At 41.9% G+C, this 111,733-nt stretch overlaps 13 protein-coding genes and 1 pseudogene across 23 annotated transcripts; 7 read left to right on the top strand and 7 right to left on the bottom strand.

The window, feature by feature from the left end:
- Positions 1-17,048: 17,048 nt before the first annotated feature.
- TRIM38 (tripartite motif containing 38) lies at positions 17,049-31,026 on the top strand. Of its 2 annotated transcripts, XM_065884932.1 has the most exons (8): positions 17,049-17,116; positions 17,286-17,321; positions 18,737-19,280; positions 21,815-21,910; positions 23,724-23,954; positions 24,965-24,987; positions 25,083-25,195; positions 30,322-31,026. In XM_065884932.1, the coding sequence occupies exons 3-8, from the start codon at positions 18,882-18,884 to the stop codon at positions 30,843-30,845; spliced, it is 1,386 nt and encodes a 461-aa protein (XP_065741004.1). In that variant the 5' UTR covers positions 17,049-17,116; positions 17,286-17,321; positions 18,737-18,881; the 3' UTR covers positions 30,846-31,026. The 2 variants fall into 2 exon arrangements, with proteins under 2 accessions (XP_065741004.1, XP_065741003.1); XM_065884931.1 differs by lacking the exon at positions 17,286-17,321 and having other exon boundaries at positions 17,054-17,160; positions 18,735-19,280.
- A 12,617-nt stretch (positions 31,027-43,643) lies between these two features.
- On the bottom strand, positions 43,644-44,300 carry H1-1 (H1.1 linker histone, cluster member). The gene has a single exon (XM_065885336.1). The coding sequence runs from the start codon at positions 44,298-44,300 to the stop codon at positions 43,644-43,646; it is 657 nt and encodes a 218-aa protein (XP_065741408.1).
- Positions 44,301-46,905: 2,605 nt separating this feature from the next.
- On the top strand, positions 46,906-47,316 carry H3C1 (H3 clustered histone 1). The gene has a single exon (XM_065885759.1). The coding sequence runs from the start codon at positions 46,906-46,908 to the stop codon at positions 47,314-47,316; it is 411 nt and encodes a 136-aa protein (XP_065741831.1).
- A 721-nt stretch (positions 47,317-48,037) lies between these two features.
- H4C1 (H4 clustered histone 1) lies at positions 48,038-48,421 on the top strand. The gene has a single exon (XM_065886233.1). It carries the CDS (start codon positions 48,078-48,080, stop codon positions 48,387-48,389), a length of 312 nt encoding a protein of 103 aa, XP_065742305.1. The 5' UTR covers positions 48,038-48,077; the 3' UTR covers positions 48,390-48,421.
- A 3,841-nt stretch (positions 48,422-52,262) lies between these two features.
- H4C2 (H4 clustered histone 2) lies at positions 52,263-52,579 on the bottom strand. The gene has a single exon (XM_065885500.1). It carries the CDS (start codon positions 52,575-52,577, stop codon positions 52,266-52,268), a length of 312 nt encoding a protein of 103 aa, XP_065741572.1. The 5' UTR covers positions 52,578-52,579; the 3' UTR covers positions 52,263-52,265.
- Positions 52,580-56,997: 4,418 nt separating this feature from the next.
- On the bottom strand, positions 56,998-57,408 carry H3C2 (H3 clustered histone 2). The gene has a single exon (XM_065885279.1). The coding sequence runs from the start codon at positions 57,406-57,408 to the stop codon at positions 56,998-57,000; it is 411 nt and encodes a 136-aa protein (XP_065741351.1).
- A 1,160-nt stretch (positions 57,409-58,568) lies between these two features.
- On the bottom strand, positions 58,569-58,994 carry H2AC4 (H2A clustered histone 4). The gene has a single exon (XM_065884786.1). The coding sequence runs from the start codon at positions 58,992-58,994 to the stop codon at positions 58,602-58,604; it is 393 nt and encodes a 130-aa protein (XP_065740858.1). The 3' UTR covers positions 58,569-58,601.
- Positions 58,995-63,546: 4,552 nt separating this feature from the next.
- On the bottom strand, positions 63,547-63,927 carry LOC136128851 (histone H2B type 1-B-like). The gene has a single exon (XM_065884818.1). It carries the CDS (start codon positions 63,925-63,927, stop codon positions 63,547-63,549), a length of 381 nt encoding a protein of 126 aa, XP_065740890.1.
- Positions 63,928-64,255: 328 nt separating this feature from the next.
- LOC136129684 (histone H2A type 1-D-like) lies at positions 64,256-64,651 on the top strand (annotated as a pseudogene).
- Positions 64,652-65,603: 952 nt separating this feature from the next.
- On the top strand, positions 65,604-66,071 carry H3C3 (H3 clustered histone 3). The gene has a single exon (XM_065885200.1). The coding sequence runs from the start codon at positions 65,620-65,622 to the stop codon at positions 66,028-66,030; it is 411 nt and encodes a 136-aa protein (XP_065741272.1). The 5' UTR covers positions 65,604-65,619; the 3' UTR covers positions 66,031-66,071.
- Positions 66,072-70,761: 4,690 nt separating this feature from the next.
- H1-2 (H1.2 linker histone, cluster member) lies at positions 70,762-71,490 on the bottom strand. The gene has a single exon (XM_065885233.1). The coding sequence runs from the start codon at positions 71,446-71,448 to the stop codon at positions 70,807-70,809; it is 642 nt and encodes a 213-aa protein (XP_065741305.1). The 5' UTR covers positions 71,449-71,490; the 3' UTR covers positions 70,762-70,806.
- A 10,215-nt stretch (positions 71,491-81,705) lies between these two features.
- On the top strand, positions 81,706-89,260 carry HFE (homeostatic iron regulator). Of its 10 annotated transcripts, none has more exons than XM_065886444.1 (6): positions 81,706-81,897; positions 85,321-85,584; positions 85,769-86,068; positions 86,909-87,184; positions 87,317-87,430; positions 88,394-89,260. In XM_065886444.1, the coding sequence occupies exons 1-6, from the start codon at positions 81,822-81,824 to the stop codon at positions 88,432-88,434; spliced, it is 1,071 nt and encodes a 356-aa protein (XP_065742516.1). In that variant the 5' UTR covers positions 81,706-81,821; the 3' UTR covers positions 88,435-89,260. The 10 variants fall into 10 exon arrangements, with proteins under 10 accessions (XP_065742516.1, XP_065742519.1, XP_065742518.1 ...); XM_065886447.1 differs by having other exon boundaries at positions 81,822-81,897; positions 85,390-85,584; positions 85,793-86,068; positions 88,394-88,434; XM_065886446.1 differs by having other exon boundaries at positions 81,822-81,897; positions 85,793-86,068; positions 86,951-87,184; positions 88,394-88,434.
- Positions 89,261-96,196: 6,936 nt separating this feature from the next.
- Positions 96,197-96,508, top strand: LOC136129342 (histone H4). Its single transcript, XM_065885566.1, has one exon. The coding sequence runs from the start codon at positions 96,197-96,199 to the stop codon at positions 96,506-96,508; it is 312 nt and encodes a 103-aa protein (XP_065741638.1).
- A 2,007-nt stretch (positions 96,509-98,515) lies between these two features.
- Positions 98,516-99,151, bottom strand: H1-6 (H1.6 linker histone, cluster member). Its single transcript, XM_065885997.1, has one exon. It carries the CDS (start codon positions 99,149-99,151, stop codon positions 98,516-98,518), a length of 636 nt encoding a protein of 211 aa, XP_065742069.1.
- Positions 99,152-111,733: the final 12,582 nt, after the last annotated feature.

Genomic DNA, 111,733 nt, shown 5'->3' with positions numbered 1-111,733 from the left:
GAGAAGTAGCATGGAGAGCTGAAACAACAGTGTCTTCCTTCCTGTAATTGAAAATTCTGGTTGTGACTTATTATAAAGTCATTCTGTACTTGGTCAGCCAATAAAAATAGTTAAAAAGAGGGCAAATGAGAACTTCTTTTGCCTGGTTTGCCCCAATGAAGGTGTGACATTTTCTAATTTGTGCAAAGGTACAGCATGACCTGGCAGCAGCCTTGGCAGAAAAAGTAGCTGAGACTGGATCCCCAAGATAGGACTAAATATAATAAGGAAAGAGTGATCAACAGTGTCCAATGCCAAAAGGTTCAAACTGTATTTTTCAAGCTACATATTTTGTTTAAATAGTGTAATCCTATAGTTGGATTTTGCAAGCTCCCTGAAGGAATTGTGTATTTTGAGAACTTCTATATCCATAGCTCTTGGCACAGTATTTGGACTATAGAATATATTCAATAAACATTAGTTCATTGAATGGATGAATTCTTGAGTCACGCTTGCCATTAAAAATCAAGATTTCTGTAGCTGGTCCAAACCCCTTAGGCCCCATCATGATTTTCACATAACAAAGTGTCAAATCAACTCAGTGAGCTCCACACTTAATAAGTATCTATAACTTATTTACAAATATCAAGAGTAATGTAACAGAAAAGATCAGAATCTTAAAAAGTTAAGTCTCTTTGGCCTGGCATTAGCAGCTGTTTCTAATCAGAGCAGTTCAATCCCACACTCTTTTCTGAGAATTTATTATATTCCAGACAGGATGCTAGCTTCTGAGAATATCAATTTGTTTAAGACCTGACCCATGACTCCACAGAGTTCAGAGTCCACTGAGCGAGACTATACACAAAGACAGACAACTAGGATGAAAAGTAATAAAAACTAACAGTATAAGCGTGCACAAAGCACTAGGAGAGAACAAATAAGGACCCCTGTCAACACAGGCGTGTCAGAGGAAGGCCTTCTGGAGAAGGCAGTCTGGTCAGTCTTCATGGGTGCCGTGAAAGAGCCAGTAATATAGGGAAAGGACTTTCCAGAAAGAACAAGGCCATAGAGGCAGGTGTGGGGAATTAGAATTGTTCAACATCCCTGGGGATTAAAGTACAAAGGCATGAAGGAAATTTGGTCAACTGACAGGAAACATGACAAACATTAAAAAAAAAATCAGTTGCTTTTCTCAGTAGTAGAAATAACTAGCCAAGAATGGAAATTGAAAGAAGCTTTTAATGTTCTCTAGTAACAAAAACTCTAAACTTTTTAGGAATTATTTGAACAAGAAAAGTATGACTCAAAGGAAGAAAACAATAAAATTGCATTAAAAGACATAAAACAAGATCTGGCTAAATGGAACTATATACTATATGATTGGGTGGGAGAACTTAATATCATAAAAATATTGATCTTTTCTGAATTAATAGACAGATTCAGTAAAAAGCCAACTAGAAGAAGAAAAGATGGAAGGACACACTGGAAATACCCTAAATGTTCATCAATGGGACTAACAGAATACATTGTGATACAGCCTTATCACAGAAAATTAAGCAACAGTTTAATAGAATGAGTTGCATCTATACCATTTGGCTTGGATGCTTTTGTACAATGTCATGTAATTTTTTTTTTTGCGGTACGCAGGCCTCTCACTGTTGTGGCCCCTCCCGTTGTGGAGCACAGGCTCCGGATGCGCAGGCTCAGCGCCCATGGCTCACGGGCCCAGCCGCTCCGCAGCATGTGGGATCTTCCCAGACTGGGGCACGAACCCGTGTCCCCTGCATCGGCAGGCGGACTCTCAACCACTGTGCCACCAGGGAAGCCCAATATCATGTAGTTTAAATGAGTAAAGCAGATGCAGAGTACATTGAAAGAGATCCATTTTTTTCTAAATTTTTAATTTATTTATCCAATTTCAAATTTATTTACCCAAGAAAAGCCTCTATGAGTATTTTTGTATGAGATTCTATGAGCCAGACGTGGCTGTTAACTTTGGTTATCTGATTTGGGTAACTAGTGAGATGCTAAAAGAAACCTATAAAACTAAACAAAAAGGTGACTACAAAAAAGCAACAGTTATAGCCTATGCATGTAGAATTGTGTGTGTGTGTGTAGGTTTACATATGCACACATTTGTCTATGTGTGTATGTACATGTACATACATATACGTATGTATGGGTTTCTTTGTTTTTCTGTTCTGCGTTCTGAACAAATCTCTCAAAATTTTCTTCCACTGCCCTAAAATAGCACTTCTTAAATTTAATGTGCATATGAATTACACAGGGAACTTATTAAAGTGTTAAATATATGGGTCTGGGTGGGCCTGAGGTTTAGCATTTGTATCAAGCTTCCAGATGGTGCAAGTTCCCATGCTGCTGGCCCATTGTTACTTTGTGTAGAAAGAAATGGTCTTATACTCTCTTCCATTGTATTTAGTCTATAATTCATTCCAGGAATAATATTTAGTCAAAAATTTATTTAGCAATAGAGGTCCTTCTTTCAATGCCCATATGTTTCCTAGGATTTCTAAATTGTAAAAATAGTCAACTTTTCTTGTTTAATTTCTACTTATTTCAGTTTCGTAATTTCCTGGTGATTTTAACTACAAGTTAATCCTTCATTTATTTCCTTGAGCAGTCTAAACATAGTTACCTTTGTCTGACTAAAATTATTTTCTTTTAAAGTAAATTCATGTTCTGTTTGTTGAGTTTGACTGCTGCCTTTTAGGTCTATATTCATAAATTTTGAAATTTTGGGGTACAGACCAAATTAGTCTTTACTTATCTCTCTTTCTCGGTCTCTCTCTTCTCTCCCCTCACCGTCTCTCTCAGTGCTTACCTTACACCGTCTAGAATTCTTTGTGCCACCTTCATCTGCATTTTAAGGTTCATGTTCCAGACCATTCCAGGGCTTACCCTAGCATTCCAGGTCTCCTGCCCTGTGATAATATTCTGGTCATCCCAAATCTGGTCTCTGATCCTGTGGGCAGCTTGATTGAGGTCCCAGTTGCCAGCCTTAGTCTGTTTTTGCCCCGCTGCCTCCTCAGGACTCTATCTTGCTAAGGCCCATAGCCCTGGAGGTCATCAGTCACAGAATGATCTGCCGCCTCTTTCATCATGTGTTAGATTCTAAGATGACCTCAGTCACCCCTGTCTCCTCCATGTTCATGCCTGTGTTCATGCCTTTGAGTGTGGGTGTGACCTGTGATTTGCTTCCAACCAACAGAATATAACAAAGGTGAAGGAATGTCATTTCCATTATTATATTATATATTATTATATTATATATTATTATATTATATTATATATTATTATATTATATTATATATTATTATATTATATTATATATTATTATATTATATTATATATTATTATATTATATTATATATTATTATATTATATTATATTATCCTCCATCTTGCTAACAGGTTTGCTCTCTTATGCTTTCGTTGGCTTGGAGGAAACAAGTAGTTGTATTAGGGAACACCCACCCAGGCAGAATCTAGGAGCCTGTAGGAGCTGAGGCAGCCTCCACCAAGAAATTTAAACCTTCAGTTCTGTAGCTGCAAGGAACTGGATTTTGCCAACAACTCGAGGGAGCTTGGAAGTGGATATTTCCCCCATCATGCCTCTGATGAGACTTCAGGCTCTTCCAACACCTGGATTGCAGCCAGGTGAGACCCTGAAGCAGAGAACCCAGCTAAGCCATGTCTGAACTGACCTACAGACACTGGGTAAAAATAAATACACAGTTTTTCAAGCCACTAAGTTTCTAGTAATTCATTTTGCAGCAATAGATAACTAATACCCATGAGCAGTAGAGTCTATCAGCACTAGATGTCAAACAGTGAGCCTGTCTCTGGTCCCATGTCCTTACAGAGACCACTCTTTATCTCTATCCTCTTAATTCTGAGAGGTCAAATTCCCAGACACTACTACCAGCTCTCAGTCCTGGGGTTCGGTAGGCCTGTGGCTTCAGCCCTGTGCAAAGATTTCTCCTTACTTTCTAGCTTACAGAGATGTTTATACTGTTTCTAAGTTTTGTTATTTCCCTCCTCTATTTATATTTTACCTATTAAATAGATAAAATATAATGAAATGAAATAAAGGAGAGTGAATTTTATATTCATCTTAACCATCTTTACTCCAGTAAAGATATTTTTAAAAAGACACTTAAAAACTAAAAAAAAAAAACAAAAAGAAAACATATATTTTTACACACTGGTCTGATTATTTTCTTCAGATAATGTCTTGGAAGTAAAATAAGTGGCTCAGTTGTAAAACTTACTACCAGACTGCCTTCCAGGGTGGTCATTACTTCACATTTACAACAGGCAATTCCCCAACAAGGCCTATGTCCTTGTACTTTATGCAATCCTAGTCTCCAGTTCTTCTGCTTTTATTTCTCTAATTTATGCAACACCCCAAGTCCTCAATAACCCTGCATTGATGCTGTTGGGAGTACCAACTCTATCTCCTCCAGAACAGAGGCAGAAGTTCCTCTTAGAAAAATGTCAATCCGTCATAACCTCAAGTCTCCCCAATGTCATTTTCCACCTAATTTCTTTGTATGACTTGGGTCTCAGGATAGGCAGTTACCCCTGAAGTTTGATACCTGGATTTGTCTGGATTCTTAACCGAAATTTTAGACCATATCCAACGAAACACACTGCCTCTCAAGCCTTCAGCCGAGCTTATAGTTTTAACTATATAATTACCACCTGAGCATCTTCCAATGCAAAAGCTGCGAAACACCTCGGTCTCCAAAATTCACTCAACTTGCTGCATTGTACCAAATGTTAGTCTGAATGAGATAGAAAATATTTTTTAGGATTTAAAGGCCCAAGATCTTCCAACAATCAACTTACCACTTCCCAAGTTTCAAGGGGGAGATTGGCAGTGGAGACATTCCAGGGTCAGTGGCTCTAATCTAGGAGGGAGCTTCAGAATCACCTGGGGAATTTTAGGAAAACACAGGTGCCGGGCTTCTCAGGAGTGACGCTTAAGCATGTGGATGGCAGCAAAACTTCCCCTTTAAAAAAAAAGTTGCTGCATCTCTAGACAAATGAAGACTGCTTTCTAAATTTTTATTATAAAGCTTGGCCTTAACCTAGTGGTTCTCAACCTTGGATAAACATTCAAACTGCCTGGGGAGCTTTACAGAGCGCTAGTGCCTCAGCCAAACCCCAGAGATCCTGTTGTAATTATTCTCAAGTGTGTCCTGGGTGATGAGAATTTGAAAAGCTCCTCAGGTGATTCTAATGTTCAGCCAGGCTGAACATTATTGAAATTTCTAAAACCCTTCACGTGGAGATTTTATTCTGGACAGCTGAGCTAGACCGTGGACCAGTCACCAGAAATAAAAAAGAGGTCACAGACTCATTTCCCAAAGAAAGCCGTTGCCCTCTTCTAGATGTATAAAGAAGCCCCGGACACACTGTATCTAAAGCAGACCCAGGACAGATACTCCAGAAAATGCTGGATGAAGCAATAGGAGTCTTGGCTTTAGACTGTACCCTTTCCCACTCTAATACTAATTCCCAGTGAAGTGTTACCAAACTGACCACTGTGTCAATTGGCAAAGCAGGAGTGTGTGTGGGTGTGCATGCATGACTTTCTACCCCAAACATACATACAAAAATATGATTCAACTTTCAGCATAGATCAAATTTTGTGTTCTAGTATTGTTTTATTTCAAATTATATCTTGGAGAGAATGCATGATTTTGAACTGGATAAATGCTCCCCACTGCTGAACCCCAAGTGCCTGACCCTGGGTTGACCCAGATCTCTCTCTCTGAAGGCTGAATGGAGCCATCATAACTCTAATGGGCAAAAGGCTGGTCTGGGAGTTCTCTCAGCTGCAGAAAGAGAAAAAGAACAAAACAAGCAAGCAAGCAAGCAAACAAGCCTCCACAACACAAAACCGTGGAGGGGAGAGAGAGGAAGACGGGACTAAAGAGTGATAGTGTGATTTGATATTCAGAGAGGGGTGTGTGTGTGTGTGTGTGTGTGTGTGTGTGTGTGTGTGTGTGTGTTTGAGAGAGAAACAGAGAGAAACAGAGATATAGAGACAGACATAGACAGAGACAAAGAGAGAGATAGAGCCACAGCCCCAATAGGGAGGAACAAAACGGCTTATCTCTTTCCTAGGATTCCTCCATCTTGCAGCCTAAAGACACAGGGCCCCTACTTGGTCTGCACTCTTAGTGATATGGGTCAAGGGTCAGTGCGACTTGTGGTTTTTAAAAACTTTTTATTTTGAAATAATTTCAGACTTACAGAAAAGTTACAAGAAGAATACAAAGAACTCTCACATATAACCTTTACCTAGATTCACCTATTGTTAATATTACTCTTCTCTCCACCTATCCATCTATTTATAGATCTGTATCTCTCTCTATACATATAATTGCTGAAGCATCTGAGAATAAGTTGTAGGTCTCATCCTCTTTTAGCTTTAATACTTTATCCCTAAATTTGAACTTTGCCAGCTGTCCCAATGTGTCTCATAACGTTTCCCTCCCTCAATTCAGGATCACACATTGCATTTAGTTATCATGTTTCTTTAGTCTCTTTTAATCTGGAAAAGTTCCTCAGCTTCTTTATCTTTCATGACAATGACTTTTTAAAGATTATAGGTGAGGTGTTTTATAGATTGATATTTTAAACTTCCCAGCAATGTGCCCTTGAACACCAAAGATGTATTGGCAACAGAGTTCGAAACAAGTGTAAGGTACATAGGAACCACAGAAAAGGGTCTGATCCAAGGGCTGAAAGCCTTATCATCCCGCTACTGCTTTATCAGGTATAGATCTAGGGACCTGGCAGCACCTTCACTGTCCTGAAGGGTGTTAGAATGTAGAGGAGTCTTCCTAGAGGTGGGAGACTTATGAGAGGGGAGGCTGAGATTGAGTTTGGCTGTGGCTAAGTGTCAGGGAAGGGTTTTTGTTCATCTCTGGATGGAATCGGGTTCTGTCTGCAGGTAAGGGGTCCTTGAGATCTAGACTTAGGCTGTCTGGGCCCCTTTGAAGGGAGGGGATTAGGTGAGAAAGAGGAAGGGCCTAGCTTGGAATGAGCAAACAAACAGGTTCATTCTCCACTTTACCCCAGCACTCTGGACCAACGGTGGTTATGAATTTCCCCAGCCACGTAATCACTCCATAAAGAAAATGTGCATGGGAAAGGGGAGGAAGGAGATGTGAGCTCTGCTGGATGCCTGACTATTTCATTCCCAGATTTATTTGTTTTTGTTTTTTGTTATTTTTGGCTGCGCTGGGTCTTAGTTGCGGCATGTGGGATCTGTCGTTGCAGTGTGCAGGCTTCTCTCTGGTTGTGGCGTGCGGGTTTTTCTCTAGTTGTGGCGCGTGGGCTCTGTAGTTTGCAGCACACAGGCTCTCTCACTGAGGCACCTGCGGGCTCAGTAGTTGTGGCATGCAGGCTTAGTGGCCCCACGGCATGTGGGATCTTAGTTCCCCGAACAGGGATCGAACCCGCGTCCCCCCTGCATTGGAAGGCGGATTATTTACCACTGGACCACCAGGGAAGTCCCCCCAGATTTATTTGAAATCAATCTACCTCATGTAGTCCAGGCTCTCAGTCCTGAACTTCCAAATAATATGGAGTATTTTTAATGACCCTTGACATTTTTACAAGAGTCTTTCTGTAATTCCTAGACTCCCTTCTTCTCCTGGTGAACTTTTACTTCGTCTTCAGAACATAGCTCAGAGGTTATCACCTCTGCAGAAGTATCCAAGTTCTGCCAAGAGTTAACTTGCTTCTTTGTTTTTCTTCCTCAGCCTCAACACTTTTTCTTACCTTGTATAACATTTAGAATATAATTAATTTTTAAAAGATATTTTAACTTTCTGGAAACTTTTAAAGGAAATACATTTTTTTTTAGTTCATATATCCATAGGGTCCAGCCTAGTGTCTGGCATAAAAAAGCTGTTCAATAAATACTCATTGTGTGAATAAATGAATACATTTTAAAATGACTGGATTTAATTGCCATTGTTAGTATGAATCACTTAAAATCATTCCTAAGAGCCAGATTAAATTTGCATTTCTTCAATATTGGTCAAAGAAGTAGTTATGCTCTCATAAAGGCAAAACCATAGGCACATAAGCCACCAAAAATGCAAGAGTGCCATCTATTGGTAAACATATAAACGGATAAGGCACTAAGGAGCCAGGTAAAATATGTTTACTTTCAATAATGTGTCCCTTATGTAGCTTGTATAAAATGTGAAAGAAAGATGGAAGCAAAATTGACTGATGTTATAGGGTATTTTCCTGGAAAATATTTTATACTAGTAATTTATGCAAAATATAATGATATTTTTAAATGAAAAAGAAATCAGTAAAACAAGAAACATTATACAAAATGATAAATTATTGAAAGTTTTTTCCACTTCTGTCCTTCCCCCCTAGATTAGGAATAAAAGTAGGATGCCAATTATTTCAATTTATGTTCAGTGTTGTATGGGATATACTAGCCAGTGTAGTATGGGAAGAAAAATAAAGGTTAATGTTAAATGTCTAAATACTTCAATCAAAAGACAAAGTTATTAGAATGGATTTTTAAAATGTAAGAACTGAACATATGTTAGCTAGAACAAAAACACCTGAAATATAAAAACACAGATAAGTTTAAAATAAATGTATAGAAAAACATGTTCTATGCAAACAGTAAGCATAAAAAGATTGGATTATCTATATTAAAAACAGATAAAGTAGAGTTGAAGACAGAGAACATTTTCAGAGATAGAGAGTGACATTTTATATTGGTAAAAGGGTCAGTTCACCAGGAAAGCATAATCATAAACGTGTATGAACTTAATGACAAAGTTCCAAAATACTTGAAGTAAAAATGGAAAGAATTAAAGGGAAAAATAAGCAATTCTACAATCCCAGTTGGAGATTTTAATACCTTTCATACGGTAATGATTGAATAACTAGATAAAATATATGAAAAGTCATAGAAGATCTGAAAAACCCTATCCATCACCTTGAATGAATTGATATTTATAGGATATTACACTGAATATTTGCATCCACATTCTTTTCAAGTACACATGGTTACATTCCTAATGATAGACCATATTCTGGGCCACTATACAAGTCAATAAATTTAGAGGGATTTAAATCCTATAGAGTATGTTATCTGACCTCAGGAGGGATAAGTTAGAAATCAATAAAAAATAAGATATCTAGGGGAAAACCCCCAATATTTGGAAATTAAACATACTTCTAAATAATCTACCACTTTAAAAATCATAAGAAAAATTATAAAGTATTTTGAACTACAGAATAATGAAAAGTAAGGCATATAAAACTTTGTGAGAGGCAACTAAAATAGTGCCGAGAGGAAAGTTTATAGTTTAAACTGTTTACATTAGAAAACAAAGATAACCAAAAATCAAAGCTTAGATCCTGTGAAGGTGGTGTATCTAAGAGAAGACACACACCTCCATCACCACCTATAAAACTGAGATTCCAAGGGGTGATAAAGGTGAATTAGAAGTAAACAGATCTCACTTCCTGGAAACTGCAAGAATTCTGGGAACGCCGGTGCTGAGTAGAGCAGGGAACAAAGAAAAAGAGAGAGAGAGAGAGACACTCTGGTAAGTTGTAACCACAAGCCAATTTTTATACATGTTTGGGGTAAAATTTCACATCACTTGGGTTATCAAAAAACCAACAACAAAAGCAAAAAACCCTCAAGCCCTGAAGTGAGTTTACTTCTTGACTGGTAGTATGCTAGCTGCCAGGCAAAAGCAAACACAAATCACCTCTGGAGGAAAGCACTTTCATCCCAGTCCTCAAAACCACGAATAATTTTACCAGAACAATGAAGAAAATAATAGTAAAACAACCAAGCACACAGAATGGACTGGAGGGCGAGAAGCAAGAATAGATGAATGGATACTAGTTAGGAAGTTTCAATAAACCTGTGAAAAGTGACGGGGGATGATTTGTGTATTCCTGTTTAAAGTGAGTTTCTTGTAGACAACATATAGAGGGGGCTTGATCTGTGTGTGTGTGTGTGTGTGTGTGTGTGTGTGTGTGTGTGTATTCAATCTGACAACCTCTGCCTTTGAATTGGAGTATTTAGATCATTTACGTTAAATGTGATTATTGAGAGCTTCACTGGTGGCGCAGTGGTTGAGAATCCACCTGCCAATGCAGGGGACACGGGTTCTAAGCCCTGGTCCGGAAAGATCCCACATGCCGCGGGGCAACTAAGCCCGTGCGCCACAACTACTGATCCTGAGCTCTAGAGCCCGCAAGCTACAACTACTGAGGCTGCGTGCCACAACTACTGAAGCCCGCACCCCTAGAGCCCGTGCTCCACAAGAGAAGCCACCGCAATGAGAAGCCCGCACGCAGCAACAAAGACCCAATGCAGCCAAAAATAAATAAGTTTATTAAAAAAATATGATTATGGATATGTGTAGATTTAAGTCTGTCACCTTATTATTACTTTTCCATTTGTTCCATCTATTCTTTCTTCCCTTTTCCCTCATTATTCTCTTCTATTGAACAACATGAATATTTTTTGATTCTATTTTATTTCTTTTTGTGGCTTATCAGCCATAATTCTTTGTTTTATAATTTCAGTGGTTACTTTAGACTTTATAGTGTACACCATTAATTTATCACAGTCCATTTTCAGGTGATATACCACTTATATAGAATAAGAACCTTAAAATTGTTATTCCATTTCTCTTTCTTTTGTGCTGGTGTTACCTTGCATTTTACTTTTATATCTTATAAATCCCACATTACATTGTTACTATTTTTGCTAAAACTGTCAACCACTTTTTACAGAGATTTAAATAACATTAAACATTTTTTATCTATTTTCCCGTGAAGTCACAATTGCTGGTGCTTTTTATTCTTTTGTGCAGATTGGTATTCCAATTTGGTATCGTCTGTCTAAAGAACTTCCTTTAATATTTCTCATAGTTCTAATCTGCTGATTAGGTGTTTATTGCTTTTGGTCAGATAAAGAAAAAATATTTTACAGTATTTCAGCTAAGGGCTGAGTCAATTTTAAAAAACAAGATTATCCACTAACAAAATACTTAATTGTATAGGCGATTTAAAAAAATAAAACAGAAAACTTACATCTATGGTGTAATGAACATCATTCAATTCCTACATGTGACTAGACGAATTCCTTTATCTTTCATGTATCTGAAATAGCCCTTATTTCACCTTCATTTTTGAAAAATATTTTTGCTAGGTAAAATATTCTAGGCCTTTCATTACTTTACAGATTTTACTCCACTGTATTCTTGCTTGCATTGTTTCCAATGAGAAATCTGTGATCTATGTTTGTTCCTCTATACATAATATGACTTTTGTTCTTAGCTACTTTTAAGAATCTTCTCTTTATCATTGATTTTGAGGAATTTAGTTATGTTATGTATTGGTTTAGTTTTGTTCCTGTTTCTCATGCTTATGGTTCATTGAGATTCATGGATTAGTAGGTTTATAGTTTTCACCAAATTTCAAAAAAATTCAGCCATTATTTTTTCATATATTCTTTTTTTATCCCTTCTTCCAATTTTTTCTCTCCTTTAGGGACAGCAAGTACATATATATTTGAGACTTAAAGCTTTTCCACAGCTCATTGGTGCCATAGTCACTTTTTATTTTTATTCTCTTTTCTCTCTGCATTTCATTTTATATAGTTTCTATTGCTATGCCTTCTAGTTTACTAATTGTTTCTTTTACAAAGTCTAATCTGTCGTTAATCCTATCCAGAGTACTTTTTATCTCATATGCCATAGTTTCCAGCTCTAGAAGTTTAATTTGTGTCTTTTAAAAATCTTTCAGGTCTCTATTTAACTTTTTGAACATATGGAATGCAGTTATAAAAACATTCGAAATGTCTTTATCTGCTAATCCCAACACCTGTGTTAGTTCTGGGTGACTTTTGATTGATTGATTCCTCTCTTATCCTAGGATATATTTTCCTTCTTGTTTGCATATTTGTTTTTTTCCAATATTAAATTTTTATCAAGATATATTTCATATACCATAAAACACACCTTTTTAAAGTGTACAATTCAGTGGTTATAGTGTATTCACAAAGTTGTACAATCATTATCACTATCTAAATTCCAGAACATTTCAAGATCTTCAACAAGAAGCCCTATATCCTTAAGTAGCAATTCCCCATTACCTCCTCTCAGCCCCTGGCAACTACTAACCTACCTTCTGTCTCTATGAGTTTGCCTATCTTAGACATGTAATATAAAAAGAATCATACAATATGTGTTATTTTTGTGTCTGGCTTCTTTCATTTAGTATGTTTTCAAGGTCCATCAGTGTTGGAACATGTATCAGTACGTCATTCTTTTTTATGGCTTAATAATATTCCACTGTATGGATTTAACACATTGTATGTGTCCATTGATCAGTAGATGGACATTTGGGTTGTTTCCACTTTGGGGGTACTGTGAATAATGCTACTATAAACAATCATGTACAAGTTTCTACATGAGTATGTTTTCAATTCTCTTAGGTATTTACATAGAAGTAGAATTGCTGGATCACATGGTAACTCTATGTTTAACTTTTTAGAGAACTACCAAACTGTTTTCCAAAAACGTTGCACCATTTTACATCCCCACAAGCAATGTATGGGGTTCCAATTTCTCCACTTGTTATTGTCTGGGTTTTTTAAATTATTATTATAGCTATCCTAGAGGATGTGAAGTGGTATCTCGTGGTTTTGTTTTACATTTACATAATGACTAATGTTGTTGAATATCTTTTCAGGTGCTTATTGGGTACTTGTATGTCTTCTCTGGAATAATGTATACTTAGATCCTTTGCCCATTTTTAAGTTGGGTTATTTATCTTTTTGTTATTGGGTTGTAGGAACTTTTTATATACAAGTTACCATTCTAGATACAAGTCCCTTGTCAGATATATAATTCACAAAAATTTTCTCCCATTCTGTGGGCTGTCATCTCATTTTCTTAATGGAGTCCTATGAAGCTCAAAAGTCTTTAATTTTGATGCTCTCCAACTCACCTAGTTTTTTCTTTTATTGCTTGTGTTTTTCGTGTCATCCAAAAAACCATTGCTAAGCTAAGATTACAAAGATTTGCCCCAAAGTTTTCTTCTTAGGGTTGTATGGAGTTTTAGTGCTTACATTTGGATCTTTGTTTCATTTTGAGTTAATTTTTGTATATGGTGTGAGGTAGGGCTCCAAATTCATTCTTTTGCATATGCATTATCCAGTTGTCCCACTATTGTTTGGTAATAAGATTATTCTTTGTACATTGAACTGTTTTGGCACTCTTGTTAAAATTAATTGACCATAAATGTATGGGTTTATTTCTAGACTCTTTACTAAATTTTATTGCCCTATAGGTTTATCCTTATGACAGTAACACATAGCCTTGATTATTGTAGTGTTATAGTAAATTTTGAAATTGCAAACTGCGAGTCCTGCAACTCTGATCTTTTTAAAGATTGTTTTTGCTATTGTGGACCTCTTGTATTTCCAGATGAATTTTAGGATAAGCTTGCCAATGTCTAAAAGAAACGCCAGCTGGAATTTTGATAGGCACGCACTGAGTCTGTAGAACAACTTGGGAAGTACTGCTAATTAAAAATATGAAGCCTTTTAATCCATGAACATGCAATGTCTATTTATTTAGGTCAATTTAATTTCTTTCGATGATGTTTTACAAATTTCAGTGTACAATTTTGTTTTGCTTCTGTTCATTTTATTCCTAAGTATTTTGTTACTTTTGATGCTATTATAAATGATTATTTCCTTAATTTTATTTTCAGATTGTTCATTGCTAGTATATAGACATACAATGAAATTTTATATATTGATCTTGTATCCTGCAACCTTGCTGAACTCATTTATTAGATCTATATTTTTTGTATACGGATTCCTTAAGATTTTCTGTATACAAAATTATGTTATTGGCAGATAGAGTATTTGTCTTCTTCCTTTTAAATCTGGATGCCTTTTATTTCCTTGAATATTCAGTACAATGTTGAATAGAAATGGTGAGAGTACACATCCTTTTCTTGTTAGGTGTGCTATTACCAGCTCTTCCTAGGTCCAGCCAAGGAAAATGCTGTCTTTAAGTCCCAGCTCACCTCAGAGCAGGCTGCAGTGAAACAGTCATCCATATCATGAGAGATATAGGTACAAACTATTTGCAAAGGATGCTAAGACTTCTTTGGAGAAGTCTTTGTCATGCTCATCATTCTGAATAGCTCAGATAAGTCTTCTCTCAGGCTATTTTTTTAAAACCTATAATCCTGTGTCCTCTCTTTTTACCTCTGGGTGTTGCTTCCTCTCTCCCCTTTGCTCATCTGAAAAATTTGTCCTCAAGATCACTTTTGCAGTGTGCTCTTATCAAACCTCTGCTAAGCTCTCTTTCTCAGAAGCCTAGGTCTTCTCTTTCATTTTCATTTTCTTCCAGTTCACATCATTAATATATCCTACAGGAGAGAGAAACAGCTCTCTAGAAAACCAGTAGCCATCATGGATTCTGGTATTTTCTGGCACTATTCGCCATGTTAACTTGCCTACCACCTCCAACATGTACATACACACACTCTGCTCACACTCCACAGACATACCCCAGCGCACATATCACACAAACACGAACCATGTACCACAGTCCACACCTAGCACACACCACCACACACCCCACAACATACACTATACACACACGTACCAGACACCGTATCACACAAATCACACACATGCAAGCATGCATCACAGACTACATATAGCACAAACCATCACACATCTCACCCACGCCACACTACATACATTACACGCATGTGTGCACACCTCCTATGATGTATGTTTAGCACAGCATAGAAAGTTACTCTCTTGTTTAACACATACCACTATGCCTGGAACCACTCTAGACACTGAGATTCATCAATTAAAAACACAGACGAAACTCCCTACCGCTGTGGAATTTGCATTCTCATGCAGGAGGCAGACAATAGGCAACATAAATAAAATAAATAAAATAAATAAAATATTCAGTAATAAGTGCCATGGGAACAAAAGAGCACTGTTAGAGGGCTTGGGAGTGGGGGGAGGGGTGCAACTGTAAACTGGGTGGTCAGAGTAAGCCTGGCTGAGAAGAGACACCTGAAGGAGTTGAGGGAAGGCACCCTAGGGATATCTAAGGGATGACTGTTCCCCACAGAAGGAGCAGCCAGAGTCCAGGCCTTTTTAAGGAGACTCCAGTGACCCACTCGCCATTCTGGGTCTTCAGCTTCCTACAGCCCAGACTCACAGGGTCAAGCCCAGCCTCACTTACTGGAGGGGATGCATCCCCCATGGGGCAGCTCCGATTGCTCTCTCCCTAGGCTCACCTTTGGAGAACAAATCTCTGAAGCCTCATCTGCATCCCTCTCCCCTTTAAGACCTGCAGCTCTCTGTGTGAACCAGTCCCTCCTTCATGGAACAGGAAACAGGTGCAAGATGGGGCAGCTGTCACAAGACACTCCCCATCATGAGGTTGATGCTTTTGTCTTGCTTGTGTTGCCTGTAGTGGCAGTCTGTTTTCTTTTGGGCATTCACTAGCTTCCTTTTCCTGATCCTTTGACAGGACAAATTTGGGGTGAGCTGTGCCTACGTCCAGAGTCACAGCCACAACAATGAAAGTCGTGGGAATCTGTAAGGAGTCATCATTGGATCAGGGATACAGGGGCTCGTTCTTTCTCTTCTGTCTGTGTGCTGGTTGCCTCAGGAGTAGATCTGTCCTGTACTGTGTGCAGGGCCTGCTACTACAGGACGGGCCTGCTGCTACAGGACATGCCTGAGCACGATGATTCAGTCACCTGGTGGCAAAATGGCAGAAGGCTCTGTGGGCACCCAGGAGGATGCGGTGCTGAAGAGAGACTCCTGTTTGGGTGGGAAGAGAAGAACCTGTTTCACAATTTTGCCTCCAGACTGAGCTGCTGGACCAGCAGGACTGTGGCTGCACCCAACTCCCCCCAGCCCCCATCTGTGGGTCCGTTGCCCTGAGCACAGGCTTCCGTGAGCTTTCAAGGTCAGCAGCTGACCTGCCAGGCCAGGGGCCCAGAGTTTACCCCAGGCAGCTCTCAGAAGCCAAATTTAACTTCCCCTGCCTGTGTCCTCAGCCTTCCTTACTGGCTCCTTTGGGCCACTGCATATATTTATTTCCTAAGCAAACACTTATTGTGCACTTATCATAAATACATCTTACACCTAAGGCTATAAATGTGGCAGGGTCTTATGTATTTATTTATTTTTTGCCCATTAAATAATAACTCTAAATTGGGTAGGGACAGTATTTTTTTTTTTTTTTTTTTTTGGGGGGGACAGTATTTTTGCTCTTACTTTGAACTGGAGAGGCTGGAGCTGAGGCACCAAGTACTCAATCCCAGACCCCACAGTCTTTCCTGCACATTGCAGGCGATGGCCCCCAGCTGAGGCCACTCACTGCTGGGCCATTAGTGGCTCCCGTTTGCTGTCCTTGGTGCCTGACTCTGACTATTGATAAGTATTTGAATCTTGCGGAGGGATACCGAGGAGGAAAATGAGACACAGTATCAGGACAGAAAGGAATGGGAGAACGGCTTGAGCAAATTCTCTGATACCAATGAGCCCTATTATTGTACCGCCCCTTTTTTCACCACACCCTTCAGAGCAGTTCTAAAACAATCGGCGACTAAAAATAGTAAAACATAACATCAGCCAGAAAGGCTTATAAATCCCAAGGGGGTTGGTGGCAAAAGTAGAAAGATCTCACGTCAGAGTCTGTGAACTCTGCAGACTTCCTGCTTTTAGATCCTCTGTGCTGGGGTCACAAAAGAGTTTACTGAATTATTAAGTTGTCCCTTCGTTTTATTGCTGTAAAAGAAAAATATTTTTCCTACTGTCTCCCCTCCCTTTCAGGACAAGCTGAGTGCAAAAGACACCGGCAATTTCACGAGCTTCCTCCCCGGATCTACAGGGCGCCACCTCCCACCGCAGTTTCACTTCTGAGTTTAGTCCAGTCTGAGTTAACTTCCTCACCCAGATCTCAGGAACCGGCAGCTGCGGAGGGAGCTAGCAGTGCATATGTGCCTGCTGCATGGTGAAGGGAGTGGGAAGGGTCCGGGCCCAGGTTTTTTCGGTGGAGGGAAAAGAGACGTGTGTGTGGGGGGGGTGGTGGGCGGCACGGGGAAGGGAGTTTGTTTCCTGATAACAGCTGCTGGAACTCTGAAAATGGTCAGGACTGTGCTTCATAGCTCTCACACCCTGTCTGCTTTCTCTTTCGCCAGACTCCATGTCAGATCTCCGAAGATCCAGGATGTGAGGTGAGTGAAGGCCCAGGACAAGAACCCTGGGGCCTCAGAGGAGGGGACGTCCTTCTCCCCGGGAGCAAAGCACCCCAGGCAGAGCGGAGCCTAGTGTATCTCTTGGGGGAGATAACCTGCCAAAGAATAGAAGTCTCCGGAAGAAATTCTCTACGGATCCAAGAGAGTGGTCCTGGTTATTAGAGGGACATAGCCTATCCAGTAACTTTAGTTGAATCCCTGCTTTTAATTCTGCCACTGTCAGTTCAAAGGAAAAGCCACTCTCTTCCTCCGTCCTCTGCTGCCCTCCCTGACAAAATCCCAGGAATGGGGAAGCAGGGAACAGGGCTAGGTTTACGAAGCAGCCGGAGCAGTGGGTGAAGGGACCGAGTCCTTTGTTCCTAGTCACCCCTCCTTTGTCTATTAGTTGTCAGGTCCTCGCTGGTGGACACTAGGTGTCCAGCACCCAGGATCCTACAGAGGCCCCACCTTCCCCATCTGCTTCCCACCTCCCCATATCCTGGGTTCTGCCAACCCCCTGTGTTCCAGTCACCCTGAACTTCTCCTGAGAGACAAGTCCTGGCCTGAAAAGATAGTCACTTCCCTAGCTCTCCAGGAGCTCTGCACCCCAGGACCAACCCCTTCTCTTCCCAGCTGTCTTTCCAATTCTCTTTTCCTCAGGTCAGGGAGGGCAAAAAGAACTTGTTGGTTTTTCTGGTTGTCTTTTTTACTTTCATTATCATCCTGGTTGGGTCTCCACTGGGGACTTTATTAACCTGCTGTCTTTTGTTCTTTGTGGGGTGGGAGTGAGGGTTTAATTAGAGTCAAATGTAAGGAATTCCTGGCGGTCCAGTGGTTAGGACTCCTCGCTTTCACTGCCGAGGGCTCGGGTTCAATCCCTGGTCGGGGAACTAAGATCCCACTAGCTGAGAGGCGCGGCCAAAACAAACAAACAAACAACAACAAAAAATTAGAATCAAATGTGATTGTCTCAGTGAAATCCTTCATAGACCACCCAGTTACCTGGGTTACCTGGATGTAAGTGTTACTACCAGTTACAAAGAAATAACTCTGGTACTAATTATTCTTAATATTCATTAGAGCAGGAAAGAGTTTGACAATCCCTCACTGAGTTCTCTCTCTTGCTGCAACTTTGGCGAAGAAGTCTGCCTCATTTCTCTATCTCTCTCAGTGCTTGGCCCAAGAAAACTTTTCACAATAATGGAATGTTCTCTATCTGGGCTTTCATGTAGCCACCAATCACCTGCGCCTATTAAGCACTGAAATGTGGCTAGTGGGTGTGAGAAACAGACTTTTAAATTCTATTTAATTGTTATTAATTCAAAGTGGCCACATGTAATAGTCACTACCATATTCCACAGCACAGCTACATTTGATGCGTCTTCTAAATTCCAATCTATTTCTTCTCTTTAGAGAGAAGACCACGTGACCTGTGGAGGCCAGTGGCAGCCAGTGCATCGGAAAGAGGCTCAGACAAGGTGAAGTTCCATCACTGTGGGAAAGTTCTGGCTGCTTCATCTCTGCCTCTAGATCCAATATTAGAGATTTTCAGGAAAAGCCATGGCCTCAACCCCAATCACCAAGAAGATGAGGGAGGAAGCCACCTGTTCCATCTGTCTGCAACTGATAACTGAGCCAGTGAGCATCAGCTGTGGACACAGCTACTGCCACTTGTGCATAGTGAGCTTCTGTGAGATGCAACCATGGCTGGAGATGTTCTCCTGTCCCCAGTGTCGGATGCCATTTATAATGGCAAGCCTCCGACCCAACAAGCAGCTGGGAAACCTCATTGAAGCCGTCAAGGAGATGGACCAGGAAATGTCATGTGAGGAACATGGAGAGAAGCTCCATCTGTTCTGTGAAGACGAGGGCCAGCTCATCTGCTGGCGCTGTGATCGAGGATTGCAGCACAAAGGGCACACCACAGCTCTGGTGGAAGATGCTTGCCAAGGTTACAAGGTGAGTGGTGGGCCAGAGGACCTTGGCGAGTACCTGGCCTCATGTTGCCCCCCAAGACCTGAAATTATTTAGCCTGAAACCCAAGATTAGGATCCTGAAATATAACTTTCATCATGTCATTCTTCTGAAAAGTAGTTTATGATGGGTCCTCACTGAATCAAGGCCTGATGGTCACTCTTCTCCCTATCCACTCTTGATGAACTCCTCCCTGCTCTAGAATGCCATGTGCTCCAGTGCACACCTGCATGTTTTATTGCCTCACACCGTCTGTGTGATTTGAGAAAGCACAATGTGCAAGTCCATGGGATAGAGTCTGAAAACACAGGGGACGAAGACACACCCCCTTTTAGGTATCCTCCAGTCTAGTAGGGCAGACAAACCAGCAAAAAGGCTGCCTGAAGTCCCCTGATTTGGATGGTGGAGAGGAGCACCAAGGGGTGTGGAGTGGTAACTGAGGAATCTTCCCAAAAGTGACTCTTGAAGAACACATAAAAAGTAACCAGATATAGAAGTATGGAGAAGAGAGAGGGCATTCCAGACCGAGGGGCCCACTTGTGCAAAGGCACAGCTATGAGAGCGTACCTGACTCGCTGTGACCAGGCCAGAGTGTGTGTGCAGGGAAGGCAGGTGATGTCATAGGAAAGGAAGTCAGGGCCCAGAACTTGGTATCCGCTCGGAGTCTAAGCCCTAGCCCAGAGTAGTCCTGGCCACGGGGGGATTTTCATTTGCACAGTGAAGGATCAGGTTGACATTGAAAAGAACATTCTGGTACTGATACAATGAAAGGAATACCAAAGAGTAAAATTTAGATTATTCCTATAAGAAGGGGGAAAGGGAGCAATTCCAAGCAAGATTCAGGAAGGGGAATGAGTGGAAGGGTTTGGAAGTGATTGGTCATGGAGTATGAAATGGAGGGAGAGGTTTTGGGCAACTCCTGTTTATCGCTTAAGAGCATATTAAGGAAGGCTGACCTTTGCTATTGTGGAACGAAGGAGGGGGCGTGGTCCTGCTGCCTTATTCCTTCTCTGCCCTGGCTAGATTTGAGAAAATTGTCGTCCCCAGTGTGAGCTCCTTGTTCCCTCCCCTATGACGTGGAGGTGGTCTTCTATTAAGGTTCTGGGTCCTTCATCAGGACACGTCAATACTGACCACCACTCGGCACATGGCAGCTCTTCCTTAAACTCCATGGAGCAGCTAATTACTGTAATGGGGATATTCCCATTGGAATTAGTGTCCCACCAAGTAGTAAAAGGAGCAGCACGGGGTGATGGTTCTAAGCCTTGAGAGTCAGACTGCTTAGTTTGAAACCTTAGTTCTGCTACTTATTAGATGGGTGACTTTGAGCAAAGTTATGTAATGTCTTCATGCCTTGGTTTCCCCAACTATCAGTGGGGATGATAGTAGTTCCCTTCCTCTCCAACATACATGCTCAGGAGGTTGTTATAAGCTTTAGGGACATTAATACATGTAAACCTTAGAATAGCACTTGGCACATAGTGAGGGCAATGCAGTCTTTTGCTAACAAGTTCTATAGAGCCCTTTCTTGAGAGCGGGTGAGAACTGAGTATACCTATTGGCTTTAGGACAAGAGCCGATTCTTTTTCTTTTTAAATCAAGATAAAAGTTCTTTTTTTTCTAATTAATTAATTAATTAGGCTGCGTCGGGTCTTGGTTTCAGCATGCAGGCTCTACAGTGCACAGGCTTAGTTACTTAGTTGCCCCGCGGCATGTGGGGTCTTAGTTCCCCCACCAGGAATCAAACCTGCGTCCCCTGCGTTACAAGGCAGATTCTTAACCTCTGGACCACCAGGGAAGTCCCAGAGCCAATTCTTTTAGTGTTGACCGCAAGTAGCAATTTGGTTTAGCTTAAACTTGCTTTCCATGAAAATGTGAGAAACTATTTTGAAAAATAACCTGAAAGCTTCATATGGATACTAACTCATTTTTAAAGGGCTTCATGATACCATTCTTCAAAAGGTCTCCGAGCTCCCCTCCTCCATTAACTGTTTCTGACAACTTCAGCTGGCATCTTGGTCTGTCTTTCCTTCCTGACTCACCATAATACATACAAAGTTCCATGTGTGCCAAACACTCTGGTATTGGTTCTGGTTGGGTCAGCACATTACTTCATAAAATCTTTTTAGGTGATTTTTATCTTGTTTTATGTGCAGAATTTCCCTGGCAAGACTGCTGGTGGTGGATATAGCTCAGGCTCAGGGTCAGCTGGGATCACAGCCCAACCACCCACCAGTTACAGCACCTTGAGCAAGTTATTTATCCCCTTTCTAAGCTTCAGTTTCTGCGGCGCAGAAATGATGTTAAAAATCCTACTAACTGCTCAGTGTTGCCAAGGGAATCAAATATGTTACTGCCTATACAGCCTTCAGCATGCTTCCTGGTAAAGTGTAAGGACTCAATACATATTCAATAGTCAGGCTATTCTAATTAAGTCTTGGAGGGCTGGGATGCTCCTTAGGTGCCCAATGAAGAATTGTTGAATTGAAAAGACTTTATTCACCCAATTTTTCTTTCAGGAAAAGCTCCAGGAAGCTGTGACAAAATTGAGGCAACTGGAAGAGGAATGTATGAACCTGAAGGTGTTCACGGCAAAGCAAATAACCGAATGGAATGTAAGAGTTTGGGTTTATTGATCTCAAGCTAGTTTCCATCCTAGCGCTTAGGTACAGGGGATGATTGAGCAAAGCATAGTGATGGCTTATTCTCACTAAACCAGACCAAACAGATAAAACCCAAAGAAGAAAGCACATTTGTTTTTATGTCCCTCATTGTCTAATATCTATGAGAATTTATCTCCAACCCCTTCAACCTTTCAGTAGTAACCGGCTAGGATTCCGAAACCTCAGTTAGGAGAAGCAGAACAGGTGTGCCCATTTACCTAGAGCCATTCTTGACTGGGTTTCAGTTCTTAATATCTCAAAGTACCTTCTGGATTTGAAGGCCTTATTAACCTTATTGCTTTGGCACATGTACCACAGTGCAGGGTATGGCTTTCAGCCTTACAGGTTCAGAAACCACCCTTTGTGAGCACTAAGAAAACAGAATCACTCCAGGTTGAGGTTCGTATTACTCAAGCTCATTAGACTGAAGAAGGAAATCTATCTGGTTTATAAGGAGGACCAGAGTGCTCCTAGAACCTACACACTTGGCACTGTAGCCTCTAGGGTCTGAAAGACTGTTTCCATGGCTGACCAGCCTCCCCGTGGTCAGAGATGCATTCCTTTATGGAAATATTTATGTAATTAATCGGCTTACAGTCAAATCCCACAGGCCAGTGAGCCATTTTGCCTCTTTCAGAGTTTCTTCCAACCTTCCAACCTCTGCCTAATCCTTTGTGTACAGTTGTTAAACTTGAACTCTCAGAGGACGCTCTTGCTTCCCTCATTTCTGGGATCTTGGGCAATGGGGAGGATCTTGGACAATGGGGAGGATCTTGGGCAATGGGGAGGATCTTGATTATAGCTAATACATATGGAAACCCTGTCAATGACACTCTACCACAACATTACAGTCATCAAAACACTAAGTAAATTGAAAAAGCACTCATGGAAACTGCAATTCTTATCTCCCCAAACGAAAGCTGAGTCCGACAAGGTGTACCATTTGGTTTCTTATACGTAAGGATGAGTAGGTGGACCCGAGTTGGTGGATGACTATTTCGTAGTTAACTATGACAAATGCCTGATACCCAGACCTCCCGCTGCTGAGAATCATGGACTCTCCTAATAGCCTGGTTGTCTTAAAGTCCAGTCTTGGTGATGTTCATTACAAGCTTTTGCTTCAAGAAATTCCCTCAGACTCAGAGCTACTTTCTTATATCCTGAATAAAAACTCATTTTTATCTTTGTAACGGATAAAGTTTTTAACCTTGGCCCTAGTCCCATGATTAAATTATCTAGCACTCCTGCACCTTGGCTGAAGAAGGATGTTAATAAGGTGATAACCTCTCCCACATCTGAGTACCTGCCTTTCAGGCATGACTCTGCAGCGGGCAATTTGGGACGTTCTTCCAGCTCGAATGATTCATGGGAAAATAATGTTATGGTAGCTGAGCAAACTTTCTTTTGTGTATGTATGTGTTAAAATATGCATAATGAAATTTACTGTTTAACTATTTTTATGTGCACAGTTCCATTCCTTCTTCCTCGTAACTCCTGGTAACCATTATTCTACTTTCTGTCTCTATGAATTTGACTATTCTAGGTACCTCATATAAGTGGAATCATAAAATATTTGTTCTTTTTTTTTTCCTGGCCTATTTTACTTAGCATAATGTCTTCAAGATTCATCCATGTCTTAGCATGTATCAGAACTTCATTCATTTTTAAGGCTGAATAGTATTCCGCTATATCTATACACTGCATTTTGTTTATCAGTTCATCCAACAGTGGACATTTGGTTGGTTTCCACCTTTCTTGGCTCTAGGAGAAGATAGAAGTTCAGAAACAAAAAATCCAGTCTGACTTTAAGAATCTCCAGAGCTTCCTTCATGAGGAAGAGAAGTCTTACCTATGGAAACTGGAGAAAGAAAAAGAGCAGACTCTGAGGAGACTGAGGGACAATGAGGCCAATCTTGAACAGAAGAGCCATGAACTCGAGAGCTACATCCTGCAACTAGAGCATAAATGTCAGGGCTCAGCCCAAAATCTGCTGCAGGTGAGGCCATGCACTTGGAGAAGGGAAGGAAGGTATCTGTTCCTGAGCTTTTAGGAGGAGAATGGTGAGGAAGCACGGGAAGCTGGGCGAGCCCTGCCTGTTTCACTCAAAAATGGTACATTAGTGTAGGGAATTTAAAGTAACGTTTCTTTTGGATACACAGCAACATTTGCAAGGTGGCCTTCACTAGTCTATAGAGCGGCTTTAGGTGAATCAGAAAATATATAGGTATGGTGGGTTCCTTGGCCAAATGGAACCATGGGATAACTTTTGCTACCATTCGCCTCTGTCCCATGTTCACAAAACTCTGACTGTCAAACTGTCTCCTGAAATACTCCTCCAGATGACTGGTGGGTGACAAAGTGGGGCAGCCAAAAGAAGGTTATGAGTGATAACCTGCTCCCTGATTTCCTTGTAGAGCCCTCCAGAGCTCTTTCGGGGCCTTCTTTCAGCTGCATAATGGATCCAGCCCATTAAGACAAACTGCGACTGGAGCTCTTTTTTCTATTCCCCACTAAAAGAACTGGAGGTCACACTGTAGCCTGAGAATGTAGCATGACTGTCCCACCACCATGTGATACCTGCTGCTACCATCTTAATGGCCCATCTCAGGGGCTATGCATGGATTCACCACTACGGACCTTTGCAATGAATGGCCTCTACTGTGGGCTCACTCTGAAGGAAATTAGGTCACTGAAAGCAAGTCTTTCCAGAGGGAGCATGGGCAAAGCTCTTGGCCCTCTATCCTAAGCAGCCCGCAGGTAGATGTGATTGCAGACACCGCAGCTCTCCACAGAGCACAGCAAGGAAGATAACACACAAACATTCTGATATGCTGAATATCCCAGGGGGCCGGGATGGAAATCATTCTATCTGGGTATCCATCAATATCTAAGGCCAGGGTTACTCTCTTTACTTCTTTGTAAGGAGTGTTTATAGAGAACAGCCCCACATGCCAAGTCCCATGAAATGCTGATGTTCCCACACTTACATTTTGTCTTTCTCCATAGGATGTGAAAGATACTTTGAGCAGGTGAGTCCTGGACAAATGCAGGAGGGAAGGGATGTGGGTATATAGAGCTGAATGGAATTTACCACTGAAGAAGTCTTGGTCTCTGCTTATTCTAGGAGTTGGGCTGTGAAGCTAGAACAACCAGAGGCCCCCTCTTTGGACCTTCACACTGTGTGCAATGTTTCTGAGCTTTACTTTGATGTGAAGAAAGTGTTAAGGAGCTATCAAGGTAGGTGAAGAAACCCTAAATACTACGGACAGAGGGACCTTAAGTGGTAACCAAGTTCACCACCTATCCCTGGGCAGGCTCACAGCCAGAGGGGTCATTCAGATATTTTCAGTTGAGCTGTCACCCTCTCCCTTGTTAGTTTGCTCCAGTGCTTAGACAGGGACATGGCATGCTGGTTACCTGTGCAGACCCTTCAAATTCCTGCTCTCTCACTTATCAGCTCTGTCATTCCAGGCAAATAACCTCCTCAGTTTCCCCATCTGAAACATGAAAATATTAACAACTCTCACTTCACTGGGTTGTCGGTAAAATTAAATATGTCAACATGTGTAAAGTGCTTAGAAGTGTCTGGGACATAGTCTTTATTGTTAATATTTTGGTCAATTCTCAGAGCAATGCAAGAAAGGGAGGTGAGTATTATGACGGTGGTCCAAATGTTTCAGGGCCTCGGCCCAGATAACACAGATGGTAAATGTTAGAACCACGACAGAAACCAAGTTTTACCAATTCCAAAGCCTGAGCTTCCTGCTTCTTAGATTCTCTTCGTCAGTGCTTGCTATATTTCCACCATCCCTTATCCACAACTACAAGATTCCAAAAGTTCTGATAACTGACAATTTTTTCATAACTTGTTTGGCTGCAAAATTGGACCTAACCTAAAGTGATTTGGTGGCTGTATTAATTACCTATTGCTGCAGACAAACTTAGTGGTTTAAAGCAATACACATATATTATCTCACAGGTTTTGTGAGATAAAGCTGGGCACAGCTTAGTCGGGTCCTTTGCTTAGGGTCTTACAAAGCTGCAATTAAGGTGTTAGCCTGGCTGTGTTCTTACCTGGAAGCTAGACTGGGGGAGAATCCTCTCCCAAGCTCACTCAGGTTGTTGGCAGAATTTATTTCTTTATGGTTATGGGACTTAGGGCCCTGGCTTCTTGCGGGCTGTTGGCCAGAGGCTGCCCTCAGCTTCTAGAAGCGAGCCATCAGCTGCTTGCACATGGGCCTCCCAACATGGCCAATTATTTCTTCAGAGTAAGCTCAGGAGAGAGTCCCTAGAGCAAGTCTGCCAGAAAGATGGAGACTTATAAAATGAAATACAGTCACAGGAGTCACATCCCATCATTTTTGCCATATTCTATTGGTCAGAAGCAATTCACAGGTCCTGCCCACACTCAAAGGGAAGGAACTGCATAAGGGTATGAACACCAAGAGGCAGGATCACGGAAGGCTACCCTTGTGTCTGAGTGACACGGTGGCCGAACCTGAACTGCACTGATATGAGATTATTTAAAGTCTTTATTTATCCCGCTTAGTTTGCATTTATGTTTTACTGCAGAAATATTGATGCATTGGATTACAAGACAATGCCTTAGACCCTCCCAGGGGTGGGCACATAATTTAGAGTGTCTGTATTGTTTGCCTTTATAACATCAAAAATATTCTGAGGGCTTCCCTGGTGGCACAGTGGTTGAGAGCCCGCCTGCCAATGCAGGGGACACGGGTTCGTGCCCCAGTCCGGGAAGATCCCACATGCCACAGAGCGGCTGGGCCCGTGAGCCATGGGCACTGAGCCTGCGCGTCCGGAGCCTGTGCTCCGCAACGGGAGAGGCCACAACAGTGAGAGGCCCGCATACCGCAAAAAAAAAAAAAACAAAAAATCTGAATTTCAAAACTCATTTGGCCCCAGGGGTTTCAGATAAGGATTATGAACCTGTATTCAGTTTCCCCTCAAGTTAACAAGAACAAACAACAATAATAACTACCAAAAAATAGCAACTCTGTATTTGATCCTGTACAGATGCAAGGAAGGACTTTATATAAATTATGTCCAGATTTAATTGAGTTGATTTTTCTACTCTTATCTTTCACAGAAGGCATTACAACATGGTTCAAGTCTATCTGTTTCTAAAATGAGCTCATCTTTTAACTAGATAATTCTTCTTTTTGAAACCCTCATTATTAAAACTTTTCTTATTAAAAAAGTCATATAAATAAATTGTAATCACTCAAACAGTATAGAGAGATACGAAAAAAAAGTTCAAGGTTTCTCTTACCCTTCTGCAGGTAACAAGACCTAGGTCTTTCTCTGTGTTTTTACAAACATTTAATACATAGATCGTCTCTTCCTATTCACCCATTGCTTTTTAAAGCTGTCTTATATTCCATAGTACATCATAACTATACGTAACCATATTCCTACTGATGGAGCTTCAGGCTGCTTTCAGCACTTGGGTATTATAACATTTGCAGCAATAACTTTCTAGTCCATGCAGCCTTATATCCTGGTGCTTTCATTCCTGTAGGGTGTATACCTAAAGCTGGGATTGTTGTTAATCTTAACACATGTTACCAGATTACTTGTTCCAATGTAGCAACATGCACTCTCTCACCAGCACCAATAAAAACGATTCACACATACTGAACACTCTTTCTGTGACAGATGAGAAGAGCTTCACGTGTGTTATCTTGTTTTACACCGCAAGCCTCTCTATAGGTAGCATTTTTTCCTTTATAGATAAGGAAACCAAAACACAGAGAGGTTACGTGACTGTTGTAAATTCCCACAACCAGCAGGTGGTAACTCAGGTAGTATCTCTCTAGAACTCACTCTCTTAATCACTCTGCAATGTGGCAAAAAATGAAAGTGATGTATTTTTTTAATTCATTGTCTTGTGGAGTGGACGCTGAAGGTATGTGTAGTTGGTTTTTGTTTGTTTGTTGCTATTCCACACGATACTACTGTGAACTTTCTTGTCCATGCTTTCTTGTGTCCTGTGAATGGTTTCCTCTGGGGATATACCTTGAATTAAAAATGCTGCTGTGTCGGGATGCACATCTAATTTTACTAGATACTACAGATCTTGAAATTGTATCACTTTATACCCTACCAGCAACATAAGAGATCCCACTGTTTCACATCTCCCTCACTCTCTGCTTATAATTTTTGGCCATCTGATGGATTTGAAATGGTACCTAATTGTGGACTTAATTTGAGTTTCTCCAATGTCACTAGTGACGTTGAGCTTCTTTTAGTAAGTCCATTAGCCCTTCAGGCTTCTTCTGTGTTTTAAGAGTTTTTCTTTTGGGTTCTTTTCCTTATTGATTTATGGGAGCTTATTATAGCCAATATCTTCTGTTATGCGTATGGCATTTTACATTTTCATCCTATCTTTTGATGTATAGAGATTCAAACTTAGAGTAGACACATTTGTCTTCAAGGTCTATGCCTTTTGTTTCCAAAGAGCTCAGGCATCAACCATCTTTCTAGTGGTATTACCAACCTGTAAACATTTTAATTTCTCAGCTTGGTTTTCCTGGATCATTCAGGGAAGACTAATGAAGCCCGAAACTTTTGTGAGTCAGGCTCATGATAAGGACTGACTGAAGAGAGTTTAATAAAGGGATTATTTACAAAGAGGAGGATTTGGGTGATCATCAAGGAACAGTGAAGCAAACTAGGGCTAGGAATAGGTAGGGAGTCATTACCTCCCCAAGGCTTCGGTAGCAGATGGAGGGAGCTGTAACCAGAGGCAGAGGAATGCAGACCCTCCAAATCATAGCTAGTGGGGAGGGACTTGGGGCACTAAATACTTCTAACTCTATTTCTTTTTGCCCTGTGGTCTCCTCTAGTGCTTCTCATTGGCTTAACCAAATAGCAGTCAGAGGGAAGGGAGCCTGGTTGATGTGTCCATAGGGGTTAGCCTTCCTGGACACAGAGCAGGCTGGAGAAAGGTGGGGAGTGATCTGGAGGGGCAAGTGAAGAACATCCAGCAGTGGAAGTGTTTCCTAATACTTGATTTCCCGTATTGCCACAGCCCAAATGATCAGAGTTTAACCCAGTAACACAGCGAGTTTGCTAACTCTCTTGCTGGACCACCGCATTACCACCTTTCATTTTTAAAATTGCGTTGCTGGCCAGTATCACACTTTATCTACTTTTTTATGTCTTACTTGACTCTAGTCAGATATTTTTCATGTGTATTGGTCTCTTGTGTGTTACTTTATACTAATCCTTATAGAGCATTACCTGAAGCAAGAAAGAAGAGCTTACACTTAAAAGTCGGGGGACTAGGTGTATGTCCTGAAGCCTGGGTAAAATTTTGGGTTTTCCAATAACAAGCTATGACATTAGTTGTGTCATTTTCCTTCTCCGATCCTCAGTGTTAATGGTAATTAAGTAGAGATGATGAGGGTCTCATTTCTGCTCCAATATTCCATGATTCCTAGAGGTCCTACAAGGGAGAGGAAGGGCTTTGGAGAGGACAGTAACCATGTTAACTCTGGTTAGTTCTGCTCCTTGGCTTCTCTGAGTGACTAAGATGGTGATGATGTTGAAGATGATGATGATGATATCATTATTATTACTGCCATTTACAGGGCACTTACTATATACCAGGAATTTTACTAAGCACTAAGCATACATTAGCTCCTTCAATCCTCCCCACCATGCTTGGTGACAGATACGATGATTTCCACTTTATATTTAACAGAACTGAGGCTCGGCGAATGATTTGCCTAAGCTCACAACAGCTAGTAAGAGACAATGTGGTACATACATACAGTGGAATATTACTCAGCCATAAAAAAGAACGACATGATGCCATTTGTGGCAACGTGCATAGACCTAGAGATTGTCATACTGAGTGAAGTAAGTCAGACAGAGAAAGACAAATATCATATGATATCGCTTATATGTGGAATCTAAAAAAATGGTACAAACGAACCTATTTACAAAATAGAGATAGAGTCACAGGCATAGAAAACAAACGTATGGTTACCAGTGGGGCAAGTGGGGGGAGGGATAAATTGGGAGATTGGGATTGACATATTTTCACTACTATGTAAAAAATAGATATCTAATAAGGACCTACTGTATAGCACAGGGAACTCTACTCAATACTCTGAAATGACCTATATGGGAAAAGAATCTTAAAAAGAGTGGTTATGTGTATATGTACAACAGATTCACTTTGCTGTATACCTGAAACTAACACAACATTGTAAATCAACTATACTCCAATAAAAATACAAAAAGAAACAATGCTTGGATTTGAATGCAGCCTGGTTTTATTTAAAATAAACTGTGCTCTCAGCTACAAAAATCATGTCTTTTTTTTCCCCCCCCAGTCAGCGTGACTCTGGATCCAGATACAGCTTATTACGAACTAATTCTGTCTGAGGATCGGAGACAAGTGACTCGTGGATGCCCCCAGGAGAATCTTGATACTTCTTCTAGGAGATTTAGTGCCTTACCCTGTATCCTGGGCTGTGAAGGCTTCACCTCAGGAAAACATTACTTTGAAGTGGATGTGGGAGAGGGAACTGGGTGGGATTTAGGAGTCTGTATGGAAAACGTGCAGAGGGACACTGTCATGGTACAGACGCCTCAGTCTGGTTTCTGGGCCATCAGACTGTGCAAAAAGAATGGCTACGTAGCGCTTACCTCTCCCCTAACTTCCCTTCAGCTAAGGGAGCAGCCCCTGGTTGTGGGGATATTTCTGGACTTCGAGGCTGGAGTTGTATCCTTTTACAACATGACCACTGGTTCCCACATCTTCACCTTCCCAAAGGCCTCCTTCTCTGACACTCTCCGGCCCTATTTCCAGGTCTATCAATATTCTCCTTTGTTCCTGCCTCCCCCAGATGAGTAAGGGAAGGAGCAAAGTCTCCTCCTTGATTTAACTAGCATAGAGAGTATAATCTGAATCCCATGAGGACAGAAATGTGGTCTCTTTTCTTCGCTGCTATTTCCTTGTACCTAAAACAGTGCTGGGTTTTTAGTGCATACTTAATAAATCTGCATTGAATAAATGACTATAATGACTGTAAAAATACCCCAAGTGGTCAGGCTGAGCTGGGGAAAAGCAAGATAATAGCGATGATTATGCTTTGTCCTCTCCATCCCTCTTCAGTGGGTTCAGAGTTTCGATTTCTAAGAGTTCTTGAGTGACCAGGAGGGTGACTCAGAGACCAGGAGGTCTGACTTCTCCTAGTTTGTTTGGTGCCATTTAAACTCATAGATGGGGGATGAGGAAAAGCTGCAGTTGTCTCTGTCAACTGCAGAAAAGAGCATGAAAATCAAAAATGCAATGACTCATCTAACCACTGACATGATTAATAATCTGAGCCATAGTAAGCCATTAATAATCTGAGCCATCGATAATCTGATGTAGTAAGTGTGGATGGCTGCCAGACCTGGTGAGATCTGCTTGAGCAATAACCACCCTCCTACCCCCATCTCAGAAGCCAGTTGCAAGTCCAGGTTGTCACCTGTGCTTCTGACTGACTGGCTATAAATTGGAGGTTCCCATGATCCCCTCTTTGGGTTTGATCATTTGTTAGAATACCTCACAGAACTCTGAGAAATACTTTGTTTACTGGTCTATTATGTAATAAAAGATACGATAAAGGATACAAATAAACAACCAAATGGAACGATACATAGGATGAGGTCCAGAAAGGTCCCTAGCACAGGAGCGTCTGTCCCCGTGGAGTTGGAGTACATCACCCTCCCAGCACGTGGATGTGTTCACCAATTCTGAAGATCTCCAAACCCGGTACTTTGAGGATTTTTATGGCGGCTTCATCATGTGGGTGTGATCAACCATCAATTTAATTTCCAGCCCCTCCTCCGTTCCCAAAGGCTAGGGAGTGAGGCTGAAAGTTCCAAGCAACTAATCATGGCCTGGTCCTTCTGGTGATTAGCCCCCATCCTGATCTATCCAGGAGCTCACCAAGAGTTGCCTCATTAGAACAAGAGACATTCCTATCACCTAGGAAGTTCCAAGGGATTTAGGAGCTCTGTACTAGGAACCAAGGGAAGAGGCCAATGTGTGTGTGTGTGTGTATTCATATATATGTGTGTGTGTGTGTGTGTACATATATATATATATATAGATATACATACATATGTTCTATTATTATTTCACAATATGTTAATAAACTTTTGTTTTTCTCTTGTTAGTCTAATTTACAGGTCCCTGGTTGGAGAACCTAAGATGGGTAGAGGAAAATGATTGTTTCCTCCCCTATACAAGCAACCCCAATGTTATTGTTCTCTGTCCCCATAGTCCAAGCACACGTACCCACTCCGGAGCCTCAGACCCACTGGATAACTGAGAGACCCCACCTTCGTGCAGGATAAGTGAAGGCACCATCTGGTTATTGCTAAGTTCACCTCTACCTCTAGGTGCCCTGCAGTCCTGTCTTACCCAAGTATAGTCCTGCCCAGTGAGGGGTGGCCTCCTTAAAACGGTGGCAGGGCCTAGAGTGCTTTGCTCAGAGAAAAGTCTATGTCCTTAAACACTTAAAATTGCTGACCAAGAAAAAATGATGATAAACATTCAACTAAAGAAAAAAAAATTTTAATTAACAAAATAAATCTTTGGAAACCATAGGATAATAAAGATAAAATTACAAGTGGATTGTGGTGTAGGCAAGTTATAGAAAGAAAAATAAGTCCTATTTGTCCTTATGGGTTAAAAATTCTACTATATTAGATAAACCATTGGCTGCTCTAATAAAGATTTTTTTAAAAGGAGAATACAGAAAAAATGGAAACATGAAAAAGCATATACTGGAGATAATTTTGAGAACAGTTTGAAGAATTATGTGCGTATAAAACTGAAAATCTTGACTAAGTGACTTTTTAAAAAAGAAACTAAAAGACCTAACTGACTGAAGAAGGGGAAAGAAAATCTAAACAGACTAATACATACAAATGAAATTCAGAAAGTTACAGAATTCCAATTAAATAAGGGGAAAAAAGCAAAACAAATAAAGAGCACACGGATTTATGGCTGCATTTTTTTTTTAAGGATAGCAACTCATTGTACTGCTGAAGACTCAATTAAGTTCTACAGAATAAAAAACCCAAAAGGATAGTGGCTGAAACAAGTTCATGTCTCTCTCATGTAAAGGCAGTCCAGATGGGGAAGTGTAGGAAATCCAGAAAGTCCAGGGCTGGTATGGCAACTCCACAAAATCGCCAAGCCTTCCAGCAACCCTCCCACCATCCCTAGGTTCCAAGACAGCTTCTAAAGCTCCAGGCATCACACCTTCATTCCAAGAGTTAAGATGGAGAAAGAGATTCAGAAGTTGAGCAAAGGGCACGTATCCAAGAGTTATCTTTTACTACCTACCCTACAACCTTCTGCTTGCATCCCATTAGCCAGAACTTAGTCCAAAGCCACCTTCCACCTTGGTGAGGCAGTACATGAACTCAGGCAGCTTAGCTCTACATTGTTAGAATTCTGAGCAAGATCCATCAGAGAGCTACAGGGACTGTGGCTCCCACACCCACCCAGACCAATGCCTCACGTGTCCAGTCTGGAAAACCCTCAGCATCTGGTACATAGTTAGCCAGGAAACAAAAGAAGAGGGGCCCTCTCGTGCCCCTTCCTCATACCTTTTTGACACACCCTCCCCCTGTAATCGCATGAAGGGTCAGGCATGTGTGGTGTACGTGGTGCTGCGGCAGAGGACCAGAGACACAGACAGGCAGGGAACAGCAGGAATGACAGGACAGCAACTGAAGGAGGCAGAGGAACATAAACAGTCCAACTGACACAGAAAGAGACTGTTCTCAGGTAAAGTCCAAACTCCTCATACCGGCCTAGAAGGCAAATTCTGGCCCCGCAGACCTTGCCTTCCTGGATTAATAATCTGTTCTTCCCACTTCTCATTTTCCGTATACAGTGGCCTTCTCTTTGGTCCTAGACAATGCCAAGGTCATTCTGGTCCAAGAGCCTTTGAGCATAATGTGTTCTAGGTTCAGAGCAGTCTTTCCCAGCTTCTTCTGAAGCCGGGTGAGCTCATTTTGATCACCAGCTTGGCAGACACGAAGTGTTAGGGAATTAACATCCCAGGAGTAAAACGTCAACTGAAGAGGGAATGGTGTGGATGGATAAAGCTTCAACCAAATGAGCTTCAGACAAACAATTCTGAGACGCCATCTACACAGTGCCTCCGAGGACATCCAGGGAAATGAAAGCAAGTGCTCAAAGTGGGAACCAGGTCAGGAACGCACCTGTGACTGCCTTTTCCACCTTCCCTGTGCCAGCACCCTGCATTCTGGGGTCACACCTTAGTTACCACCTTCACCCACAACCAGATCTGAGCTCAACTTTTCAGAGACAGCAACCACTGCTACCTCCCCCACTCTTGTCCTCTTTCTATATATAAATATGTGTATAGAAAGATATAGATATTAAATGATTAAATTAACATATTTATTATGGAATACTGTAAAATACAATAAATTATACTCTCAGTTCTAAGGAATGAGCAGTTACTGTGGTGGTAAATCACCTTCCCCATACATATATTTGATCTTGCATGTTTTTCTCAGTGTGAGCATTCCCCCATGGCATTGCACATGCTAATACGTGGTTTTAAATGACTGTAGCGATCTCATAATAGCACATACGCTCAGGTTGTTTCTTGCAATTATAACTTATGTTCAAATGAACATCATTGTATGTAAGTAGGTTTTCACTTCTCTTGTTTACCTCAGGGTGGGTTTTTGAAAGAAAGTTTCCGAGTCACAGTATATGGACATTTATTTAAAATACTATTGATATATTCTTATCTCCCTCTTTCCCTTTCCCCCGCTTCCCTTACCCACCTCTTCTGTTTCCATAACTCTCACTGTCATCAGCCAACCCCTCCAGGAGCTGGGAACCTGGAGGGGCTTTGATAATGTGGAAAGCTATGGGCTGGTGAACCAGATGGGAGAATCTTTCCGAGGAGATGGGAATGGAGAATGCTAAAGTTTGCAGGTGAAAACATCACTGGAGCCTAGACCACTTCATTAATCCCCACTTCTGTTTCCTAACGTAGGAAAGGGAGGGATATAAAAATGAAAAAAAAAAAAAAAGGAGGGGGGAGGGGAGAGAACAAGGAGCTGGATGCATCTGGGATTTGCTGCAGAAGTGTGGTTCCTTCTCCTGAAGGACAGGCAAAGCTGTCACTGTCCTAGAAGACTAATTCATGGCCAATCACTAAGCACGTGACAATTTTTGATGAGTATCAAACCACCCCAAAACTTATTTGCTTAAAACTACTACCATTTATTCACTTACAGTTCTGTAGGTCAGCTGGTGGTTCTTGTAGTCAGGGTTGAATTCTGCTGGTTCTTCTCCTGTGTCTCTATCAGCTGGAGAGTCAGCTGGCATTGGGTAATATAGGATGGCCTCACCTGCAAGTCTGGCAGTTGGTAGGCTGTTGACTGGGTTCTTCATTCTCCAGCAGACGAGCTCAGTCTCTTTCGTAACATGGGTGTTTCAGGGCTGTGGGAGAACCAAGATGGGGACAAGCTGCAATGTGCCAGGCTCTTTTCAAGCATCTGCTCAGGTCACATTTGTTAGATTACTCGGCCAAGTCCAGACTCAAGGGACAGAGATATAAACTCCACCTCTTTTTTTTTTTTTTTTTTTTGCGGTACACGGGCCTCTCACTGTTGTGGCCTCTCCCGTTGCGGAGCACAGGCTCCGGACACGCAGGCTCAGCGGCCATGGCTCACGGGCCCAGCCGCTCCGCGGCACGTGGGATCTTCCCGGACCGGGGCACGAACCTGTGTCCCCTGCATCGGCAGGTGGACTCTCAACCACTGCACCACCAGGGAAGCCCTAAACTCCACCTCTTGATGAGAGGAGCGACGATGTCACATTGTAATGAGCAATAAGATGAGATAAATTGAGGGCAACGTTTGCAATCTATCATAAGACATTTGCTGCATACAGTCTCAAAATCTAAATTAAGGAGGGACAGAGATGCAGAGGCATTCTGAGTGCCTGGTCCTCAGTAGATTCGGCACCAGTTTCTCCCCAAAGACAAGGTCTATTAGAGCTCTCAGCACCATCAATAATTCCACTTTCTTCACCCACACAAACAGCTTCAGTGCCTGGGATTCTGTGCGAACGGCTCCTCACATCCTCCTCTCTCAGCCTTGCCTCTCACACCCACTCACACCAACAGCCTGAAGTGGAGTCTGTGCACCGGTTCTCTGGGACTCGCAGTGAGGGAACGGCGTTATCATGCAGCTGGGATTGGAAATGCAGGAAGATCTGCACATAGGCTCTTCACCCCCAAAAAGTCCCTTCTTCTCCAGGAATAAGGAAGACAGTGATCGTCGTTCAAGAAGGTGCTTGATTAGCATATTAATTAGCTTGTGCCCAAGAGACTATGCTAATCTCCTTGAGTTTATCCTGATACCCCTGGACAAGTAAAAATGATCCAATCTGTCATATTCCAGGAACTGGGTGTCCGTTCATCACTCCAATTCATGGGCAGGACCTCTAGTCTTCAGATCTCCTTCTCCTTCCCACATCTTGTATCTCAGCCATCCGTCTCCCTGTGTCTCTTTTCTCTAGGTTCTCTGAGGATGGGACTGGTTGTTTTCCTTTTTTCAATCTTGATGCCACTCCTCAGTTCCTGTTTTAGTTCTCTGGACATCCTGCGATCCATTAAAGATATTAGGTAAAGTTTAAAAGTAAAAATTTCCACCTTTCTATGATCCAGACAGATCTATGTCCAATTTCTGATTTTACTTACAAGTAGACAAGTGACACCACCCCTCTGTGCCTCCATCCGCTTCCTCCAGTGTGATAGTGGGGCAATAATCCCAGTTTGTAGTGAGAAGTGCTCAGGCACAAAGCACTAGGTATACAACACAATAAACAAGATTTTTGTTAATTTATATAATGATTGCAAAACACTTTTATACTTCTGACCTGCTGAAGAGGAATTCTTGGGCCACCATCACTTAATCTTTGTGGAATCCTGGGTAATTCAATTCTTTCTCTGGGCCTACCATTACTCCAGAAAAATATTAACTCAGTTTTAGAGATCGAGGAAGAAACAACATTCACTACTGTGAGGGGCTCCACCCAGATCAGTGGTTCTCAACCCTTGAAGCAAATTCCGGTACCTAGAGAGCTTTTAAATAACTTATTGAAGACTGGCCTCCTCCAGACAAATTAAAAAGGGATGTGGACGTGAGGGAGGGGAGCTCAGGCAGAGGACTGACATCCTACGGTTCTGTAGGTGGCACTGAAGGGTCTTCTCCCCCGGGGGTGTCGCCGGGTGTCACTTCTTTGGCCTTACCCAGGCCCACCACACCCCAGACGAACCACAAGATAACTTCAGCACCCCCTCGCCCCCCGCATGGGGCACTCTCACTTCTCTCCAGATGCGGGTCCTGGGGGCGTTCAAGGTCCCAGCCCCACCAGGGCGGGCGGCAGTATCCCTGGGGGCTGCCCTTGGGCTGCGGCCTCCCTTCCACATTGGCAGGCGGGTGGCAGGTGGGACGGGCAGCCGCAGGATGGAGTCGGGGCCTCCGCCCATTCCGCGAACTGGCGGGAGCTGGTCTACGAGGAATTGCCAATCAGAGGGGCCCTTTCTATTCAACCGTGGCCTCATTTTAACTGAATTACATTGGCAACCACCCTATTTCCAAATAAGGTTACATTCTGAAGCAATGGGGGTTATGATTTAAACATAATTTTGGGGGGAAGGGGGGGTGGGTGGGACATAATTCAACCTACACATTGTCTAGGCTTGCACACTTGGACCTTGCCCTCTCTCTGAAGAGTCAACAAATAAGTGAATGAGCCTTTAAAAAACAGAAACATGCAGAAGTGTGGCAGATAGTGGCTGTGCACCAAACCTATATCATCTTCCTAGACACTGGAATGAGAATATTTCACCTACTTCCTTACATCTCCCTTTGTAGTTAGGAGTTCCCATGTGGAAAGGGAAGCATCGTGACCCTCCAGAGAGTTTAGAGGAAGAAGTGATAAATTAGTTCAAAGAGAGCACCCACAAATTATAAAACGTACTCCCCTTTCTTCTCACATTTTTGCATTGACCCTGGCTCAGTATAGATTCGATGTAAAAGCGTACTACCCTTAAGATATTATTGGCCTTTAATAGCTGGTAAGGAGCTGCTGTGGGGTGGAGTTCAGAGAGCACGTTAGTTCCTACAGAATTTTCCCTGGCAGAAGCAAAAACTAAATGACTTCCAAGGCTTTTCTAGCTCTAAGAATTCCACAGTTCTTTGAAAAGCTGGAATTGTCCTACAATTGCCCTATAATTGAAAAATAAGAACAGGAAGAGTGGATGATCTTATTCATATTTTATAAAGGATCATCAATCCTCAATTAAAACAATGTGGTATTAGTGCTTAACGGAAAGACTGACACAACAGAATAGAAAGTCTAGAAATAGACAAGTAATACAGGAATTTTGTATCCAATAAAGAAAGCATTTCTAATCACTAGTAGTAAAGATGGACTTTTTTAATAGTGCTGAGACAACTAGACAGCCATTTGTAAAACACCAGAAGGAACTTCAAGTAGATCAAAGATTGAAACATAAAATCGAAACAAAACAAAAAGCCAGAAGTACTTAAAGAAAATATAGGCGAATTCCTTTGATTCTTGAAGTGGGAAAGACCTTTCTAAATATTACTCAAAATCCAAAAGCCATGAAAGAAAACATTGGTAAATTCAATTACATAAAAATAAAAAGGCTGCATAACAAATTTTATCATAATCAAAGTTAAATGACAAATGACTATCTGAAAAAAGTATTTTGCAACTCTTATTATGAAGGGCTAATCTCACTAATATGTAGAGATTCTGAAAGCAGAATAAACCGTTGTTCCTTTACACAATATCATCATGTACCCATGGAAAGAATAAGGAAGACCTCTGCTTCCTGTTGTAGACACAGCTCCAGGACATACTGCTAAGTGAACAATGGTAGAGAACATGTATGTATTATCCTATGAAAGGGTGAGAAAGAAGAGTATATATTTTTTTCATTTCTATTTGCATAAAGAAACAGTGGAAGGGGAACTGTGTCGTCAGGGACATTGGTGTGTAACTTGACTTCTGGGTGTATATCTTTTCATACGGTTTTGATTTTTGAATCAAATTATTTATTAAAAAATAAAATTAAAAAAGATGTGACCCATGATAGTTGAAATCTAGTAATATTTTTGTCTTTAGGTATTTGTATTTGTTTTTAAGCTTCCATTGTTATACTTTTACCGTGCCCTGTTATTTGCAATGTTACTTTTCACCCTTTGAAATAGAAATCCCACTTCTGGGGACCTACTTTTGAGACACACTTGAAAATGATTATGTAATTGTTGTTAACTAAATTTTTAAGAACCCAGCGATAGGTGACTGGTGAGATAAACTATGTAGCATCGCACAATGGAATACTGTGGGTATTTGCAAGGCCGCCATTTTACTATTTAGGAGTTAGTACTTCTTTTTTAATCCAGTTCTGTTTTTATATGCAGAATAATTATATTTTTCTACATGGGCACATTGCTGAAGAGCTGAAAAATATGTTATGGTATAAAGAAAAGAAGAAATTCCCTTCTCCTCCCCCAATATTCCCCGTTTTTACTTTGGCCACATAGGATACAATAAAAGTTTTAGCATCAAGATGAGAGAGTACTCCCCTCATCTTATTTTTTTTCTTTTTTCTTTTATGTGTTATTATTGTACATCTTACACAGCAAAACCCCTTATTTATGGTTTATATCTTCTTAAGGAGGCCCCACTGGTCTTCAATTGTTCTGGCAGTCATATAACCTTCTGTTCTTTTCTCTGTCCCTCTCTTTTTTCTTTTCTTTCAAAAAACCCCACAGGCAGGGATAATCAAACCAATTATTAGTAAAGAATATAATTTCTGTGTCACCATTCTTACCTACTGGTCTCAGAAGATCTCTCAGACAATCAATGAGATTGATTTCAAGTCTGTCTCCTCTTACGTGGATGTTAGAGCTGATATAATTCTGTGGTCAGAACATCAAAACAATGGACTCCTGGAATTGTAAAAGACCATAAGGAGCATGTTAACCACTGGGTTTCAGACTTCTTTGACTGTAACCCCAATAAGACATGCTTTCTTCTTTATGACCCAGAACGTACACGCATATGCCTAACAACATAAGTGTCTGAAGCCTAAATTCCAGGAAGCCATATTTATCCTTACAATGTGCACACTCTAATATGTTCTAGTCTATTCTATCCCTAACAGGCCATGAAAAACACTATTCTAATCTAACCGTTTTGCTTTTAAATAAGCAAATGGAAGCACAAAGATGTAGAACAATGATTCAGATTTATGTATGATAAATGATCAGGGCCAGGTCTCCTCTGTCCTTTCCCCTTTCTTTATATTCTTCTCTACCTCAGTCGCCCCCTTGGTGACCTCACCAAGTCTCATGACTTTAAATGCCATCCATAGACCAATGACTCCATCTTAATTCAACTCCATCCTCCCCCAAACTACTCTTGTCAAAATTACTGACCTCCATACTGCTAAACCAAGGAACTATTCTCAGGCTTCTAATCACTTCAGTCTATCATCAACATTTGAACCCAGTTGATTACTCCCTTATCCACTTGGTAATCTCTTGGACTCTGCAAATTTCACAACAGAATTTCTGGTTCACCCTCCCCCAACTCCACCACAGCACACTTGCTTCTCTCTTATAGATGACCATCTTAGGAAAACTCATCTCATTCTTTCAGTCACATTGAGTTTGAGGGCTTAACATCTAAGAAAGCACTGAACAAATTAAAAGAGAAAAACCGTATGATTATATCAATACATGAAGTATGGCAGCCATTTAAATTTTTTTTAAGTAAAATAGGAATTGAAGGTAACCATTTAAACATAATGGAGATACAAAAAGTTAATAACAGATATTATTATAAAGGACAACACTTAATACCATGCTAATTAAAACCAAGAACTAAAAAGGGATGCCTCCTAAAAATATTATTCAACTTTATTTTGGAAATTCTTAGCAAATGCTATCCAAAAAGAAAATGAAATGCTTGGTATTCACATTTAAGGAAAACAGAAATAGTTAAAATTATTTTGCTAATGACTAGGAAAAACTCAAGGGGCTCTTAGTTTAAGGAGTAAAGGAAGTAGAATTATAGAAATCAGTAAGTTTGCTGGATACAACATATCAATACATTTCTTCCTTCCTAGCAGTAAGGCCTAAAAATAGGAAATGAGTATTCCATTCACAATAGAAACAAGGAAATAAATTAATTAGGAATAAAATTGAGAAGGACACATGACTCATACAGAGAGAACAGTAGAAAAGAATGAGAATACAGAAATAGATCTCATTATATAAGAATTTAATAAATAACAAAAATGATATATTTCAGTTCAGTATGAGAAGTGAATGTATTATTTAACAAATGGTGCGAAAACAACTGGCCATCCATCTGGAAGGATGTAAACTTGGATTCTATCTTAAACTACATAAAACAAATTCTAGATGGATTAGAAACTAAACATTTTTTAAGAAGCAAAAATTTGTAGAAGAAAAGCTAGGAGGTGAATAAATAATGGAGGGGTGGGATTCAGTTTCTAAACCAAGAGTGGAAATCTAGAAGCTATAAAAGATACATTTGTGATTAAAATGTCTAATTTTAAAATGTTATATATATCTCATAAATTTTATATAATACATATAAATGGAAAATATACCATAAACAAAGGAAATATAGAGATAAAAGCCAAGAGTAGAAAACTATCTGCAACACAGGTGATAACTGTACGGTTCATTTTTCTATCATATAAAAAACACAATTGGGCAGGAAAAAGACAAACTGCCTAATGAAAAATTAGCAGAGATATAAATGGAAATTCTCTGAAAAGCTTATTCAAATGGCCAATAAACCTAAAGAAAGGATACACTGGTGGTCATGGTAATGCAAATCAAAGTGACAATGTGAAATAATTTTACCCCCTTTAGACTGGCAGAAATTAATGAGATCACACCCTGATGGTTGGAATGCAGGAGGGGGAGCCATGTTCAGGCTATGTCAGGGCCTACTGAAATTTAAAATACACTCTAACTAATCTAGCAATTTCAGCTTTGGAATTCTATTGTTTATTGCCCTATGCTCAGCAGTTGTAAATAGAGACGTCAATACTTATCAATATGAAATGGATGGATAAATTATTCTACTCCACATGCAGGACATTAAAAAAAAAGATTTGACTTGAAAGGATTTCTTTTAAGGTTAAGAGAAAAGCAGAGAAGCGTATATATCGCCATTTTGTAAATAATAATAAAACACTACCAGAAAAAGAAAACAATCATGCATGTTTACGGATAAGTGTTTGTAAAAGACTGAATTCAAAGGAAAACATGAATAGCTACATACCTGTTTGGGGAAGGGGAGTAGGGATGTGAAGTGACAGTAAGGCAGACATTAAGGGGATGCAAGGAGCCATGCAAAACAATGGGGGGAAAAAGACAAAACATAAAACAATTGACTATTAACGAATTTGTATGCACATATGTAAAAGTGTTACAACTAATTGAGCTTCGCTAAGTAAAAGTGAGTAAACCTGGCTCAACATATGGTACTTTTTTTTTCTCGGATGTGAAAAAAGACGTTATTAAAATGAATCCCAGAATTAAAGTTTCAAAAGCTTAAAGGGGCAATTCTATGAAAGTGTCCCCGAGTATTTAACGTGGTGCAGCGCACCAGGGTTGAAAACCCTGCAGGCAGAGAAATAAGATCTAGTTAGGCGCAGAGTGGGAGTTTCAAATATTATCCAATCAGGGCAGTTCTGTTTCTATAAAGAGAAACCGGGACTAGCTGACAACCTGCAACTGGACCCAGGGTAAGTCGCCGAGCATGAACGATCTGCAAGGTCAGAGCTCGACTGTGATGTCGCTGCAGGAGGCGTGTGAAGCCTACCTGGTAAACTCAAGGACACCAATCTGAGTGCCATGTAAGCCAGAGGATCACCGTCATTCCCAAGGTCAGACAGCTCTTGAGCCACATCTCAAAAGCATTTTTCAGGGCCACCCAATTTTGGAAAAAGCCGATTTAGCAATATTGCCCAAGAACATAATGTCCCCACTTTGGTCTCGCAGAGAACGCCAAGGAAATGTTGAGTTGACAAACGAGCACATAGTACACGGACCCAGCCTCAGCCACAGGTTCAATCGCAGCTACAGGCAGTTACCACTGAGGACGAATGTTTGGGGTGTGGGACTTCAGGATCGGTTCAATAAAGCTCCCCCAGGTATTTCTAACGTACAGGTAGAGATGTAAGCTTCTGGTTAAAATGGGACTAGGGAAATAGATCCTGAGCGTTGAAGCTTAAATCACTTGGGAGACCAAAATCAAAACGAAACAAAACAAGAAAACCAAAACACCAGCTTCCTCAGGAATCAATTTACAAATCCCACAGCGAGAATTTCATCTCAAAAGAATTCTGACGTGAAGCAACAACTGGCTTAAACACACTGCATTTGCATGGGGCTAAAATTTATGAAACTTGTAAGACGGAGAGCTTGTGTACTTAAAGCTCTTTCCCTGAAATAAGTAGGTGGCTCTTAAAAGAGCCGTTGGGTTATTGGAAGCAGCTTCCAACCAGAACTTTTACTTTTTCTTCGGTGCTGCCTTCTTGGGCTTGGCAGCAGTCTTTGGCTTGGTCACCTTTGCTTTGGCCGCTTTGGGTTTCACAGCCTTGGCTTTAGCAGGACTCTTACCTATTTTCTTAGGCTTTACAACCCTGGACTTCTTAGGACTCTTGGAGGACTTCTTTGTCGCCGCAGGCTTTTTAGCCTTCTTCGGAGTCTTGACACCTTTTTTACCAGCAGCCGCCCCGGTGGCCTTCTTGGGCTTCTTAGAAGAACTTGTTACCTTCGCTTTCGCTGCTACCTTTGTGGCGCTGGGCTTGCTATCCACCGAGGCTACTTTCTTGTTGAACTTGAAAGAGCCCGAGGCGCCGGTGCCCTTAGTCTGCACCAGAGTGCCTTTGCTCACCAGGCTCCTAAGGCCTAGCTTGATGCGGCTGTTGTTCTTCTCCACGTCGTAGCCGGCGGCCGCCAGCGCCTTCTTGAGCGCAGCCAAAGACACGCCGCTGCGCTCCTTAGAAGAAGAAACGGCCTGCACAATCAGCTCCGAGACTGAAGGACCCGCGGGTTTCTTCTTGGCAGCTGCTGCGGCCTTTGCGGGCTTCTTCGCCTTCCTGCCAGCTGAAGGTTTCTCGGGGGGAGTGGAAGCAGCTGGGACGGGCGGTGCGGTCTCGGACATGACGGAAGCAAAAAAGAACTAGGAAAACTACTAGGATCTGACAAGGCAGTAAAACTCGAGAGGCTCGAGCGCGCGGTATTTATAGGGCGAGGCTGCGCTGTGATTGGTGCGCGCTGGCGCCCGCCCCCGGCACCCTAGCGCCCCCTGCGCGCCCCTCCGGGTCTCCGAAGGCCAATGCCGGCCGCTGGGGCCTATAGGCTTTCTTCCCTGCCGCTTGCACTGAGGCACCCAGACAGCACCCTGCCCCCCTCCTCCCCCATCCCCCCCGCTGGTCGCCTAATGGAGACAGAAATACTAGGCAGGAAAGGGTACGGCTCTGCCGCCCATTACCATCAGAGGGTGCTACTTCTCTTTAAAAAAGAAGGGTTTTATCCTAGGGGGAGGTGGGGTGAGAAAGAGCTGTAAAGAAGGCAATCACGTAAGAATCCAAGGAGTTTCACGTGAAACCTCGCCTCTAGGAAGCAATGTCAAAAGGACATTTGTTTCTAATCTGCAATAAATGCAAAACGTTGTGTCTTGAGTGAGTGGGGAGGGACAGCAGAAAGCGAGGGGATGTAGGCCTGGTCTGCAGGTTTGGGACAAGTTTTCATCGATGCCATTGCCTTTCCTGGCAGCGCTGAGTGATGTGTGGTAGACCCGAGACGCCGGTGCCCCTGGTCTGAACCAGCGTGCATCTATTTGGGACAAAGAATAGTAGAAAGCAAAAGAACTGGCTAACACCGCAATTAACAAGCTGCACAGGTGGAAAACAGCACGCAAACAATTTCTGTAATTGCAACTTGCTTCTACAGTTTAATGCACTTAACGAACTTTTGACCCCTTTTCACCCTCACAACATATCCCAAGCTCAAAACCTAGCACAAGAGAACTATCAAGTAAGCACTGGGTGGACTAAACTGTTCCCGGAAAGGCATTGCACGCGGGGAAGTGTGTGCGTGTGGGTGTCGGGGCGAGGGTGGGGGATACGTTGCTTTAGTGTGAAAGCACAGCCCGGGGATAACATTTTAGAGCAGTCTCGCTTTAACTTGTTTTTGGTTGTACAAGCGTCAACAATGCTAAAACGACTTCAGACTGCGAATCAGGCCAACTACTAAGAGAATAAAATGCCCCTCTCACAGCCCCGTTCTGGATAATATCCCCTCACAATTCTGCCCTGGTATCGCCTAGCAGCAGGGAGAATGCAGTGACGAGTCATTCCCGCGCGCGCGACTGCAGTTTTCAAACAAGTCCGCACAGGCCTCAGTAACCGGAGCTTCCCTGGTAGCCCTCAAACAACATAAGAGCTTGTTTCCGGCTTGTGGCCAATAATGTAAGGGTTACATAGAAGGGCACGATTCGGCCAGCTTCTTTACCACCCTTTGTTACTTGCTTTCTTGAGAGTCTGTATTTACAAAATGCATTACGTAATTTCTAAGAATTTGAAAAAGGACAGTTGGAACTATGAGTCTTAGTTAGAAGGATAGTCATTTATAACACAGGTATACAATCTTTCTCCAAGGTGAAGTTTTCGTAAGTGAAAACTTCTGGAAAGACATAAACTTTTCTTAGAGTAATAAACGTGGCTTCTAATCAAACAAAGCTTTTAAAAGAGAAAATATGCATGCAGAATTTTCTTGTTTAAATAATTTGTACCTCCCGTGTCTAATGGGTTAAACTGCTTCAAATGCAACAGAAACGCTCCATGCAAATGAAGCATGCTAGATCTCCTTTCTTAATGGCTATCCAGTATAATAAACTTAGCCAATGAGAAGGTAGAATCTGGGTTACCGCCTCTTCGTCTAAAAGGTCCTCATTCGGTGTTCTTAAAGTCGACTATTTTACGTGACATATAGGAACAGTCGTTGGCAATATTAAGCTGTCCTCGTTTTGGTCCGTAATCCATTCATAGGCCCTAGTCCCTCGCCTGCTCCTCATAGGTAAACTCTGAGACGTTGTGCATGGCGTGATTGTGTGTCCGGCGTTGTACCTGGCTAAATGTATTCTAAACTTTAGAAAACTTAAGTTTCAGGAAGTTCCAAGTGTAAAGTCAGAGCATAAACAACACTTAACAAAGAAGTACCTTGTTACAGGAAATATTTCTGGAAACGCCAGTTTGATTTTACTATGCTTGAATTTACATCTTGTAGGTTTCAAAGAAGTTTCTCAGTTTAAGCGTTACAGAGGGATTTCTTTTTTTGTGAAATGGTTTTGGAAATTTATAATCCGTTATCGGGTTATCGAGCAGGGAATGTAGAATACATGAGGGCAATATTCTCTCACTCTCCCCTCCCCTCCAGAACCTAAATAAATACACAGCACTACAGTACCAATGAAGTTAAGGTCTGTTTTTTCGAAAAGGTAACGCTCAAGGCATTGCATTCTCATGAAAATCGTGGGCGGAAAAGAACACAAAAACAATTTGAAAAGAGCCGAGGATATAACGTAGTGGCCAACGAAACTGCACAGTTTCTGGAAAGTTTAAATGTAGACCAATCAGAGCTTGTTACGTAATATTTAAACATTTTTCTCGCCCAATCACTTCACCTTAGGTACTATAAATACTTGCAAACTGGTGGGCGATGTTTTTGCGCTAATATTCGGTACGTCTGTGTATCTGTAACTTGTCATGGCTCGCACTAAGCAAACTGCTCGTAAGTCCACTGGCGGCAAAGCGCCTCGCAAGCAGCTGGCCACCAAGGCGGCTCGCAAGAGTGCGCCGGCCACCGGCGGCGTGAAAAAACCCCACCGCTACCGACCCGGCACGGTGGCCTTGCGCGAGATCCGCCGCTACCAAAAGTCCACGGAGCTTCTTATCCGTAAACTACCTTTTCAGCGCCTTGTGCGTGAGATTGCCCAGGACTTCAAGACCGACCTGCGCTTCCAGAGTTCGGCGGTGATGGCACTGCAGGAGGCATGCGAAGCCTATCTGGTGGGGCTTTTCGAGGACACCAATCTGTGTGCCATCCACGCTAAGCGTGTTACCATCATGCCCAAGGACATCCAGTTAGCCCGCCGGATCCGCGGGGAGCGGGCATAATTACAGCTTTTCTCTGAAATTTCAACCAAAGGCTCTTTTCAGAGCCACCCACGTTTTCAAGTAAGGGCTGTAAGAAACTAACTTTCCAACTCAAGTTGTTCAGTATAACTTTGCATCTGCTTGGGAATGAATAGACATGCATCAACACTTGTCGGATTATGGATAACTTTTGTCTAAATATCCACTGCGTATGCGAACACACTGACCCTTTATAAGTTTATGTAAATAGTACTGTTTTCTCTTACCTTAGTAAAGAGCCAGAGTTTCAGAGGCACGCGAAATGATTGGCATTTGCAGAGCATTTTAAAAACATGTCCTTGTATTAGTTGTGAAACACAGGAATAGTGTGAGTATAAACATTTTTACGTTTCTAACTTTGATCTTGATATTTTTACAATTATCAAAATTTATTGATAATACATTTTCGCCTTCTACTTAGGATATTTGGAATCATGTTTCCTCTTAAGCCTAATTCCTCCAAGTACTGTAGTTAAAACAGTAGCCCAGTCAAGGAAGCAAAGACTATTGGTCAAACTGACCGCTTCCCACCTGCCCCACCCGCCCCGCCCTTCCCGTCCTTCCGCGTGAGTTCCCGGGGCTTGGAGGCGGGATTAAGGGAGGGGACTGTTGGCGTCACACTTCCGGTTTGCGCGCTTTCCATTCTCTCTTTGGGGGAGTTGGGCGGGGGAGAGGTGGTAGGTATATAAGGATCCGCTCTCCCTTTCTTTGTCAGTTGCTGTTGGTTTGCTTCTCTCGAGACCATGTCTGGACGCGGCAAAGGCGGCAAGGGTCTGGGTAAGGGAGGCGCTAAGCGCCACCGCAAGGTTCTGCGCGACAACATCCAGGGCATCACCAAACCCGCCATCCGCCGTCTGGCCCGGCGTGGCGGTGTGAAGCGCATCTCCGGCCTCATCTACGAAGAGACCCGCGGGGTGCTGAAAGTGTTCCTGGAGAACGTGATCCGGGACGCCGTCACCTACACCGAGCACGCTAAGCGCAAGACTGTCACCGCCATGGACGTGGTCTATGCGCTTAAGCGCCAGGGACGCACTCTCTACGGCTTCGGCGGTTAATTAAGCTTTCCGATTTCGCCATCAAGAATTAGCATTTCTCAACCAAAGGCCCTTTTCAGGGCCACCCAACTACTCATAAAAGAAAGCTGTAACCATTAGCCAAGGCACAGGAGTCTGCAGCTCAATGGTGTGGTTAAAATGAAAACTACTGAGTCAGAAAACATTGCGGAGATTAATGTCTATATATCCATGTAACTCCCACTCTCGCCTCCATTCACTGGACACAGGTAGGGGGTAAAGGTGATACTCAACTTACTAAAGAAAAGTGGGAAAGAACCAAGTATGGCGAGAAACTTGAATCGGTTTAGCAGGAACAAAGAGAAGCACTGCCCAATCAGCAAGCCCCATTCATGGATTTCAACCAATCAGAACTGATGATCTCATGTGGTTCCCCGCGGCGACCCAAATTTGGGGGATGGGAAATCGGGCGAGAAACGCCAAAGCCCTTGTTTAGAGAATTTTTTTAATTTGTGTTTTTACGGGTTATGAAATAGACTCCGACGAGACATCTGAATGGCTCTCAGTCATGTCCTGAGAACAGTACTGAAATTACCGCCTCTAATAGGATGATTTGTCTATATTAAAAAAATAATCTCTAGGGCTTCCCTGGTGGCGCAGTGGTTGAGAGTCTACCTGCCGATGTAGGGGACACGGGTTCGTGCCCCGGTCCGAGAGGATCCCACGTGCCGCGGAGCGGCTGGGCCCGTGAGCCATGGCCGCTGGGCCTGCGCGTCCGGAGCCTGTGCTCCGCAACCGGAGGGGCCGCGGCAGTGAGAGGCCCCCGTGCCGCAGGAAAAAAAAAAAAAAAAAATTCAGACTGCCAGCAAACCCAGGGCATTGAATTCAGGCGAAATTAAAATCTCGTTTACGAAGAAAACGCACTTCCTTCTCTTTCGGTGTCAACACAGCCCTCAGCAGTTAGCTGTACTTTTTTCCTTACTTCACAGAGGAATGGAAATTAGGGTGATGGAAATGTTCTAAAATTAAATAGATTGTAGTGATTGGTTGTACAACTAGGTAAATATACTAAAATTCATTGAGTTGTACACTTAAAGTGGGTGAATTTTATGGTATGTAAGTTATATCTCAATAAAGCTGTTTTACATATATGTATATGTATGTGTGTGTGTATATATATATATATATGTATATATATACATATATATATACACACATATATAATCACCAGGCAGGGTAGCAGGAGATTGTTTGTAGGGTAGGCACTGTTGGTCTGTGAAGAGTTTCTCTTGCTAAAGTTGAAAGTATGGCCTGCTTGGTCTAGTCTGTCATTATAGCCACAGGAGGTTTTAAGCAAGAATGTCCCTAGTCCAATTATATATTCCAGTAGCATATCAGACTTTAGAACTCAGCTGGAGAAAGGATGTGAATTCACTTGAAGTTGGCTAAAAGGAAAACAGCTTATCCTCATCTAAAAAGATATTCACAGATGCCTCTGTCATTGGGTTCCTTTTTGTATCATTTTTATAGAAGGCTGATTTCAGCCTCGGTGTGTTAGTTTCAGTCAATAATTCTCCTAGCTTTTTTGGTCCCATTTCCCACCTGATAACTGTCCTCCAAGATTTTGGGGGGAATGATAAAAGTACAGAGCCTGGCTTAATTTAAACTGTCAATGGGGAGAGTTCAAGGCTGCATTCTAGATGACCAGAGGAGCAAAAATGGGCCTGGTTGGGATAGTGGTCACTTTATGTTTTCCTTAGCTGGTGTCCTGGTGTCTGTCAGGAGATATGTATTGATTTCATGTAATGTGCCTGATACTGTTGTAGGCATTGGGGTACACCAGTAAGCAAATTAGAATTTCCTGTCCTCCATTCAGAGCATATGTAATGAAGTGTGTGGATAGTTTTCCTGCACTGGAGGGAGGTGTGGTTGCTCCATAGACCAGCTTCTGTTATGGCTGGCCTGTTTTTTTTAGTTCATAAGCCGTGTAGATAGTATCACACTCATTTTAGTCACACCCACTACCTGAGTGAAAAACCTGTGAGCCTTCCTCAGGCCTAACAGTCATGAAGTCCTTGTTCAGAGCAAAGATAATGCTGCCTGATTTGCCACTCCTGCAACATTCCTAAGAGCCAGAGAAAACCTGGCATGCTGACTGATTCAGACAGTGCCAAGTCAAGGAATTGTAGATGGGGGATCAATTATGGCAGCCCTCTGGTGGGCTAGGGGGGTGGGAGAGGGCCTGAATGCTTGTGTAGAAAATTCACGCATGCATTCATTCAACTCTGCCATGAAAGGACACAAGGGAAGACAGCAGTCTATGAAGCAGGAAATGGGTCATCAGACACCAGATCTGTCTGAATCTATCCAGTGCCTTGATCTTGGACTTCAGTCTCCAGAACTGTGAGAAATGTTTGTTGTTTAAGCACACAGTCTATGGTGCTTTTATTATAGCAGCCTGAACCAAAACACCATTTTATGGATATAGATTATATTTTATCTGGTCCCTTCTCATGACAATTTACATTGTTTCCACTCTTTTACCATTATAAACAATGTGCTGCATTAAACCACGTTTAAGTTCTTAGTGATCTCATCCAGTCTCACCGTTTGTATGTTGATGAGTCCCCAAATTTTTATCTAGTCCAGACCTCTCACCTGAACTTTAGAATCTCGCTTTCCCAACCACCTAGTCAGGTGTCAAGAGAGAGACATTAGCAGAGTAACGAGGCAGCAAAGTGTTTTCTAAAGCAGCCATCAGTACACGCTTTTCAAACATTAAATCAAAGATGCTGATTATTGTTAGCTGGTTTATCAATTTGAGGACATACTTTAAAAAACCTTTTATAATAACATAGTCATGTTTGAAAGTTTCATTAAAAAAAAATACAGTTTACTGCAGACAGAGGAAAGAGATGAGCTGGAAGGAAGGTGAAGGTGCAAGAGAGCCACTAACCACAAAGGAGGGAGCTTCTCCCTTACAACCTCAAAGGCCCTGACAGAGGCCTAGGTGTTCAGAACAGACTCCCTTAGTCTAGTAAATGGGAATTTACAAACTCTGCTTAGCTAGAGGCTTAGGGAGGGCCCCCAGCCTGAGGATGAAAATCAGCAATACCGAGGCATTGTTAAACCCGAGATCACTGGCTTTACGGGGGGTCACGACACTCAGCATGATGCCTGGCTCAAACTCTAGAGGTACCTGAGGCCAAGGTCTGGGGCGCGACCCAGCGGAGGACGGGGAGGTGCTAGGAATGGAGAGATCACAGAAGGCAGATCTTTCCTGACTTTGCTAAAGGCAAATACACTAGGAACTACCAGCTGGCGTCTTGCTCGCAATGCATTTTAATTGATCCGGCTTCTGACTTCTCGTGAGCGAAGCGGCACCCTCGCAGGTTCTGGCAATTTGTACAAATATTTACTGAACCCTCCCAGGACCAAAAACAAGATCGGCGGCGACTCAGTAATGCCCGCTTCCCAAGAAAGAAACCGCCTCCTCGACGAAACTCCGGCTGGCAGTTGTCGCTCCTTTTACAGACGATGTGGGGTAGGCAGGATCCCTCCCACTAGAAAAAGCCGGGGACGCCGGGCCATAAGTCCTTCATTGAGGTTACCGGGACTTCCAGACCCCTCTCATTAGCTTTCCTTAGTCCAGTGTTAGCCCCACCCACAAGCAAGCCCTTGCAGCCTGATTAGGCAGAGGTACCCCTACTCTTAGCAGGTACCCAAAGATTGGCTGATGGACACCGGCAGTGAAAGCGAACAGTTTGGCCCGTAGATAAGGCCACGTTAGCCTTAAAACAGAACCACTTTTTTCCCAACAGATAGGTTTTGAACACGGAAGTCGCGTACAGCTCTTCCTGAGCGGAGGTGGGCGGCCCTGAAAAGGGCCTTAAAAAAAAAAATGTATAGAATGAGACTTTAGCCCCCGAAGCCATAGAGAGTGCGTCCCTGGCGCTTGAGCGCGTAGACCACGTCCATGGCGGTGACAGTCTTGCGCTTGGCGTGCTCGGTGTAGGTGACGGCGTCCCGGATCACGTTCTCCAGGAATACCTTCAACACCCCGCGGGTCTCTTCGTAGATGAGGCCGGAGATGCGCTTCACACCGCCACGCCGGGCCAGGCGACGGATAGCTGGCTTGGTGATGCCCTGGATGTTGTCGCGCAGAACCTTGCGGTGGCGCTTAGCACCTCCCTTACCCAGACCCTTGCCGCCTTTGCCGCGTCCAGACATGATTGTCTAAATTACCGCAAACGTACAGGATGCAACAGGTTACTGCTTGGTCAAGAGTAATTATAAGCTAGAGTCGGACCTCGTTGAGAACTGAAAGCGCAGGCGGGAAGAGGCACTGACAGCGCCCCTTTGGCTCCGCCCCTCTCGGCAGTGATCCAATGACTATGTGGGAGAGAGAAGCTAGTAAAGAGGTTCACTTTTAAACTCTGGATTGTTTTGCTCCCTTTGCTCTGCATCTGAGGCTGTTTATTTCTTCGGCTGAGAATTCTAGTGGAGGCTTATACAGTACTTTATGGCAAATACTGTACTTTCTCATTCAGGAGGAAGTGATTGTTAGTTGCTAAGGGTAGCAGAATATGACTCCCCATTCCCCCGCTCCCATATGCTTCTTTGGCAGAAGGAGTATTTTTGAGTTGATGATTTTTTTAAAAACACCATACACAAAAACATTTCTAAAAACAGAGTAGAATTTACTCTTTTGTAAGGGACATTTACATTTATAAAGGGAATTTTAAATTGTGTCTTTTTCTCTGTACCAGGAAGAGAAGGATGACTAAATCACTAGAGAATCTCATCAATGAGGAGGCACTAGAATTAATTCTGTATAACAACCTTACCCTCGTTGTTCCTTTTCCTGGTAACCTCTCATAACTGGCTCCCACCCACTTCTTAGCTGAAGATGGTATTTAAGGTGGTGGCTTGGGTCAATATTGGGAGTTTACTCAGTTTTTCTAGGTATTTCTCAAGCCTACGTGAGGTATACATGTTATTAAGCTTCTGTTTGCTTTTCTCTTGTTAATCTACCTTTTATACAGCGGTTCTCAGCCAAGAACTTAGAAGGGTAGAAGGAAAGTTATTTTCCCTCCCTTATAGGTATGTTGATTATTTTGAGCTGTAGCAGAACAGCAAATGCAGAGGGAAGATTTCTCTGAACTCCCATTATCTGCCTAAAGACAGATCCTCCAAAAGGAACTCAATTGTCATAAATCCCTTCCCAAGGAGTTTCATTAACTAGGGAAGAGTGACACTTTTCTGAGGAAAGGACACTAAAAATTGACACCACACCCAGACAAACCTTGGCACAAACTATTGTCCACAAAAATTAATTGTCAATCTAAGAAAGAAATAGAGGATTTTATTAGAGCCAACCTGAGGATTATAACCTGGGAGACAGTCTTTCAGAACACTCTGAGGACTGTTCTGCTTGTCAGAGGTCAAAGCACAGTTATATAAGTTTTTGAGACAAAGAATCATATAGCAAAGTTACATATTGAATCTACATAGTCCAGACCTTCGTGAGTAGTGGGGCATCACAATCCCTTACAGGACTGAGAAAGGAATGTTATCCCCTAAGGAGTTACCTGGCTGGAACCAGGAGAAAATTGCTCTTTTCAACGAAGCAGGCATTCCTGTGTCTTCTAAGGAAGTCTGGTCAATCTGTAATGTGCACATTGCACACTAAAGAGGGGTAGGGGCCCAAATAAGCAGAGAGAAAATTTTATGTTTAGAAATTTTCTTGTCCTGCCTTAAACATAATTTTATTTTATCCTGTCATACCTCTCCCATCTATTCTTCTAAGGGCCCAATCATCTTTCCTAAAAATTATTTACTCTCCCCTAAGAGGCCTATATACACACCACCCCCCAACCCCTCTTCCCTATTAAGATGGTGTTTAAGTCTGAATTTTAAGCCACCTTGAGGAGTTACTCATTTTTCCCTGGGTATCTCCCACATATACATGAGGGCTTCTGTTTTGTTTTTCTCTTGTTAATCTGTATTTTATTTCAGGGGTCTCACAGAGGGAAAATTATTTTTCCTTCCCTACAGCTGTGTGACCTTTAACCTTGCCTTTGTTTTCTTTATCTGTAAAACTGGGTAATGATAACACTGATGGAACTCTAGTGAAGATTTAATTTAGCTATTGTAAGCAAAGCATTGGAACAGAGATTGGCCCATGAAGTCCTATATAAACGTGACTTGTTTTCGGTTGGTATTATTTCTTAAAGAATCTTCCTGGACTTGAGATATTGCCCTGAGGTCTCATCTTTACTCCTAACACAGTATCAATCACACAAATATGCATTTACTCATGAGGATTGTTTTTTTTTAAATCACAGCATCTAATAAAGCACAAAGTATCAAAGCATTGTTTTGTCTTTCATACGACATGTTAAACATGGTGGGTCCAAATATGTTCCTTTGGGCCCTCTCCCAAGGTGCACTGACAATCTCAGGCTTCTAGCTTTCCTGCAGCCAAGCCTGGGGTGCTGTTCAAATCTCCTTACCAGTTTCCCACTATTGTGTTAAATCTCTTGAAAACACTCATTGAGCAGTAACTCACTTCTAGTGGGACAACTGGAAAGGCTACTACTAAATTTTTAAGTCTGAAAGATTTACCCTGACCTTGACTTCCTCCTCCTTTCCTTTGAGAGACTTTATAACAAACCAAAACTCATTCTAGACTCCAACAGCATTAGCTGTAAACTTCAACCTGTGGTGTAACATCACTCTGTGGGCCTGGGTAAGAAAAACCCTTTCTTACTGAAGACCTTGCAGCAGCCATTTAAAAGATACAATCTGTACATTAAACACCCCCTTTTGTCTTCAGCCTGACCTTAGTCACTCCCCTAATATAAAATAATAGATGCTTAATGCAATGATATTAAAATGCTGGCACCATCCCCCTGCTCAAAGTGTTCAGTAAATTTTCTTTCACAAATTTGATTTTCTTCCACGTTTGATTTTAAAATGTCTGAATTTTATTTCTAAACTGAGCAGAATCTATGCAAGTAAGTAATGCCAAGTAAAAAGGAAATTTAGAAGCTAAAGTTTGTCTTTATTTCAAATTTCGAAAAATCCTAGAGTATGAGAGAAAATGATGCACAGTTCAGGAAAATTAATGCATTTATATGATGCTATGTGTCCCAAACTTGATGCATATTATTCTAATAACAACCCTACGAAGTGGGTAGTGTTACCCCCATTTTTTCTGATGGTGGAGAAATTGATTTGTCTAAGATGACACATGAAGTAGTAAAGCTGGGATACGAACCCGGGTAAGCTAGCATCCAGATGCTGCCAGCTTGCAGAGTATACCCTAGAAAAATTAACAAGGTTATGAATTGTAAGACTGTGTCAACCTTTTTTTCCCTAGATACTGCACAGTTGTTCTGTTGAGGGGCTCAAGTAAATGAAGACTTAAAGCCAAATCCATGTTCCTTGGCTGGGAAGGGGAAGGATCAGCCGGTCCCAGCCATTGTCCCCTGCCTATCTGATCCTCAGAGAGCAATGGGCACTTTTACTTTTTAAAGGCTATCCTATCAGGCCCTGTACATAAAACACTTTTCCCAAGATACATAAAATATTAAAGGAAAAAGTCAAACAGTGTACATAAGAGCCAGCACAGCAATAAACAAGAAAAACCAAGATACCTGGACTTCAGCAGGGGCCAAAAGCTGAGGGGCAAAATCACCTTGGTTTAAGCCAAGGGCATTGGTGCCTCTGACAGACCTCTTATACGGGTAACAAAGATCTGTGCCAGGCAAAGGCTTATACTAGTCTGGAAAAAATAAAATGTTAAAATAAAACAATATACAGAGAAAAATATCTTTGTCATTAAAAAAAATACATTATTTTGTAAACCAAAAGTTTTTATTGAAACCCTGAAATGTAAATAAATCCAAGTGAACAACAACACCCATTACTGTGTATCTTGTAGGTTTTGTTTTAGGTGGGAGTTGGGCAAATTATTTTAGCAAGGTGAATCAACTCTCATCTCAGAGGTAGGCAGACTACTAGGAATAGGGTATGGAAAAAACTGAAGCAAAGCCTTCAGAATTGGTGGCTGCCATGTTTTTCAGCATTCCGTATTTTATAGTTTGTAAAATATAGTGTAAAAGCTACACAATAAAATGGTTATTTTTCTTCTCACATTTGGTCACTATCCCATGTGTCACTTTTCACCCAGTACTGAACCCCCAAGCCGAAAAAACGTAAAAGCAAGATCACCGAGTCAAATGGCTAAAGTCCTATATTTGAGTAACAACTACAGCAAAGAACTGTGAAAAAATTGTACAGCATAGCATACCATGGTACATAGCCCTAGAAGAGACAAAAGCAATGTGAGATAAAGCAATACAATCAACTGGAGTATTTACAAGCAGGGCCATAATTAAATAAGGTTTGATAAACTATGTTTGGATGGCTACCTGTTAAGGAAATATGGTTAGACCCTCACCTCACAACTCCAGGAATGTCTGGCTGTGGCGGAAGGAGTTGGGACGGGAAGAATTCTACCCTAACCCACCCTTGTTAAAGGGATAATTTTACTTCCTCACGGTACAGCTCTTCAAAATGAAGTTGTAGGTGGCTCTGAAAAGAGCCTTTGGGTCTTAGATTGGCACTTAATGGAAAAACAAGTTTACGCCCTTTCACCACGGATGCGACGGGCAAGCTGGATGTCCTTGGGCATGATAGTGACGCGCTTGGCGTGGATAGCACACAGGTTGGTGTCCTCAAAAAGCCCCACCAGATAGGCCTCGCACGCCTCCTGCAGCGCCATCACGGCCGAGCTCTGGAAGCGCAGGTCGGTCTTGAAGTCCTGCGCGATCTCGCGAACCAGGCGCTGGAACGGCAGCTTACGGATCAGCAGCTCTGTGGACTTCTGGTAGCGGCGGATCTCGCGCAGGGCCACCGTGCCGGGCCGGTAGCGATGCGGCTTCTTCACGCCGCCCGTGGCCGGTGCGCTCTTCCGGGCTGCCTTGGTGGCCAGCTGCTTGCGCGGCGCCTTGCCGCCGGTAGACTTGCGAGCGGTCTGCTTAGTGCGAGCCATGACAAAACCCCACGACGAGTGTTCTCCCGAATGCCGAGGAAAAGCACTCAGCCGTCCTTCTTTTATACAGCCAGGCCACCAACTATTGGACCCAAGAACATTCGAAAGTACCCGCGCCCTCCTCTGATTGGTCTATTTCTGTGCCTGGCCCCGGAAGAATTAAGAACTGCTTTCGGGTTGGTGAATGAATCCTAAACCCTGCCCTTTAACTATAGCGACTCCGACGCCCTGATGTCATTTTATTTACGCTTTCGCTTCCAAAACGTACAGCAAAGTTACACAAAGCAACGCGGGCACCGCCAACGGATTGATTTTTTGTGTAATTTTTTTTTTTTTTTTTTTTCCGGTACTCGGGCTTCTCACTGTTGTGGCCTCTCCCGTTGCGGAGCACAGGCTCCGGACGCGCAGGCTCAGCGGCGATGGCTCACGGGCCCAGCCGCTCCGCGGCATGTGGGATCCTGGCGGATCGGGGCACGAACCCGTGTCCCCTGCATCGGCAGGCGGACTCTCAACCACTGCGCCACCAGGGAAACCCTCTTTTTTCTTTTTTTTAAAGTACAATCACCAAAGATATTTTGGAAGTGCTTAGAAAAATTAGATGGGCTGCCATCTAAAATGATACTCAGATTTTCCAGAGTCTGGCACAAACATTGTGGAGTCAGGAAGATGTTTCTGACACGAGCGCTAAGTACCAAGGATCTGTAATTTACTCAATCCCTTCAGGAAATGTGTAATGTTTTTATAAAGTTGAATAGATGCAGAGGTTTGGGGTGTTCCTTTGAGTCCAACAAAAAATGTTGAAGGTTAATTTTAGATACAGCGCTTTTCACTATACTGAAAGTGAGTATACTTTCCTCACTCCAGTGCGAAAAACTTTACAAAAGTCACCGCTGGAACAAAGAGGAAAGTAGTTTGACTATAAACTGATTCACCTGTAGTTAATCCGGTCAATTTAAACTCGTGTGGCTTTCCTCAGTCATTTCGCACATACTCTCTACTGACTTCCCTCGGGACACTCACTTATGAGCTGTGATTTTTCACCTGATGTCACAACCCTCATGGGCAGAACTGAAAAGCATGACAGCTCTTTAAACGAAAAAGGTGGGTGGCTCTGATAAGAGCCTTTGTAAGTTGCCTTTTTTTTTCTTTTGGATAATGAAAAGCAAAATTGCCGTGCAAAAGTAATAAACACTTTACTTGCCCTTGGCCTTGTGGTGGCTCTCAGTCTTTTTGGGGAGCAGTACCGCCTGGATGTTGGGCAGGACACCGCCCTGAGCTATGGTCACGCGCCCCAGCAACTTGTTAAGCTCCTCGTCGTTGCGGATGGCCAGCTGCAGGTGGCGCGGAATGATGCGCGTCTTCTTGTTATCGCGGGCCGCGTTGCCCGCCAGCTCCAGGATCTCAGCCGTTAGGTACTCCAGCACCGCCGCCAAGTACACCGGCGCACCGGCACCGACACGCTCGGAGTAGTTACCCTTGCGGAGCAGGCGGTGCACCCGGCCTACAGGGAACTGGAGCCCAGCTCGCGAGGAGCGGGTCTTAGCCTTAGCACGAGCCTTACCACCCTGTTTACCACGACCAGACATAACTAACAGACCTCAACTTAAAAGCCTTCAAATTAAAAAGCAAACAATAAACAACACAGCGGCGAGAGCAATATTTATACTAACCAGAGGTAGGCTTGTGCTATTCTCCCATTGGCTACTATTTAAGAACCAATGGGAAATCAGAACCTGCATCCTTCATTTGCATACAAGGCTTCCGTCTAGTGTGAGTTTTCTGTTTGCTCCAATCTCTTACAGTCTGGTGGGCTTTTAATACTGTTAATAATGGAGTCTATTTGGTTTTTTCAAAGCACTGTTCTCAAATGCAATCAGAAGCAGGAGTGATTACTCTTATTGTTCTGACCTTTTGCTATTGAAATTGTGACTCATGATTTTTGGAAAGGAATAAACGCAGCACAATTTAGAAACAATATTTAAGAGGTAGGTACTTCTATGCCCAGTGTTACTTTAACTCTTCTAACTCTTTAACTCTTTTGACAGGAAAGAGGGAGAAGAGGGAACAAAAAATTTTTTGTCCCGGCCCAAGTCTTAAAGTATCTGAACAATGAAAACTGAAGGCAAGAACTGGATGATCCAGCAAGTCTTCCGTTTCATTCATAGCTTGCCTATGAAGCCTTCCAGGATCACCTGGGAGGTATGTAGAGTGAGTACTGTCCTCATTTTAGAGATTGCAAAACTGAGAGACCCAGTTTGTTTGCCTTTGCCAAGGTTAATGGGACCAAGGACAACAAACTCCTGTCTGAAAAACTTTGTCGTCGTTCCCCAGTGCTACTCTCAACCTTCCTACCCTCCCTCTTTTCTCACTTGGCTGCCACACACAAGATTCTAATTACTTTAGAAAACTCCTCCATCATTCTCCATAGCGTACTGAACTTCTTGCAGTTAGAGTGAAAATTTTGCAGCACATAAGGACTCCTAAGAAATGAGAGAGAACAAACACACTACAGCACATAAATACTCAAAATGAGATTACAGTATATTACTATAAAACACTATATTAATATTACTACAGGGTGTTTTGTCTTACGATCTCATGTTGAGGAACATAAAATTAAGATAAATTACCGAGGGAGATCTTGCGGTTTTTTCTTTTAATGGTCCATGAAATAGTAATAGATGGGGCCCAGATGGAGGCGGATTACTATTACAGGGATTTTTGAGGACTCCAGCCTAAAAGTCTACTAACTAACAGGATGGTAAAAGGAACAAGAGCCTAGGTGTGAGAAAATTACTTCTAAACCAACTCGGTCAGAGAACTATATTTTGATCCAGGCAATCAAGCAGGAGAGTAAAGATGCTCATTTCCTGTTTCTTTTTTACCTTCTCTCAAGTCTTTTGACTCCTATGACGTTTTCTCTTTACAATATTCACTTCCTTTTTATTATTTATTATTATCTTCACCATGGACAACAGCAGTATACATCAACACTGGCCCAGTGTCTGAAATGTTTCAAAACCCGTGATGCAGATGTAAAAAGGTATCTCAGATGCTGCCTTGAAGACTTCATACTCTCTTTTGAAAAGGGCAGGGAGCGGGGAGCTGGGGGGTTGTATACCTGAAGTTTAAATAGTACAGCATTTTTTGCATCCAAAACTGAAGGTTTTAAGCAATAAATATTATAAGAGCACATGGAGAAGAGTAATCACTGTGAATTAGAAGGGTTAACAACTCGAAAGAGATGTACATTTAGCATTTATTCAACATAAATAAATAGTGCCAGAGTGTTCTAGGTGATGGCATGGTGTGCCCTTGGGGTCGCTGGGGAGGAAAAAATTTTCCTCTACCCTTCTAGGTTCTTCTGGCTGGTCTAAGAATTAAATTGACATGACACAAATTAACAGGAAAAAGTTAAATTTCATTTCATTTGTGGGTCGGACACAGTAAGAAAAGTGAGACCCAAGGACAAATTAGGCAGTTGAGGCTTATGCCATCTGAGAGAAGAGGTTACGGGCTTGGGACTTCAAAGGGTAGGAAGGCAATCCACAGGAAGATGAAAAAAAGAAAATGTTTTGTGAACAAATGTTTGCTGAGCCAAACAGAAACAATGGCACCCAGAAAAAAATTTTAATGAACAGTCTTTGCTAGGTTCCCCCCTGTCTGCACACCTCGTTCAAATTATACTGTAGTTATCTAGGGTGAGACCTGCCTTCCTGGAACAGGTTCTGTATCTAAAATTCTTTTAGGCATTTAGGGGGAAGGTCAGAGTTTCTTCTTGCATCTTTTGGGCCTTGATTGCTTTCAGCTCTAAATTCTCTGCATGCCAAAGTGGCACATCTTGGGAAGGCCTGCCCTGAAACCCATCACTGCCATATCAGTTTAATTATTAGACCAACCGAAGAAAATTGTTCCCCCTCCTACAGAGGCCACATGGGGATCCTGGATTTCCACCCCCCTACCCAGCAATAATGAGGCCCCTCTTCCCTGTCAAACAGGCTGAGCAAGAAACTTGGATGCCACTCCCACCTGACAATGAGGCAGTGCCCCTCTTTCTACCCCAGGCGGGAAGGGGGCTGGGAAGGATGGGGAGGTCTCTTAAAACCATAAATTTAAATAAGATCTAGAGTCTCATAACAATACCCAAAATGCCCAGGCTAAGTTTATTTTAAAAAAAGATAACTGTCATACCAAAGTCTCCATTTGAGTGAATAAAGATAACATATATTAAGACCAAGAGACACATATGTTAGAATTCTCCAACTAGGATTCTAAACCAGCCATCATAAAAACACTTAAATGAGCAAAGTTGGTGCCTCATCGGAATCAGCTGGGGAGACGTATGAATTTTATTTCTGGCTTCTCACAATTCCCCACATAGTTTTGGAGTCTAGCCCTGAGTCCAGGAATCTGATTTTTAATTTCCTTTTTGCTTGTTAAAGATCAGCCAGGTATCAGTATAGATGTCAAAAGGGCCTAGCTTTGAGTTTAGGGGACCCAGGTTTTGGTTTGGGCTTCTTATTTAAGGGTATAGTTTTAGGTAAAATATCAACTATTAGGAAGAAGCGGGAGAGAGGAGAGAAGATAGAAACAAGCAAGTAGGCAAATATTATGAAAGACAAGATGGGGAAAAAATAATTCTTATCTCAGGACATCATTTTGAAGAGGCTGAGATACTATTTCCCAGATCTCACTCCTCCAGGGAGTGATTCTTAAACTGCAGCTTGAGTTCAATATTTTTTTTTTACGGGGTGGGGGGGGTAGTTATAATCTAAAAAACAAAAATTTTAACTTCTAAGACAAGCTTCTCTTTCACAACTATGTTTTCTGTACGCTGAGATAAATGCTCATATAGCGGTCAGCTGATTTGTGTGGGAGCTGGGAAAAGATCATTTAAATTTAAATTTTCTTTTATAAGTGGTCCTTTTTGAGAAATTCTACTTCAAGTTTTACTTCTTCATCCAGACACACTGTTGTATGTCACCTACCTACGGTGCTCATAAACCAAAGGAAAAGACTTTTCCCAACCTTTTTAATAGGCAGTCAACTGCTGCCCCTTTTCCCGGCTCTTTCCCCTCCCCCAGCCCCAGGCCTAGCCCAGCCGTAACTGACTCCTTTTCCTCAACCAAGGCCCTTCCTATCGGGATTATTTTTGGAGTCGCGGGTATTTTGAAAAAGGTTTCCAAGAAAAATCAGCACATTTTCCTCTCCAACTGGGGCCTTCCCGGTCTGCGACGAGGTGACACCGGATGGGGAGGGCGGGAAATTCAAATCCTTTGTCCCTCCTCGAGCTGGAGTGCCACCCTTTCAAGTTCTTCTAGTGGCATCCCTGAACGGTAAGTGACCCAAGAAACGGGAGCCCAGATTTCAGGAATGAAAGAAAAATTGCAACGGCTTTAGATTGGCTGTTGCCATCAGTAAACAATTCTAACGCGAAATTAGAAAATCTCACTTCAACCATGTGAAGAGAGCTTGAGGTAGTACCCTACAGAAGTGCCCACAGCTTGTTAAAGGAACAATTTTGCTTACTGTTTCTACAATCCCAGGGGAGTTCAGGCTCCCGGAGAAAATGCCACTACCTGCCCTCTGTTCCGTCGGGACCCCTCCTCTCCCCCACACCCCGTCCCCTCCCCCACATCCCCTCCCCGTCGCCCCCCTCACACCTCCCCCGTCACCCTCGCTCCCCACCCCTCCCCCTCGCCCCCCGCCCCCACCCCTGAAAAGACAGCCTGGATAATCATCTCCTCAGGGTCTCTACTCTGAAATCCCCTAACCGCTTCCTTACCAAGGAGGGACATTCCCATCACCATTAGAAATTTCAGGAGGCTTTGTAGAAAGGAGTGAACACTTCCAACAGCTTAATAAGCATCTGGAAGTTTAATCCTTCGGGAAAAGATGAGTTTTTTTGGGTAATGCGACACAGTAACTCGTGTTTTAAAGCCGATAAACCTTCCAAGTCGCTTGGGGCTCTGGCTCCAAAACTGCTTCAACTATCAACACCACGGGAAAAAACACCTTAAAGTAAATGTAACCGGTAGAGAATTGCATTCATCATGAAAAAAACGGAAGTTTCAGCTCTTCTTCGACAAGGTGGGTGGCTCTGAAAAGAGCCTTTGGATTAAGTGCCTATACAAGCACTTACTTGGAGCTGGTGTACTTGGTAACGGCCTTAGTGCCCTCGGAAACAGCATGCTTGGCCAGCTCCCCAGGGAGCAGTAGGCGCACAGCCGTCTGGATCTCCCTAGATGTGATCGTGGAGCGCTTGTTGTAATGCGCCAAGCGCGACGCCTCACCCGCGATGCGCTCAAAGATGTCGTTGACGAACGAATTCATGATACCCATGGCCTTGGATGAGATGCCGGTGTCTGGATGGACCTGCTTCAAAACTTTGTATACGTAAATGGAGTAGCTCTCTTTACGACTACGCTTGCGTTTCTTCCCGTCTTTCTTCTGCGCCTTAGTGATGGTCTTCTTAGAACCCTTTTTAGGGGCCGGAGCAGATTTAGATGGCTCTGGCATAGTTCTTCCGAAGAGCTGTAGTAAACGTTAAATCGCCTTCTCCACAACTAAAACTAGTAGTGTGAAGAGTTCAGAACCCATGTATTTATAGTCGTTCAACGCAAATGAACAATGAAGAAGCCTCACTTTTGATTGGATAAGAGTAGTACAGGTTCACTAAGGGCGGGAGGGGCGTGGTTTATGCAAATGAAGGATACACAATTTGTTTTTCTATTGGATAGAAAAACAGCATACTTTTGACCAATCGGATAGCTTGCTGGGGCATCCCTGTACTGTCTGTAAAATGATTTGTTCATATGTCATCCAGCGTTTATTCCTTTTGCTCACAATGTTTGTTGTTAAATTGTATAAGGTAATTACGTCTGGACGTGGTGAATAAGTAGGCAAGATTCGAGCTAAAGCTAAAACTCGATCTTCTCCAGCTGGTTTGCAGTTCCCAGTAGGCCGCGTACACTGGTTGCTCCGTAAGGGCAATTACTCCAAACGGGTCGGTGTCGGGGCCCCCGTGTACCTGACGGCCGAGATTTTGGAGCTGGCGGGCAGCCCGACCCGCGACAAGACGCGGGTCATTCCGCGCCACCTGCAGCTGGCCATCTATAATGAGGAGGAGTTCAACAAGCTGCTCGGTAAAGTCACCATCGCTCAGGGCGGCGTTCTGCCCAACATCCAGGCTGTGCTGTTGCCCAAGAAGACTGAGAGTCACCGCCAGACCAAGGGCAAGTAAAGCCTAGACAAAACACGAAATTCTTTTTTATAAACTGTCTAGAGGTTCTTTTCAGAGCCATCTACATTTTCATTTAAAAAGCTGGTAGCCAGGTATCTATCTCTGTTTTGTAAAAGACAAAGTGACGTCAAAACACTGACTTCCAGGGAAACTGGACTTCCCACAAGCATTATTTTAGTGCGTGCCGGGTGAAACTTCCGTAGTCAACAAAAGCGTTTCTAAAGAGGAGGCAGAAGCATCGCTCGGGCTTGAGAATAACAAAAAGCAAAGAAATTTTCCTTTTGCCAGTAATAAACCTGTTCGGGCTTTCAAGGTTGTAAATTTAAGCAAAATCTATATTTTTCTGACGAAAGTTTGGTTGCAGTCCAGTGTGTATCTGTCATCAAATCGGTCTTTACATGTGATTTTTTGAATCATCCACCCAGTGACACTGTCATGTAGTTTCACAAAAGAAAAACTCAGGGTTAGGGGAGCTGTGATGACCAGAGAAAGTGGCAGTCCTGGCGGTTCGAGATTTATTTAAACCTAACCCAGCTGTCTGGGGGAGAAAAAACAATTGTACTCAGTTTAGTGTGTGGACCAGCTGTATTGACAACCCGCGAGCGTGTCAATATTGACACGCTGAGAATATTGAGAATATCAGGGGAACTCATCAGCTGAATCGGAAGTTAACATGGTCCTTAAGTGTCTCGTTATGTACCCTGTAGTTGGCGGCAGGATGAAATAGAACGTATGAAAATTCCTTCAGATCCCAGAGGCAAAAAAGGCACCGGGAATGCGTGGTAAAGTAATTCATCCAATCAGATTCTCTAGTAATTAATTATCCTTCCCGGTCACCTTTCAGCCAATGGTTTCATCGCGCGGTACTTTTGAAAAACTACAAGACCAATCAGAATGCTTCTAACTATATTTAAAGACAACTGCCTAAGCTTGCAACAGGCTAGTGGGTGTGTGGTCAGTCGCTCGTCATGGCTCGCACTAAGCAGACCGCTCGCAAGTCCACCGGCGGCAAGGCGCCGCGCAAACAGCTAGCCACCAAGGCGGCCCGGAAGAGCGCACCGGCCACGGGCGGCGTGAAGAAGCCGCACCGCTACCGGCCCGGCACGGTGGCCCTGCGCGAGATCCGCCGCTACCAGAAGTCCACGGAGCTGCTGATCCGCAAGCTGCCGTTCCAGCGCCTGGTGCGCGAGATCGCGCAGGACTTCAAGACCGACCTGCGCTTCCAGAGCTCGGCCGTGATGGCGCTGCAGGAGGCGTGCGAGGCCTACCTGGTGGGGCTCTTCGAGGACACCAACCTGTGTGCCATCCACGCCAAGCGCGTCACTATCATGCCCAAGGACATCCAGCTTGCCCGCCGCATCCGCGGAGAGAGAGCCTAAAGAAAGTTATCTTCCTAATTGAAAAAAGGCTCTTTTAAGAGCCACCCACAATTTTACTTAAAGGCGGTTGTGACATGATTGCTGAGGCGTTAGAAATCGCTAATAGTGGAAAGCGTATAGTAAAAATTCAAGTAAGGGATTTTAGTATACATAAAAACCAAAGTAAGCCTTTATTCGGGTCAGAGGTATTCAGGGAATTATCTCTGATAGTTAAAATACTGTCTTAAGGTCAGTTGGTCTACCTAAACTGGAATTGTAGCTCAGGCAATAGGAACTGACCTCAGTACTCACCAGCAGAGATCCACTAAATTTATGTAACCTTTAAGATTTGCCTATGCATCTTAAAATCAAGGGGGTTTGAGATACTGAAGGGTACCAACTGTAGAGCTTTTTTTACCCATGCCTCCTTGTAATACAAAGAACATTTACTTAAATGTTAATTTTTTACAAAAAGTTTCCACATATTGATGCACAATGTAACTGATGGAGCAGATGGTTTTCTGAGGCTTAACGCTTACACAACGCGGTGACTTAAAACTACAAAATTACAAAGTACATACTGAATATAATGAGAAAATTAACAAATTCCAATTTTACAAAAAAAAACCATAGCTATCACAAAATTCAGAAAAATAGCACATTAAGTTGAATACACACTGCAATGCTTTATTTTCCTATATTTTTGACAGCATACTCTGATTCCCTCTTTAAAGGAAAATTGTTTAGTAATATTTTCTATAGAGTGTAGACAGTGGGAAGAGAATTCAGTATTCCCTCTAGGGTGGTTGATCACAATTTGTTTTATTCTATTGATAACTTAGAATTTCAGCTTCAAAGCACTGTAGGTGATGTCAAGTTTTTAGGATTGTTTTCAAATTTGGAAAATCCTGTCAAGCTTTTCATATGTGAATTGTAAAATTTGGAAGAATTCTTCACAGACTAGCTTCTGGCTCTATACATTTCAAATCTCAATTCTCCCCTATGCATTCACTCCCAGTGCTGGGTACATGGATATATGACATCTAGTCCCATATTTTCTTGCCATTAATCCAGGTGAGTTTATCAGTGGGCAGTAGGAGTATTCCTTGAAGCCACTCTTAGATCAGACTGGCTAGCAACAACTGAACTATCAATATATATAAGCACATCTGCACATCACTTTATATATGTCATTAACCCCAAACAAAATATAGATGCAAGTAAATTTTCTCAAGTCCCAAATATTCTCATCAACATCCCAGCATAATTAGACAAAAGGTGAATTGTAACAGAAGAGAAGATTGAATGGAAATAAATGGTTTTTACCAGCTGTGATTAAAATCTGTCAACATTGCAATTTTAAAAAAAAGTATTCTTTAAATGAGGGCAAGTGAACATACTATACTCCCAGGGGCCCCTCCCAGGACCTTGGAAGTACAGGGTCTGACACTTGAGTTTCATTAACTTCAGGGTAAATCTGCTTCTCAGCACAGGCTATGCTTTTCCAAATTACACATGGCCTTCCTTGCCCTCCTACCACTCTGTTATACCACACCTCAGGAAGTGCCCTGTTGAGAAACACTGGTCTCGGATGACTCAGGACTCTGAGATAGAGTCAGCATAATTATAGGATCAGGTCAGCATAATTATTTCCTTGGAAACATCTAGATTCTACTCCAGAGCAAGTATTCTCTTGTGTGTTCCTTTCAGCGTTTACTATAGATCTTTATTGTTCAAGACGGTAGCCAATAGCCATGCGGCTATTGAGCGGTTGAAACATGGCTAGTCCAAATTGAGATGAGCTTAGGTGTAAAAATACATACCAAATTTCAAAGAGTTAGTATGAAAAATAGAACTTTAAATCTCCTTAATATTTTTACCTTAGATGACTTGTTGAAATATTTTTATTTTAGTGGGTTAAAATATTATTAAAATAGATTTTACTTGCTTTACTTTTCTAAAATGTGGCTACTAGAAAATTTTTGATTACTTATATGGCTCATACATGGAGGATAATTATACTGGCTCACTGATCAGATATTAACTCATTATGTCCTTAATGTGACCAAGCCTCAGTAAGAATGGCACCTACCTCAAGGTGCTGTGACAAGAATGTGTTTGAAAATAAATGAAGAGTATTCAGCAATAGTGCTTGGCACCCTTGTAAATTAGTGCTCAAGAAATGCTAGCTGTCAACACTATTACTGTTACCACTGTGCCCTATATCCCTGTTCCCTTCTGAAATTCTCTAATGATGTAATCACGTCTTGTACTGGACCTGTCCCTCTCTGGCATGGATTTCAACCACAAAGTTACCTTTTACATCTCCCTCAGGCTTAGAAGAAATGATATGTAGAGCACTGCCTAGGGGAAGTAATGGGATATTTAATTTTTCAGCCATGAGAGCACTGTGTATGTACAGAAAAAAAATTTTTTTTACAATAATGCATTTACAAGGAGCCTTTAATTTCTGTGTACACTTCCAACGTACACGAACATTTCATGAATTTTCATCATTATCAGTCAGTTTAGTTTATGCAGTATTCATTGCCACTTTTGGCTAATCCAGCCATGTTTGACCAATTATTTGAGTATATTATTGCTGTTGTCAATATTATTTTATAATAATAAGTGAATACTGAAAATAATATTAATAATGTCAAAATAAAATATAGGTTTTATAAACTAACAAAATCGTGACAAAGACCTTTTCTTTAAACTAGCTAATTTTTAGAATTGAATGAATGTCTTATTAGACCCAAGCCAGTAAACTATGTGAACAGTTGTGAGGGAATGGAACAAAATTAAAGAACACGGACAAAATTGAGGAAACATTGTTGAAGACTAAAGACTAGGTAAAATTAGAGATTTTAAACAATAACTTAGCTCTCTGTGAATGAACTCTTCCTGAAGCCTTACTAAAGAATGGTTATATTTGTTTCTGAGGAATGTTTTACTTGAAAGTAAAGGACATGTTTCAACTATGCAAATACATTTGCAGGACACATTCAATGATAGGATCAACTGTATATAAACCCAATAAATTTACATCCCAAAGGGCATTCACAAGAGGTTTGAAGAAAAATTAGAGAATCAACTCTCTTTGCTTAGGTTGATTCCTTCCCTGCCTCTTAGAGCTGATGTGAAAATCAAGCAAATGGGTGGAACTGAAATTATTTGAAGGAGAAAGGGAACATAGAAGTACATGGTGCTATTACTATAAGCCCTATCTGTGATTATATTTGGAGTGTCTTTATTAGGTCTCCTGGTTGTTGCAACTTGACCCAGCCTGAACTAAGTGGAGAGGCCCCGGTGGCAGGAGTTCAGGTGGCTCAAAGAACCAGGAACTCAGGAGGTGTCAGGAACCCAGATCTTGCAGTACTCTCTGTACACCTCTCATCTCTGCTTTTCTTCACACTTTGGCTCCATTCTACTCTTTTTATCCACTAGATCTCTTGGTTTCTCCTACACAGTGACTAAGACGAGGAATGAACTCCATGGCCACTACCACTAATGCAGGAAATAACTCAACTCACAGATTCGTCCTTGTGGCAATGGTTGAAGAACTGAGCTGCAGGTCTGCAGAAGCCCCTGACCCGGGAAATTGTCTTGAGAAATTCTCTGCCCACCAGAATAGAAATAGGACGCTGGACTTTCTCTACCCAGGAGGAATGCCATGAATATGAAAGAATCTACATATAATACTGTTAATGAAAACTAAAGCCCTTTACTAGAGACATCACCTCCCCCCCAATACATACACAATTTCCAAAACTTTACCAATATATTTTTTCTCCTTCGCGTAGAAAATGTTGGGTGTTACAAATGTTACAAAAATGCGTTTAAAGCATCTTCGATTTTTTGATGTTAAAGTCCACCTAAAATGAGGATCCTTGACTGGCCGGCCAGGACAAAATGGCCGACCAAAAATTGTTTTTCATGCGCTCAAATCCGTCACACATTTGTTGAAAGTTACACGATGCGAGGAACAGAAAGATCCCTGGTCCAGCCTTGCCCTGGGTGGAAGAGTCATTGCCACCGCTGTAGCAGTTTTTCAAATGTTCCTTTGCTGCCACAGTCCACAGGAATTAACAAAAGAATGCGAGGCAAGAGCGCCTGCACCCACCCTCCTCCCGGGATCGGATGATACCAACGCCCCCGAGAGCCAACAACTTGACTTTCGAAACATGGAAAATGTCCGAAATACCAGATACATTTCTGTTTCAAGCGAATAGTGCTAACCCAACGGAAGGAAAACAAACATTGGAGACTAAGGATGGAGGCCGGCCACCATCCAATTAAATACAGGGTGAAAATTACGGGCTGGAGAAGTGAGCCAACCCGCGCGCAGGGCGGGACTTTTGAATGAGTTCTTAGCCCAATCGGAATATCCCGTTAAGACTAAGAAACTGGCTGGATTTCTTTGTGGTTGTATTTGCTGTTCACAGGAGTGGAGCGGGGCAGGCGGATAGCCCAAGTACGCAAGCCTCCGGACAGCGCTTGTAATTGCTGACCAGGAGACTAACCAAAAGCACCGCAGAGCAAGGAGCAACCCACAGGGATGGGCCCTGCAACCTCACAGCAGTCACCCTGCCAAGCCCTCGCTGCCCATCTTAGGGTAGCGTGAGCAGCCTTCTGCAACGACTCCTGCGCAACCTTGATTTAGATTAAAAGGCGAAAGGGGATATAGGTATACAGAAACAGCAAGTACGGAAGGAGTATACAGGTCTTTTTTTTGAGATCAGTGGTGGCTCTGAAAAGAGCCTTTTTGGGTTTTAGAAGCAGACGATTAACAACCTACTTCTTTTTCGGTGCAGCCTTCTTGGGCTTGGCAACCTTGGGCTTGGCGGCTTTGGTCTTCGCTGCCTTAGCTGCGCTCTTGGCGGCCTTCTTGGGTTTAGCAGCTTTAGCTTTCCTTGGGCTCTTGGCAACTTTCTTGGTCACAGTAGCTGCGGCTGGCTTCTTCGCCTTCTTCGGGGTCTTCTTGGCGGCTTTTTTCGGGGTGGCCGCACCCGTGGCTTTCTTGGGCTTCTTAGCTGCCCCAGCGGCCTTCTTGGGCTTGGCCGCACCTGCCTTCTTAGCCTTAGGTTTGGCTTCCCCAGTGGCCCCTTTCCTGTTGAGCTTAAAGGAGCCGGAAGCACCGGTGCCCTTGGTCTGCACCAGAGTGCCCTTACTCACCAGGCTCCTAAGACCCAGTTTGATGCGGCTATTATTCTTCTCCACATCGTAGCCCGCGGCTGCCAGCGCCTTCTTGAGCGCAGCCAAAGACACACCGCTCCGCTCTTTGGAAGCGGCGACAGCTTTCGTGATGAGCTCGGACACCGGCGGCCCAGACGCCTTCCGGCGCGCCCCGGCCGGCTTCTTGGCCGCCTTTTTCTTAACAGGGGTCTTCTCCGCAGGAGGCGCGGCGGCGGGAGCGGCAGGAGCGGTCTCCGACATGCTGAGTGCTGAAGATCTAGGACTCGGGTACAAGTGGCAAGTCGCCGATGGAACTACGCTTGGCCCGGGCCGCCGTATATATAGAGCGCAGGCGCGCGCTGATTGGTGCTCCGGTCGCCCGCCTGGCTGGCAGGCTCTGAGCCGCCGCGGTGCACCCAAGTTGTGTTTGTTCCACTTCACAAAAGGGGGAAAATATTAAAATACGCAGCACCAAATCACCCGAATTTGGTCGGGAAAGGATCCGAGAAGCCTCAGGCTTCGTGCTCTCCATTTATTTTTTCCGCAACCACAAAGACTACTCGTCCAGTCGTCCCCAACTCCCCCAACTCCTAGGGAAGTCCTGGGCAGTCGGAGACCACTTTCTGTTTTTCTTCTAAATTACCTGTTCGCTCCTTTGCCCCTGAAAGTTCTTTTTCTCAGGGGTGGTTGGGCACATGCTTCCCTTCTTTAAGAGCCAAAAATGAAATGGTTTCCACCTAAATTTTCACCATAATTCTGTTTCTTCGCAAGGGAAGTAACACAGGTCCTCTGTGAATTCTGCGTACAGACCCACAGGAACTGTGGACTGGGACCAGGATTCTGGGGCCAGTCCAAAGCAGTTAGGGCGGGATGGGAGGGGGTTCGTAAGCCTTGGGGGGGGTCCTGGATGATGGGGGGTTAGAGACTTAAATCTTTGATTTGAAGACATTGAAACTATCAAATCCCTCTTTTCATAGATGGGGGCGGGGCACTCTTCTCACTTCTCCAAAGGCGAGAAATTGGGCTGTTTTTTAAAAGCTCTCAGGTTTCCCTCTGGGTTGTGCAAGGCAGGGGGTCTGGCCCTCAAGGATAGGGATAATGAGGGAAGAAAGAAGACCCCCTAAGCCTGCAAATAACCCCCAAATAGACTTGGCAGCTAGGGACGTTTAGATGATCTGTTTTCAAAGAAAACAAGCATTTATTTATTTATTTTTGCATGCTGCAATAAAGAGATGAATTTCAGCACATGAAAATTCTAGGTTACTTCCAGTAACAATATCTAACACATGTCGTGGTACAGGACACTCTCTAACTGGGAACCCAAAGATACAGATGGAAATAAAGCAACTGGCTTCAACAAGATACACTTTTGACTTTTAAGATGAACTATAGATTTGAAACAGAAATGAAACGGCAAAATTTTAACAGAAATAGAGGAAAATTACTAGAACAAATAAATTATTATGCCACTTTTTGCTGATAAGCTCACCTCTTATCCACTCTAAAGCCAGCCATATGTATTCTATTCTAAAGCCCCCTTTACTACTACTACATCTAGATGAAAATATGTACTAAAGATGTCAGTCTTAGATGTGATAGTCAAAAGGGGTTATACAAATTAAGTTCAGTGATGAATGAAAATGAGGTATCTTCTTTTAGACTAAGGATAACCCCATGGTTTCACTGAATAACATTCATTCAACATTTGGAAACTATGTCTACTACTGGTCATGTCCTCTGGGAATTAACAGCCTAATAAGATTAGTGATGGATGAATTAGCAACCACAGAAAATCGCTTTAGACCTGTCATCCATCAGTGTGACTTTGGGCATAGGAATTGTAAGAAATCATTGAAAGTGTGTGAACAACTAAAGTACCTTCATCATGCTAATATGTTTCGGTAAAAACATAAAATAAGAACATGCCATTTTGTTCTGATTCTATGTGCAATGAGCCCCCTCTTCATCTGAAACTCAGCTAAGTATGCATAACCACCAGGAAAAGGGCTGTGTGGAATCTTGATTACCAGGTCACTGAACCTCCCTTCACTAGAAAATGGTGTACCTGGGCTTCCCTGGTGGCGCAGTGGTTGGGAATGCGCCTGCTGATGCCGGCGACACGGGTTCGGGCCCCGGTCCGGGAAGATCCCACATGCCGCGGAGTGGCTGGGCCCGGAGCCACGGCCGCTGAGTCTGCGCGTCTGGAGCCTGTGTTCCGCAACAGGGAGAGGCCACAACAGTGAGAGGCCCGTGTACTGCAAACAAACAAAAAAAATTGGTGTCCCTTTTTGCAAATAAGCAGCATGTAAATTTGATTACTGTAATTCAGTTTTCTAATATGACCACTCAGTTTAAATCACTCAAATCACATCTCTCCATATGCAAATCTGAAGTCCAGAACCAGACACCAGCCACTCAAATTCGTGCTCTCAACCTCCTGGCCACATAATAGAGATCAGAAGGCAGAAAAACAAGTAGCTCTTCTCTAGATCCCTGTAACTTGTGTTGAGAAAAGTCAAAAACAAAGCAAAGATATTTCTTCATGTCTTTTCAAGCTGTAGTAGAGAATTCTCCACGAGTCCACCTGTGGTTCATCTAATGCTCTAAGGCCATGCTATACAGTAAAATGGAATGTGAGTCATACACGTAATTTTAAGCTTTCTAGTAGTCACAATGAAAAAATAAGAAGAAATAGGTGAATCTAATTTTAATAATATATTTTACTTAACTCAGTATATCCAAACTACTATCACTTCAACATTAATCGATATTTAAAAATATAAGACAGTTTCTATTCTTTTTTTCATATGGTAAGTCTTCAAAGTCTGGTGTGTATTTACATTTGTAAAATTTCAGACTAGCCACCTTACAAGTGTTCAATGACCACATGTGACTAATAGCTGTCATACTGGACAGCACGCTGTCCAGTATGAGTTAATATTTCTTTTTCGATTGGGCTCAGAGTATGCAAAATTATACGTTTACTTGTAGAAGATTGATACATTAATAAAGGTCTTGTTCAGTAGAGATGCAAGTGAATTCTTTCTAGTAGAAAAGATAACCCTAAAAGTTATGATTGTATTGCCTAATAGGACATTAAACAATTTTGTATCTGATTTTTCAGCCTTCCAGCATTCTCTCTTGCCCTGACTGAACACATATTTCATTCTCCTGTATCCTGCTTTGACCTAATTTTTTCATTCTGCTTGCTCCGTCATTAATACTGAAATCATTCTCTGACCCATGCACAAGCTCACTATACACAGTACTTGTATGAGAGTCATGTTTTGAAAATTATACTTTTACACTTGGTTATTCAGTTTGTCCTACAAGCTCTGAATCAGAATCTTTAAAAACCATTCTAAAAAATTGGAAGATACAAGACTTTTTGACCATGAGCTATAAAGCCACCTTAGATCTTGTAGATGTCCCATGAAGTCTCAGGCTTTGAAATAAGATTGAACAAACCTGTGAGCAACAAAAGACCTACTAAAATTAACTCCAGGGAAGATTCAGATTAAGGTTGTTGTCTGCCCACTCAAAATTGATGGTCTCAAGATAGCCAGCAATAAACTGAGGACAAAGGTAAATGTTGCCATGCAATAAATTGTGTATTCTTGTATTTACACACATCCTAAATATTACAGGTTGGCTAATTTTGTTTCATATCCTTCGGGTCGGGAAAGCTGGTGGACAAAGTTAAAGATGCAGAGCAGAATGTCAAGCCCAAATGGAGCTGGAGCGAGAGAGAGGGACTCAAACAGTAAGACACACTCAAAGGAGAGTGAGAGGAGCTGTTGGGACAGGTGTATGGATCAGGGGCTGACAACTGATTTTTCTTTCTCTTCCTCCTTCTACCATGCCAGGAGAGTGTTCTGTCCGTTCGTTATAGGCCCCAACTGGAAGTTATTAAAACCTGATTTTTCCTGACTCGCCAAGGAAACTTTCAGTTGAGACTAAAGTTTCTGTATCTTTTTCCCTGACACACTCTCAAAATACACTGCGGAAACCAACAGAGAATATAGTAGTAAAGCACGTAGTGGGAGCTCAGTTAATACATAGAGAGTATTACACAAGGAACGATGCATTGCAAAACATTTGGAACAGCTATTAGAATCACATAAGTGACACAAGAAACTAGGGCATTAATAGCCACCTGATTTTTCAAGCTTGTTTTCAAATGACTTTAAATGGTTTCAAAAGTGAAACCTACCCTCAAAAGAAAAGGATTTGTCAATAGCGAGAAAATATACATTTTTACACTTTCTCGGTTTAGGCTGCTAATGAAGGCAATTATAAAGCACAAGATGAAAACATATATTAGGCAATAGCCTTAATCAGAATAAATATATGGCTTTACACGATGACTATTTTGGAGGAAACAGGGGCATATGAATTTTGGTAGATTTGTTAGGACATGTTATTGCTTTTTATTTCCTAGCTCATCACTATGCCATGCACAAGCTTTTCACATATGCTTACTGAGCACTTGTTAAGCAAAGGACACCAGGAGGGAACAAAAGCAAAGATAAGCCAAGCAAAGTGTCTCCTCTTAAGGAATTATAAGTTTTGAGACTGACACAGATAAGTATAATTATCATACAGTGTGATAAATCTGATAAGAAAGACACAACCACTGAGAGAACAAAAGTATAAAAACCAAAAATGTTCATGTGCTGCTTAAACATTTGCCTTCAAGTACTTACCAATCCAATTGGGAAATTAAGATATCAGAGAAAAGGCTAGAACAGTGGTTCTCAAAATTCAGATTTCAGGACCCCTTCACATTTCTAAAAATTAGTAGCCCCCCGGTAAGTTTTGTTAATGTAAGTTACATATATATGTAGATATTTACTACTTTAGAAATTAAAACTGAGTATTAAATTTAATAATCACATGTATATGATGTTTACTACCTATAAAATTAATTATATCTATTCATAATTATATATAACAAACAGCATATAATATATTCATTTACATTAAATACTATAATAGATTTTTACATAAAATGTATAGCACATAATACTATATAGAGATTTATATGTAAAAGATATAGTAGTATAAATATATAATATTAAATACATACTACTATATCTTTTACATATAAATCTCTACATAGTATGTATATTTTATATATACTATATATAGACTTGGATATGAAATCTATAACATGTAATACTACATATATAATATTATGTATTATAAATGTAAATGATAGAAGGTCAACTCAGGAAAGTTCCTTATCCCCTAGCCCATTCAAAATCCTGGCAGCCCCAGGCTAATCTGAGACTTGTAAGGCTGCCTGAAGGTTGGGAACACAGCTGAGTTGTTAGTGCAAAAGACCGGAAGTCAAGACAGCAGCTTTGGAGCCAGCACACTCATTTCCTCCTCTGTAACACTCCCCACTGCTCCCTCACCCCAGGAATATAGTGAAGATTGAATTAGATAATGTGCGTACAGTTCCTGGGATTGGACGGAGCACACAGTAGCCTCTTATTTAAGGTTTATTTCCATTACATCCTTGTACCATGGGAGCCTCCTGTCTTGGGGTGACCCTGAGACAGTTGATACTCTCCTTCATTTGGAGGAGTGGGTAAGAGTAGACCAAGTGCAACAAGCTGGTTCACTCTTTCCAATTATGTATGCTTCCCCTGGCAGCTTCTGAAAGGTCACGAGACCTAGGAACTAACCCAAGGAAGACCTCAAGAAGAGATTCTAATAAGAAGAGAAGAAGCTTTCCCATTAGAGAAGGGAGATGTGTGTGTGTATGTGTAGTGGGGAGTGAGAGGAGAGAACATAATCAAGGAACAACACTGTCACTCAGAATCTACCCCCTGCACTGCTGTTCTTGGAGCTCACTCCTTGACCAAAACTCAAAAGGAAAAGATTATGATGACATTCACATAGTCACCTCCTCCCTGCATTCTGCATCCTAAGTGCGTGCATACTTCCAACAGCAGACAGACATAGCTGTCAGGGAGAACCGTGTGTTGTCAATGCAGAAGAGGAACCAAGGTATCCCATCACCCTGCATTTTTTACTACTGAACTCACCTTAACCTTCTTAAGTTAAACACAATTTCTGGTTGGGACCAAATTCTTACAACGTTAGCTTACCTAAGAATTTGTAGCTATGCTTCAGTTAATACAGAGATTTCTTATACTTTTCATGGTTAATGATAGTAGCACTTATATTTTCCTCTTAATTTTATAAAATAGTCCAGGAAAAATACAGATGTGGCATCGTATATTTATCAAAAGGACTGGCTCAGAAGCTGGAATGCCTGAGTTCAAACTCAACTTTGCCATTAGATAATTTTATCACCTCCTCTATGCCTCAGTTTTCTCATCTATAAAGTGGCAATAGTTGTACTTGTTTTACAGGTTGCTATGAGAATTAATGGGTTAAGGTTTATATAGTTCTAAGAATAGTACCTGCCATGTTGTAAGTACAAATTTTTATATACATATTTTAAAAATTATTTTAAAAGTTATACATACATTCTTATAAACACAACACCATTCTGTAATTGTTGGTTTAAGAGTGTCAATAATACTAATAAAGATAACAGTTAACTGAACACTTTCTATGCACCAGCCATTATATGCACTATTTTCATTCTGTCTTCACCACCATCCTATGAGTACCATCACAAGCATTAGTACTTCACCAATAAGGAAATGGAGATTGAGAATTCAGATTTCTCCTAGGAGAGCCCTGCAGACTGATTACAATTCATGTGCCCTGAACACACACACACACACACACACACACATATCAACTGAACTAAAGTCAAAGACCTTTGTTTTTCTATTATAAAATTAAAATACTCCCATAACTATTAATTACTTACTAGTCTGTTTAATGAGTTGTAGGCAGAAAGCGTTTTCACCCCTGCAAACAGTTTTGCATGAATATCATATGCTTCCGGCAGAATCAAAGGTGTTTACAACACATCTTGCTGTCTGTTCTGATGGACACTAGATGGCGATCCCAACCAACCAAAGACCATTTTGGCGGCTGGCATGTTACAGTCTCTCCAGGCCCTTATGTAATATTTAACCTTTAGTTATAACTTAACACTTTTCTGTCTCTTTTGGCGAACAGAAATTTTTATTCCCGTTTGACAGACGGTGATCCTGACACCACTGTGAAACCCTGAGACTTCAGCAAGTCTATAGGCAGGCAAGAGCAAGGGAAGAACAGATTAAGTGGCTTGGACTGACAGTTGTCTAAGTAGTCCAGAAATATCATGCTGGATAATTATGTCATTCCACAAAAAATTAACCTGCACCTTCGATAATCCCCTCTGGGTTTAGGGAATAAGGAAGTAAATAAGACAGGCTCTACCCTTATGGTGGAATTTGGAGGATGAGGACCTAGAAAAAGATATGGAATAATGGCTGTGGAAAAGGTCAGAGTGGACATGAAAAGGAGGAAACAGTCGACTTTCCCCAGGCGTGGAGGTTAGCCATAGTCTTACAAAGGCAACTTTTAAAATACTAAATTACTTTTCTTTCCTTTCTTAAAGTAAAAATGACCACAGTGAGGAGGAAGGTGACAGAAGAAAACACTATTGTGCAAAGATAACAACACTGGTACCATCTTGGTTAAGGTATATCAATTATGACAATGGTGATAGTAATAGCAAATTTACTACACACTATGTGCTAATACGGATAAAAAGATTTAAAGGGTTTGTGACTTTGCAATGTGCCCAAGATCAACCCAGCACCTTCATTGTAACACACACGCTCCAAACAAAGCCCCAAGAAGTAGACTGCACTGAAGTGTAGGTTGTGTAAAAGTCCAATGAACAATTTAATAAATGGGTTTGTTTTGGCTTCAACCCTTCCCTGCCCAAAGGCATTTACAACGTAGGATGTCGTTGGCACCAATAGGCACTAGATGGCGCTCCAAATTAACACTGTCCTTGGTGGACAGCTGATGCTCCTTGTGCCCGGGCTAAGTCATCAATCATTAACTCTGGGTTGACATATTACCCAGAAGATTTCAAAACTCATTCATATATAGTCTTCTGATGGACAGAAATGATAATTACCTACAGTTGACAGTGACAGTATTGAGAAGATGTGAGACTGGAGTAAAGGCCCAGAGCAGTCAAGTACCAAGCTGGCTACCGGGACCTTTGGAGTCAATAATCTTTATAAAGAGAAATAAATTGTCAGATGGACAAGAAACCCATGGTTGATTCATTCACCTCCTCAAGCAATTCATAAGGAGGAGAAGCACAGATAACTACCCTCGAAGTGCATACAGTTTACAGTAAGGGGAAAAGGCATGGAAAGAGAATGGACAGAAATGTTTTACATCTGGCAGTACAATGTGGAGTAGAGACTAAAGGAGGATATGGCCAATTTTACCAAATCATGGGGGTAGAAACAGTCTTGTGCAGAAGCCACTTCAACTGTGTCTTAAATGTGAGTAGCAAATTAGGCATAAGAACCCCAAAGACCTAAAGAGACTGCATATGTTTTATCTTTTTAAATTATTATTATTATGATAGTGAGATAACCACAATACAGGCAATCTGTAAGAGGATATTGACCTTGACCTATCACCTGGTAGGGAGCAGCATCCTCAGATAAAAAATGTCATTGATAATATTAGTATGATATTAGAATATGTACTAATAACAAACATGGTTTAGCCTTGTTTATTTGCCAGGCACTTGTTGAAGGCTTCATTTATCCATTTTTATTCTTTTTCACTTAATTCTAAAAATCATTTTATGAAGTAGCTGTTATTATCACCTCTTTACAAATGAGAAAGTTGAGACGGAGAGTTTTGGTGGCTTTGCAGTATAACTTTCCCTTGAAGATTGATTATAATTCATGTGCCTTTAAAGCACACATATATACTCATCAGAAATGAGATACAATAGGGTAGTTTACAAAAACTCTGATTATACTAAAGTGAGTAAGAGTAGACTTTGTTGTTCTCATCGGTAATGAAAAATACATATACGACAGTTTTCATTAGAAGGTATTAAATATCGAGGACGTTTTCTCCCTTAAAATTTCTAAGGCTTTTGGAAGAGCTGAAAGATAACAATTGACAAAAATAGTCATCGCAATGGTCCCAAACTCTTCCCAAATGAAAGAGACATTTATACCATGGTATCTCGTTAGTTCTGATGGCACTCTAAACAAAAACGTACAACATACAGTTTATTCCTAACCTGCCAGTCTGTAATTACTACCTTCTAGGGGTGTCCATATCTGTTAACAGCTGCAAGAGGTCATTCACATAGAATATCATTTGGTGATCAGAAATTATTTTCCTCATTTCACAGATGAGCAAACTGAGGTTCAGAGAAACTGGAGTAAGGCCATAGTACCGTTAAATCTTTCCCTTTTTGTAGCTCCTTGGAGCTCACGTCTGCTTGCTAGATGGTATGCTGCCTGACTCATGAATCATTCAGTAAAACCAATTCAATCTTTAAAATTGACTTTGCTGAATTATGTTTTTTAGCAGCAGCTTAGTGACTGAGTAAGGGGAGAGGGAGGGAGGATGGTGGAATTTGGAAATGATGACTAAACGGTACTAAAATGTTTCATTGTGGAGGGGATGACAAATGTTCTAAAATTGATTGTGGTATGGTTGCTCACCTTTATGAATATACTAAAGCCGTGGAATTTTATACTTTAAATGGGTGAATTGTATGTACGTGAATTATATCTCCATAAAGCTGTTACCAAGAAAAAAAAAAAGTAATTGTACAATCAACCCCCATGTGCTCATCAGCAATAGTCAACATTTTCCCCACCCGATTTCATATCCCCACATAGTTAAGAGGCCTTAATTTCCAACTCTGATTTTTTTCTGAGATGGCCAAAATTTGCATACATGCTTTAAAAGGTATCACTTATTATATTTATTAGGCACTTAAAGGTTTCAGGAAAACCAGACACTAATATCCTTTTGAAATTTCTCAGAGAGTAGTTCTCAAACCTTGTTGTGTGTGTTGGGGGGAAGAGGGGTATTTAAAATCCCGTTGCTTTGGTGGCACCATACAGCAATTAAATCAGAATGTCTGGGGGCTATAGCAGGGCATCAATAGGTTTAACGATTCTCCGGGTGATTCCAATGTGCAGTAGTTTGTGAAATATAATTTAACTACATAAATTGTGAAAGATGTTTCGGTAGATAGGATCAAATCTGTTAATCTTATGATTTAACTAATTGTGATCAAAGAATAAAATAAAATTTTTATGCAAAAACATCAGGATTGGAAAGTTGAACTTAAAAATTTTCAAAATGTATAATTAAAATTTCAACTTATTCAATATTTAAATATTTAGATCAGAAAATCGTTAAATATACTTTCCTCAGTCAGCAACATCCTCCCTGGGTTTAAAAACCAGAAGGACAGCTGGATCACCGAGTGTTTCCCAAGCAGGTACTCTGGATTGCAGGCGAGTTCAAGTGCAGGAGACCCATTTCTTTTCGCCAGTGGCCCCGGAAAAGGATCCCACTGGCCAGGAAGTTTCATCTGGGATCCCCGGAGCCTCGGCAATGGCTCCAGGGTGACTTCTTGGACCACCCCCGTTTCCCCGCCCTACCCAAGCGGCTGAAAAGCGCCAGGACGGACGGTCGGAGCCGGCGAAATGGGCCCGCGAGCCCGGCCGGCGCTTCTCCTCCTGATTCTCCTGCGGACGGTGGCCACGCAGGGGCGACCGCCGCGTGAGTCCGGGGGCTGCAGGCCAGAGAGGGGAGCGGGGGGTGGGGGGAGGAAAAATCGAAACTAGCTTTTCTTAGCGATTGGGAGTTCGCTAAGCTCGGAACGACTGCTCAGCCCTGTGCACGGTCCCCTCCCCCAACTTTCCCCGGAGGGGACGTGGGTCACTGGGGTGCAGATGGGGTTACGGGGCCTCTCGCCCCAAGACCTCCACGCCCACCCCCGGCCCGCTAGCTGTCCCTGCTGCTATGGAAGAACCACCCACTCCCTCCTCCGAGCGTGACGTTTCTAGGTATAAACCTTTTCTCATCGAGGCCAAGGATTAGGGGTCCTTGGACTCGGATCTCGGTATTCTTGTTTCTACTGGTGGTTGTGTCGTTTTACCCCCGATCATCCCCAAACAGGAAGTTCTTTTCACCAAGGGCGACCTCGGCCGGAGCGCCCCCTCGGTGTTTCCTTTCCCGGGCGCTCTAAGGGTTGGGAGACATTGGGACGAGCGAACGCACGGCGGACCCATCTGGGTTTCCATTTCAGAACCACTGGCGCTGTGGGTGGGAGGTTCTTGACAGAGGTCGGCCTAGGGACTGACTGACTCTTGGTGATTGTTCTTTTGCCTGGAAAAATAACATATCTGCTGTTTTTGAACTTTTGAACTGAATCGCACAGTTCTCCTTTTCAGCCCGGAGTTGTTGATTTGCAGTGTTAATAGTATTGTATAATTAACCGGCCTTTACTAAAGGATGCCAAAAGGATGGTAATTAACATGTAAGTAATGACCCCAGTTTTAAATCGCCTTCAGATCTGTGATCCTGTTTGGCTCTACTATGCATTTGGGAGGTAGGAGCTATTCGTATGTTGATTTTACTCGTGGTTAACGACCTCAGGTTAAATCCTTTCCCCAGGTTACAAAGAATTCAGGCGATCTGGTTTTCTGACACTAAATGAAGTGCCACTGGTTCTAATCTTAGCTGACAGTGTTCGATCTTACTGTTGTCTGGTACAGCTCTGGACGCTTCATACTTTGTCATGTAGCCTCAGAACCACACTTGGAGGGTAGCTAGTATGTGTATCCACACTTTATAGATGACGAGAATGAGATAAGACTTGCTCACAGGTGGTGACTTTGTTCAATGTTACTCAGGGCTTTTGAGGCAGAGCCCGTGTCTCCACTTCATAGCTGCGATTCTTAAAAGTCACACTGCGTTAGAGGTTGAATCATAACATTTGTTGGACACAAGTCTTCACTGTTCACAAGTATTGAAGGAACACCACCCATGTGTTACGCTGTTCTAGACCCAGGAGAGAGCAGGGAGCCTAGTCCTCTGGTGCTTTGTATTCAAGTAGACGGGGATGACAATACACAAAAGGATAGAGAGCATCAGGTAATGGGTGCCCTGAAGGCATGTGAAGCACAGAGATCAGGGCAGGCCACTCTCCCTGGCTGGGTTTGAACAGATACCCGAAGGAAGTAGAGGTGATGCTGCCTGGGAGGAGCGCTTCCCGGACAGGCTGGGGAGACATGGCAAGGATTCGCAACCTCAGCACTACTGACTTTTTTTGTTGTGGGGACCGTCGTGTGCATTGTAGGATGTTTAGCAGCATCCCTGTCCTTTACTCACTGGATGTTAGTACACTCCCCAGTTGTGACAACAGAAAATGTGCCCAGACACTGCCAAAGGTCCCTTAAGAGACGAAATGTCCTGGTTGAAGAAAGAGCAAGGGCGCCGCTGCAGCAGGAGCGCAGGGGCCGGAGGCCTAGAACAGGCAATGGGCTCAGCAGAGGAGCCGCGGGCGAGTCTCCTGGGGCCTCACAGGCTACAGTGTGGATTCCAGCCCAGCAGTGATGTGATCAAGCACAGCTGTTGAAAAGATTGCTCCAGCTGCTCTGTGGAACGCATAGTGAAGGGGGCAACGATCAAAACAGCGCAAGCAGACAGGCGGGAGTTGATGGACTGGGCCGGTGGGAGCAGGAGTGGTGGCGAGAAACGGTTGTATTCTGGATCTATTTTGAAGGAAGTTGCTGAGGGATCTATGAAGGATCACGTGACAGACAAAGTCGAAGGTGCCTCTGCTATTATTTTATTTTATTTTTATTTTATCGGCCTGAGCAACAGGGGCATAGGTGAGGCCATTTCTGAGATGGTGAAGGCGGAAGAAAGAGCAGTTTGGGGGAAACCAGGAGCCTGGTTTTGGACTTGTTCAAGTTTGAGATTCCAGTGAGTCATCCAACTGGTGGTATCATGTAGGCAGTTGGAGTGTAAGAGTCTAGAGTTCACGGCCAGAGACAAAAATCTAGAAGTCAGCATTTAGTCACCCAACAGGTGTGTATTAAGCACGTACTACATGCCAGACACTGTTCTAGGCATTGTGGATACATCCCTGAACTCCCTCATTCTAGAATTGAGGGGAGGTGTAAGGAAGCTCTCATTGCCCAGAAGTCTGTCCTCTTGGGCTTACTGGAGTTTTTCTCTATTTGCATTTGATTGGGAACAGTTTTGCTGCTGAAAAGCTGCCCTGAGCTGTTTATCAGCACATCTTCCAGCATTTGACAGCAAACATTTACAGGCAGACCTCAGAGGTATTGTGGGTTCGGTTTCAGACCACCACAATAAAGGGAATGTCACAGTAAAGCTACTCACATGAAGTTTTTGGCTTCCCAGTACATATTCAAATTATGTTTACTACACTGTATTCTATTAAGCGTGCAAGAGCATTGCCTTAAAAAAAAACATACATACCTTAATTTAAAAGTACTTTATCGCTGAGAAACGTTAACCATCATGTGAGCCTTCAGAGAGGCAAAATCTTTTTATAATGGTAACATCAAAGATCACTGATCACAGATCACCATAACAAATATAATAATAATGAAAAAGCTGGAGATCTTGCGAGAATTACCAAAATGTGACGCAGAGACATAAAGTGAGCAAAGGCTGTTGGAAAAGTGGTGCTGATAGACTTGCTTGACACGGGGTTGCCACAAACCTTCAATTTGTAAAAAACACATTAGCTGCAGAGTGCAGTAAAACGAAGTCTGTCTGTACACTGTAAAGCATTTAGAGATGGAAGTAGTGAAAAAAACAATAACTCCTCTGGACTTGGATCTAATTGGCTCTGAGCACTAGCTCTCGAGCTCAACTGCCCTAGCTAGACACACCTTGGCATTTTCTAGAGTCTGTTGGATCCAAGGGAGGCTGCTATAACTGTGACTGCTGGGGCAGAGGCCGGGGCCTGCAATGGGGTGGCAGGCACACGTGGCAGACGGGCGCAAGGGGAGAGCAGACGGGAGGGGCATGCGGAGGGAAGGCAGGCACCGCATGTCACTTTCACGGGGTGGGACCAGACACAGCTGGTGCCAGTTGATTCAGAAGGCCTGCCTCCCAGTTCCCCAGGCAGCTCACAGAGAAGGCCTGTCGCCCTCTGCCCAGGGTCACACTCCCTGCGCTTCCTCTTCATGGGTGCCTCCGAGCCAGACCTTGGGCTGCCCCTGTTTGAGGCCTTGGGCTACGTGGACGACCAGCTGTTCGTGTCCTACGATCACGAGAGTCGCCGTGCCGAGCCTCGTGCCCCGTGGCTCTGGGGCAGGGCCACCAGCCAGCTGTGGCTGCAGCTGAGCCAGAGCCTGAAAGGCTGGGATCACATGTTCACCGTGGATTTCTGGACCATCATGGACAACCACAACCAGAGCAAGGGTATGTGGCGAGCACGCTTCGCCTTCCCGAGGTGGGCGGAGTGCGTCCCCGCCTCAGGGATGCATCTTGAGGGAGACGACTGGCTATTTGAGATCGGGGGACAGGGAAGAGGGCAGGAGTTTGATTCCTGAGGTCACTGGGTCCCCGTAATGGCGAAAACAGGGGCCTGCTCCTTTGGTTTCAGTAACGAAGCTGGGAGTGCTGCCAGAGTCCCACACCCTGCAGGTGATCCTGGGCTGTGAAGTGCATGAGGACAACAGCACCAGAGGGTTCTGGAAGTATGGGTACGATGGGCAGGACCATCTTGAATTCCGTCCTGAGACGCTGGATTGGAGGGCAGCAGAGCCCAGGGCTCGGACCACCAAGCTGGAGTGGGAAGTGAACAAGATTCGGGCCAAGCAGAACAGAGCCTACCTCGAGAGGGGCTGCCCTGAGCAGCTGCAGCGCTTGCTGGAGCTGGGGAGAGGGGCCCTGGACCGGCAAGGTATGGCGGGAGCACCCTCTGCCCCTCTCTTGATGGATGGACGGGAGGGGGATGCAGGGCATGGGATCCCCGGCTGGGTTTTCAGAGATGGTCGAGGTTGTGTAACTCTCTGCGAAGGTAACGAGGTCTGAGTTTTCCACCCTGAGGTCTCCAGCTCTGAGGTCTCCGCCTTACAGCTGAGATGTATCATCCAGCCATGAGTCATGGTTTTCATTTTTTTTCCACGCACGTAGCTATAGAGGAAGTAACTGTGATTTTTCTCTTGATTTAACCAAGAACGCTATGTATATTTATAACTCTTAGGAATTCAGAGATGCCAATTATCACACGAATACCAAGGCAAGAAATGAATACCAAGGAGCAACCAGTCAGAGTAGCAGAATCTTGGAGGGTAAAGGTTACGTTCACAGAACATGGTAGTAGTCACGTAGGCTCCCTATCTTACAAGGCCCCTTTTTACAAGAATAATTATTGGGTTGAACCAGGTGAAATTACCAGTAGCACGTATTCAATCACTTTTGAGCCTCATAGGGGCAATTTCATCTGATTCAACTTAATATCTTAACAAAGAACATAAGACATGGGCAACAAGTATGCATATTTACATGTGGGACCGGAGAACAGGCTGATATGACTGTGACTATTCTCCATGTGACACCACATCAGAACCCAATCTTGGAACATGTGTTGGGGCACAAAATGGTGTGTCTCTCCTACAACTTGCTCTGTCTGCACAGGGAAACTCTTTCCTCCAACCCATAGAGAAAGTGAAGTGAAAGTTCTGGTCTTCCTGGCATGGGTAGGAATCCCCCCTCCAGATCCTCCCTCCTTCCTGTTCAGCGCTTCCTTTGGTGAAAGTGACTCATCACGTGGCCTCTGCAGTGACCACTCTACGGTGTCAAGCTCTGAACTTCTACCCCCAGGACATCACCATGAGGTGGTTGAAGGACAGGCAGCCACTGGATGCCAAGGACGTTGAGCCTGAGGACGTGCTGCCCAACGGGGATGGAACCTACCAGGGCTGGGTGGCTTTGGCTGTGCTCCCTGGGGAAGAGCAGAGATACAGCTGCCAGGTGCAGCACCCAGGCCTAGATCAGCCCCTCACTGCCACCTGGGGTATGGATGAGAGCCAGGGGCTGAGAAAACCTGGTGTGGGTGGGATGGGAGTGGTCAACAGGGCAGTGAGGGGAGGGTTGGCTCTGGGATGGGGCAGTGATCATGGGCTTTCACTTGCTTTTGCTATTTTAGAGCCCTCGCTGTCTGGCACCCTGGTCACTGGAGTCATCAGTGGAATTGCTGTCTGTATCATCCTCTTCCTTATTGGAATTTTGTTCAGAATCTTGAGGAGAAGGCAGGCTTCCAGTGAGTAGGAAGAAGGAGGAAGCCTCTTAGCATCTCTGACCTCAGGACACACTAACCCTCCTGCAGGAAGTGCGGCAGGGGGAGGGCAAAGGGGAGCTGGCATCCACGAGATGCCTTCTCATCTGTCTTTCTCTGGGAGCCCTGGCATCTCCCTGGGAGCAGGAATTAATGATTTCCCTCAGAATGAAAGCTCCTAATTCAACAGACATCTTTTGAATGCCTGTTATTTTGCAAGGTGCTGTTTTAAGTAGTGCGGGTGCTTTGAGGTTAAGTCACCTTTGCTATCTCAGAACCCAGGTCTAGTAAGGAATGAAATCCATGACAGGCAAATGCAGTTAAAGACCCCCAAAGATCCTAAGGCAGATATGAAGCACATGCTCTGGGGTGTCAAAGGAAGGGATGACCACGTTCATCTGGGGATCAAGAAAGGCTTCTGGATCTTGAAGAAGTAGGATTTCTTTAGGTGAGGTTGAGGTCTAGGGGAAGTCAATGCAGATGTAGCAACTGTGCAAGTGGGAGAGTGTGAGGCATGCTGGGAGGTGAGAAATTATTATCAGTTTGACCCTTGACTTTACGTACTTTTCAGTCTGCATTTCTACTCCCTGAACATTGGTGGTGCAGGGGAAAGAGGGGCAGACAGAAGCCAACTCCTGTAGAGCCCTCGGGGCCTTTGGGATGTTATGTTATGAGCACTGGAGGGGCGGCGATCAATGCAGGGACTTAAATAAGCAAGGAGGAACCCAGTCTCCTCGATATGGAGAGTGAGTTGTTAGGAGGTGAGATGGGAGACAAGGAGACCAGTTAGGAAGCTATTCAGCAATTCCAGATGAGAGATAATGGTGCCTGAAATCCAGGAGTTCCTTGGGAAGGGGGTGACAAGAGTTGACATGCATGGCCGGGGAGGGGAGGAGGCAAGAGGATCGTAGGCCTGTGATGCCTCTTTCCTGGATCTTGTCTTTACAGGAGGAGCCGCAGGGGACTATGTCTTAGCCGAATGTGAATGAAGTGCAGCCTGCAGACTCCTTGTGGGGAAAGAGAGGGTGCACTTGAGGCGTTCTTCATGTTTCCGGACAGCTGGACCTAAGAAATAGGAACTGTCTCAGTAACTCTCTGCTCTTAGCCGTCCCCGTTCACTGTCAAAAAGTTCCCCGTCTAGGTTTCTGAGTTCCTGCTTCTTAAAGGGCCCTAGTTGTGACCTCTACCTGAGAACTGGCTCTCCTGAATCCCAAGCTGCATCTAGAGCCTGCCTCCATTTCCTGCATCACCTCAGACTCCATACACCTACGGCATCTCATCTCCTAACGGTGGAATGAGTCTCCTTAAATTTGGGGGGACTTGTGATTCCTTTAAACATCTGAGAATAGCTCTGAACCTTCTCCTCGGGACATACACTCTAATACCCCTACCAGCATTTGACACACACATCCAGGCGTTTCCTGGACCCACTCAAGTTTCCTTTTAACCCTCTCTCTATTATACAAGAACTCACCTGTTTCCAAGCCCCGTGGTCTCTTCCATCAGAGGGAGACCTGGACCGTTGTACAGTGTGAAGGTTGTGTACTGCACAACCCGAGGAGGCACCTTTCCCAGAAGAGGCATCATGGATGTCTGTGCGTTTTATGATAGTCTTCCCGAAAATGGGTGGGAAGTGTCTTGAGGAGGGAATGTCTTTTTCTAATTTGCACAAAGGTGCCATGTAGGTTTCCTTAGGTTAATGATACCCGCACTTACAATGCCAGACTTGAAGTAGCACAGGATTTGATCTCTGCTCACACCCTCTCCTTGTTCTGACAATGAAAATGATAATTAAGATGATGATGATAATGAAAATGTGGCTGACACTTATTTATAAAGCTCTTCCTTGGTGCCAGACTTAGTTCTGAGTGCCTACTTACATACATTATCTCAATAGTTCTTTGCTGTGCGTACTATTATCCTCTTTTTTTTTTCTTAAGATGAAGAAAGTGAAATTGGTTTTTTTTGTTTTTTTTGTTTTTTTTTGCGGTACGCGGGCCTCCCACTGTTTTGGCCTTTCCTGTCGCGGAGTATAGGCTCCGGACGCGCAGGCTCAGCGGCTGTGGCTCATGGGCCCAGCCACACCGCGGCATGCGGGATCTTCCCGGACCGGGGCACGAACCCGTGTCCCCTGTATCGGCAGGCGGATTCTCAACCACTGCGCCACCAGGGAAGCCCCAACCTGGCTCTTTGATCCAGCTTTTTGGCGCTGCATTCAGATGGTTAGATGCCTGGAGTAAATGGGGTGGAAAGGAGATGGCTGTGGAGATCGCTCTTCTCTTGTCTCATTGTCTGTATTCTCAGTGAGTTTGACCCAAATGAAGGGAAAAAACAGCAGAAAACAATATCAGCCATGTTTCCTTTCAAAGTCCCTGAGGGAAGAACCCTGGAATGTGACCCCTGTTGCCACCACTGGCCAGCTCTATCTGGCATCACTCATGGGACTGTGATTGGGGGTGTCAGTTAGTTACTGTGTTGGACCTCACAGTGTCCTGCTCCAATCAGGACCACCAGGGTGGAGGTGTTTCCCTCCAAAAACTGGAGCAACTTCTCTCATATTAAAATGGAAAACTAGAAGCCACCGAGTGGCCTTGGTCAGCACCAAGATGCTGACCCCAGCATCTTCCTGGGGTCCTTGAGAGTCTGGTTCTCATCCCCAGCCGTGCACGTTCAAAAAAATTAATCTAACCAGGTCACTCAGGAATTAGCCGATTCTGGGAAAGTAATTTGTCTGACCATATTCAAAAGAGTACTAATATATACACGCAGAAAACTTGTGTTTACTTTGTGCTACCACGTGTATTTGGCATAACTGTGAACAAGGCTTTCTGTCCTGGAGGGCAGCTGCCTCAGACCAAATACAGCTCAAAAGTTTGTTTGGTAGATATTGAACTTGGGCAAAGAGATCTCAACTATTTTTTTAAACTTTTCTTTTTTTGCAGTTCCCAAAGTTCAGTGGATAAAAGTATATAGGATTTTTGCTTAGTACAGAAAAGTTGAAAATGAATTAAATTGAAACTATTATTCCATTAGCCAGTAATAAAGTCTATTAAAAATTTGCATATTTCCTATCATTATTATTGCTATATTAAAATATATAAAATTAGTAGATACATATATTTTAATAAATGCATAATTCATTGTGTTGTGTACTGCATGGTTTTCCTGATGTATTTGTCCATCTTATGTATAGACTTAATCGACTTAATCATTATGTTATTTTGGGGACATGTATACTGCTTTTAATTTTTTAATGTTTTGTTTCATGAAATATTTTCATTAAACCATGGTATCTGAATTAATTGTTTTTCTTCACACTAGACACATTACCATCTAAGCTGTAACACATTGGTCATTTTACCTCCAAACCATGGTGGAAGCACACTGATAAATTCTTTCTACTTAAACATCATCCTATACTCAAAGCAGACTGCCAAAAAGCTTCCTGGCTCATACTAAGCTTCCTACCTCATTAAGGATATGTTACAATTAATTAGGCAACATTTGTCTTATATTGGTTTTGTTTCACACAGGCCAAAATCTCAAGAAACATTCTACTCTTCACAGTAATACACATTTATTAACAGTCGGCAACTGTGGCCTGCTAATTTTTTTAAATAACCGTAGTTATAAATCTCCATTTTCTTTCAGTGTTTCTTAGCTTAATTTTTCTAGCCTTGTTCATCAATTCTTAAGGTCAACTACATTTGAAAAGTCAGATTTAAAAATCTGTACATTTAAAAATCTGTACCTTATTTTGCCTCTGGCAAAACCACTTACAAGGGTGGTAGTAAGGAGAAGCGCGCCATCTGGTGGCCAAAAATGTCACAGTGGCCTTTCGACTATGGAGTGGGAGGAGGGGGTCCCTCAGGGGAAAAGAATAAACAAGGGGTGGGGCGCTGGGGATCACTTTTGGAGAAAAGCCCCTGAAAATTTGAGAGCAAAGCTGAAACTATTCACCAGCTATTTGAATCTCTGGAATCACAGGGCACTGTTGAGCTACCTGAACTGGGAACAGAACAGAAGGAGAACGAACAAACCTGCTGATCTTTGAGGCAACCTGCCAGCAGTTGGTTAAGGCTGCTGGGCGGTACAGGCAAAACTTCGGCTTAAGTTATAATAATATAGTCTTAGAGTACCGTGTACTTGATACATTCTTCAGGTACACACACACACTTATAAACAAAAGACTTTCTCTAAAATGCTGCAAGGTTCTTATAAGCTACACACTCTAATAATAACTAGAATTTAAAAATGCATGACTTTAACCATGGAAGATTTTCACATGGAGTGATATTTTTAATTTAAAAATAATTAGGGCTTCCCTGGTGGCGCAGTGGTTGAGAGTCCGCCTGCCGATGCAGGGGACGCGGGTTCGTGCCCCTGTCCGGGAGGATCCCACATGCCGTGGAGCGGCTGGGTCCGTGAGCCATGGCCGCTGAGCCTGCGCGTCCGGAGCCTGTGCTCCGCAGCGGGAGAGGCCACGACGGTGAGAGGCCCGCGTACCGCAAAAAAAAAAAAAAAAAAAAAAAAAAATAATTAATATTTTTAATTTTTAATTTTAATTTTGATTTCTTTCTGTGGACTTTGGGTCATCATATTTTCTTCTCCCTTTTGGAATCAGTGATTAACATGTAGAATATGAATACAATGTTAAATCATTTCATGTGACAATTTGATTAAAAAGCCTGGGTTGCCTTGACATCCTGCGTGCATTTATTACTTGGCCTGGCATGCATGCTGGTATCTCACATATGCTGATTCTGAGTAATTCTCTAAGGTGTTTACTCATGTGTGAGAGATACATATGATGTGTTTTAAGCAGATGCTTCTGTAGCTTCTATTTCTTGGCTGAATGAATTTTCATTCTCAGAAAAGTCTTCTTAGACTTAAATATTTTCTAAAACGAATTTTTTTTTCAGCTAATAATTATCAAGTACTTACTAGATGCCAGGCCCTGTTCTAAATATTAATTTAATTCTTCGGAAGAATCCTGTGAGGTAGAAACTCTTGTTATTCTGCTACCCTTATTTTGCTGTATGGAAACCAAGGCACAGAGGGGTTGGTTAACTTGCTGAAGGTTACACAGCTGGAAAATGATTATATTGATTTTTTTCCCAGCTAGCCTGGCTCATCTTCATAGCCACTACACAATCCCTCTCTCTGAATCAAGAAAACGTGTGGTTGGCATTGTTCCATCTTTTTAGGATGGTCCTTTGAGTATCCATTCTGCTGCCTAGTGGCAGCACCTCTGATTATTTCCTGAGTGAGGAGAGAACCTGTTTTAACATTTCAGAATATACTCTATAATTATTTCATAAATATTTGAAACATTTGGGAATTCTTTTTTTTGTTCACACACAAAATTCTAACTATCAAATTCACATTTTTATTAATTCTATTTATCATTCAGGGAGGTATTATGGGATGGGTAGCATTGAAGCACCTGTGAATCATTTTTCACCAGATTTGCATAGAAAGTATTATAAATAAAGTAATTAAGTAAAAAAAATAAATTCTGGCTTTTGACCCAAAGATTCTAAAATAGAATTTTGGAGCCTTCAGTGCATTTGTGTGTGGAGGGGGAGGTGAGGATAATACCAATATTTGCATAAACTTCAGTGAAAGTCTTGTCAGTTAATGTTACCCTATGAGTTGATGAAATATCCTGGATCTTATTCTGTAAACAGAGTGACCACAATGGCATTTTCATAAGATAGTCAGCAAGCAACTTGGATACTGCCAAAGGAGCTTCGCTATGTGTGCAAGAAAGCACCTGTTTTAAACATGGATGTAACCGTTAATGATCTTTGCTTTGTGTACTTTTGTGTTCAGTTTTCACCATTAAAACAAATGCAAAATCCTTTCTTTGGGCTTTGTGTGGGTGATTAAGGAAGTATTCAATGGAACTTTGAGAATCAAATTTAACTACAAACATGTTTATAAAAATTTTGAAGCAAATGTTTAAGAAAGGATACTGTTAGAAATTCTCTTTCCAAATAACATTTTCTTTAGTAGGTCAAAATGTATTACGAATATTTAAGGGAGAAAACCCACACAAGGACAGCAGGCCTAGAAATTGCAAGTGCCAAAAACTTTTAGTAAAACAGTTTGAACTAAAGAGAAAATGCAGGGAGTTCCCTGGTGGTCTAGTGGTCAGGATTGGGCACTTTCACTGCTGTGGCCCGGGTTCAATCCCTGGATGGGGAACTGAGATCGCGCAAGCTGCATGGCACAGCCAAAATTAAAAAATAAAATAAAATAAGGAGAAAAAGCAGGAACGTTTTCCTAGAAGGATAAGGAGAGGAAATGAGAAAAATATGGAGAGACACAGTATATGTATGTTATGGAACCAAAAACATGCCAGTAGGAATGACAGTTTAATTCAGGAAAAATGAATAAGAAAATATTCATTTTCTCTGAAAAAAAGAAATGCATTAAAGACTTAGATGGGAAGGAGATAAATCAGCCAGGGGTCAGAAGAGCTGTCTGCCCCAGACCAGGATTGGTGTCCCCAAATGCCCAGAGCTAACTACTGTCATGTTATAAATCCCTGTCAGGCTAAGTGGGGCGAGATTGTACTTACGTATTTCTGCAACTATAATATTGCTCAAAAGTATTTCTACCCTGGGATTTCTTTTTCCTAAAGTACAACTGTACACTGAAAAGTGTTGGTATATTCTGGTAGTTTTCAACCCTGGCTAAGTATCAGAATTGTCTTTTGAATACATATATATTCCATGGGATGATATGTGTACATATACTATATATATATATATATATATATATATATATATATATATATATATACATATTCCTCAACGTTGATATTCTGATTGAGTTAGTTTGTGGAGAGTGGTTCTGGGCATTTTATATTTTTAGAAGACTTTTGTTTAACATCACAGTTTTATTTGTGTGAATATTTCATGTGTCCATTTAGCCACAACTTGTTTGCAGGGTTTTTACTTGAAGAGCCTCACTCACACGAATGGGGCTCTGTGAAGCCAAGTTCACTCTGAGAATGAGAGTTCCAGGGTGACCCACCCTTTCCCAAGCTTCAGGACCAAGGAATACCTGAACTCTTCCTAGAGTGCAAGAATCCATTTTTAATATAAATCTATAATTGTATACCTCTTAAATATTTCTGTTTTGACATTCATGATTTTTGTGTCAATGTCATTGAGAAAAAATTAGAAAAGAAATTAGAAGAAGGGAATAAGAAAAAAAGAACCATGTCATACACATTATTTTAAATTTATTTTCATGAATTAAAAAGCATGTTGAGATTTCATGTTTACCTGTGAACACTGACCTTGCACTTTTCCTCTGTAATGAATGGCATTTCTTCCTAGCTAAGTCTCTGCTTATAAGGTGTATGTTTGTGGTGGGAAAGGGTAGTGAAAGTCAGGAGCCTAAAAACACTCACTTTGGGGCAGAAGAATATAACCATCTAATTATTTCAGAAGTGATACAAACCATATGTCATTCAGAGCTTTCCTGCCCTCTCCTGGGTCTTTTGTCTCCATCTTTGGGTCTCTTCTCCCTTTTTACCTAAGTCTGAGGTTATTATATGAGGTCTCTCTCAGACCATAATCTCATTCTAAATCTCCCCAACAGACATTTATTTATTAACCAGGATGGGGGGGAGGGGTGTCTTTTTTTTTTTTTTTTTTTTTCAATTTAACTAGAGTGACTCTTACTGTGGAAATTTTTTAAAGTTGTCAGGAAGCCAGAGAAACTTTTTGATTTGAGAAATCCTTCTCTTCAAACCATATTCAGATCCAGTTCTGTTCTATTCGGCTTTTTTTTTTAAAAAAGAATGAAAACAAAAATGGGATTAACCTGTTCAAAACACCCATAATCTCATCATAGGCCTCCCAGGGGAGGGCCCTGTAGGCTTTGTAATGACCTTAATCAAGTATTAGCCCTATCTTACTATTAATCCTGGACTCTACAAAACAAACGTATGTTCTTGTCTCTAAAACTAGAGAAGGTTGAGAAAGGATTAATGAAAGAAGGAAAGGAGCTTTTAGGAACTGCAGGCCAATCAGGCGCAGAAGGCCAGGAAGAGGGTCCAGAGGTAACTGATTTCCCAAGCCTAGTTTTAAATTCCTTCTCTCATATGCATTTGCAGAAAAAGGAGTCACCCAGTACATGTTTGAATTGAGGAAGAGAAGAAAAGGAAGAAGTTTTAATTTGCAGTCGTTTGTCTACCTTTCTGTCTTTCCAAACACAGGTCTTTTAGGACGAGAGCCTCTTCATGGCCAGGCTTATACTTCACCCCATCAAAATGCGTCCTTTAAAATTGAAACATTAAAAGGACTGAAAAGGAAAGTCCCTTGACCTATAACTCTATCTTCCTTTACACATTATTTTTACCTTCCCCAAGGAACCATTATCTAACATTAGTTACCAAGTTACCAAAAGGAACTGTGGAGTGAAGCTCTTTGCTCCGTGTCCTTGAGCTGAATATACTCAACTTGCAAACGCGCACGGAAGAAAAATAGTGCAGGGCAAAAGAGAAACTAAAGCTCTTTAGCTGATTGAAGGCCACCTCACATTACGGCCCGCCAGACGAAGAGCGAGGTATTCCGACCAATCAAAACATTGAAATGTTAATAAGCCCCTCCTTGCCCCACCCCTTGATGACCTAATTTGGAAAATCCACCAGGGCTCTCGTTTTCAATCAGGTCCGCAAGAATGCTATTTAAAGAGCAGTGCTAAGTTCAAAAAGTTACTGTGACAGCAGCCATGTCTGGTCGCGGAAAGGGTGGTAAAGGCCTCGGCAAAGGCGGCGCTAAGCGTCACCGCAAAGTCTTACGGGACAACATCCAGGGCATCACCAAACCAGCTATTCGTCGCCTGGCCCGCCGTGGTGGTGTCAAGCGCATTTCTGGGCTAATTTACGAGGAGACTCGCGGAGTGTTGAAAGTGTTTTTGGAGAATGTGATTCGGGACGCTGTTACCTACACCGAGCACGCCAAGCGGAAGACTGTCACCGCCATGGACGTGGTTTACGCACTCAAACGCCAGGGCCGCACCCTTTATGGCTTTGGTGGTTGATCACGGCATCGGCCGAGACAAGACTTCGACATCTTCTAAAAAAAAACCAAAAAGGCCCTTTTCAGGGCCGCCCACAAACTCGCTGAAGGGCTGTTGGACGTTGCGGAGGTGTGTGAAAGCCAAATGTCAGAGCTAATTTAACATGCGAAGTATGGTCGGAAGCTGTATTAACACTGCAGTTATGTAACTTAAGGCCTTGCGCTTCACTAAGGTGTTAAGAAACTTGGGTCTTTTATGAAGAAAGTAGGCTTTCGGAAACGGTGAAACGCAAAGTGATGTATAAGATTGGACCCATGAGAGAAATCTGGAAATACTAGAACTGTCCTTCTTAAGTGGACGGCTGGAGGCATCCATGGCACAAAAGTTCATAGTATCACCCACACAAAACTAGGGCTATGCAAATGAAGGCTCTTTGGGGACAAGCTTTCATTGGCTGGTTCTCAGTGTGGCGAAGAAACCACTGTTTAATTACGGAGGGTGGTGTTACAAGGCTGTTTTCCTATTGGCCAAAACAAGGGGTTTCATACCGGTACCCGGAACTTAAGGGAAAACCTTCATTGGTTAACTTTTTAATCCGATGCAATGCAGGCGCTAATGAGCCCGAGGAACAAAGGCGCAGAGTGGCCGAGCCGCTTCTGCACAGGTTGGAGTAGTGCCGGGAGGTCGGCTGGCTTCTGGGCGGGATGAAGCCAGTTGTTCCTCCTTTCTCTTTGCGGTGATAGTCTGGGGTCAGTCCACTGCTGGACACAGAGAAGTTGCTCACTGCCTTGTCCAGCAAGTGAAGAATTTTCCTGCACTATCCCAACTCCAACCTCAGAGGGAAACAATGGCCACCTTATCCAAGCAAAGCGGGGCTGTGGCTGATTCTGTACAAATTGAAACCATTGTATTTAGTCGTTCTCCATATAGGATACAATTAATTTTTTTTTCTGTGGCCCGATTATACAAATGAATTCAGACAGGATATAGAACATGTTTGTATGTGTGACTGCATTAATTACGTAGTTTTGCAATGGGCTTTGTTCGAAGTCGCCCCAATACCAAGGCCCAAATAAGATTAACAGTATATATTTATTTTACGAGGATCTTTAAGAACGCTAAATTACAAGCTAAGTGAAAACAAACTAAACTGTTTAAAGCGGAAAAGAAGCTTTAACTCCGACCCTAAACGTTTCCTAGTACAAGCAGGTTTGTGATTTAAAGGTCACACCCTAATATTTGAACCTCCAACATCTCCACACGTTTTAGAGTTAACGTTTTTCAGCCTGTGTAGCACAACCTGAACAAGCCTATCATTCTCTTCATAAACAGAGAACAATTATATTAAGACTAATGATATTATCAAACCAAATTTTAATGTAACAGTATGTGCTTAATATATAGTCATCTGGTAACTACTTACAAACTAATGAAGGTGAAAGGCATTTCAATATTCTTGCAAATGTAAAACGGAGACATCTGCGATTTACGCAACGAATCATAGTGGAAAGAAATCTGTTTAACGAGAGGTAAACTTCTCACTAATCCAAACTGAGACCTTGGTTTCTATATATTAACCCCTGTAAAGTCCATGGAGACTGAGTTCAGAAATCTTACATGGAAAGGCACGTTAAATCATATACTAGAGTATCATTAGGTGAAAAAACATGGTCAGGTATGGTTGGGCACGGAGCTTATCTCCTCTCTCGACTTAAAATCCACTTTTCTAAGCATTTAGGAACTTACATACAAGGAATGTGCCTTATTTTTATTAGGATGGACAACCTAACTTTCTGGAACTGGGCAGTCAGCATACTTTTAAGTATCCAGAGCTCTTCAGAGTCTCTACCGTTTGTCTGACAAGACACTATCACCAAATCACAATCTTGCTCATTGTCAAGTGATAAAGTTGACGAATAGTCGTTTCTTCCGGGGTCTTCTGAACACGCAATGTTACACCCTCAAAATCATTTGAGTGGCTCTTAAAAGAGCCGTTGGGTTCTATGAAAACTGGCTGTTGCCGAAATGTTACTTCTTGGTTGTTGCTTTCCTAGGATTAGTCTTCAGCTGGGTCAGTTTAGAATTCCCAGCCTTGGGCTTCCCTGCTCTGGCCTTCGCTGGACTTTGCCGTTGTTGTTTGCCCTTGGCGCCTTTAGCTTTTCTGCCACTCGAACCTGCTTTCTCCGCCATTGTTGTCCTCGGTGTCTTTGCTCTTTTGTTGGTCTTAGCTTTCTGCGGAGATTTGGAGTCTCCGGCCAAGACATGCTTTTTCATCTTGGTAGAAGCAGGCTTCTTGACCTTTCCCTTGGGCTCAGCAGCAACTTTCTTGCTGAGCTTGAAAGAGCCGGAAGCACCGGTACCCCTGGTCTGCACCAGAATTCCTTTGCTAACCAGGCTCTTGAGACCCAGCTTGATGCGGCTGTTGTTCTTCTCCACGTCATAGCCCACGGCTGCTAGCGCCTTTTTTAGCGCTACCACAGACATACCAGCTCTCTCTTGAGAAATGGAAAGGGCCTCGATGATCAACTTGGACAATGAGGCGCTTGTGGTCTTGCGACTTTCACCCGTCAAACCAACCGGCTTCTTGCCCGTTTTTTGGGGGGGAGGTTTCTCCATGGACGGTGGAACCCGGTCCGCTAGAGCGACGGGCACCATCTCAGACATTACAATACAGTAGAGCAATACGTACCACCTAGCAAATAGCATAAACTACTGAACGGGCCTCAGAGCCTTATATAGGGCAGGGCGCGCTGTGATTGGTGCGTCGCTCAGGCACCGCCCCCGCCCCTTGGGGAAGGAGCATTTGTGTTTGTTTCCCTGCCAAAAGTTGAATGCCTCTAATACCCTCTGCATGGAATCGCCCAGGTTCCACTGCTGAATAAACCATGGAGATACAGATTTCAGATGACTTTTTGCCTTTTAATGAAAAATGACCCTGCATGCCAAAACTGTTCAATAAAGCCCTCGATTTTCAACAAAATTCAAAGGGAAACACAAAACTTCCTCTCTTCCGTGTAAATATAAAAGTAATTTTTAATGAATGACTTATCTCATCTCTTCTAACTGGTCTTCCAAATGGTTGGCTTTCAGTTGGTGGAGAAAATAAATTATTCACGCCCTGATTTTTATTGAAAATTATTTATGTATATGAGGGAAGTAACACAGATATCTTAGATGTCTCACTGCAGAGTTGGAAGATGCTTTTAGAATTGTCAAAAAACTTCAGGATAACACCTTATTTGGGCAAACAATCTAATAAACAATGATCTACAGGCATGTGGATTGCTTGTGACTAAAACCACTTCTCAGTCCCTAAGGCTTGATAGCAGACCCTCAAGCATGGAGTAAATTACCTGGATTTCACACATGATATCTGCTTGGCCAAAATCAGGTCCCCCTTGTAGAGGGCATCTTGAACTGAGTTTTGCTCCTGGTTTCATTAGTTCAAACCTTACCCCTATACCCACACCCACCCCCTTCACCCTCCACCCTCAAAAAGAATATGTAAGGAAACAGATACAATCCCTGCACTTAATTAACTATAAAATATGAGGCAGGAACCCTGGTCTGAAGAGCTCAGTGGAAACGACAGACCCAGATCTCTAACAGGACTGGGCTGGCAGGTGTCCTGCAGAGCTGTGGGAAAAGAGTTATTGGAATAATGTCTAGGATGTTTCTCTGGGCTTGTTCTAAGACTCAGCTTTCTCAGAGGTGTATAAGAGTTTCAAGGCCTGGCCTTCCAGGAGGATGTTGAGGGAACGGTGTAATATGACCAGAGTCCAGGTTCAGCAAAGGAAAATCCCATAAGGACCATCTTGCAAAGATCCGCAAACGCCTGCGTGAGAAATTTGGTGACATTCTACAGACTGGGCAACCACTGGAGGCTTTTAAGGAGAGAGCTTATGTATTTTTGTAGTAGTTGTCTTCTTGTATGGTTGTTGTAGTTGCCTTGATTTTCGATTTTTCACATAAACAATTATTGTGGAAAGCCTAATGTCAGAGGTTGGTAGTCTGTTGTAATAGTCTCAGAAGAAAGACAAGAGCTTCATTTGAGGAGAGAGTGTGGGAAAAGAGAGTCTACATTTGAAATACTTCTGAAGAGGAAATGAGATGATGAGACTTTCAAACTTCTGATTGCAAAGTGAGGTAGAAAAGTCTCTTTCACTCTCTCTGTCTCATATACATGCTCACATGTGCACTTACACACACATATGAAACATAAATTCTGAAAACAATACTATCTTAGGTGCATTCTGATATATTTTCATCTAGTTTATTTTATTTTTTAAAAAATGCTGGTTGCAAATCATGAGATTGATTTCACAGCCATTGTGACCCTCAGTTTGAAAATTCTTTTCTACTTAGAGGGATTACGGGTGCATCTTACCAAGGGCTCTGTTTTAACGTGTATTTGGTTTCTCTGAACCTCGGTGATCCCTGAGAGGTCGTACCATTAAACGTCAGTGGCTTAGGGTCGGGTATGAGTGGATTGATCCTTATATTTACAGGTTGACAGAACATATCACTCATGGCTGTAAAAGTAACAGAGAATTGGCTAGTTTTCTAAAATTCTTAGATTCCATAATTTAAGATCCAGAGAAAAAACCATGATTCATATTTTGCATTATAATTCGAAAAGATACCATAAAAACAAGCTCACACACATATACACCATATATATGTGACAGTCATTGTCCCAAGTATTTTCCCCTCAAAAAATTTAAAAAATAAATGTATGAAATCATTTTATAGATGAGGAAACTGAGTCACAGAAAAGTCACACAACTTGCCCAAAGTCTTAGAGCTAGTGAGCAGGAAGGCTGGGATTTGATTTTAAGAAGTCTGGCTTCAAAAGGCTCTCCTTCTCCCATCTCACACTTAGTCTGCTCAGGCAACTCAAACAAAATACTCTAGAGTGCATGGCTTAAACAATAGACATTTATTTCCTCAAAGCTCTGGAGTCTAGAAATCCGAGGTCAGGGTGCCAGCATGGTCAGGTTCTGGTGAGACCTCTTTTCCTACCCTATAGAAGGCTGCCTTCTTGCTGTGTCCTTACATGGCCTTTCATGAGTGCATGCACACCAGGAGAGTGATGGCTCTCTCTTTCTCTTCTTATAAGGCCATGAATCCTATTGGATTAGGGCCCCACCTCTATGACCTCTGTAGCCTAAATTACCTCCGAAAAGCCCTGTCTCCAAATATAGTCACATTGGGGGTTAGGGCTTCAGAATATGAATTTTGGAGGAGGGGTGGGCATAAATCAATCCATAGCAGATACTTTTCTCATGGAATGATTAGGAGGCTTATTAGAGACAACCTAGATAAAAGTAGTTTTAGTTACACATAGCCAAACATGGTTCATTATTCCAACACAGTCCTGGGCAAAGGAGGCACCTGATAAATATTCCCTTTTTTGGTCTTAACCTAAGATCCTACTTATTCTTTACAGAGTGCTTTCCCGTGGAACTGTTGCAATCCTGTTCATTGTTTTGCAGCAGTTTATTTCTTATGGGATCATGGCTAATAAAAATATGGGGAAAAAACTACCTTCACTCATAATGAAGGAAATTACATTTCAATATTTTTTTTGGTCTATCTGATTAAGTGTTTTAAAAATATTCTCAGTAAATATGACTGCTGTAAAATAGGAATTATTGTATTATGTTGGTGTTATAAGTTGGCATGGTCCCTCTCAATGGCAATTTAATGAACGTATATATTAAGGGCCTTAAAAAATGGTTTTACCTTGTGATTTAGTATTTCTACTTCTAGAAGTCCGTCCCAAGGAAATAATCAAATATTTAAACAAAGATTTATGTAAAAAGAAGTGTGATCTGTATGATTTATAATGCATAAAAATGGAACTCCTTCTAAATAGCCAGTAACAGAGGACTAATTAATAAGTAATCATACATCTATTAAAAATGTGCGTTTCTAGGCATGTTACCTAGAAAATTAGCTGTGTATATGTAGCATGATACCTAAATTTGCTTTATATATGATATATACTTATTAGAGATGGATCTCATATATGTGTTCATATTCATATATACATATAGAAAAGAGATACTAAGATTTATTTTAATTTCCTTTGTTATATATTTCTCTTCTTACAAATTTCTGCAATTATCATTTAATATTTTTATACTCAAAATAAATGTTTTAGCCAAGTTCTTATTGATCCTTCCGTGATTGTTAAAAATACCTCCTTTTATCTTCTTCTAGTATCATTTTCATTGACTTATTTGTGAGATGCAACAGTGTCCAGCAGTGACCAGTGGTGGGAAAATACATTTCTAAAGCCCATTTGCTCCTCCTGTAAAAAAAGAGATTGATTGATTAATTCACTTCTATAATTCATCAAATATCTGATATTGTACTTGATTCTGAGAACAGTAATAATGGCGATGGCTAATGTTCATTGGTGTTTGTTCTGTGCCAGGCAGTGCTGTAAGCACTTTAGACACCAATGCATTTAATCTTGCAACAACCTTCTGAGGTACGTATGATGGTCCTCCCTGCTTTATACATGAGGAAATTAAGGCTCAGAGAGACTGAGTTTCCCAGGTGGCACAGCTGTTGGATGCTGAACCATCCTCTACAGTAAAACCACACCCTCTAGCATTTGAGTCTACGTGCGCTTGTAAATAAAAGATGAGCATGATCTAGTCAGTGTCCTATAACTTACATTTGAGCTACGTCTTGAAGGGCGGGTAGGAATTTGTCAGGTGAGGAAAGGGTATTAGGACTTTTCACAAAGGAGACATAGTGACAAAGGCCAGGTGGTGGGGATTGTCTAGGGTGAGGTGCTTGGGGGTGAGCCTTGTAGAACTGCTTGTGAAGGATGAGGAAGGCCCTTGCATGACGACAGGTTGAAGAGTTCAAGCTTGTTATTCCCACATGAAGCAGTTTTAACAGTTCCCAGAAGCCTCCCTTTTCTCACATGCTCATCTCTCTGGGCTGCTGGCAGGTGAAATCATTCCCCACTTTCAAATAAACCAAATCAAACATCTAATGGAAATGTACCCAAATAAATGCTTAGTCTCTTTCCTGGGTTGTTTTGAAATGCATTTTTCCAACTCTTCTTCACAGGTAGGCAGAGGCAAACCTACTTTTATGCTCTCTTGGTGTCCAAATTCAGTGCAAGGAAGTATATGCAGGGTTTGCTTACTAAGGAGTCCTCTTTACTACCTGTGGGCTGACACATTAGTGGGGCGGGGACATATGGGTTTCTGTGAAAATTGGTCACACGTTTGGGTAATATGAATACTCGTAATTATAAGCCACGCTTGACACAACTTACACTCAGGCCATCACTCCACTTTACAGAGAGAGGCTCTTGCTACATGGTTTGTGTGTGCTTGTAAAAATGTAGTCACAGTTACATAGTTATTTAAGTTTTGAGAAAGCTCTGCCTGGAAGCAGATCCTGGTGGTAGTGGCGGGTGGGCAAGGGGGAAGCAGTCCTCTCTTTAGCTGGTGAAGGCCACAGTCTCCCACACAAACCATTGACCATCTCTGCTGACTCATGGTGTGATCTCTGATGTTCCAGTAGTTTAACAAACTCACTGTTGCTTCAGATGTAGCAGCCTTAACAATTGCAAGTGGCACGCGTTATCTTAAACACTGTTGAAAATGCACCAAATTGAAGGACTGTGCTGGAGGGAAGCACAGCTCTTCTCACCAGCTCACGCCCAGAATGAGGGCAGTGATGGTGGTGCTAGAAAAAGAGGGACAGGTATTCAAGGTAGAACCAATGGGGCTTTGATTTCTCTTCTTTTCTTCATTGCTGGGTCTTCCTCCAAGAGTTTTGTATGTGCTTTCCAACTAACATTTTATTGTCTGAGAATAAATTGAGTTAATAGTGTAAAGCACTCAGAACAGTACCTGGCCCATACCAAGTGCTACACTAGTGTTAGCTACTCTTGTTATATTAAGCATTTTAATTAGTGCTAATGTGTATATTATATCTACCACCCCTCTTGATCCCCCCTTTTCCTGTTTTCCATTTTCCCTTTCCATAACATTTATTCCTTTCTCATATTCTATGTAATTACTCATAGTAACGATTGTTTGTTGTCTCTCTTCCCCAGCTGAGATGTAAGCTCCAAGAGGATAGTGACTTTGTCCTTTTCCAAGAAGACAGTCACTGAAGATAGTTGGAGGAACAAGAACCAGAAGGTAGTCCTTAGGACCAGAGAAGAAAGGGCAGAAATCCCCTCCTCAGACCATTCCAAAACTCTGTCTTCATTCCCTCTGTGGTGAAAATATCAAAGACGAGGTCCAGCATATATGGGAGGATGAAAACCAGGAAAAGCAGAGTGTGTGCAAATCTGGCTGCAGTACAGAACATGAGAGAAAGAGGCCGCAGACAGTGGGCAGGGGAAGAGTCCGTCAAACCGTGTTTCAGGTCTTTGGAGTATCCTAAAGGAAGATACAGCTCTTTCAGACCCATTCCAGACCATCCATGATGCCCCAGCTCACACGCTAGAAGGATAAAGACCTCACAGCCCCTTCCCCTCATTTCCAGCTTATTAAAATTTCCGATCATTTTAGGACAGTGAAAAATTCTGTATGGTATTATAACAATGAATATACGTCATTATACATTTGACCAAACTCATAGAATGTACAACATCAAGAATGAACCCTAAGGTCAACTATGGACTTTGGGTGATTATGCTGTGTCAATATAGGTTCATCCTTGGTTTAAAAAAAAAAAAAAGTACCATTCTGGTGAGTGATGCTGGTATTGGGAAAGGCTATGCATGTGTGGGTGTATGGGTGTAGGGAGTATTTGAGGAATCTCTGTACCTCCCTCTCAATTTTGTTGTAAACCTAAAACTGCTCTTAAAAAAAAAACTTATAAAAAAAGTATATAGGAAAAACAATTCCAATCCACTCAGCATTATTTATGTCTAGAATCGATGGAGCCAGGCTCAGTCTCTGATGCTTAGAGTCAGGGAGGCCAAGCACTTTCCAAAACCTCCAAAAAGCGCTTACCCTGATGCTTGCTGGGTATCCTTGACCCACCTTTGAGGCTAGCAGCCTTTCTTCCATTCAAGATCTCAGAACTTGCATCATCTCTGTAGAATTCTTAAACACACAATCGTATTTGTTTATTAATTTCAATTTTTAAAAATATATGTATTTCAGTGCATTAAAGCCCAAATGCATGTGTTTAAAAATCTAGTGACCAGCGTCTAACACCTCAATTGTTTAAGCAAATCTAACAATAAAAGGGGCACATTTTTTTTTAAGATTTCTTTTCTTTTCTTTTCTTTTTTTTTTTTTTTTTTTGATGTGGACCATTTTTTAAAGTCTTTATTGAATTTGTTACAATATTGCTTCTGTGTCATGTTTTGTTTCTTTGGCCACGAGGCACATGGGATCTTAGCTCCCTGACCAGGGATTGAACTGACACCCCCTGCATTGGAAGGAGAAGTCTTAACCACTGGACCACCAGGGGAGTCCCAATACGGGCACATTTTAATCTTTGATATTTTTATATCCTGTCCTACAGCTGAGTTTGGGCCAATTATAGTAGGGAAAAAAAAGTGAAAAGAAAAGAAAAGAAGGGAGGAGGGGAGGAGAGGAGAGAGAAAAGAAAATGAGAACAAAGTTTCTTCCTTATTGCTTTTGAAGCCAATTCTTTTACTGTTGGAGAACTCGATCTTGTCAGAAGACAAGTTTAGAGCTATAGGTGATGAAGTCAAGGTTTTACCCCAGTATTGCCTCCTTTAAGTATATCAGTCTCCTTATAGAATGAGACAAGTCCCATCATTTCTGTTCCTTCATCCCTTGGAGCCTGCAGCTGGGGAGATCTAATACCATGAATACCCATAGCAAGATGAAACCAACTCTTTCCATTAATTACTACACAAATTGCTTATTGGATGATAAGGTTATGTAAGTCTTTAAATAAGCAAACCAAAGCTTCATTTTCCTTCCTCAGAACTGAGGTGGGACAATAAGAAAGAGTTGATTCTCCAAATTTACTCACTTTTTCCTAATTTATAATAAACCCATAGTACTTGAAGATATGTCAAGCTGATTTTCAGAGTCCAAAGAATTTAGTCAGAGCCTAGAACGTCTTGCTGGCAAGGTCAAAGGCAACTGTGTATTTGGCCCAATTAATTTTACGCTTAGTCATCCAGGATTGCACAGGGTGAAATTTTGGAAAAGCTAAATAATTTTTAATACCTTTTAAATTTAGGACTGTTGGACAGCAAAGTACTGAATCTACACACCCTTCGAAATCTGGACGCTTCAAGACAAGTGATAGCTATCATTCCTTATGTCCTTAGGTATATACCTAGAGAGCTAATTAAGTACAAGTGTGGGAAAAATAATGCATTTTCTGTCAACCTGTTGGACCAAGGTAAATGCAAAGGAATCTGTTGGCAATCTTTTTATATCACTTGTGAAATTCCTATCATTTAAGAAAAACCAGCTCCTACCGACTGAGGTCTTCAGTCACAAGCTGCCTTAGTTCCCTTTAGGGCATAAAGAAGGTTATAAATGAAACTTGTCAAACACCACACAAAAACTGAGTACCTACCATGTACCAGGCACCCTTCAAAGTGTGTTCTATGCATTAAAGGTCTTTGATCATCACAAACATCTAGAAGGTAGGTGCTATTACCATCATCCTCAAGATATAGAAGAGGCACAGAGAGATTAATGACTTGTATCAGTCTCACAGCTAATAGGTGGCAAGCTCAGCGTCAAACCGGGAGGTTTTATCTCCAGGGGCTACACTTCTGTCAACAGGGAGCAATGCTGTGCAGCCATTTTACTGGCATCCATACCATTTCTAGGGCAAATATTTTATATTTTCTATTTCATTTAATCCTCACTCCATCTTCTCAAGTAGGTAATTACTATCACCCCACAGGCTCAGAGTACTAGGTTTGTCAAACAGTAACTCAAAGACACTTAGTTAATTATTAGCACACTGTTAACTTGTGTATAAGGTATGCCAAGCAATAGATTGATTTCATCCAAGTCAAAAAAGATGACTATGAAAGAGAAAGAGGGGAGGAAATACCTTTGGGCTGTCTAGGAACAGGATATCATGTTTGTACATTATTTTCAGTAGGAAAGGGTTCAGTGTGGACAATCTGTTCTTACACAGACCAAAGAGGATTAAAAAAAAAAAAGAAAAATAGTGATTGTCTAAAAACTCTCAAGATTGGCTGTGAAGAATATGTGACAGGCTGCCTCTGTATAATATGGTCCACTGACTCTCAGTCAGCATTTCCATCTTAGGTAGGTCATATCTTCACCATTTCTGGCATCAGAGTCTCTCAACTTCTCCACTTTGGTCAAGACTCTCATAATAGAGTAGCGGGTTTTAGTCTCCTCTTTGTAACACTTAGTCATCTGCATATTAGACAGGAGGAAGACAAAAACGTTATGAGGACAATCACAAATATAATAAGAAATATTTGAAATCTCTATTATCTTCAAGTACTTAATTGGTATGTCTTAATTAGAAGAACAGGCCTCAAAGATTACCTTGATGGATTTAAGTTAAATAAGTGTCATTTTTCCTAACCACAGTTGTAACTCTAATTTGAGCCATACTCAGAAATAAATTATGTAGTACACATTCTTTTGTTCAGGAACTTTTAGTCAAGGTATAGATAGAGGGCTAGGCTCTGGGGATTTTTAATTTTTTTCTAATACTTGAGAAGAACAAATCTGAAATCTAATCATTGGAAAAACTGATAATGGAGAAAAGGACAAAGAATAACACAACGGGAAGAAGAAGGAAAAAGCTATCTATTCTAGATCTCATCTTGATCTGTAGAATCTTAGGAGGAAGCTTCCTACTTCCAAAATTCTGGAAATCTTTTAATGTGTCACGACTGGCTTTCCAATGAGAGTGTATATGCAAGTGGTAGGTTTCTAAACATGTTTATGCTGTGAAAAAAAAGAAAAATTCCATTTGTCCTGAACTACAACATTTGTAGTTAAAAATACTGGAAATGGTCTTTTCTAGCATTGTTAAAAGTTGACACTTTGGGGAGTCTCTTTTAATACAATCTTTAACTGTATATTATGTAGAGGTGTGTCTGTTGAAGTCTTTTTTTGAAATGTAGATTGCATTTGTTGTATATATGACAGTGTAGCCTACATTAGTTTTAGATAATATCTGACACCTGAAAATGTCAAAAGAGAAGAAAAGACAAGTCACATGGATCTTGTGGTACAATTTCAAATGATGAGAATTTATGGGAATATTTAGATGTAGGTCATATTATCATTATTATTAAGGTTAGAAGTAAAATTTTGGCACAGTAAGTTTATGTTCTTTTGGGAATTTTACTTTAAATTATTTGTATTATCTTCTCAGCAGTTAGGGGGTGATATAGATTGATATGTTCTGATAAGAATAGTTTTATATTTTGTCCATGATCTCATGTTTTATTATTTAAAATTATCACAAGTATTCCCAGGTGGCAAAAAAGATCCATATATTTCAAAACAATAACATGAAATTGATTTGTTAATGCTGTGGTTCTTGAGATATGGTTGAAGCACTGTCCCACCTTTGTTGTTTTTCAATTTGTACTAATTGGATATATAGCAATATTCAATCACTTGCCAAGTTTTTGAGATAATCAACATCTTTGTAAAACTTGAACTAGTTTGTGCTTGTGTTGGAGTTATTTTTTGTTACATGACCATGAAGTCTGGAAGTGGTTGGGCTACAGAGAGATGAGAGATTTGGATAGTCAATTTTTATTGAGGGGTGGTTGATAAACTAATATAGTTATAAATTCAGTCTTTAATGGCAGCTCTAAAGTATTATTACCTTGTCAGCATAAATAAGACAATACATATAAAATTGAATTTACTACATTAATGAACAGTAACAACTTTCTAATAAATAAACAGACCAAACATAGCCATTGCTTGTGCACATATTTGTGTTTCTCTGCAGCTATAGTACTTAGTAGAGTCAGAGCTGTTTGTATTAACGACAGCCCTTTAGAAAAACAGGCAACTGTGTTCCCTCATAGGCATAAGGAAACCAGGAGGCCGTCCAAAACCTGCCTTGTCCTCTGGGTCCACATACACACTTTACATATCCCTTCTACATATTTAAAGTAGCAAAATCAAGCATAGCTATTTCTATTCTCCTACGGCATCTATATGTTCTCTAACCTGTTAATCTATGGTCATTCTTAACTGTGTGAAAATAAAAGACTTGCATAGATCTGTTTTTAGTGATGTGTATTTTGTACCCTCCAACTTATTTAATTTACCCAATTTAATATTTATCTAAATTTTAAAAGTTATCTATAGACTTTGAACTCAGTATTTAAGCTGACACAATGAGTCCTTATGATTTGTAACATTAGAAAAATTAATTCCATTTTAAAAATGACATTACCTATCTACATTATCACTATTTTGTGATAATTTAGTTCAATGCATAATTTACGTAATGTAAAATTTTAAATAAAGTGATGATAACTCATCTAATCAGTAGAGTTAAAGAAATTTAATAATTTTAACTTAGTTTTTTTTAAAGAAAATAACCCCTAAACTTGTGTAAACTAGAATACTATACTAACATTATTCTTACATTATAACAATAATAAAGAAAAAGATGTAGAGCCAGTTTGTAAAGCAGAATTGTTAAGCCAGCAAATTTATCCAAAGGGTTAACTCGATTAGAAATACGTGATTTTTAAATTTCCTATAGAATTACATGCCATGTATTAAAATATTTAAGTTGTTCAAAAATAATGGAGTAGTTCTGTTTTTTCTTATCCTGTAATGTGTTAACTAAGACCACTAATTAAATTCAGTTAAACTTTCTTTTCTGTCTGAGTTACAACTTAAAGAGGTAGCACGTTTAAAGCATCTGGAGAATTTGATTTTGCTCTTATTTTAAATTGATGTATGTTTTTTAGTCTTTATATAAGCTATTTAAGTTTACATTATAACTTTTAAAATTTTCTGCTGAGGTAGATAATTTGCTCAAAATTATTTGTATTCATAAAGCAGAAAATATTCTCAATCATTGTACAAGTTAGAGGAGCTAATTGTGAAACTGGAACAAAACTTAGATTTAATTTAAAAGCAACCAGAGATTTAAGTATGTTGATCAGTTAAAGAAACAAATGTGATCAAGATCAGAGATCCCTCAGGGTACACCACTGCTGGGAATATGAGTAAATTCTCTGATATCCTTCTAAGTTTGGTAGGAAATTCTAGTTTCCGGTGCCATATCCCTCACAATGAACTCATTAAGGTTAATAAACTATTTAATGTTTGTTCTCTACAAACATTGGTATTGGAAGCCCTCTCTTTTTTCTGACTCAATAGCTTTATTTATAATGACATATTTCTTCTCTCTCCTCTCTGACCTTACTTAAAGAGCAAGAAGGGACAATATTTTTTTGGAATTATTGAATAATAAACTTTAGAGGCTTCGGCATAGCAAGAGACAGGCCAATTGTAGGCTGAAGATGCTGTTTCCTTGTTTTCTTTCTTGTCTTAAGTCTCCTGTTAGGTCTAACGCTTTATTAAAGTTAAAAGTTTTAGGCGGCCATTTTATATTCATTTATCTTTGAAGCAGGAATGTTATTTTTGCAGATACTGACAATGATTTGGACTCATACTGAGTAATCACGATAACAGACAGTTTTGAGAGGAAGAAAGAAACTCTGATTTTTAGTTAAAAGAACCCACAGTATACAAACACAAAACACCAAACACAGTGGATCCCATCAAAGGCCAGAAAGAAAAACACCAACTTCCTCGTCCTGTGTTCTCAAATGCCAGAGATGACCAGAATCCTCAGACAAACACAAACAACCCAAAAAGGATGAACAAATGAACCAGATTCCAGATACCCTGTCCTCTGCCACCAACTAATTAATGATCTAGCGATAAAACCACTAATGTGTATCCAATCGACAAAGTACAATCTAAGAACCAAAATAAGAAGCAGACCTGGGTAAAAATAAATTTTAGCATACAAGAGCCAAGGGAAGATGAACAGAAAACTCAAAGTGCCCAGGGCTAGACAAGGTACATTTTCAGTTCACTTTTCTATTGATTCCTAAGGTAGGGCTCGGGTAAACAATGTCTTGGTGGAATCTTCAGAAATAAATGGTCCAAGGTGTTAATGATTAGGCAGCCTGCTCTTGTACTGAAGAGAAATCAAGCAATAGTTGTTATTTCATCCAACAAAGGCAAACCAGAATTTATATGTGAGGAAAAG

This window comes from Phocoena phocoena, chromosome 10 (genome assembly GCF_963924675.1).
Source record: "Phocoena phocoena chromosome 10, mPhoPho1.1, whole genome shotgun sequence".
Taxonomy (NCBI): Eukaryota; Metazoa; Chordata; class Mammalia; order Artiodactyla; family Phocoenidae; genus Phocoena; species Phocoena phocoena.
Note: the sequence above shows the minus strand (reverse complement) of the source record. Positions and strands in the feature narration are given on the sequence as shown.

What these genes read in the sequence shown, in the direction of transcription:
- TRIM38 (XM_065884932.1), top strand. Translation starts at nt 18,882, where the DNA reads ATGGCCTCAACCCCAATCACCAAGAAGATGAGGGAGGAAGCCACCTGT. An exon ending in ATGCTTGCCAAGGTTACAAG is followed by an intron (nt 19,281 to 21,814) that starts GTGAGTGGTGGG and finishes TTTTTCTTTCAG; the next exon opens with GAAAAGCTCCAGGAAGCTGT. An exon ending in CAGCCCAAAATCTGCTGCAG is followed by an intron (nt 23,955 to 24,964) that starts GTGAGGCCATGC and finishes CTTTCTCCATAG; the next exon opens with GATGTGAAAGATACTTTGAG.
- H1-1 (XM_065885336.1), bottom strand. Translation starts at nt 44,300, where the DNA reads ATGTCCGAGACCGCACCGCCCGTCCCAGCTGCTTCCACTCCCCCCGAG.
- H3C1 (XM_065885759.1), top strand. Translation starts at nt 46,906, where the DNA reads ATGGCTCGCACTAAGCAAACTGCTCGTAAGTCCACTGGCGGCAAAGCG.
- H4C1 (XM_065886233.1), top strand. Translation starts at nt 48,078, where the DNA reads ATGTCTGGACGCGGCAAAGGCGGCAAGGGTCTGGGTAAGGGAGGCGCT.
- H4C2 (XM_065885500.1), bottom strand. Translation starts at nt 52,577, where the DNA reads ATGTCTGGACGCGGCAAAGGCGGCAAGGGTCTGGGTAAGGGAGGTGCT.
- H3C2 (XM_065885279.1), bottom strand. Translation starts at nt 57,408, where the DNA reads ATGGCTCGCACTAAGCAGACCGCTCGCAAGTCTACCGGCGGCAAGGCG.
- H2AC4 (XM_065884786.1), bottom strand. Translation starts at nt 58,994, where the DNA reads ATGTCTGGTCGTGGTAAACAGGGTGGTAAGGCTCGTGCTAAGGCTAAG.
- LOC136128851 (XM_065884818.1), bottom strand. Translation starts at nt 63,927, where the DNA reads ATGCCAGAGCCATCTAAATCTGCTCCGGCCCCTAAAAAGGGTTCTAAG.
- H3C3 (XM_065885200.1), top strand. Translation starts at nt 65,620, where the DNA reads ATGGCTCGCACTAAGCAGACCGCTCGCAAGTCCACCGGCGGCAAGGCG.
- H1-2 (XM_065885233.1), bottom strand. Translation starts at nt 71,448, where the DNA reads ATGTCGGAGACCGCTCCTGCCGCTCCCGCCGCCGCGCCTCCTGCGGAG.
- HFE (XM_065886444.1), top strand. Translation starts at nt 81,822, where the DNA reads ATGGGCCCGCGAGCCCGGCCGGCGCTTCTCCTCCTGATTCTCCTGCGG. An exon ending in CAACCACAACCAGAGCAAGG is followed by an intron (nt 85,585 to 85,768) that starts GTATGTGGCGAG and finishes CTTTGGTTTCAG; the next exon opens with TAACGAAGCTGGGAGTGCTG. An exon ending in GCCCCTCACTGCCACCTGGG is followed by an intron (nt 87,185 to 87,316) that starts GTATGGATGAGA and finishes TTGCTATTTTAG; the next exon opens with AGCCCTCGCTGTCTGGCACC.
- LOC136129342 (XM_065885566.1), top strand. Translation starts at nt 96,197, where the DNA reads ATGTCTGGTCGCGGAAAGGGTGGTAAAGGCCTCGGCAAAGGCGGCGCT.
- H1-6 (XM_065885997.1), bottom strand. Translation starts at nt 99,151, where the DNA reads ATGTCTGAGATGGTGCCCGTCGCTCTAGCGGACCGGGTTCCACCGTCC.